The sequence below is a fragment of the Oryctolagus cuniculus genome, chromosome 6 (genome assembly GCF_964237555.1).
Source record: "Oryctolagus cuniculus chromosome 6, mOryCun1.1, whole genome shotgun sequence".
In the NCBI taxonomy this organism is placed as follows: domain Eukaryota; kingdom Metazoa; phylum Chordata; class Mammalia; order Lagomorpha; family Leporidae; genus Oryctolagus; species Oryctolagus cuniculus.
In genome coordinates this window covers 168,439,756-168,551,430 of record NC_091437.1, presented here as the reverse complement: position 1 = coordinate 168,551,430, position 111,675 = coordinate 168,439,756, and the positions used below count along the sequence as shown (strand labels likewise).

The 111,675-nt window shown below is 47.9% G+C and overlaps 4 protein-coding genes and 1 long non-coding RNA gene across 30 annotated transcripts in view; 3 read left to right on the top strand and 2 right to left on the bottom strand.

The window, feature by feature from the left end:
- ADAM6 (cellular disintegrin ADAM 6d) overlaps positions 1 to 1,167 on the top strand; it is a 2,460-nt gene extending 1,293 nt beyond the window's left edge. The window contains 1 exon segment of the mRNA NM_001165916.1: positions 1 to 1,167. This exon segment is cut by the window's left edge and continues 1,293 nt beyond it. Within this exon segment, the coding sequence (NP_001159388.1) occupies positions 1 to 938 (938 nt within the window). The 3' untranslated portion in view covers positions 939 to 1,167.
- Positions 1,168 to 24,211: 23,044 nt separating this feature from the next.
- C6H8orf33 (chromosome 6 C8orf33 homolog) lies at positions 24,212 to 41,924 on the bottom strand. Of its 13 annotated transcripts, none has more exons than XR_011389381.1 (8): positions 41,709 to 41,924; positions 41,578 to 41,623; positions 41,323 to 41,498; positions 41,128 to 41,212; positions 40,898 to 41,044; positions 39,425 to 39,533; positions 25,895 to 26,414; positions 24,212 to 24,485 (listed from the first exon to the last, which is right to left on the bottom strand). XR_011389381.1 is itself a non-coding variant. In XM_051829544.2 (7 exons), exons 1-6 carry the CDS (start codon positions 41,907 to 41,909, stop codon positions 39,454 to 39,456), a joined length of 735 nt encoding a protein of 244 aa, XP_051685504.2. In that variant the 5' UTR covers positions 41,910 to 41,924; the 3' UTR covers positions 25,441 to 26,414; positions 39,425 to 39,453. The 13 variants fall into 13 exon arrangements, 7 of the variants coding, with proteins under 7 accessions (XP_051685502.2, XP_051685509.2, XP_051685504.2 ...); XR_011389382.1 differs by having other exon boundaries at positions 24,212 to 24,459; XR_007912778.2 differs by lacking the exon at positions 39,425 to 39,533.
- Positions 41,925 to 54,389: 12,465 nt separating this feature from the next.
- ZNF16 (zinc finger protein 16) lies at positions 54,390 to 80,217 on the top strand. Of its 9 annotated transcripts, none has more exons than XR_011389378.1 (4): positions 54,390 to 54,853; positions 57,494 to 57,658; positions 58,587 to 58,668; positions 58,752 to 58,926. XR_011389378.1 is itself a non-coding variant. In XM_070075698.1 (4 exons), the coding sequence occupies exon 4, from the start codon at positions 75,545 to 75,547 to the stop codon at positions 77,318 to 77,320; it is 1,776 nt and encodes a 591-aa protein (XP_069931799.1). In that variant the 5' UTR covers positions 54,759 to 54,853; positions 57,494 to 57,658; positions 63,880 to 63,960; positions 75,511 to 75,544; the 3' UTR covers positions 77,321 to 80,217. The 9 variants fall into 9 exon arrangements, 6 of the variants coding, with proteins under 6 accessions (XP_069931799.1, XP_069931795.1, XP_017195033.3 ...); XM_070075698.1 differs by lacking the exons at positions 58,587 to 58,668; positions 58,752 to 58,926 and adding exons at positions 63,880 to 63,960; positions 75,511 to 80,217 and having other exon boundaries at positions 54,759 to 54,853; XR_011389379.1 differs by lacking the exons at positions 58,587 to 58,668; positions 58,752 to 58,926 and adding an exon at positions 70,339 to 70,627 and having other exon boundaries at positions 54,415 to 54,853.
- An 8,062-nt stretch (positions 80,218 to 88,279) lies between these two features.
- LOC103346184 (uncharacterized) lies at positions 88,280 to 93,324 on the bottom strand. The gene is made up of 3 exons (XR_515701.4): positions 93,290 to 93,324; positions 89,848 to 90,793; positions 88,280 to 89,689 (listed from the first exon to the last, which is right to left on the bottom strand). It is a non-coding gene; the product is annotated as an uncharacterized lncRNA (long non-coding RNA).
- On the top strand, positions 90,375 to 110,125 carry ZNF250 (zinc finger protein 250). 6 transcript variants are annotated; one of them, XM_070075700.1, is made up of 7 exons: positions 90,422 to 90,480; positions 98,329 to 98,413; positions 98,633 to 98,759; positions 98,970 to 99,083; positions 102,545 to 102,601; positions 103,612 to 104,328; positions 108,554 to 110,125. In XM_070075700.1, exon 7 carries the CDS (start codon positions 108,598 to 108,600, stop codon positions 109,840 to 109,842), a length of 1,245 nt encoding a protein of 414 aa, XP_069931801.1. In that variant the 5' UTR covers positions 90,422 to 90,480; positions 98,329 to 98,413; positions 98,633 to 98,759; positions 98,970 to 99,083; positions 102,545 to 102,601; positions 103,612 to 104,328; positions 108,554 to 108,597; the 3' UTR covers positions 109,843 to 110,125. The 6 variants fall into 6 exon arrangements, with proteins under 6 accessions (XP_051685499.1, XP_051685501.1, XP_069931801.1 ...); XM_070075701.1 differs by lacking the exon at positions 103,612 to 104,328 and adding an exon at positions 101,788 to 101,891 and having other exon boundaries at positions 90,431 to 90,480; XM_051829539.2 differs by lacking the exon at positions 103,612 to 104,328 and having other exon boundaries at positions 90,375 to 90,480.
- The last annotated feature ends 1,550 nt before the right edge of the window (positions 110,126 to 111,675 follow it).

The following is a 111,675-nucleotide window of genomic DNA, read 5'->3' as shown; positions in this document are numbered from 1 at the left end:
GCTCCTTCAAGCATTGTTATGCCAATGCATGCTGTCAAAGCGACTGTCGCTTCACACCTGGAAGTATTTGTGATAAACAACAATGCTGCACAAACTGCACCTACTCCCCCACTTCAACCCTCTGCAGACCTGTCATGAACATATGTGATCTTCCAGAGTACTGTGGGGGGTCCACCTACACATGCCCTGAAAATTTTTATTTGCAAGACGGAACCCCGTGCACTGAAGATGGTTACTGCTACAGAGGGAACTGCTCTGACCCCACTATGCACTGCAAGGAGATCTTTGGTCAAAGTGCTGAGAATGGTCCTGCGGATTGCTATGCCATAAATCTCAACACCTTCCGATTTGGACATTGTAGAAGAGAGCAACATCAGAACGTTTACCATGCTTGTGCTGCACAAGACAAGGAGTGTGGAAGGCTACAGTGCATCAATGTCACCCAGCTTCCTCAGTTGCAGGATCATGTTTCATTCCATCAGTCTGTGTACAATGAGTTCACCTGTTTTGGACTGGATGAACACCGGTCAACAGGATCAACTGATGCTGGACGTGTGAGAGATGGTACTCCCTGTGGGGAAGGACTTTTCTGTCTTGAGAGCAGATGCAACATGACTATGCTTAACCTGCATTACGACTGTTTCCCTGAGAAGTGCAGTTTTAGAGGACTTTGCAACAATAACAAGAATTGCCACTGCCATGTTGGCTGGGACCCCCCACTGTGCCTGAGTCAGGGTGCTGGTGGGAGCTCACAAAGCGGGCCCCCTCCAAGGAGAATGCGCACAGTCACAGATAGCATGGAGCCAATTCTTTATTTAAGAGTGGTCTTTGCTCGTGTTTATTGTTTTATTTTTGCACTGCTCTTTGGGGTAGCCACTAATGTGCGAACGATTAAGACTACCATTGTCCAGGAACAAACAGTTCCTGAGCCACAGTAAAACACCAGTCAGCCTCCGATCCACGTAAAAATTGGAGACTATCACAGGAACACCTGTGGAAAAGAATCAATGGAAGCCACGGCAACGCTCAAGATCAATTGTCCTGAAGTCTGCGGGGCACACGGGGCTCCTTCCTCTCAATGTGGGGGAGATGGGAGGCCTGGGCTTCTGCCACAGTTCTCGTTGATGGGTCGGTGGTGCTCACCTGAAATAAATCTTCAAGACCACACGTCATTGTCTTCCATATTCTTTCATCAGCTGTCAGGAGTCCAGGAGAGCCCAGAGGAGACCCGAATCAGCAGCAGGGTGAGGCCTGAGCGGCTGGTCCCAGGATCAGTGAAAGTGTCCCTAGCTCCTTGAGCAGCACGTTCATGACATTTCTCTAAAATAGTGTTCCTCGGCTCTGCGTTTTTCCTCCTTTTCTAAGTAATCTGTCCTTTCCTGAATCCAGAATGAATTTAGAGCCACCCAGGGCTAATCCCAACCAAAGTCTCCCATTCCACACTGGAGTGGCTGTGAGCAATGGGACAGAGCGATGGGGGCCCAAATCCCTCACCAGGCCCAACCAGTGCCAATCTAGGGCACAGATTCCTCAGTGAGAGGCAGCCATGGGGAGGCTTCACTGGAACAACTGTTGTGGCCTGGGAGGGAGCAGCTGGCCAGGGTGAGAGGCCAGCCTGGAATCTGGGCCCCTCAGGTGCAAGGCTCATGGTGTGCTTGGCCTAGGTTCCATCCTAGTCCTGCATGGCAGTTTCAAGTACGGTTTCTCCCCATTGCCCTTTGCCTGTCTTCTTGGGACAAGTCTGCCCTCCGTGCCTACAGATCTCAAATCCCGGAGCCATGTTCTCTGTGCTTTATGCTGTCTCTATCCTGAGCGTCAGTCCACCAGCTGAGTCTTGTCTTTTGCTCCACATAAATCTGCAGTGGATCCAGCCGCTGTAATGCCCCTGGCTAGTGCTTCCTTGGCTCCCTGCTTGGGGAGGTTGATATTTCCTTATACTCACACGTTCTCCATCATAAAGGTTTCTGTGTCTTACTCAGGACTGTTGTCACAACTGCCCTATAGTCCCAGGAAGCCAGGGAGGCCGTTCCCACGAGACCTGTGCCCTCTTCACATAAAGAAACATCATCCTGTGGACAGGAATCTAAGCCAGGTCTTGAGAAAGGGCTGCCCTGCCCTCCCGTTTCAAGGGCATTGAAACCAACTCCAAAGACCCCTATGTCTGGCTTCAAAGAAATCAATACCCTTTTCAGACGCAGCATGGGGTACAGTAGAGCAGGTTCCGGGTGACAGGAGAGCACCCCGTTGGGAGATGCCCAGGGCAGGAGGCACATGGACAGCTAAGTCAGAACTGGCATGGTGCTTGGGCACAGTGTGTGACTCAGACTGAGTTTAGAGAAGCGATGCAGATGGATCCCTGGGTGAGACGGCATCTGTCCTGGGGGAGAGAAGGGAATGGGGGGCTCTCATTACTACTGAGAGAGAAACCCACCAGAGTCCCGAGGGAGGAACCTGCTTCCCTGACACATGAAGGCCTTCATTTTCTGCCAACACAGGCAGAGGGGAGGAGAGGGCCTGGGCAACAGGTGTTTGGTCGAGGACTGTGAAAAGACAGCACCATGAGGACACGGATGAGCAGCAGCAGGTCCGAGTCCCACCCCAGGAGGAGCCACCCTAGACACCACAGTTCCTTTTCCTCTGGGGTTTCTTCTGGGGGTGGGTCAGGTACTTTTCATTTGCTGCTGAATAGCTCTGATGGTTGAGGGAGAACTGAGTCTTCCCATCCTCGGGTGGAGCAGTTTTCTGGGAAAATGTTAGATGGAGAAGAAGCCTCACATGATGACAGGAAACCAGCCCTCAACCTGCTGCACAGTGATACATGGTCGTGTCCTTGGCTGTCACAGTCCATCTGCAGTTGGGCAACTCCTCTGTAGCTATCTCTGGAGATGATGAATCTGCCTTTCACAGTTGCAGAATATTCTACGGCTTGAACTTTACTCTTGTTTGTCATAAAACCAATCTGCTCCCGCTCCTTCACTGGAGCCTCGCGCACCCGGTCCATGCTGTAGTCACCGAAGGTAAATCCAGAGGCTTTCCCAAGAGACTCAAGGATGCCCAAGGCTGGATCAAGCATCCCCTGGACTCCACCAGATGCACCTCACACTGGTCCCCTGCAAACACTGATGTCATAATCAGGAATGTGTCACTCTCACTCACTGCTTCACTCACAACTTTCTTTCTTTCTTCTTTTTTTTTTTTTACAGGCAGAGTGGACAGTGAGAGAGAGAGACAGAGAGAAAGGTCTTCCTTTGCCGTTGGTTCACCCTCCAATGGCCACCGCAGCCAGCGCGCTGCAGCCAGTGCACCGCGCTGATCTGAAACCAGGAGCCAGGTGCTTCTCCTGGTCTCCCATGGGGTGCAGGGCCCAAGCACTTGGGCCATCCTCCACCGCACTCCCTGGCCACAGCAGAGAGCTGGCCTGGAAGAGGGGCAACCGGGACAGAATCCGGCGCCCCGACCGGGACTAGAACCTGGTGTGCCGGCACCGCTAGGCGGAGGATTAGCCTATTGTGCCACGGCGCTGGCCTTACAACTTTCCCATACTCAATATCCCTTGTTCTGTTAGCACATACCCCTTGAATTACCTTGTAGCACAGTAACACGGAAAACCTAACTTAGCCCTATCTCCATGGTGAATGTCCGTGTTCAGTGTGATTACTGAATGGGACATCTGGGAGTACCGGGGAGGGGGCTCCCATGTCAGAGCTGCAGGGTCAAGGCTGGGCTGGTTTTTGCGGACTCACCCTGCAAGACCCACACCATCGGGGAGAGTAGGGTGACGTGTTCTTCCACAAGAAGCACCGGGAACAGGCTACAGTGAACATGTCCACCTTTATTAATGACCACGTACACTTTTAAAGGGCAATCAGGAGGGGCGTCACTAACTCAGGGCAACACTAATTCTATAGGACAGAACCCACACTGGCACCAATGTGCCTCTCCAATCAGCTTGAAGGTCACATAGCTTTCCAGGTGGGCCTAATGGGCCTGGGACACACCCAGGAGCAGTTGACTTGATTGGCAGAAGGCAGGGGTGGGGAGAAATGTGCCTGGGGCTCCCGCTGCCTGCCAGCAGTCAGGCCGGCTGCATGGGTTAGGGAGGCAGCCCACAACCCGCTATGCCACAGTGCTGGCCCCATGGAAAGCCTTAACAACAGACTTGGTGAGGCTGAAGAAAGAATATCCAAGTTAGAAGACAAATCTCTGGAAGTATTACAGTCAGACCTAAAGAAAAAAGAGGAGGAGGAGAGGAGGAGGAGCAGGAGGAGGAGGAAGAGGAGGAGGATGAAGAAAAAGAAGAAGAGGAGGAGGAGGAGGAGGAGAGGGAGGAAGAAGAAGAAGAAGAAGAAGAAGAAGAAGAAGAAGAAGAAAGAAGAAGAAGGAAGAAGAAGAAGGAGGAGGAGAGGAAAAAGAAGAAGAGGAAGAAGAAGAAAGAAGAAGAGGAAGAAGAAGAAGAAGAAAGAAGAAGAGGAAGAAGAAGAGGAAGAAGAGGAAGAGGAAGAAGAGGAAGAAGAAGAAGAAGAAAGAAGACAAAGGGAGAAGGAAGAAGAGGAAGAAGAAGAGGAAGAAGAAGAAGAAGAGGAAGAAGAAGAGGAAGAAGAAGAGGAAGAGGAAGAAGAGGAAGAGGAAGAAGAAGAAGAAGAAGAAAGAAGAGGAGGAAGAAGAAGAAGAGGAGGAAGAAGAAGAGGAAGAGGAAGAAGAGGAAGAAGAAGAAGAAGAAAGAAGAAGAAGAAGCAGGAGGAGGAGGAGAAACCAAAGAATATCGCCACGAAGCCGAACAACAAACACAGCGACTGAGGAAACAAGAACAAGGAAGACAACATGATGCTCCTAAAAGAACACAACACTTCAATACAAGATTATGAAGATGACAAGAAAGAAATTTAAGAAATGGAAGGCAAAAAATGTATGTTAAGAATATTTAGAATTAATAAAAAACAAATGCCTTGAATGACTGAAATCCATGCAGGACATGAAAGAAAATCTCTCTCTCATGAAAATGAAATCTGAAGGAGGAATCAAAATGAAATGAGGAATTTAATGGAACATGAAATTGAGATATTGAAGAGAAATCAAAATGAAATGAACAATTCAATAGAACAAATAAAAAACACAGTTGAGGCCAGTGCCGCAGCTCACTAGGCTGATGCTCCACCTTGCAGCTCCAGCACCACGGGTTCTAGTCCCGGTCAGGGCGCCGGATTCTGTCCCGGTTGCCCCTCTTCCAGGCCAGCTCTCTGCTGTGGCCAGGGAGTGCAGTGGAGGATGGCCCAGGTGCTTGGGCCCTGCACCCCATGGGAGACCAGGAGAAGCACCTGGCTCCTGCCATTGGATCAGCGCAGTGCACCGGCTGCAGCGCGCTGGCTGCGGTGGCCATTGGAGGGTGAACCAACGGCAAAGGAAGACCTTTCTCTCTGTCTCTCTCTCTCACTGTCCACTCTGCCTGTCAAAAAAAAAAAAAACAGTTGAGAGCCTTAAAAACAGAATCAGTGAGACAGAAGAGAGAATATCAGACTTAGAAGACAGAGCACAGGAAAGTATACAGTCAAACCAAAGACAAGAAGAGAAAATTAGAAATCTAAAAAATATTGTTGGGAATCTACAGGATACTATTGAAAAACCCAACATTCAGGTTCTAGGAGTTCCTGAAGGCATGGAGAGAGAGAAAAGATTAGAAGGCCTTTTTAGTGAGATACTAGCAGAAAACTTCCTGGGTTTGGAGAAAGAAAGAGACATCCAAGTACAGGAAGCACACAGAACTCCCAATAAACATGACCAGAAGAGATCCTTGCCATGACACATTGTAATCAACTCACCACAGTGAAACATGTGCAAGAAAATGTGCAAGAGAGAAACGGCAGGTTACTCTCAGAGGATCTCCAGTTAGACTCACAGCAGACTGCTCGTCAGAAACCCTACAGGCTAGGAGGGAATGGCAAGATATAGCCCAAGCACTAAGAGGGAAAAAACTGCCATCCCAGAATATTTTATCCTGCAAACCTCTCATTTATGAATGAAGGGAAATAAAGACCTTTCATAGCAAAGAGAAATTGAAAGAATTTGTCACGACTCATCCAGCCCTGCAAAAGATGCTTAAAGACGTGTTTCAAACAGAAACACAGAAACATGGTCATCAATATGAAAGAAGGGAAAGGAAGAAAATCTCTCAGTAAAAGATCACAGGAAGTTCAAAGTGTACATCAGAAATATCTTTGGAAAATGGCAGGGCATGTTGAATGTAAATGGCCTCAACTCTCCAGTTAAAAGACACAGACTGGCTGAATGGATTAAAAAAACAAAACCCATCTATATGCTGCTTACAAGAAACACATCTCTTGTCTAAATAAGATAAGAGTTGGAGAACTAAAAAGGCTTCCATAGCCTTGGAAACTCATGACTGGACCATAGGGAGATTACTGATGCCATAAACAGGAGTGTCAATTTGTAAAGTCAACAATAGGAGTCACTGTGCACTTACTCCTCATGTAGGATCTCTGTCCTTAATGCGCTGTACATTGAGATTTAATGCTATAACAAGTACTCAAACAGTATTTTTCACTTTGTGTTTCTATGTGGGTGCAAACTGTTAAAATCTTTACTTAATGTATACTAAACTGATCTTCTGTATATATAGAAAATTGAAAATGAATCATGATATGAATGGAAGGGGAGAGAGAGCGGGAAAGGGGGGGTTGAGGGTGGGAGGAAAGTCATCGGCGGGGGGAGCCAATATAGTCCATAAGCTGTACTTTGGAAATCTATATTCATTAAATAAAAGTTAAAAAAAAAAAAAACAAGAAACACATCTCTCCGACAAAGGTGCATGCAGACTGAAAGTGAAAGGATGCAAAAAGATATTCCATGCCAGCAGAAACCAAAAAAGAGATGTCGTAGCCTTAATATCAGACAAAATAAACTTTAACACAAAAATTCTTAAGAGAGACAAGAGGGGCACTATATAATGATTAAGGGATCAATTCAACAGGAAGATGTGACTACTATAAACGTATATGCACCTGATTACGGGGCACCGGGTTATTTAAAAGATGTGTCAAGGAACTTAAAGGGAGACTTAGACTCCAATACAATAGTTCTGTGGGACTTCAGTACTCCACTTTCAGCAAAGGACAGATCAACCAGACAAAATCAACAAAAAAACAGCAGATTCAATTGACACTATAGAACAAATGGATCTAACAAATATCTACAGAACTTTTCATCCTACACTTGAAAAATACACATTCTTCTCAGCAGTGCATAGAACTTACTCTAGGATTGACCACATACTAGGCCATAAAGCAAGTCTCAGCAAATTCAAAAGAATCAAAATCACACCACGCATCTTCACAGACCACAATGGAATGAAGCTGGAAATAAAATTAGCAACTCAGGAATCCCTAGAGCATACGCAAGCACACGGACACTAAACAGCATGCTCCTGAATGCACAGTGGGCCATAGAAAAAAATCAAAAGAGAAATCAAAAACTTTCTGGAAGCAAATGAAGACAACAACACAACACATCAAAACTTATGGGATACAGCAAAAGCATTGTTAAGGGAAAAGTTTATAGCAATAGGTGCCTACATCAAGAAATTGGAAAGGCACCAAATAAATGAGCTATCAGTGCATCTCAAGGATCTAGAAAAACTACAGCAAGCCAAACCCAAAACTAGTAGAAGACAAATAATTAAAATTAGAGAAGAAATCAACAGAATTGAACAAAAAAAAAACATTACAAAAGATCAGCAAAATGAAGAGCTGGTTTTCTGAAAAAATAAATGAAATTGACACACCATTGGCCCAACAAACTAAAAAAGGAGAGAGAAGACCCAAATCAACAAGACCAGAGATGAAAAAGGGAATGTAACAACAGACACCACAGAAATAAAAAGAGTCATCAGAAATTACTACAAACAGTTGTATGCCAGCAAACTGGGAAATCTATCAGAAATGGATAGATTCTGGACACAGACAACCTACCTAAATTGAACCATGAAGACATAGAAAACCTAAACAGACCCATAACCGAGTCAGAAATTGAATCAGTAATAAAGGCCCTCCCAACAAAGAAAAGCCCAGGACCGGATGGATTCACTGCTGAATTCTACCAGACATTTAAGGAAGAACTAACTCCAATTCTTCTCAAACTATTCAAAACAACTGAAAGAGAGGGAATCCTCCCAAATTCTTTCCATGAAGCCAGCATCACCTTAATCCCTAAGCCTGAAAAAGATGCAACAGAGAAAGAATTACAGGCCAATTTCCCTGATGAACACAGATGCAAAAATCCTCAATAAAAATCTGGCCAATAGAATTCAACAACACATCAGAAAGAGCATCCACCCAAACTGTCGCTCCCCCTCTTCATGGAGGAACGACACTAAACCCTGCCTAGGCTTCACATCCGAGTCACGGCACCATTATGTCGCTCCCCTGTCTTCGTGGAGGAGCGACACTAAACCCTGCCTAGGCTTCATATCCGAGTCACGGCACCATTATGTCGCTCCCCTGTCTTCGTGGAGGAGCGACACTGAACCCTGCCTAGGCTTCATATCCGAGTCACGGCACCATTATGTCGCTCCCCGTCTTCGTGGAGGAACGACACAGGACCCTGCGCTGTTCTTTTGTCTGCTCGGCCCTCCCCGGGTTTGCTGCTGGTTCTTCCCGGGTTGGCTACTGTCCTTTCCACCTCCGTGGAAGGGCGGTTCCCCCTGGCCACTTTCCCCACTTCCGCACGGGAGCGGCACACCGCCGGCCAGCTCTCTCGGGGGCTGCACAGGTGTTCCCTCAGATGTTCCCCTTAGATGTTCCTGGTGCATGTTGTCTCTCTCCTCCTTTATAGTCCTCTTCCGCCAATCCCAACTCGGCTGCCCACACGCCGAGTACGCTGCTCTCCTCCAATCAGGAGCAGGATCAGCTCCTGGAGGTCATCACTCAAGTTGGCAAGAGGCAGCTGCGTAGAAGCTGTTTTCTCCTCTCCCAGCGCCATATTGTGGGAGAGCAGATGCATAGAATAAGTCTTAATTCCAGTAACTCAGTCCAGTCCGGGTTGCTCCCCACACCAAACCAACTGGGATTTATCCCTGGCATGCAGGGATGTTTCAACGTTCACAAATCAATCAATGTGATACACCACATTAACAAACTGCAGAAGAAAAACCATATGATTATCTCAAGAGATGCAGAGAAAGCCTTTGGTAAAATACAACACCCTTTCTTGATGAAAACTCTAAGCAAATTGGGTACAGAAGGAACATTCCTCAACACAATCAAGGCAATTTATGAAAAACCCACGGCCAGCATCCAATTGAATGGGGAAAAGTTGGAAGCATTTCCACAGAGATCTGGTACCAGACAGGGATGCCCGCTCTCACCACTGCTATTCAATATAGTACTGGAAGTTTTAGCCAGAGCCATTAGGCAAGAAAAAGAAATGAAACGGATACAAATTGGGAAGGAAGAAGTCAAACTATCCCTCTTTGCAGATGATATGATTTCTTATTTAGGGGATCCAAAGAACTCTACTAAGAGACTATTGGAACTCATAGAAGAGTTTGGCAAAGTATCAGGATATGAAATCAACGCAAAAAATCAACAGCCTTTGTATACACAGGCAGTGCCACAGCTGAGGAAGAACTTCTAAGATCAATCCCATTCACAATAGCTACAAAAACAATCAAATACCTTGGAATAAACTTAACCAAGGACGTTAAAGACCTCTACGATGAGAATTACAAAACCTTAAAGAAAGAAATAGAAGAGGATGCCAAAACATGGAAAAATCTTCCATGCTCATGGATTGGAAGAATCAATATCATCAAAATGTCCATTCTCCCAAAAGCAATTTATACATTCAATGCAATACCAATCAAGATACCAAAGACATTCTTCTCAGATCTGGAAAAAATGATGCTGAAATCCATATGGAGACACAGGAGACCTCAGATAGCTAAAGCAATCTTGTGCAACAAAAACAAAGCCGGAGGCATCACAATGCCAGATTTCAGGACATACTACAGGGCAGTTATAATCAAAACAGCATGGTCTTGGTACACAAACAGAGGGATAGGCCAATGGAACAGAATAGAAACACCAGAAATCAATCCAAACATCCACAACCAACACATATTTGATCAAGAATCTAAAACCAATTCCTGGAGCAAGGACAGTCTATTCAACAAAGGGTGCTAGGAAAACTGGATTTCCGCATGCAGAAGCATGAAGCAAGATGCCTACTTTACACCTTACACACAAATCCACTCAACATAGATTAAAGATCTAAACCTATGACCTGACACCATCAAATTATTAGGGAACATCAGAGAAACCCTGCAAGATATAGGCACAGGCAAAGATTTCTTGGAAAAGACCCCAGAGGCACAGGCAGTCAAAGCCAGAATTAACAATTGGATTACATCAAATTGAGAAGTTTCTGTACTGCAAAAGAAATAGTCAGGAAAGTGAAGAGCCAACTGACAGAATGGAGAAAATATTTGCAAACTATGAAACCAATTAAGGATTAATAACCAGAATCTACAAAGAGATCAAGAAACTCCACAACAACAAAGCAAACAACCCACCTAAGATATGGGCCAAGGACCTAAACAGACATTTTTCAAAAGAGGAAATCCAAAGGGCCAACAGACACAATGAAAAAATGTTCAGGATCACTAGTCATCAGGGAAATGCAAATCAAAACCACAATGAGGTTTCACCTCACCCCAATTAGAATGGCTTACATACAGAAATCAACTAACAACAGGTGCTGGCAAGGATGTGGGGAAAAAGGCACACTAATCCACTGTTGGTGGGAATGCAAACTGGTAAAGCCACTATGGAAGACAGTTTGGAGCTTCCTCAGAAACCTGAATATAGCCCTACCACATGACACAGCCATCCCGCTCCTTGGAATTTACCCAAAGGAAATTAAATTGGCAAATAAAAGGGCTGTCTGCACCTCAATGTTTATTGCAGCTCAATTGACAATAGCTGAGACATGGAATTAACCCAAATGCCCATCTACGGAAGACTGGATAAAGAAATCATAGGATTTGTACTCAATAGAATACTATGCAGCAGTAAAAAAAAAAAATGAAATGAAACCCGGTCATTCACAACAAAATGGAGGAATCTGGAAAACATCATGCTGAGTGAAATAAGCCAGTCCCAAAGGGACAAATATCCTATGTTCTCCCTGATCAGTGACAACTGTGAGAAACAATGACTTGATCTACCTTGTCTGGACTGCTGAGGAACAACTTACTACTTTATTCCTTTTAGTATTTTTTTAGTTCTGCTTAATACCATTGGTTGGGCCGGCGCCATGGCTCACTAGGCTAATCCTCCACCTGCAGCACCGGCACTCTGGGTTCTAGTCCTGGTTGGGGGGTCGGTTCTGTTCTGGTTGCTCCTCTTCCAGTCCAGCTCTCTGCTGTGGCCAGGGAGTGCAGTGGAGGATGGCCCAAGTGCTTGGGCCCTGTACCTGCATGGGAGACCAGGAGGCAGCGCCTGGCTCCAGGCTTTGGATCGGCGCAGCATGCCAGCCATGGTGGCCAATTGAGGGGTCAACCAACGGAAGGAAGACCTTTCAATCTGTCTCTCACTGTCTAACTCTGCCTCTCAAAAAAAATACCATTTGTAGAACTCTTTAATTAACACACAATTATTCTTAGGTGTTAAAATAAATGAAACATGATCCCTGTTAAATATAGAGTGGGAATAAGAGAAGGAGGAGATGTACCGTTCGGCACATGCTCACTCTGACTTACCCCTAATGGTAGAGCTGGGAACGTGCCAGGGGATTCCAAATCAATCCCATCAAGGTGGCATGTACCAATGCCCTCTTACTAGTCAAAGTGATCCGTTTCAGTTCAGAATTGATCATAATGATAGGATTAAGTGTCAAAGGGATCACATAAACAGGACTAATGTCTGCTAATAATAACTGATAGAATTAAAAGGGAGAGCACGATCCAACATGGGAAGTGGGATACACAGCAGACTCAGAATGGCAGATGCCCTAAACAGCACTCTGGCCTCAGAATCAGCCCTTAAGGCATTTGGATCTAGCTAAAAAGCCCATGAGAGTTTCTTGGGCATGGAAAGCCAAGACGCTGTGGCAAAAATAATAATAATAATAATGACCTAAATGAAAGATCTATGTGAGTGAGAGCCCAGCAGAAAGAAGGGGCCATCAAAGAAGGAGGTACCATTCTCTGAAGGGAGGAGAGAACTTCCACTGTGATTATGGCCTTGTCTAAATAAGGTCAGAGTTTGTGAGCTCAAGAGCCTTCCATAGCCTTGGTAGCTCATGACAAGAGCCTCGGGTGATTACTGACATCATAAATAAGACTGTCAATTGTTAAATCAACAACAGGAGTCACTATGCACCTGCTCCCCATGTAGGAGCTCTGTCCTTAATGTGTTGTACTAAGAGAATTAACGGTAAAACTAGTGCTCAAACAGTACTTTATACTTTGTGTATCTGTGTGGGTGCAAACTGATTAAATCTTTACTTAGTATACACCAAGTTGATCTTCTGTATAAAAGAGAATTGAAAATTAATCTTGATGAAGAATGGGATGGGGGAGAGAGTGGGAGATGGGATGGCTGTGGGTAGGAGGGAGGTTATGGGGAGAAAAGCCACTATAATCCAAAAGTTCTACTTTCAAAATTTATATTTATTAAATAAAAGTTTTTAAAAAAGAAAACTAAAAAACAGTGCTGGACATTTATGGGATACTATCAAACAACCGCACATATGGGTCTTAGGAGTCCCTGAAGGCATGACGAAAAAGAGAGAGTGGATTAGAAGGCCTTTTTACTGAAATAAATACAGAAAACTTCCCTAGTTTGGAGAAAGAAAGGAATGTCCAGGTACAGGGAGCACAAAATCTCCTAAAAGAAATGACCAGAAAAGATCTTCACGTTGTAGCCACACTTTCCATGGTAAAACATAAAGGAAAGATTCTAAAATGTGTGTGACAGAAACGCCAGATTACTCTCAGAGGATCTCCAGTTAGACTCACAGCAGACTGCTCATCAGAACCCCTACAGGCTAGGAGAGAATGGCAAGATATATTCCAATCGTAAGAGGAAAAAACTGAACCCAGAATGGTGTACCCAGCAAAGCTCTCACTTATGAAAGAAGCTGAAATAAAGACCTTCCATAACAAACAGAAATTGAAAGAATTTGTTGCCGCACGTCCAACCTTAGAAAAGATGTTTAAGGATGTGCTACACACAGAAACACATAAACATGGTCATCACTATGAAAGAAGGTGAAGGCAGAAAATCTAGTAAAGGGACAAAGGAAATCCAAAGGAAACCACAGGAATACTTACGGAAAGTGGCAGGGCCCAAGTTGTTACTTACCAATAGTCATCTTGAATGTAAATGGCCTCCACTCTCCAGTTAAAAGATATAGACTGGCTGAATAGATTAAAAAAAACTCATCTATTTGTTGCCTATGGGAAAAACATCTCACCAACAAAGGCACATGCTGACTGAAAGTGAAAGGATGCAAAAAGATATTCTATGCTAACAGAAACCAAAAAAGAGGGGGTGTAGCCATCCTAATATCAGACAAAATAGACTTTCACACAAAAACTGTGAAAAGAGACAAAGAAGGGCACTATGCAATGATTAAGGCATCAATTCAACAGGAAGATGCAACAAATATAATGTATATGCACCTAATTACAGGGCACCTGGGTTTTTAAAAGAAATGTTAAGGGATCTAAAGGGAGACTTAGACTCCAATACAGTAGTAATGGGGGACTTCAATACACCATTTTCAGCAATGGACAGATCAACCAGGCAGAAAATCAGCAAGGAAACAACAGTTAATTGACAACATAGATCAGATGGACCCAATGGATATCTACAGAACTTTTCATCCCACAGTTACAGAATACACATGTGTCGCACCAGTGCATGCAACTTTCCCTAGGATTGACCAAAGGCCAGGCCATAAAGCAAGTTTCAGCAAATCAAAAAAGAAATTGAAATCATACCATGCGTCTTCTCTGACCGCAACAGAATGAGGCTGGAAATCAACAACTCAAGAATCTCTAGAACATAGACAAGCACATGGAGATCGAACAACGTGCTCCTGAAGGAGCAGTGGGTCGTAGAACAAATCAAAAGAGAAATCAAAAAACCGCTGAGGAACAGTTTTTTTCTCTATACCATTTGTTGAACTCTTTACCTAGTATAGAGTTAATCTTCTGTGTATAAAGTTAATTGAATATAGATTTTAGTAAAAAAAATAATAATGGGAATAGGAGAAGGAGGAGGAAGGAGGGTGGGAGAGTGGGTGGGAGGGCAGGTACGGTGGGAAGAATCACCGTGTTCCTGAAGTTGTATTTATGAAATGCATGAAGTTTGTACTCCTCAAATAAAAGGTTTCTGAGGTGGGGAGCTACAATACTGTGATGGCGTTAGATGGTGGGGGCCACTGGGAAGTGATTAGGTCATGAGGGTGGAACCTTCACGAGTTCTGAGTTAGACTTGAAAAGCCTCTTGTGTGTCCTGGCTACTCTACTTCAGGTCCAACTTCCTGCTAATGTGCCTGGGGAAGAAGCAGATGCTGGCTCAAGTACTTGGGCCCCTGTCACCCACATGAGAGACCCAGATGGAGTTCTAGGCTCCTGGCTTCAGCCTGGCCCAGCCCCTGCCATTGCTGCCACTGGGAGAGTGAACCAGTGGGTGGGAGGTCTCTCTCTTGCTCTCTCTGTCTCTCCTTTTCCCCCTGTGACTCTGACTTTCAAATAAAATAAATAAATCTTTTTAAAAAGAAAAGTCTTTCTTTTTGATGCCCTTCTTTTGCTGTTACATGCTTATGTTGACAGAAGCCAACTGTCATGTAGTGATCTGCTCCATTGAGAAGACCACTTGGCAGGAAACTGAGGGAATCAGATAACCAATGAAAACTAAATCCTGCCAATAGCCACAGGAGTGAAGCTGGAAGTAGATACTCTCTGGAGATGACTGGTGCTGTGGCTGTGATTATAGTCGACTGAGGGGATCTTTGTGTGTATTTTACTGAAGAATCAAGTAGCCAAGTGAGGACATGAAAGTGAGTAATTTCAAAATATGCCAACTAGAGAAATTCTGAGTCATTTACAGGAGAATACAGAAACTGGGTTCTGATTTAAATTAGCAAAAACCAGAAAACTCCAATCTGCCTAATCCCAAACCATCAGCAAGGGATATGGAAGGAAAATAAGTTGTCCTTAGAGACACAAATGTTAGCTGACAAAGTGGAAATATTACCAGATTCTCTTACTTTCTTCTTTTCTTTTTTAATTTTGCTCCCACAAATAGGGAGAACAGATTCATTTAAGTAGTCCTATAAATAAAACAGGGTCTTATAAATAAAAGACTTAATTATTGCTATATTATTTGTTCATTTGAATTTATTTTATGATATTTAATCACATATTGACTTTTGAATTTAAAATGAGCTGGGGGCCGGTGCTGTTAAATAGCGGGTAAAGCTGCCTCCTGCAGTGCCAGCATCCAACATGGTCACCAGTTTGAGACCTGGCTGCTCCACTTCTGATCCAGCTTTCTGCTATGGCCTGGGAAAGCAGCAGAAGATGGACCAAGTGCTTGGGCCCCTGCACCCACGTGGGAGACCTGGAGGAAGCTCCTGGCTCCTGGCTTCAGATCAGCTCAGCTCCAGCCACTGCAACTATCTGGGGAGTGAACCAGAGGATGGATGACCTCTACCTCTCCTCTCTCTCTCTCTCTAACTGACTTCCAATAAATAGATAAATAAATACATCTTTAAACAATTAGTCTGATTTCTGCAAGAATTCTGAAACTTGGTAGTCACATGAGAAGCGCACAGGAGAACTTCATTCTGAGAAGTGGAAGGCTCCAGATGTTAAAGCCACTGACTTTTCCTATGCTCCAGTGCCATTAATATTCACAAGCCCCGTGAAATTAGGATAACACAGACCAATCTGGCTTGTTACTACCTTTGTACATTCAATCTCCAGTCCATTCAACTGCAGATAATCAGCCTGTGCCCACCAGCCCTTCAGTTTTCAAATCCCAGGCTGGTTGCACCTGTGTGCATCTCCTCTTCCCAGAGTCACTGTCTGCCCTCCAAGCCTGAGTCTGTCTTCCTGCTAGTCCTCAGGACACAACCAAATTCTTCATTGCTCACAAGGCAGGAGAGGGGTTCTGGAGCATCATTTTTTGGCCATCCTTCAACACAGAGACAGCACAGTCCAGTGAGTGCTGGAGAGAGACACCAGACACAGTGGGGGCTGAGGGGACATTGTTTTTCTAATCATCAAGACAAGTAAGACAACTGCAGCAGCCAGACTGGGAGGGCCCCCAATTGTAGAGATTTAGCTTAGAGACACATGAAGCATATTTAGTTAAAATTTAAAAAAAAATCTGGGGCCAGTATTGTGGCACAGTGGATTAAGCCACTGCCTGCAGTGCCAGCATCCCATATGGGTGCCAAATTGAATCCTGGCTGCTCCATTTCTGATCAGCTCTCTGCTAATGCACTTGGGAAAGCATCAGAGGATGACTCAACTCCTTGGGACCCCACACCCATGTGGGAGACCCAGATGAAGCTTCTGGCCCTGGCTTTGGCTTGATCAGGCCTGGTCATTGCGGCCATTTGGAGGAGTGAACTAGCAAATGGAAGATCTCTCTCTCTCTCTCTCTCTCTCTCTAACTCTGCCTTTCAAATAAATAACTAAATCTAATAGTTATACATTTATGGATCACATTATGATAGTTAAATACATGTATACATTATTATGATCAAATAAGAGTACTTAGAATTTCCATTTCCTTAAACATGGATCACTCCTTGTGCTGAGAATTCCTCTCTGCACTCTGCACTCTGCACTCTGCTGTAGAAACCAGAGCTTGTTTCTCTTCTTTACCTGCATTGTGGTGTTTGATATCCAAACCCCTTCTCTCCTGCCTCCTCCTTCCCCTTCTTAGAGTCTGGTGACCACTATTCTACTTCACGTTCTTTATTCTTGTGGGGTTCTGAGAACTAACAGTCAGAGCTCTGCTTTCCTTCTCAAGTAGGGGAATGGAATGTATACATATATTTTTTTTCCAGGCTCTTGTCATGCACAAAGAGGAATTATGTGTGCTAACATAAACAAGGTAAATTTTATTCAGAAGGGGAGGAAGTGAATACACACACATATGTGAACATGGGTTGCCCCACACAGAGAGGCACCCATCATGAGTGGGCGGTGGGCTCAGGAAAAGGGGGTGAGGGAAGGGAACCAGAGAGAACACTCCCGTCCATCCTCTGGTCATCTCTGGTGGAAGAGAGAGAGCACCTCCTCCTATGAGGTTGGGAAGCCACCTGGGAGTTTTATGGTGCCTCCATGAAATTCCATATGAATCTTTATATATATAAAGAAATATATATATATATCTTTCTCCCCAGTTCTGGATAAAACAAACGCTTTCTGGCCTCAGGAAAGGGGGTATTTTGATTCACAGGTTGAATAGAATTACGCACTGAGCTGGGGTGGGGACTTGCTGCTACTTCCACCTCAGTAGATTCAACACTAGTTGCCTGCTAATCCCATATCACTTGCACCTGGTTCTAACCTCTGCAGGCATCTCTGTCACTGGAACAGGGCAAGGGTCCCTCCAAAGTCCCCTTAAGTACTTCAAAACAAGTATAAAGGTGATGAAGATGAGGAGGGTGATGATGACCGGTGACTATAACCATGAGATCATGAGCCTTTATCAAAGTTCTGCTAGTGACAGACACTGAGCCAGGTGCACTGTGTAGTTAATATCATCTACGCAACTCTCCCCAAGATGTAAGTGCACACATTAGCGTTCTCTTGTGGATGAGGAAAGGATCATGGTGGTCTTCGTAACTTGTACCACACGTTGGGATAGAATTGGATGAAACCAGGTTTTAATCAGACAGTCTGACTCTGGACCTGTTAGGTAGGAAGTCAGATATGAGCTTATGTGTGTGTAACAGGCCTAAAGAGAAGATGTTTATGTCCAGCATATGCATCTGCATCTCACAGTCATCCCGATAATGTTTCAGGGGCAGCCCGGTATCTGCATCCTGCCCTGCCCCCTCCTACTCCATAACCTGCCAGGTGGGGGTCCCCACCCCTTCTGCCTGACAAATCTTCCACAATCTCCCAGATGCAGCCCAGTATCTGCATTTCAAACACCCTGCTCCGGATCCCCATTCTCCAGGGGTTCTTGCTCACCCTTCCTCTAAACTCTGGAGGACGGTGCCAGCTAGCCTTCCTCCTGTCTGATACCTTCAGGGGAAAACTCAGAAGTTTTTCTATTTACATCCAAAAAGCCCTTTGTTCCAAGAGGAGCAAAAGTGGGGAAGCAAGACCCATCTCCTTAAAAACCCCCGGCCTTGACTGGACAGTGCGCTCAGCCCTCTGCCTCTCTGCTGGGCCGCCCACCTGACCTGGTCAGGTGTAATCTCTCCACTCAACCATGTAACCTCGCTCCTCCCCCCCTGCCAGTCCGAGCGACTGGGCACTCTCTCAGGCTCTGTCTGGAGAGGTGCCCATCTGTCCTTATGGATGTCCCTTCCCTAATAAACCTTGCTATTTTACCTCCCACTACTCTCTGTCTCACGCCTGGATTCTTTCTTGTGTGAAGACAAGAACCCTGCCATTCACCGGTAACAGACCCAGCACATCTGCTAGCTCTGGATGGGAGATTGCAACCACCCTGGAGGTGTGATTCAAAGCAGCAAGGTCACATATGCAGCACAGCTGTTAGGGGGGGAGATGCTGGTCGGTCTGGCGCCAGGCTTTCCAACTGAGCTGGCAGCCTGCTTGTGTAGCAGCCTGCATTTGAGGGGACCCCAGCCCCAGCCCCATGGGCCGGCCTCAATAGTGATCACACTAAGCTTTGTAACATTCAGTTCAAATATCTAGGAATGAAGATATGGTTTTCAAAAAAAAAAAAAAACTTGCAAAAATATCTTATTTGTGTCCCTGTACAATTATGTAATGAGTACTTAGAGGAAGATTACTGAATCTTATTTATTTCTGGTTGTCCACAATACCTTTGACATGGAGTTCCCAACAAAAATGAAAAAAAAAATTTTTTTAATTTATTTATTTGACAGATAGAGCTAGACAGTGAGAGAGAGAGAAAGGTCTCCCTTCCATTGGTTCACTCCCCAGATGGCGGCCACGGCTGACGCTGCGCCGATCCGAAACCAGGAGCCAGGAGCTTCTTCCTGGTCTCCCATGCGGGTGCAGGGACCCAAGGACTTGGGTCATCCTCCCCTGCACTCCCGAGCCACAGCAGAAAGCTGGACTGGAAGAGGAACAACTGGCACTAGAACCCAGCGCCCACATGGGATGCCTGCGCCACAGGCGGAGGATTAACCAAGTGAGCCACGGTGCTGGCCCCTAAAAATATCTTTTAAACATTGAATTTATAAAAAAGTAGAATACAGTCAATATGGATTGCAAACTCTGAAGAGCTTTCCTGATTGTGCTTTCGTGTTTAGAGGAGGTCTTGTAGGACTACAGACAAGAGAAAATGACAATTTTCTATGTCTATTTCATGAACTTTCTATGGGTCCTATTATTTTCTATGCCATAGCTTGTATATCATTCAATAATGTAAAAACCATTGTACAGATTTTAAGATTTACTGGCTGGCGCCGCAGCTCAATAGGCTAATCCTCCGCCTTGCAGTGCCGGCACACCGGGTTCTAGTCCCGGTCGGGGCGCCGGATTCTATCCCGGTTGCCCCTCTTCCAGGCCAGCTCTCTGCTGTGGCCAGGGAATGCAGTGGAGGATGGCCCAAGTGCTTGGGCCCTGCACCCCATGGGAGACCAGGAGAAGCACCTGGCTCCTGGTTTCAGATCAGCGCGGTGCACTGGCAGCAGCGCACTGGCCACGGCGGCCATTGGAAGGTGAACCAACGGCAAAGGAAGACCTTTCTCTCTGTCTCTCTCTCTCACTATCCACTCTGCCTGTCAAAAAAAAAAAAAAAAAAAAGGATAGAGATAGGGCTAGGGGTTGGGGTTGGGTTGTATTATAATTGACCTTGGATTTGAGTTAAGGTTAGGGTTTCTGGCTAGGGTTGAGGTTGATAGCTAGAGTTAGAGTTAGGTTGGGTTAAGGGTTTGGTGGTTGTGGATTGGGATTAGAGGTTAGGGTTTAGGGTTTGGTTTAAATGAGTAGGATAAAGGTTAGGGTGGTTCAGATTAGGTTTAGAAGAAGGTGAGAGTATAGGACATAGGGAATAGGGTTAGGGTCAGGTTAAGTTTAGGTTTTAGGGATTAGTATTAGGTAGGGTTTTGGGTTGTTTGTTAGGGTTAGTGTTTAAGTTAGGGTCTGGGTTCAGGGTCAGTTTCAGAGTCAGGAATTAAGGTTAGGTTTAGGTGGTATTGGGGTCAGAGGTGAGGGTGAGGGTGAGGGTGAATGTGAGGATTAGGGCTTTAGTTGAAAGGGTTAGTGTTAGGACTGGGATTATGGGTTGGGGTGGGGGTGAGTGTTAGGATTGGATTAGGTTAGTTAGGGTTAGGGTTACAGTTTAGGGTTAGTGTTAAGAACTAGTGTCGCTCCCTTGCCCGCAAAGGAACGACACTGCTTCCAGCTGATCGGTCTTCAGTAGACTTTTATTTAAACAGGATAGAAAGAGAAATCCTTGAGCAAGGGGAGCTCCGAAAGAAAGGGGAAGCTCCTGTTACTCTTTCACGAATGGCTTATATAGTATAACATTGTTGAAGCATGTAATGCAAGCTTAGTCCATGCTACAGTCCATGTGGCGGCGCTCCAATCGGGTGCCTGATCACACACAGTCCATGCGCTCCTTGTCCAACCATAAAGGTGATCACGTATCTTCATCCAATCAAGCTCCTGGTCACGTAGCAGGCGGCTCGGGTGCTAACAACAAGCTTCCTCCTGGTGTTTTCTCAGCCTTGGTCAGTGGGAAAAGAGGTACAGGAAGCCCCAAGGCCAGAGTTGTTTTGACTCTAGCCTGAGGTTGTGAAACGGTCCCGATATCGCAGCTCAACAGAAACCATAAACATCCACACAGCAGTAACTATTGCCAATGGTCAGCAAGCCAGGCCTTAGCATGTGGGCCCATGGCCGGCTCATGGGTCCCCACAAACTAGGATTAGGGTTTTGTGATTTTAGGGGTAAGGGTAGGTTTAATGTTAGGGTTAGAACTAGGGTTTAAGGTTTAATGTTAAGGTTAGAGCTTTAGTCTAAGAGTAGTACTGGGTTTAAGTGTTAAGGGTTAGGGGTTAGGTTTAGTGTTAGGTTTTAGGGTAGGGTTAGTGAAAGATACTGGGTTAGGTATTAGGGTTTTGAGTTTGGGTTTGTCTTCTAGTGAAGGGTTAGATTTTAGGGTTTTGGGTTTAAGTTCATGAGTTAGAGGTCAAATGTCTGGGTCCAACTCATATCAATGGCTTGGGCTAGGGTTGGGGTTAGGGTTAGGGTTTTAGGGTTGGGTTAGTGTTTTAGGATTAGAGGTTAGGGTTGATGCTGGGATTAGGGGTTGGTTCTAGAATTGGTTAGGGTCTAAGAGTCAGGATTAAGGATTAATTGTTAAGGTTAGAGTTAGGGTTAGGCTTTAGTGTTATGGTTTTGATTGGGTTGGGGCTAGGGTTACGATTGATAGTAGGATTTAAGGTTGAGGTTGAGGTTAAGATTAGAGTTAGGGTTGTTAGTGTTAGAGTTCAATTGTTAATGTGAAGGTGTATGTAAGTGAGAGTTTAGAGCATAGATGTTAGGGTTTAGGGTTATGATTATGGTTTAGGGTTAGGGTTTAGTGATTAGGGGTATGTAGTTAGGTTAGAGATTTGGGTTGTGGTAAGGGTTAAGTTTAGGTGTTAGGGTTGGGTTAGGATTTACTATTTATGTTCAGGTTAGGGTTAGGGTTGTGATTGGGGTTAGGTGTATGATTAGGTTTTAGGGTTATGATTTAAGAGTTAGGGATAGCATTAGGGTCAGAGCTAGGTTTAAGGTTAGGGATTGAGTGTTGGATTGGGGTTAGGGTTTAGAATTGTGTTTGGGAGTGGGTTAGGGTTAGTGTTAGGCTTAAGATTGATTAGTGTTGTGGGGGATAGAGTTAGGGTTTACCTTTCAGGTTTAGAGTTGGGGTTGAGGATTGGGTTAGTGTTAAGGGTTAATGTTAGGTTGACTCTCACTGGGATTAAACATGACAATAGGTCTGATCTGATTTCATCATCATTTAAAAAAATCATCTATTATTTTTCACTTTATGTTTCTGTGTGGGAGCAAACTGTTGAAATCCTTACTTAAGGTATACTAAGCTGATCTTCTGTATATTAAGATAATCGAAAATGAATCTTGATGTGAATGGAAGGGGAGAGGGAGTGGGAAAGGGGAGGGTTGTGGGTGGGAGGGACGGTATGGGGGGGGAAGCCATTGTAACCCATGAGTCGTACTTTGGAAATTTATATTCATTAAATAAAAGATAAAAAAAAAGGTTAATGTTAGGGTTTAAGATTTAGGGTTATAGTTAGGATTAGGGTTTAGTGTTTGGTTTGGAGTTTGTGTTTAGGTGTTAAGATTAGGGTTTATGGGTAAGGCTAGTGGTTTTGGTTTGGGTTGGGATTTGTTTTTTGTATTTGGGTTTAGGATTATGGTTTGGGTTGAGGTTGAGGTTAATGTTGGGGTTAGGAGTTTAGTTTTTAGATTAGGGTTTGTTTTAGGATTTTAGGGTTAGGGTAGGATTAAGCTATGGTTAGGGATGGGGTTAGGGTTAGTGTTAGAGCTATGGTTAGAATTTGAATTAGAGGTCAGGTTTATGGTCAGTGATAAGGGGTAAAGGATATGGTTTGGATCAGGGTTAGTATTAATTTATGTATCCATTAGCTATTTTTTTGGTAAACTGACCTAAGTACTATTACACTACAAATACTGTTTTATAAGTTTTCATTTACTACAATATTGTGTTGGAGTCTCTTTGTGTTGCATATATATCTTCTTCAAACACTTTATAATTTATTTTATATTTGAAAGGGAGAGACACAGAAAGAGGTGAAAAGATTTTCCATCCTGTGTTTCATTTCCCAAATATCTGCAACTGCCTGGGATGGGTCAGGCAGAAGCCAGGATCTAGGAATTCAATCTAGGTTTCCCTTGTGGGTGGTATGAACCCAAATATTTAAGCTATCCTGCTGCCTCCCAGGGTATGCTTTAGTAGGAACCTGAAGTCAGGAACAGAGCCAGGATTCAAACCCAAGCACTCTAATATATAATATGTGGTGTCCTTCCTGATACCTTAACACTACACCAGATGCCTACTCTAGCTTTTATGTGTTAATTTTAAAAATAAAAAGTAAAAATTACATTAAAATGCCTTCAATTGTCCTCTGTCGCTCCCCGTCTTCGTGGAGGAACGACACAGGACCCTGCGCTGTTCTTTTGTCTGCTCGGCCCTCCCCGGGTTTGCTGCTGGTTCTTCCTGGGTTGGCTACTGTCCCTTCCACCTCCGTGGAAGGGCGGTTCCCCCTGGCCACTTTCCCCACTTCCGCAGGGGAGCGGCACACCGCCGGCCGGCTCTCTCGGGGGCTGCACAGGTGTTCCCTCAGATGTTCCCCTTAGATGTTCCTGGTGCATGTTGTCTCTCTCCTCCTTTATAGTCCTCTTCCGCCAATCCCAACTCGGCTGCCCACACGCCGAGTACGCTGCTCTCCTCCAATCAGGAGCAGGATCAGCTCCTGGAGGTCATCACTCAAGTTGGCAAGAGGCAGCTGCGTAGAAGCTGTTTTCTCTTCTCCCAGCGCCATATTGTGGGAGAGCAGATGGTTGGTTCACCCTCCAATGGCCGCCACGGCTGGCGCGCTGCGGCCGGTGCACCGTGCCGATCCAAAGCCAGGAGCCACATGCTTCTCCTGGTCTCCCATTGGATGCAGGGCCCAAGCACTTGGGCCATCCTCCACTGCCTTCCCGGGCCACAGCAGAGAGCTGGCCTGGAAGAGGGGCAACCGGGACAGAATCTGGTGCCCTGACCGGGACTAGAACCCGGTGTGCCGGCGCTGCTAGGTGGAGGGTTAGCCTATTGAGCCGCAGCGCCGGCCAATGTAATATTTTGATACATGCATACATTTTAATGAACAAATTAGGATGATTGGCATCCATCACTTCCTATATGCAAGATTTCTTTGTAGTGTGAACATTCAAGTCTTTTTTCTAGCTATTTAGAAATATACAGTATGGTTTTTTAAACATTTTATTTATTTATTTGAAAGTCAGAATTACACACAGAGAGAGGAGAGAGAGAGGGAGGGAGGGAGGGAGGGAGAAAGGTCTTCCATCCACTGGTTCACTCCCCAATTGGCCGCAACGGCCAGAGCTGTGCCAATCTGAAGCCAGGAGCCAGGAGCTTCTTCCAGGTCTCCCACATGGGTGCAGGGGCCGAAGGACTTGGGCCATCTTCCACTGCTTTCTCAGGCCACAGCAGAGAGCTGGATCAGAAGAGGAGAAGCTGGGACTAGAACAGGAAATATGGGATGCCAAACGCTTCAGACCAGGACTTTAACCCGCTGCACCACAGTGCCGGCCCCTACAATATGTTATTGTTAACTACTGTTACCCTGCTGTGCAATAGAACACCAGAAGGGTTATTTTTAAAATTTGGAAAAAAATACTTTTTAATTCAATAAAAGTAAACCTTTCTGAGGTTTAATTTTTTTTTTTAATTTTTAAGGTTTTTGAGAAACAATTAACTTTGAAGAACCCAAGACTGATCATCTTTTGCAAGCACTTAGACATAACTATAGCTTATGAGACATAAGAATACCCTCCACTTAATGCACTAAAACAAAGTAAATCTTTGAGAACAAGTTTTACTATTAACTCTCAGAATACAACTCTTTGAGGACAGAAGTCCTTCATGGGAAGTTAGTGCACAGTGACTCCTGCTGTTAATTTAACAATTAATATTATTATGTGTGACATCAGTGATCACCCGAGAATCTTGACATTAGCTGCCTAGGCTATGGAAGCCTTTTTAATTCACAAACTCATTCTGTATTTCTGTATTTAGACAAGGCCATAAACAAAGGGGATGTTCTGTCCTCCTTTCAGAGAAAAGTACATTCTTCTTTGATGACCACTTTTTTCCACTGGAGACTCACCCACTGAGGTCCTTCATGTAGGTCACTTTTTGCCACAGTGTCTTGGCTTTCCATGCCTGAAATGCTCTCATGGACTTTTTAGCCAGATCAGAATGACTTAAGGGCTGATTCTGAGGTCAGAGTTCTGCTTAAAGTGCTTGACATTCTATGAGTTTGCTGTGTGGACTACTTCCCATGTTGGACATTCCCTCCTTTTTAATTCTGTTATTATTACCAAACACTTAATCCTATTTACATGATCACTTTAACACTTAATACTACCTATATGATCACTTTAATGCTTAATCCTATTCATATGTTCACTTGAACACTTTTTTTTTTTTTTTTTGACAGGCAGAGTGGACAGTGAGAGAGAGAGAGACAGAGAGAAAGGTCCTCCTTTTGCCGTTGGTTCACCCTCCAATGGCCGCCATGGCTGGTGCACTGCAGCCGGCGCACCGCGCTGATCCGATGGCAGGAGCCAGGTGCTTCTCCTGGTCTCCCATGGGGTGCAGGGCCCAAGCACTTGGGCCATCCTCCACTGCCTTCCCGGGCCACAGCAGAGAGCTGGCCTGGAAGAGGGGCAACTGGGATAGAATCCGGCACCCCGACCAGGACTAGAACCCGGTGTGCTGGAGCCGCAAGGCGGAGGATTAGCCTAGTGAGCCGCGGCACCGGCTCACTTGAACACTTTTTAAAAAAATTTTTTTGACAGGTGGAGTTGAGAGAGAGAGAGAGAAAGAGACAGAAAAAAAGGTCTTCCTTTTTCTGTTGGTTCACCCACCAAGTGGCTGCTATGGCTGGCGTGTTGTGGCCCGCCGATCCAAAGCCAGGAGCCAGGTGTTTCCTCCTGGTCTCCCACGCGGGTGCAGGGCCCAAAGACCTGGGCCATCCTCCACTGCACTCCCAGGCCACAGCAGAGAGCTGGACTGGAAGAGGAGCAACCGGGACAGAACCAGCGCCCCTACCGGGACTAGAACCCGGGGTGCTGGTGCTGCAGGCGGAGTATTAGTCTAGTGAGCCACGGTGCTGGCCATCACTTTTTTTAAAAAAAGAAAGATTTGTTTTACTTATTTGAAAAAGTTACAGAGAGAGGTAGAGACAGAGAGAGAAGTCTTCCATCTGCTGGTTCACTCCCCAGATGGCTGCAATGGCTGCAATGGCTGGAGCTGTGCCGATCCGAAGCCAGGATCCAGGAGCTTCTGTGTCTCCCACGTGCGTGCAGGGGCTGAAGGACTTGGGCCATCTTCTACTGCTTTCCCAGGCCATACCAGAGAGCTGGATCAGAAGAGGAGAAGCTGGGACTAGAACAGGAAATATGAGAAATATGGGATGCCAGGCACTTCAGACCAGGACTTTAACCTGCTGCACCACAGTGCCAGCCCCACTTCAACACTTAAGTTGCTATTTGTACCACCCAGCTTAAGGGGATTTGGAGTCCCATGGCAAGTTTTTTTTTTATTTTTTTATTTTTTTTTTTAAGATTTATTTATTTGAAAGAGTTACAGAGAGAGAGGAGAGGCCTTCCATCCACTGATTTACTCCTGAAATGGCTGCAACAGTCAGAGCTGCACCAATCCAAAGCCAGGAGCCAGGAGCTTCCTCCAGGTCTCCCACGCGGGTGCAGGGGCCCAAGGACATTGGCCATCTTCTACTGCTTTCCCAGGCCACAGCAGAGAGGTGGATTGGCAGTGGAGCAGCCTGGACTCGAACCAGCACCCATATGAGATGTTGGCACTGCAAGCGGCAGCTTCACCCACTACACTACAGTGCCAGCCCCAGTGGCAAGTTTTAAATTGTACCCTTAAAAACAAGTCCATAGTAATATATGCAGAACTATGTATGTAACTTTACAGTTACAAACTTTGACATTTCACAATTACAACTTTAGGAACACAGTGTTTATTCCCACCTTTCTCCTCCCTCTTTTATTCCCACTCTTATTTTTACTTTAATCTATTTTCAATTAACTTTATACACATAAGATTATCTCTGTTAAATAAAGAGTTCAACAAATAGTATGAAAAAGAAAGTTCCTCTACAGTTGAGGCAAGGGCCGTTCAAAGTCATTGCTTCTCAGTGTCAATTTCACTTCTACAGATTGCCTTTTAGGTGCTGTATTAGTTATCACAGGGAGAACATGTGGTATTTGTCCCTTTGGCACTGGCTTCTTTCACTAAGTATGATGTTTTCCAGCTTCATCCATTTTGTTTCAAATGATTTTCCTCCTTCCTTCCTTCCTTCCCTCCCTCCCTTCCTTTTTTTTTTTTTATCACTGCATAGTATTCCATGGTGTACATATCCCATAATTTCTTTTTTTTTTTTTGATAGGCAGAGTGGATAGTGAGAGAGAGAGACAGAGAGAAAGGTCTTCCTTTGCCGTTGGTTCACCCTCCAATGGCCGCCACGGCTGGTGCGCTGCGGCCGGCGCACCACGCTGATCCAAAGCCAGGAGCCACGTGCTTCTCCTGGTCTCCCATGGGGTGCAGGGCCCAAGCACTTGGGCCATCCTCCACTGCCTTCCCGGGCCACAGCAGAGAGCTGGCCTGGAAGAGGGGCAACCGGGAGAGAATCCGGCACCCCAACCGGGACTAGAACCCAGTGTGCTGGCGCTGCTAGGCGGTGGATTAGCCTATTGAGCTGCGGCACTGGCCCAATTTTGGCTTTCATTGCCTGTGCCTTTAGGGCCTTTTCTAAGAATTATTTGCCTATGCCAATATCTTTCAGGTTTTCCCAATGTTCTCTAATAATTTGATGGTATTAGGTCATAGATTTTGAGTGGGTTTTTGTATAAGGTGTAAGGTGTAAGATAGGGGTCTTGCTTCATACTTCCGCATATGGAGATCCAGTTTTTCCAGCACCATTTGTTAAAGAGACTGTCCTTGCTCCAGGGATTTATTTTAGCCTCTTTGTCAAAGATTAGTTGGTTGTAGATGTTTGGATTAATTTCTGGGGATTCTATTCTAGTCAATGGTCTACATGTCTATTTCTATACCAGTGCCAGGCTGTTTTGATTATAACTGTCCTGTGGTATCTCTTGAAATCTGGTATTGTGATGCTACCAGCTTTGTTTTTGTTTACAGTTGCTTTAGCTATTTGGGGTCTCTTGCGTTTTCATATGAATTCTAGCATCACTTTTTCTAGGTCTTTGAAGAATGTCATTGGTATTTTGATTGGGATGACATTGAATCTGTAAATTGCAGTGAATAGGATGAACATTTTGATGATATTAATTCTTCTTATCCATGAACATGGACTATTTTTCCATTTCTTTATGTGTCTTCTCTATATCTTTTTTTTATGTTTTAAAATTTTTATTGTAGAGCTTTCACCTCCTTGGTTAAATTTATTCTACAACTTTTAAATTTTTTGTAGCTATTGTGAATAGGATTGATATTACAAGTTCTTTCTCAACCAGGGCATTGTATATACAAAGGCTATTGATTTTTCTGTGTTGATTTTATATCCTGAAACTTTACCAAACTCTCTTATGAGTTCCAATAGTCTCGTAGTGGAGTCTTTTTGATTATATATATATATATATATATATATATATATATATATATCTGAAAGTCAGAGTTACACAGAGAGAGGAGAGGCAGAGAGAGAGAGAGAGAGAGAGAGAGAGAGAGAGAGAGAGTCTTCCATTCACTGGTTTACTCCCCAATTGGCCGCAACGGCTGGAGCTGCGCCGATCCGAAGCCAGGAGCCAGGAGCTTCTTCCAGGTCTCCCATGTGGATGCAGGGGCCCAAGGACTTGGGCCATCTTCTACTGCTTTCCCAGGCCATAGCAGAGAGCTGGATCAGAAATGGAGCAGCTGGGGCTTGAACCGGTGCCCATATGGGATGCTGGTGCTTCAGGCCAGGGCATTAACCTGCTGTGCCACAGCGCTGGCCCTGGATTCCCTATATATAGAATTGTGTCATCTGCAAACAGGGATAATTTGACTTCTTCCTTTCCAGTTTGTATACCTTTGATTTATTTTTCTTTCCTAATATCTCTGGCTGAAACTTCCAAGACTATATTCATTAGCAGTGGTGAAATTGGGCATCCTTGTCTGGTTCTGGATCTGAATGGGAATGCCTTCAACTTTTCACTATTCAGTATGATGCTGGCTGAGGGTTTGTCCTAAACTGCCTTGATTGCATTGAAGAATGTTCCTCTATACCATATTTGCATAAGGTTTTTATCATGAAAGGATTTTATATTTTATCAAATGCTTTCTTTGTATCTATTGAGATAATCAAATGGGTTTTGGTCTTTATTTTGTAAATGTGATATATCACATTTATTGATTTGCATATGTTGAACCATCCCTGCATACTAAGGATAAATCCCTCTTGGTTCAGGTTAATGATCTTTCTGATGTGTTGTTGGATTTGATTAGCTAGTATTTTGTTGAGGATTTTTGCATCTATGTTCATCAGCAATATTGGTCTGTTGTTCTCTTTCTGTGTTGTATTTTTTCCTGTTTTTGGAATTAAGGTGATGCTGGCATCATAGAAGGAGTTTGGGAGGATTTCTTCCTTTTCAATTGTTTTGAATAGTTTGAGAAGATTTGGATTTAGTTCTTTAAAAGTCTGGTATAATTCAGCAATGAAGCCATCATGTCCTGGGCTTATGAACTTGCAGTATTTTTACATTTTTGCAGGGTACAGTGCATTATTATCATTATCATTAATACCCACTACCATATGAAGATATAAATATTTAATATTTGCATGAAAACTCATAATTTGAAGATATTTAAAATGTTACCAATACAGTTTGTTTCTTTGTATCCCTACATGGAACCATTCCTCTGTGCATCTGTCCCCCAAATACAACCACGGTCATGAATTTTGTTGAGTGTGTTTCCTCTCAATCATTCCATGTTAGTAATGACTTAGGCATCCATAGAGAATTTTTTAAGAACTTAAGTAACTAGTATAATAGTATTCCCACAGCATGCAACATATCCTTATGCACTACATCAGAGTTTGTCTTTTTGTGAAGTACATGCATTTAGATATAACACTTTAACTAGTATATAATATTCATATTACCTGAGGATTGTACTCCACTTTATTTGCTAATTCCTTCGAAAATTCCTGTGTCTCTGTCTGTCTTATCACTATGAGAGATATGTTCTCAGAGAATAACTGAGTTGTGAAACCATTGCATGTACAATTTTACTATCTGCTGTCCACAAATGTCTTCCAAATGGAAAAAAGAAGTTGCCATCAACCACCTTCTCTTGTTAAGATACAGAATCAAAAATTATTTTGAAGTCTGTCTTACAATTATTGCATGATAACTCCATATAAAATGTCTCATACAGAGAATATTTACATATTTCAGATTTCCAAATGGTAAAATACATTATTCTTCATATAAAACCCTATAATCCATTACACTAATGCTATAAATACTCCTGTAACTCTTGATTCTCACCCATACCTTCATTTTGAACTCGCTGAATCCCAAGAGAAACAATCAATGATTCTGCCTTGATTTGTTCATCTGTACTCAAGTAGTTTGGGAACAAAATACACTCAGCTTTAGTGAAGAGGCCAGGGCACTGAGCAGGAGAGTCAGTAGAACAAGATCTGAGTCCCACCTCTTTTTTTTTTTTTTTTTTTTTTTTTTTTTTTTTTTTTTGACAGGCAGAGTGGACAGTGAGAGAGACAGAAAGGTCTTCCTTTTCCGTTGATTCACTCCGCAATGGCTGATGATCTGAAGCCAGGAGCCAGGTGCTTCTCCCGGTCTCCCATGAGGGTGCGGGGCCCAAGGACCTGCTCCATCCTCCACTGCCTTTCCGGGCCACAGCAGAGAGTTGGACTGGAAGAGGAGCAACCGGGACAGAATCTGGCACCCCAACTGGGACTAGAACCCCGGGTGCTGGGGCCACAGGTGGAGGATTAGCCTATTGAGCTGCGTACCGGCCCCACATCTTTCAAACACTAAATGTGTAGATCACTCAACCTCCCTGGGCTATCCCCTTATTTGCAAATGGGGAGAATAACAGTCACTTTTAAAGATGTACAGTGCCTAAAGGAAGTGGAACTTAGGAACATTTGGCCATTGTATTGGAATCAGAATTGGAATCATGGGTTGGATGTTTGGCATGGTGATTGAGATGTTGCTTGAGACATTTGCAACCCAAATGGGAGTGCTTGGATCCACTTTAATTCCAGTTCCTGCTAATGTGCACCCTGGAAAGCAGCAGGGTCCCTACCATCCATGTGGGAAATCTGAATTGAGTTTCTAGCTCCAGGCTTTGGCCTGGCCCAGCCTTGGCTATTGCAGGCATTTGGGAAGTAAACCGGCAAATGGAAATTCTCTCTCTCTTTCTCTCTCTGTCTTTCAAATATACAGAGAATTTGAATTATTATTGGAATCTATTGCAGGTTTATTGATGAAATACAACTCTATGACAGCTTCAGTTGCTCTTTTACTTGATTATATGAGGAATTAAAAAAATGTTCATGGAATGTATGTATTAAGAAACAGCTGCATGAATTTCAGTGTTTTTAATTTACTTAATTGAAAGGCAGAGTGACAGAAAGGGAAGGGAGAGAGAGAATGAGAGAATCTTGCATCTATTGGAAGATCCATAAGCTGCATCCAGGTCTTCCACATGGGTTAGCATGCTGAGTTGTCATCTGCTGCCTTCCCAGATGCATTAGCAGAAAGCTGGATGGGAAGCAAAGTCTCCAGCAGTCAGTCTGGCACTCTGACATGAGATGTTGGCATTGAAGTGGTGATTTAACCCACTGAGCTACAACACCAGCCGGGATTTCAAAATGTTTTGTACCATAAAAACCTGATCTCTTAATTGCATTTTTTCTGTGAATTTTTTTTTTAAGTACTCTCATAAGGCAGAGAGAACAAGTCTCTTGTCTCGGGGCATCCAAGCTTAGAGTGATTTGTAATCCAAAAATGTGTTTCACCCCATATAATAAGATTTACCTACCCCTTCACCTTCTGTTCCTTTTTTTTTTTCAGGTCAGCGAAAGTCTCTGGGGACCGGTGCTGTGGCACAGCAGGTTAAAGACACCACCTGAAGCACCAACATCCCATATGGGCACCAGCTTGTGTCCCTGCTGCTCCACTTCCGATCCAGCTCTCTGCTATGGCCTGGGAAAGCAGTAGAAGATGGCCCAAGTCCTCGGGCCCCTGCACCCATGTGGGAGACCTGGAAGAAGCTCCTGGCTCCTGGCTTCAGATCAGCTCAGCTCTGGCCGTTGCGGTCATTTGGGGAGTGAACCAGTGGAATGGAAGACCTCTCTCTCTCTCTCTGGCTCTACCTCCCTCTGTAACTCTTTCAAATAAATAAAATAAATCTAAAAAATAAAAAAAAAATCTCTGGAGGGGCCAGCGCCATGGTACAGCAAGTTACGCTGCCACCTGCAGCACCGTGTCCCATGTGGGCACTGGGTTTAAGTCCCATCTGCTCCACTTCCAAACCACTCCCTGCTACTGCTTCCAGGAATGCAGCAAAAGGAGCCCCTGCATCCATGTGGGAGACCTGGAAGAAGCTCCAGGCTCCTGGCTTCGGCCTGGCCCAGGCCTGGCTATTGTGGCCATTTGGAGAGTGAGGCAGCAGATGGAAGATTTTCTTTCTGTCTCTCTTTCTCTTTCTTTCTGTCTCCCCATGTAATTCTGCCTTTCACATATGTAAGTAGGAGAGAAATGTCTTCCTTTTGCCGTTGGTTCACCCTCCAATGGCCGCCACGGCCAGCGCGCTGCAGCCGGCACACCGCGCTGATCTGATGGCAGGAGCCAGGTACTTATCCTGGTCTCCCATGGGGTGCAGGGCCCAAGCACTTGGGCCATCCTCCACTGCCTTTCCGGGCCACAGCAGAGAGCTGGCCTGGAAGAGGGGCAACCGGGACAGAATCCGGTGCCCTGACCGGGACTAGAACCCGGTGTGCCGGCACCACAAGGCGGAGGAATAGCCTAGTGAGCCGCGGCACTGGCTCCTATCTCTATCCTTAACCCTAAAACCTAACCCCAACTCCAACCCCTAGTCCCAGCCCCAAACTTAAACCCTAACCCCAAACCCAGTCCTCAAAAGTTAACCCCCAGTTAATCCTATCCTACCCGACCCTTGACACTAAACCAAACCCTATATCTAAAACTCCAACCATAACCCTAAAACCCCAACCATAACTCTATCCCCATCAAACCCACCCCACTAACCCTAAAACTGTAAAACCCTAACACCCTAGACTTAACCCTCAACTGCAAGCCTCTACCCTTTACCCTAAACCAAGAATCCTAGAACTAGCACTAACCCTAACTCATACTCTATACCCTACCCCAACTTTAATCCCAAATGCTAATCCCAGCCCTAACCATAACCCTATACCATAATCCTAAACCTTAGCTCTAACCCTAACCTAAACAACCCAATTCTGAACCCTTAACTCACACTCTAACCTTCAACCCTAAAACTAACCCTAAACCCTGATCCCAATCCCATCTCCTGACCCCTAGATCCTAACCACCCTAACCCTAAACCAGACCTTGACACTGACATGGACCCTAAGCCCTTACCTCCACCCCTAACTGTAACCCTATCTCAACTCCAAACCTAACCCTAACACAGTGCTAACCCCTACCCTAACCCAAATCCTATAGCTTGACTCCAACACTAAACCCTATCCATACCAATAACCATAGCCCTTAAACCTACCCCAACCTTAAAACCATAGCCCATATTCTACCCTAACCCCAAACCCTGACCATTGTCAGGCAGTAGCCCTAACCCTCACCCAACTGTAACACTAACAACCCTAGCCCCCTTAAGCCTTAACTGTAACTCGAAACCCCAACCCAAATCCTATCCTTAACCCTTATAGCCTAATCTCCCATACCCTAAACCTAACACTTAACCCTATCCCCTAAAGCTAACCCTAACAACCCTATCCTCTGACCTTAATCTTAAATCCCTAACCCTAAGACTCGAGCTCTATTCTTAATACCTAACCTACTATAACCCCAACCCTAAGACCTAACATTGGACCCAATTCCAACCTCAACCCTGGTGTCAAACTATCACTAATACCTAACATCAACCATATCCCTTGCTCCAGGTTTCATCCCTATTTAAGCCCAATCCTAGCTCAAACCACCCTAAAACTAACCAACCCTGGTACACCCACATCCTAGACTGGAGTGTTCAGCTGATGCCCTGGCTCCACTCACTATTCCAGCTTCCTGTTAAATGTACCCCGCCAGGCAGTGGTGATGGCTCAATTGGGCCCCCGCCACCCACATGGCAAACACAGATGGAGTCCTGCCTCCTGGCTATTGTAGGCATTTAGGAAGTGAAGCAAAGGATGGAAGATCACTCCATTTGTCTCTGCCTTTCAATTAAATAAAATTAAACAAAACTAGCAAAAGCCCTAACTTGACCCCTGGCCTTCACCCACCTGCCCTGACTCCATCTGCCTGAATTCCAATCACTGAGGAGACCCAAGGTTAGCTGGACAACGTCATAGCATCAAACCCTGGACTTACAGGCCAGCCACATATCCCCCTTCAAGGACTCAACTGGGCTCCTACCAATTACATGGGGGGTACAGATTGAGTTTCTGGCTCCTGGCTTTGGCCTGGCCCAGCTGCAGCTCTCAAAGGCATTTGAGAAATAAACCAGACACTCGGGTGCTTTGCAGTCTAACCTATACAGATGCCACCTAGACTCTAGGATGCAAGCTAGCGCCAGGACAGGTCAGCGACATGAGAGGACATGCTGATTCTGTGCCAAGTGGGCCAAGGAACATCAAGGGTCATAGGTTGGTGGGGAGGCCCAACCAGCACTTAGTTTCATTCACGGATACGTGGCTTGTGAGAGGCCAGCGAGCCTAGAGCCTGAAGACCTCTGTCCTGGGATGGATTACAGAATGTGATCTGGGGAGATTGTTCTTGGGTGCATTCTCATTCAGGAGGAACAAAAGATGCTTAGTCCACAGAAAACTGATGGACCTGAGGTTGGTAAACTTATCATAAGCAATAAAGAAAGTAGGTGAGAGGTCAACACTAAGGCAAAGCAGGTAAAGTTGCCTGTGGTGCCAGCATGCCATACGGGTGCAGGTTCAAGTCCCAGCTGCTCCACTTCTGATTTAGCTCACTGCTAATGCGCCTGGGAAAGCAGCAGAGGATGACCCAAGTCCTTCAGCCCCTTCACCCACATGGGAGACCCGCAAGATGTACCCCTGGCTCCTGGTTTTGGATCAGCCTAGCTCCAGCCATTGTGGCCATTTGGGGAGCAAGCCAGTGGATGGAAGATCTGTCTCTCCCTCTAACTGCCTTTCAAATAAGTAAATAAATCTTTTTTTAAAAGGTAGGTGAAAACTTTCTTCAGCATTTGGAGAAAATCACACAAATGTAGCTTGTAGAGCAACCAAGAGAAATTTAAAATTGCTATCAGAAAATGTCTACTATAAGATTCAGTAGGGGCTGGCACTGTGATGTAATGGGTAAAGCCACCACCTGCAGTGCCGGCATTCCATATGGGCACCGGTCGGAGTCCTGGCTGCTCCACTTCTGATCCAGCTCTCTGCTATGGCCTGGGAAAGCAGTGGAAGATGGCCCAAGTCCTTGGGCCCCTGCACCTACGTGGGAGGCCCAGAGGAAGCTCCTATCTCCTGATTGGCACAGCTCTGGCCGTGGCAGCCATCTGGGGAGTGAACCAGCGGATCTCTCTCTGCCTCTCCTCTTTGTGTAGTTCTTTCAAGTAAGTAAATAAATCTTTAAAAAAAAAAAAAAATGTGGCTGGCGCCACAGCTCACTAGGCTAATCCTCCACCTGTGACGCCAGCACCCCGGGTTCTAGTCCTGGTCGGGGCGCCGGATTCTGTCTCAGTTGCTCCTCTTCCAGTCCAGCTCTCTGCTGTGGCCTGGGATAGCAGTAGAAGATGGCCCAAGTGCTTGGGCCCTGAACCCACATGGGAGACCAGGAGGAAGCACCTGGCTCCTGGCTTTGGATCTGCACAGTGCGCAGGCTGTAGCAACCATTTGAGGGTTGAACCAATGGAAGGAAGACCTTTCTCTCTGTCCTCTGTCTCTAACTCTGCCTGTCAAAAAAAAAAAAGTTTAATCAGACAAAGCTCACCTAGAGCAAGGATTACAGCCTTAGCAATCTGATTCAAAAATCCACCAGGTTCCAAGGTTGGATGCACCCCTTAAAAAAAATCAGTAACCATGTTTAAGAAAGAAAACTAGAGGTGGTGCTGGGCCTGGTGGTTGAGGCCACTTTGACACCTGCTTCCTGTAATAGTCTGGGCTCCACTCCCTGATCCCAGCTCCCCACTACTGCAGACCTTGGGAGGCAGTGGTGATGGCTCGTAGTTGGGTCCCTGCCACCCACAGGAGAGGCCTGTACTGAGTTCACAGCTCCTGGCTTTGGCCCTGTTCCGCTGATCACTGCAGGGATTCAGAAGTGGAGAGGATGGGTGCTCTATTCACCTCCCAAAATAAACCAAGAAAATCAAATGTTGCTGAAATACTCACCTGTTTGTTTGAGGTCATGGCATTTAAAGAACACATTAGAAAGCCAGATCTCTTCTCACACATTAATATGAGCTCTGCCAAGGGCTCCACTGAAGAGTTAGAGATCAGTGATGAAGCTGTTACAAAAGGAATCAGCTCAACTCTGTGAACCGAGCCTGGCTCTGTAATCCTAGACTCTAACCTTAACCCCAATTCCTAACTGACAACATCATCCCTGTCCTAGTCCATCTTCTATTGTGTTAGGATACCAGGCTGGAAAAATTATACCCAGACATTTGCTGGACTCAAAGTTCTATTTTTTTTTTTTTTTAAGATTTATTTATTTATTTGAAAGCAGAGTTAGAGAGAGGGGCAGAAGCAGAGAGGTCTTCCATCCGCTGGTTCACCACCCAGATGGCCACAATGGCCAGAGCTGTGCTGCCCTGAAGCCAGGAGACAGGAGCTTCTTCCGGGTCTCCCATGTGGGTGCAGGGGCCCAAGAACTTGGGCCATCTTCTACTGCTTTCCCAGGCCACAGCAGAGAGCTTCGATCAGAAGTGGAGCAGCTGGGTCTCGAACAGGTGCCAAACAGGATGCCGGCACTGCAGGTGGCAGCTTTACCCACTACGCCACAGCTCCAGTCCCCAAACTCAAGGTTCTAGAGCTGGGAAGTCCCAAATGGAGGAAACCGCCTTCAGTCTCCAGTCTTCTCCATTACCCTCATCAGACCACAACCATACTCTGATCTTAAAGTAAACCCTGAGGACTCCAATTTAATCCCATCAAGGTGGCATGTACCAATGCCATCTCACTAGTCCAAGTGATCAATTTCAGTTCACAATTGATCATAATGAAAGGACTAAGAGTCAAAGGGAGCACATAAGCAAGTCTAGTACCTGCTAACACTAACCGATAGAATAAATAAAGGGGAGAGTGATCCAACATGGGAAGTGAGATACTCAACAGACTCATAGAATGGCAGATGTCCTAAATAGCACTCTGGCCTCAGAATCAGCCCTAAAGGCATTCGGATCTGGCTGAAAAGCCCATGAGAGTATTTCAGGCATGGAAAGCCAAGACACTCTGGCAAAAGATCTCTGTGAGTGAGATCTCAGTGGAAAGAACAGGTCTTCAAAGAAGGAGGTACCTTTCTCTGAAGGGAGGAGAGAACCTCCACTTTGACTATGACCTTGTCTAAACAAGATAAGAATCGGAGAACTCAGAAGGCTTCCATAGCCTTGGAAACTCATGACTGGAGCATAGGGAGATTACTGATGCCATAGACAGGAGTGTCAATTGGTAAAGTCAACAACAGGAGTCACTGTGCACTTACTCCTCATGTAGGATCTCTGTCCTTAATGTGCTGTGCATTGAGATTTAATGCTATAACGAGTACTCAAACAATATATTTCACTTTGTGTTTCTATGGGGGTGCAAACTGTTGAAATCTTTACTTAATGCATACTAAACTGATCCTCTGTAAAAAAAAAAAAAAAAAAAAGAAAAGAAAAGAAAAGAAACTATCAACTCCCAACTTGACTCTCACTGGGATTAAACATGACAATAGGTCTGATCTGATTTCATCATCATTAAAAAAAAATCATCTATTATTTTTCACTTTATGTTTCTGTGTGGGAGCAAACTGTTGAAATCCTTACTTAATGTATACTAAGCTGATCTTCTGTATATTAAGATAATCGAAAGTGAATCTTGATGTGAATGGAAGGGGAGAGGGAGTGGGAAAGGGGAGGGTTGCGGGTGGGAGGGACGGTATGGGGGGGAAGCCATAGTAATCCATTATTCGTACTTTGGAAACGTATATTCATTAAATAAAAGTTAAAAAAAATAAATAAAAAAAAATAAAAAAAAAAGTAAACCCTGAGCCCTTAAGCAGAATGGACCAAGGAACAGGTGGTTTTAACAGGGCCCAGATGGGTTTCAGAGAGGGAATGTAACTACAGACATCAGGAAAGGAAGATCTCCCCTGGTGTTCCCTTTCTTAGGCCCTCCCAACTCCTAGAAATATACCCAATGCAAAGGGTCAAACTGCGAATGGGGAATGGGAGAGGAAGCGACAAAATCCAAGATGAAGACTGTCCTAGCCCAAGCATCCCAAGCCAACAGGGACTAACCTGTGTAACCCCAGTTTACTGTCTTATTCCCAGGCAGACTATACTCAGATGCACAGGGCACCTCACCGCAGAGATAGGGGACGTTACAGCATTTACGGGAGGGGCATTTAGGTGGAATCTAAATGGGAACAGAAGGCAGGGAGGTGTAATTGGGATAACACCAGGTCTCAACTGTGACATGGACTAGGCTATTTCCCGAGAATGCACAGAATCAAGACAGAGGTGTGAGTGGCTTCCACAAGCCGCGTGTGTGAAACTGCTTCACATACAGACCAGGGCATCCTCCTGAGATCAGGCTGTCTCCTTTCTACCCACCATTCCTGACAACAAAGCGGTTGTCTGTGATTTCAACAAACAGCATTCTTAGCAAGAAAGCAGACACTAAATAAAGGGGTCATTCTGACACTTTACATCTGCACTGTGCCCAAGCGGGAACCACTTCCTGTGAACACTGCTGAGTCTCTTCACAGGATATTACCTCGCCTAGTAAACAATGGACGAAGCCCGTTGATATTTGCTTTCCCAGGAGCCAGTCAAGGAAACCCACATAAAATGAGCAGTAATGCTGAAAACCCTGAGGCAGGATAACGTTTGGTTATTTCAGGAGTAAACAAGAAACCAGAGAGGCTGGAACAAGGGCGGGAGGTTATGTCAGAGCCATCGTGACGCTCCTGCCCTAAGGCCTTGTGTGTCAGTTTTCATACCGTAGTCTGGGTTTAATGAAGCCATTCAGTCAGGAGAACCATGAGCCGACACACCCACAGAGCGGCAACGCAGCAGACATCAGGCCAACACAGCAGTCATGGTTGAGACCTGGGGCCGGAACCAAGAGCAGCAGTGCAGATGAGACGCAGATCTGACAACCATTCAAGTACTGACGTGTGTTGAAAAAGGGAGATGACAAGTTTGCCACCTAAGCAGCCAGGTGGGCAGAAGCACCACTGACCAGAAAGCAAAAGACAGACGGAGATGTTGGGCCTGACGCAGTGTTCTGAACAGCCTGTGCTGCTGGGACCCACAGCGGCCCTGGGGATAACACTGCTCACGAGGGCAACAAGGACAAGGGACCACACGTCGGGTGAGGTCCTGGACCCAACTATGCTGGGCCCTCAGCTCGTGTACTTCCTCAGACAGAGATGTTCAGCATTCTTTCAATCATCCACTTCCATCAAAAGTGGAGACTGAGGCAATAAGACAAAATGGTATAAAGCAATGAAATATTTAATGGGCTTATTTTCAAAACTGAGCCCCAGCGTACAATTAGGTAGCTTCACCACTAATCCTTATTACCAGGAGCACTTAACCAAGCCTGAAAAACCAATAAAGTACATTATTCTTTTCATGACACTCATTTCTGTTTCCTGTAGATTTTCCTCTCTCTCTCTCTCATGCCAGGAGGGGCATGTCATCCAAAAACATACAAATGGGGGCTTGCACTTGTCTGACACTCACAGCAGCCCAACAGCCCTGCTGTAGACGAAGCTGACCTCTGCCAACAGAGACCTCCTGGAAAGTCTCTGCACTCAAGACAACATCCCGGGGTTGTTCTTTGATGGGGGAGAGGCTAAAAGAAATTGAACCTAAACTCTTCATCAGGAGTATCCACAGTGGCCTTGGCGCCTCCCACTGGACGTGGCCTGCAGACCTTTCGGCTCTTCTTTCTGGTGGCCTCACCCACAGGCTGCACCTGGGCAGACCGAGCAGCTGGGGGGGGGGGGGCAGAGGGCATCAGAGTCAGGACTGAGTAACAGCAAACAGCACCTGTGCAGTTACGACTGCTCATGCAACCCTGACCCTCAGCAGAAATCAACTGATCTTGAGAATCCTAAGGCAGTTCCTATCATGACTTACAGAATCACGGAGAGAACTAGAACTTGCCAAGGGTGCTAACGACCTAAGTGGTAGCTTCAGGACTGGAGCAAGGTGGATGGCTGGTTCCAGGACTTACTAACTGCTGCATGGAAGGTGAGGCAGGGCCAGCTGTGGGCCAGGCTCCTTCCCCTCCGAGAACCTCTGCCCCCTGCGCCCAGGCCCAGTTCTGCTTTGCTGAGGGCTCCACACTTCCGCCCCGCCCAGGCTTCCCTGAGCTCAACTCCATCCCCACCAGCGTCAGAGATGCACTCCCTAAGCCCTTCCTCTCTATTGAACCGGACATCCCAAAACGCAAAGCTCCTCACCAGCCCTAAGAGACCGCAGGGCCTCCAGACGCTCGGCATCCATCTGAGCCCTGTAGTCTCCAAACAGGGCACGCATCAGCTGCCGCTTCCGGGGCAGGGGCGTCCTGTCGCTGCGCAGGGTTCGTATGGCCCCGACAGCCTGCTCTCCTGCGCATAAGAGAAAAGGCCAGTCCCCCGCTCTGTACCCACCTCCTCTCACCCAGCGCCGCCACCGCCACACCCCCACTCACTCTGCTTCAGGGTGGGTTTCCGCGTCTGGAGGCCCAGCTCCAACTGCTCCACGCACCAGGCCAGTTCTCGGGCCAGCTGCTCCGCCTGAGACGGGTGGAGAGAGGGGCTGAGGGCAGGCACCGGGACCTGCCGCCCCAGGCCCTTCCTTGCCTCCACAAGGCTGATTTCTAGACGCCACCGGGAGACCCCCTTGCCTGCGCCTCGGCACTTCGCGAGGCTTCCTCTGGAGCGGGCTGCTCCGAAGCCGTCTGGCCTCCGTTCGCCGCAGGAGCCCTGTCCCGGATTTTCTTCTTGGACTTCCTGGAGGCGGCACTGCCCTCAGAGACTGCGGGGTTCGCTTTGCGGGCGGCGGCACCGCACGTGGGTCGCCCTGCACGGAAACAGGGGAAGTACTCGGGGCACCGGAACCGCGCCAGGGGCCCGGGGTCTGCGTGGCGCGCAGGCGGTACCTGAGCCTGAGGCCGCAGAGGCCTCGCGAGCAGGACGTCCTGGGGCCTGAAGAGAAGAGGGCAGCATCAGGGTCACTGGAGGCCGCCAGCAGCCCAGGGGCCCGCAGCGCGCGCGCCTCCGCCACGCTCACCGCCATGCTCCGCCTTCGCCGCCGGAACCCGCGTAGGGCGCAGAGTCCGGGACCAAATTGGCCCCTCCAGCAACGCGACTGCGACGCGGAGTTCCGGGTGCGCGGGGAGGCGCGGGGCGGGGCAGGGGGCGGGGCAGGGGGCGGGGCTACAGGCGAGGCGGGGCGGCGCTGGCCGAGCTCCGGCTGCGTAGACAAAGCCATCTTCTGCTGCCTTCCCAGGCACATTAGCAAGAAGCTGGATTAGAGGTAGAGCAGGCGGGGCCGGGGCCGGCGCTGTGGCATAGCTGGTAAAGCTGCCCCCTGCAGTGCCGGCATCCCTTATGGGCGCTGGTCCGAGTAAGATAACAGCTAACAAGAACAAACCCAATAACGGATCCAAGATATGGTTGTAAGGTAACAGTGAGGCGCTGCTCCACTTCCAATCCAGCTCTCTGCTATGGCCTGGGCCAGAAGATGGCCCAAGTACTTGGGCCCCTGCACCCCTGTGGGAGACCCAAAGGAAGTGAGGAAGTGAACCAGCAGATGGAAGACCTCTTTCTGTGTGTGTGTGTTGTGTCACTCTTTTAAATAAATAAAAATTTAAAAGAAAAAAAGAAGTAGAGCAGCCAGGACTGGAACCAAGCAATGATATGGATATTTACTAACATATTAATATGCATTTTTCAAAAACCTCGTTGTCATAACAGAAGATTGGACTTCAATCTTGGGTCAATGTAATTTTGGCATTCACATTCAACTTGTAGAAAACTTGGGGCCGATGCTGTGGCGCAACGGGTTAACGCCCTGGTCTGAAGCGCCAGCATCCCACATGGATGCCAGTTTGAGACCCAGCTGCTCCACTTCCGATCCAGCTCTATGCTATGGCCTGGGAAAGCAGAAAGAAGATGGCCCAAGTCCTTGGGACCCTGCACCCGCATGGGAGACCTGGAAGAAGCTCCTGGCTCCTGGATTCCGGTCAGCACAGCTCCAGCCGTTGCAGCCAATTGGGGAGTGAACCAGCAGATGGAAGACCTCTCTCTCTCTCTCTCTCTCTCTCTCTCTCTCTGCTTCTCCTCTTTCTCTGTGTAACTCTGACTTTCAAATAAATAAATAAATCTTTTTAAAAAAGAAAACTCTATGAACAATGTTTTAAAATTGTAAACTTTTCTTAAAACTTTTTATGACTTGCTCACACCTTCTGAAATTTACACCCATAGTTACATAGTCTTGAATTGTCATGTATAGACAACCTATGAGAATACATGCTAACAAACACAAAGTCTCCCCTACAGCATTTAAGATGTTAAAAGTACACATAATAAGCCACGCCGTGGCTCAATAGGCTAATCCTCTGCCTGCGGCGCCAGCACCCTGGATTCTGGTCCTGGTCGGGGCACTGGATTCTGTCCCGGTTGCTCCTCTTCCAGTCCAGCTCTCTGCTGTGGCCCAAGTCCTTGGGTCCTGCACCCGTGTGGGAGACCAGGAGGAAGCACCTGGCTCCTGGCTTTGGATCGGCGCAGCGCCAGCCATAGCAGCCACTTGGGGGGTGAACCGATGGAAAAAGGAAGACCTTTCTCTCTGTCTCTCTCTGTCTCTCTCTCACTAACTCTGCCTGTCAAAAAGAAAGAAGGAAAGAAAAAAAGAAAGAAAGATCTAAAAAAGAGCAGAATCTACACATCGAGTCTTCCATCAACCTGAGTCGATTCCTATTATCTTCTCAATTAACTGGTTTTCTTGTTTGTTTTATCCAAATAATCTTTCAGAAAAAAACCCTTTCACTTGTGTTGACTTTTTACAGGACTTCATCAGTTTGAATCCACATACAAATCTCACATGCCTAAACCAACTTTTGTTTGTACTCCTAAAGTTTATCTCCTGTCTTCATTATCTGATGGTAAAAAAATATTTTTTGAAGTTGAAGTTACCATATTCTTCATGATAGAAAAACATTTTTGAAGAAGCCCAAACAAGAAAACCCCAACCTGGCTCCACACACTTGAAAGTACAAGATTACAATCACTTTTCTTAAAGTTGAAATGAGTGATAAAGATGAAAGAAAAGCAAATAGTCAAACAAAATACGTAACTGCACCTTAAGAACTAGTGCCATGAACACCTATCTAAACTGAGTCACTTCTGTTAGATAGGAAGTCAGGTATGAGCTTATGTGTGTGTGACAAAGGCCTAAGTAGACATTTGGGTCCAGCATCTGCATCTCAAGGTCATCCCGATAATGTTTCAGGGGCAGCCCAGTATCTTCTACCCAATAACCATCCTTCCTCTAACTGGGGCAACCCATCGGATAACTTCAGGGGAAAGCTCAGATAGGAGTTTTTAGTATTTACATCCAAGAAGTCCTTTGTTCCAAGAGGAGCAGAGGTGGGAAAGCAAGACCCATCCCCTTAAAAACCCCTGGCCTCAACCAGACTGCGCGCTCAGCCCTCTGCCTTTATGCTGAGCTGCCCACCTGGCCTGCCCAGGTGTACTCTTTCCACTCAACCATGTAACCTCGATCTTTCCCCCAGTCTGAGTGACTGGGCACTCTCTCTCAGGTCCTGTCTGGAGAGGTGCCCATCCGTTCTTACGGATGTCCCTTCCCTAATAAACCTTGCTATTTTGCCTCCCACTACTGTCTGTCTCATGCCTGAATTCTTTCTTGCAGGAAAACAAGAACCCTGCATTTTACCGGTAACATTTTGGCAACCACGAAGGGATTTTAAGAAGACATTGAAGGTCCGTATTCCTTCCCTCAAGCGGGACCGGATCTGTGGAAGTGACTGTTGAGTGTCCGGCACCCCACAGCTCTCCAAGAACACGGAGTCCCCCCGCACCCCGGCCATGGCTTAGCTACAGCCGAAACTCCAGAGGGACTGTAAGAAATGGGAGGGTGATTAGGAGAAGTAGTTGGCCAGAGATTTCTGGGGGGAGATGAGGGCAGTAACACACAACATGTCCTCTGTCGCTTTCCCACTTCCTCCCGGTCTCCCTCCCCCTCTCCTTGTGCTCCTCATATCTGTTTCTATAGCGCTTGCCTCGAGGAAGGGAGAGGGAAATTCCACAAGGGAAAAGTCTTGATCCAATAACCCTTCCAACCCGATAAATGTCTTTGCAGCTTATGGTAGCTCTGGTGCGTCTGAAAGTTTTTGTGTGCTGTTACTGTTGCTAAGCTTTGAATGCCTGAGGACTGAATCTGGAAAGGAGCTAAAGATAACTATCTGTTTTTAATTGACTGATTGTAGTAGCCCTGATTGGATCTGGCTTTGGTTGAAATATTCGAGTTGAATAGATTAAGATCTCAGCTTCGTGGCCATTTTAATTAGACTAGGCAAATGCGAACTTCTGTTGTGTTAAAAAGGATTTGCTATATGAGGTTCCCAGCACTCTTGGTGAAACAGAGCGCCTACCCAATCCCACGGCCAGTCCTGCTAGGCCCTGGCGTGCACAGTCTTCCCTGTAAAGGGGGCACCATGGCCTTTCTCTGCACACTATTCTAGTCAACGTGGCCTGCTGCACCCACATAGGCACGGCCAGACATCTCTGGTGAGAGTGCTGGGGGGGGGGCTGCTTTTTTTTCCTCTCTATTTCCAATTCAATACCCCTCCTCACTAGGAGGGGGGGGGGGGAAATGCCTCTGGCTACTACTGGCCTTACCTAAGGGAGCTAGAACCTTAATCCATTAACCCTTTCCAACCTGATGTGTCTTTCTCTTTGCAGTTAATGAAAACCTAAGCAATGGGCTCATACACTGATGATCAGCTCTTTTCTGTGCTGCTGTAGCTAACTTATCTGATGAGAGTTTGCACATGTCTTGAAGGTTTTGTGTTTTTCTATTGGCAGTACTGAGTCTTGATTGGGAAAACTGCAAGGCGAAGTTGTTTACATTATTTGCCTGTTTTTAATGCTTGAGTAATTACCTTAACACTAGTTAAAATGCTCAGGTTGTAGGACCCCAAAAGTGGTGTCCTTTTGTGACGACCCCAGAAACACAGACTCCAGACCAGACGATGCAAAAGGCAGGAGGTAATTTTATTTCATTTGCGCAAATGGGCCCTCTACTGCCACAAGCAGCGAGCAAGAGAGAGGAGCCCTGAGCAGCTATCTCACACAGCTTTTCAGGGGCAAAACCGCAAAATTAACATACTATAGGGTGGCGTAAGTTTATTGGGTAACTACAAGGGGAGGAGGTCGTCGAGGAGGAGGAGAAACGGGGGCTACGTGCCCTACGTGTCTAAGCTTGGACAAGGGGAGGGGGTCCTTGAAGAGCAGAAAGGGGTGGCTACGTGCCCTACGTGCCTCACGGTTTCTTTGTTAAGCTTGAACAAGCACAGGGGAGGGGGCTTATGTGCATACCAGGATGTTCTGTCGCCCTTATCTCTGGGTAGTAGCCCTTATCTCTGGGTAGTAGCTATCTGCTTTCTCTGTGAACTTAGTTTACTCCCCATTTCCCAGGACTGTTTCATTAAGGCCATTTTTTTATGGCGGCTCTTGGCTCTCGGCTCTCAGCCGTTCCTTTCAAGGTTAAACATACTAATTTTTGGCTAAATAGTTTGACTCTCTGATAGTTTAAGCCCTAAACTGAGTCTTCCAATTTTGAGGCTTCCAGTAGGATCCCTGGAATTCTCAAAGGAGAAGACTCTAAATTTGATAAAGTAACAGCTTTTTAAGTCAATTCAAATTATGTAAAATGCATTAAAATGTTGTAAATGATGTAAGACCTATGTTGTATTCATGTTCTTGCTTTCCAGCTAGAGTGGTCTTATAAAAATGAGAGTAAATTCTATGTATACAAGCCTTTATGTTGTTAATTAAAGTAAACCAATACAGATTGGTTCAGAAAATTGGGTGAATGCAAATGTCCTTCAGTTTGCTTGGATCACTTGCTCAGTTTTACATGTCTTTGATATGCTTTAAACTTGTTTCTTTTTTAGAGAACTGGATTTTTTTTTTAAAGATTTCTTTATGTATTTGAAAGTCAGAGTTACACAGAGAGAGGAGAGGCAGAGAGAGAGAGAGAGAGAGAGAGAGAGGTCTTCTACTGCTTTCCCAGGCCATAGCAGAGAGCTGGATTGGAAGAGGAGCAACCAGGTCTTGAACCGCCGCCCATATAGGATGCCAGCTCTTCAGCCCAGGGCATTAACCTGCTGGGCCACAGCGCCGGCCCCTAAACTTGTTTCTTTTAAAGATGAAGATCTTTTCAAAGTTGTAAACATGCACTAGTGTCCATGTTTGCTGTCTGGGGGGTGTTATTCTTATTAGTTACTTAAGAGCATGGAAATGTAATTTTGACTTTTAATTCAGATAATGGTGTGGTGGTCATTAATAACTCAGTGTCTTAAGTCATCTAGGCATCAGTGCTAAGTAAAACATGGAAAATGTATTATGTGTATTTTTTTAACTTATTTGACAGAGTTAGACAGTGAGAGAGAGAGATAGAGAGAAAGGTCTTCCTTCCATTGGTTCACCCCCCAAAAGGCCGCTACAGCCAGTGCTGCGCCGATCCAAAGCCAGGAGCCAGGTGCTTCTGTTAGGCAGGAAGTTAGGTATGAGCTTATGTGTGTGTGACAAAGAAGACTTCTACATCCAGCATATGCATCTACATCCTGATAATGCTTCAGGGGCAGCCCAGCTTTCCCATCCTGCCCTGCCCCCTTCTACCTGATAACCTGCCAGGGGGAGATCCCTGCCCCTTCTGCCTGACAAATCTTCCACAATCTCCCAGATGCAGCCCAGTATCTGCATTTCAAACACCCTGCTCCGGATCCCCATTCTCTAGGGGTCCTGCTCACCCTTCCTCTGAACCCAGGATGGCGCCAGCTAGCCTTCCTCCTGTCTGATACCTTCAAGGAAAAGCTCAGATAGGAGCTTCTTAGTATTTACAGCCATAAAATCCTTTGTTTCGGGAGGAGATGTGTGAAGACAGGAGACCCATCTCCTTAAAAACTCCCGGCCTCAACCGGACTGTGCGCTCAGCCCTCTGCCTCTCTGCTGAGCTGCCCGCCTGGCCTGGTCAGGTGTAATCTCTCTACTCAATCATGTAACCTCGCTCCCCCTGCCCCCAGTCTCTCAGGCTCTGTCTGGAGTGGTGCCCTTCCCTAATAAACCTTGCTATTTTACCTCCCACTACTCTGTCTCACGCCTGAATTCTTTCTTGCACAAAGACAAGAACCCTGCAATTTCTCCGGTAACACTTCCTCCTGGTCTCCCACACGGGTCAGGCGCCCTAGCACTTGGGCCATCCTCCACTGCCTTCCCGGGCCACAGCAGAGAGCTGGACAGGAAGAGGAGCAGCCGGGACTAGTAACTATGGGTGTAAGTTTCAGACGGTGTGAGCAAGTCACAAAAAGTTTATGATTTTAAAATATTTTTTAAATATTTTAAAGCTTTTAAGTATTTTTAAATATTTTAAAGTTTTCTATAAGTTAAGTCTTAATGCCAAAATCACAGACCTAAAGCTGAAGTCTGATCTTCTGTTACAACAATGGGTTTTTTTAAAAAATGTGTATTAATATGTTCGTAAATATCTGGAAATGGTCTAAATCGTAAATCTTAAAATCTGCTCTTGTAAAAACTGTAATATCTCTTTTAACAGTGTCTGCTTAATTGGTTACTCTGCCATTTCTAGAGTTAGGTCCTGTAAGCTTTTTTTGACTCTGTTAAATAGTTCTGAGTTATGTGATGATTTCGTGTGCTAACTCCTATGTTCAAGGTTTTTATTTCTGGTTTATTCGACAACAAGAGACATAGAATTCATGTTCTGCCAAAATAATCTATTGTGTACTCTACTGTCTCTGTTAAGTTCAGATTGATGAAAAGCATTAAGTCTTAAAAAGTTATGTTAAATATCATTATAATTAAATCTGGTCTAAAAGTGTTTTAATCGCCCTGATTAAATGAATGGCTATCATTTCAGGATGTTAAGGAATTCTATTTTGCCCCGATACTCTAAGTTCTCTTGGCACCTTTAGCAGACTTTCTGAAAATCAAAGTTCTAAATTCTCTGGACTTTTGACATCTCCAGGGGGCCCCTGAAGATTCAAAAGATGTATCCCTCATCTTGCAGAGATAATAACCAATCAGGCTGTTTAGATTAAAAGTGGTGCCAAGATGTGAAATGATGCTAAACTTCAGTTATAAACGTGTTTCTTTCTAGCTGCTGCAGTCTCTGGCTCAGAAGCCAGATCCTTTAAAGAGGGACTGACAAGTCTCCGTCCAGCTAACACTGAACAACCAGGCATTGCTAGTTCAAATGTATTGCTGGTTCAAATGTGGATCAAACGGGAGGTCTAGCCAAAAGGGAGAAAGTGTTCCAGAAGAGACTTAGACATGACAAGAGATGGTTATGCGGCAGATGCTAGAGCACTGGGTTCCAGGAGCCCAAGAAAGCTCTAATGTCCACAGGCTACACGGGGAAAACCCGGAAGCCCAAAACCTAAACTTATGGGTTCCACAGTAAGACTAGTTAAACCCGGAAACCCAGGCCCATAACCCACTGGCTACACGGTAAATACCGGAAGCCAAAGGATGGCAGAGACGTCTGCCACAACTTCTCCTCTGAGTCAGGCTATGCAGTAAGCACTGGTCAAACACCAGTTAAATCTGAAAGCCCGGGAAGTCAGGCTAGAGACCCGAATCGCTGCCTCACTTCTGCTCTTTTCTCTTTCAGAAGGGAGGTTACTACTGTTCTGCAGGAGACATTTGCCAGGATATGCATCTCAAAGTCATCCCGATAACGTTTCAGGGGCAGCCCAGTATCTGCATGCTGCCCTGCCCCTCCTACCTGATAACCTGCCAGGTGGGGGTCCCCCCCTTCTGCCCCTTCCAGGTGCAGCTCAGTATCTGCACTTCAATATCCTGCCCATCCTTCCTCTAACCAGGGCAGTGCCAGTCAGGCTTCCCCCGTCTGATAGCTTCAGGGGAAAACTCAGATAGGAGTTTTTCTATTTACATCCAAGAAGTCCTTTGTTTCAAGAGGAGCAGAAGTGGGGAGGCAAGACCTATCCCCTTAAAAACCCCCGGCCTCAACCAGACTGCATGCTCAGCCCTCTGCCTCATTGCTGTGCCGCCCGCCTGCCCTGCCCAGGCGTACTCCCCACTCAACCACGGAACCCCACTCTCCCCCAGTCCGAGTGACTGGGCACTCTCTCTCAGGTTCTATCTGGAGAGGTGCCCATCTGTTCTTACGGATGTCCCTTCCCTAATAAACCTTGCTATTTTACTTTCCGCTACTCTCTGTCTCACACCTGAATTCTTTCTTGCGCGAAGACAAGAACCCTGCCATTTCACCGGTAACAGAATTGGAGCATCTGGGAATAGAACTGGCACCCATATGGATGCCAGCACTTCAGGCAGCAGCTTAGCCCATTATGCCACAATGCCAGCTCCAGAAAGAGCATATTTCTACAGTAAAGAAAATATTGGGGCTGGCACTGTGGCACAGGAGATTAATCCTCTACCTGAGGCGCTGGCATCCCTTATGGGCACCGGTTTGAGTCCCGGCCGCTCCTCTTCTGATCCAGCTCTCTGCTATGGCCTGGGAAAGCAGTAGAAGATGGCCCAAGTCCTTGGGCCTCTGCACCTGTGTGGCAGACCTGGAGGAAGTTCCTGGCTCCTGGCTTCGGATTGGCCCAGCTCCAGCCTTCACCTCTGTTTGGGGAATGAAACAGCAGACGGAAGACCTTTCTGTCTGTTTCTCCCTCTCACTGTCTGTAACTCTACCTGTCAAACAAATAAAATAAAAATTAAAAAAATATATCAACCCATTTATGCAGCTAATAGGGGCCATTAACAGCAAGACAAGATCAAAGACAGAAAATGGAGAAGGAAGGACACAAAGCAAAGGGACAATAAGAACTTTAACTTGCTGCTTACAAAGAGAGGCCTAGTGAGGCAGCACCACCTGCGGACAGAACCAAAAGAGAGCGGGGGAGGGGCTGGCACCGTGGCGTAGCAAGTAAAGCTGTCACCTGCAGCACTGGCACCCCATATGATCACCTGTTCAAGTCCCGGCTGCTCCACTTCTGATACAGCTCCCTGTTAATGCGCTTGGGAAAGCAGTGGAGGCTGGCCCAAGTCCTTGGGCCCCTGTATTCCAGTGGGAGACCCGGAAGAAGCTCCTGAACCCTGGCTTTGGTCTAATCCAGCCCCAACTATTGCAGCCATTTGGGGAGTAAACCAGCAGATGGAAGAGCTCGCGCGCGCTCTCTCTTGCTTGCTCGCTCTCTCTCTCTCTCTCCCTCTTTCTGCCTCTGTCTCTCCTCTGTAGCTTTGACATTCAAATAAATAAATAAATCTTTTTAAAATAGAGGGGGGACTCACCCTCACCCTTGTGCCCCTAGCTCCAGGTCCCCTCAGTTCTTGGTGAATGTGGGTTCCAAGGCTCTTCTCTCTGCTCCAGCCTAGAGCTCACATCAGGTTTGGAACTTGAAGCCCTGCTCCAGAGAAAGAAGCAAGACCTTGTTCCTCTCATGTCCAGGGCAGCACGGCCCTGAAGTCTGAGACTGTGCTGGTCCTGACCTCTGATGTGGGTGCCTCATCTTTATTCCCAGTATCTAGCACCCTGCCCTGCCTGCCACACTGATCCTGCCTTGTGTAGACACCAACCTCACCACACCTGAGTTCCTGGTTCCCCATGGCCCGGCTATTATAGGCATTTGAGGAGTGACCTAGCAGATGGGAGCCTCTCTCTCTCTCGTGTGTGTGTGTGTGTGTGTGTGTATGTGTGTGTCTCTCAAAATAAATTAAATAAAATAAATTTTAAAATTATGTCAAATTACAAGCAAGAAAAAGTGTTTTTCTGCCTTGAAAGTGCAGAAAAACAGAATCAAAGAATAAGTTCTTAAAAGCAATTAGACACTAGGCTAATCCTCCGCCTTGCGGCGCCGGCACACCGGGTTCTAGTCCCGGTCGGGGCGCCGGATTCTGTCCCGGTTGCCCCTCTTCCAGGCCAGCTCTCTGCTGTGGCCCGGGAGTGCAGTGGAGGATGGCCCAAGTGCTTGGGCCCTGCAACCCATGGGAGACCAGGATAAGTACCTGGCTCCTGCCATCGGATCAGTGCAGTGCGCCGGCCACGGCGGCCATTGGAGGGTGAACCAACAGCAAAGGAAGACCTTTCTCTCTGTCTCTCTCTCTCACTGTCCACTCTGCCTGTCAAAAAATAAAAAAAAAAAAGCAATTAAAGAAGAAAGTCAGTAAAATTGTCATCAGAAATTGTAGAAGCCAGAAGATTCTGGGAAAATAACAACCTATGATTCTATGCAGGCTAAACTATCATCAAAAGAGAAATAAGGACAGTTTTAGATAAGCTGAAAGAACCTGCTACTTGTGGACACTTACTGAATGAGCCTGGGGAGAATATACGACTGGAAGTTCTGTTTGCAAGAAGAAGCCATCAGCAAGGCAGGCACTGAGGCAGAGGGCTACACTGCTGCTTGGGACACCTGTGTCTAGTATCTGAGCAACTGGAGCTGGCCTCCAGCAGATGTGCCTCCTGAGAGGCACCAGATAATTGCTCAAGTACTTGGGTTCCTGCCACCCAGATGGGAGACCTGGATGGAGTCCCTGGCTCCTGGCTTTGGCATGGCCCAGCCCCAGTTGTTATAGATGTTTGGGGAGTAAACCAGAGAATGGAAGATCTTTCTCCTCTCTTTGTCACTCTGCCTTTCAGATAAATAATTTTTAAAAAGTGTAAATTGTTTTTTAAAAATGGAAGGAAATTGTGTACCTTGTTTATAAATTATTGGTGGTGGGGTGTTAAGTGGTTAATATAATCAGGAAGAGGTATGACTAGGAGATTGCAAATACTTTTATTTCTTTTTAAAAATTTATTTATGTATTATGACCGGCGCCGTGGCTCGCTAGGCTAATCCTCCGCCTAGCGGCGCCGGCACACCAGGTTCTAGTCCCGGTCGGGGTGCCGGATTCTGTCCCGGTTGCCCCTCTTCCAGGCCAGCTCTCTGCTGTGGCCAGGGAGTGCAGTGGAGGATGGCCCAGGTGCTTGGGCCCTGCACCCCATGGGAGACCAGGAAAAGCACCTGGCTTCTGGCTCCTGCCATCGGATCAGCGCAGTGCGCCGGCCGCAGCGCGCCGGCCGCGGCGGCCATTGGAGGGTGAACCAACGGCAAAAGGAAGACCTTTCTCTCTGTCTCTCTCTCTCACTGTCCACTCTGCCTGTCAAAAAATAAAATAAAAAAATAAAATAAATAAAAAAATAAATAAAAATTTATTTATGTATTAAAAGGCAGAGAGCAAGAGTAAGCAAGATTTTCTGTTCTTCCATCAGCTGGTTCACTCCCCATATGGCCACAACAGCCAAGGCTAGGCTAGGCTGAAGCCAGGAGCCAGGAGTTCCATCTGGACCTCTCAGGTGGGTAACAGGGGCCCAAATACTTGGGCCATCATCCACTGTCTTCCCAGGCACCTCAGTAGAAAAGTGGTTCAGAAGTGGAGCAGCCAGGACTCAAACCAGCACTCTAATATAGGATGCCAGCATCCCTATTGGTGTGAACCCTTTGTGCCACAATGCAAGCTCCATAACTTTGTTAAAAAAAAAAAAAGGCAATAGATTTGATGGGTTAAAGCTGAGCAGAGAATGACCAACAGCCGAACACAAATCTGTAACTTCCTGTACTGTAAGTGCATACACTTGGGCTCCAGAATGAGACTGCTAGGGTTCGAGTCCAAGTTATGCCCTCTCTAATCACTCCAACAGCAATTTCCAGCAACTGGCAGTGGGAAGAGAATTAGAGGCAACCCGGGGGGAAAGTCATTCCCCCAGCTTTTTCTGATCCCTGCCTCCTTGCCTGAAACACCCTCTGAGTCTTCTACCACCAATCCCTGGCATCCACCATTCTATTTGCTGCTTCAGGGAGTTTGATTTTTTTTTAGATTCCACATATAAGTGAGATCACATGGTATTTATCTTTCGGTGCCTGGCTTATTTCGCTTAACTTCACGCCCTCCAGGTTTGTCCATGTGGCCACAGTGGTAGGATTTCCTTCTTCCTGCAGCTGAACAGTATTCCATTGTGTGGCTGTCCCTCCATGACTGCTGGAATTGCTTCTGGCTCCTCAGTGTTCTGGAAAAACCCAGGTGGGAGAACAAGCCACCAAAGATGGGAGAGGCAAAAAGACTAAAGAAAGAGGATCAATTCAAGATTACATAAAGTGCAGCTTATTGGGGGGATTTACGGATGTAAGAGTGGTCTCTGGCACCAGTGAGACAATGGAGTCCTACACCCTTATGGTAATAAGAGGTTATATTTTAAGCCAAAGGGGACCCACAGCTAACCTAAGTACTCCTGAATTTTCTCAAAAAACAGTAACATTCCAGGAGTTAAGATAAAAGGCATTACAGTGTTCAGGCCAGCAAGGCAAGCCCAGCAGACCATCTTGGTTTGGATTAATCAGTTACATCCAAAGTGACTCCAGTGATGTAAAGGTGGATGCCTTCACTCAGGATACCAGCATCCCCCAGTGCTTGCATAAAATGACATAGTGTTTGCTCATAACCTTCACTCATCCTCCAGCATATGTTGTCATCTTTAGATTCCTGATGATACTTACTACAATATAAATGCAGGGGCTGGTGCAGTGGCATAGTGGGTAAAGCTACGCCTGTGGTGCAGACATCCCACATGGGCACCAGTTTGAGTTCTGGCTGCTCCACCACGGGCTCTCTGCTATGGCCCAAGCCCTTGGGCCCTTGCACCCACGTGGGAGACCCAGAAGAAGCTCCTGGCTTCGGATCGGCTCAGCTCCAGCTGTTGTGGCCATTTAAGGAGTGAACCAGAGGATGGAAGACTCTCTCTGCCTTTCAAGGAAATATATAAATCTTTTTAAAAATACATAAATGCAGTCTAAATAGTTGGTATAGTGCATTGTTCAGAGAATGATGACAAGAAAACATTTTTGACTGACTCACTTCTACCATGTGTGTTCTCACGTCTTTATCAAGCGGCAATCTCCCAATTCTGCGAATTTCTAAGAGTTCACTTGACCTTCCCAGGCTCCGGGAGCCGAGTGCCAGAACCATCGAGTCGCCCAGTCCTCCCGCCACCTAGAGCGACTGCGCTGCTCCGACGGGGCGGGGCCACGGCCGGAAGTGGGGCGGGACGTGCGGGGGTCAGTCGCCCTGCAGATCCGCTTTCTCGCTGCGCGACCCTGAGTGCAGGTGAGGGTCCACGCTTCGGACTGCGCCTCTGGGTGCCCCTGATGCCCGCGGCGCGGGGACCTGTGGGGTCCTCGGGCTCCACGGAGCGGGCGGCCAGGTGCCGACCCCAGGCGGAGGTGGGGCTGCTGTGCTAGGAGTTGTGCGAGCGCCGGGCGGGCGGGGCCGCGGCTGGCGGGCCTCCGTGGGGAGCCGATTCTGCGGAGGGCGGCCTCCGGGGAGGTGTCTCGGGGGGCAGCCCTCCTAAGGGGTGTGCCGTGGTGGGCCGAGTCGGGACTTGGGGCCCGGAGGCCGGCGGCGTCCCTGCCTGGCAGGGCCGTCACGGGAGCTCGTGAGGCGATGGGGGCAGATCGGGCTGGAGGAAGCGGCTGCAGGATTTCGGTGTGACGTCAGTGTGACGCCAGATGCGCAGAGCTCGGGGAGGGGTGAGGGTTTCGCTCCCAATCGGTGCCCTGCCCGGGGCCCAATAGTGGTGGCTTCCCGGCAGGATGGCGCAGGAGCTCTGGAGGCAAGGAACACGGCCGCCTCCTCCCCCGCGGGAGTGGAAGCCAGGGGACTGGCCGCGGCCCTGCCTGTGGGTTTCTGTCGTGGGGGCGGATGGCCAGGGCTTCAGCTGTTAGTCTCCGCCGCCTCGGGCTGATCCGTTAGCTGGGAGAGTCGGCTTTCCTCATTTCCTGGGTTATCGCCAGCCCTAGCGGCCCTTGAGAGGTTCTTGTGCCTGTGCACTGGGGGGGGGGGGGGGGGGGGGGGTCTTCCTCTCAGATGCTTCTCGGCCCGGCAGGGCTCCTGTGATCAAACCAGGCCACCAGGGTAATCCATGACCATAATCATGTCTTCTGCGAAGTCGCTCTTGCGTAGCTGGCGTATCCACAGGTTTCTAGGCTTGCGATGAGACCTGTAGTGGTGGGATGTTCCGTCTTCCACAGATTAAGTCTGTTCTCGCGAGCAGGATCCCTCATAAAGTGAGGTGAGAAAAACATTGTGTAAAGAAGCATCGTTTGGTTCAGTTTGTAACAAAGTCAAGTACACATGTGTGCACGGACTAATCTGTAGGGTTTGTCAGGCGGCCAAGGCCACCATCCCCAGGGACCAGCCCTTTACGTGCTATCCTTACTTCCTGCCCTTCTCCCAAGAGCTTGGTCTCTACTCTGTGCCTGTCACCCAGAACACGTAGGGTCCTCGTGGTCTCGCCCTGCAGCCCCTCTTTCTTCTCCGGGAAACCCGCGGGTGATGCTCACCATCACCTTGGCTCTCGGCTTCCTCTCACCCTTCCGAGCAACCACACCGCAGCCCCTCCCCACATACCCACGACCACACTCTGCCTGCAGCAGACAACGCTGCTGCCGCCTCGGAGCCTCCCTCCCAGGCAAGGCAGAAAGGAACAGGAGAGCCCCTGGATCGGCATGCCGCTCCTCGCCCGGAGGTGGCACCCTCTGAGTGCCGCCCGCACGTGCAGCCCTAAGAGGCCTCTGCAGCAGAGCCTCCGTGTCACAGACTGCACGCAGCACCTACCCCCACCCCGCTGGATGCCGCCCCCTTCTCAGTGATTGCCCTAGTTGAAATAGCCCCACCTGCACCCCAGTCTTCTGCTGCCTCTGCTTAGAGCACTTGCCCAAATTCAGTAACGTATTTGGTGTGCTCTGTCTCCCCCGTGAGCTCCGTGAGGCCAGTAGTCAGTGCTGTGTCCTGTGCTTCTCCCTAGAACAGACTTTACAGTGGGTATTCAGGGAACGTGTTCAAGAGGGGAAGCTAGACCACAGGTAGTCAGGCTTTTTCTACTGTTGCTTTTTCCAAGCATTTCCTGCCTTGTCTTTACCCATGAAAGTGAAGAGTCAGCAGTACCTGGTGGCCCATGCAGCATGAGAGAGGGCTGAGAGTCAAGCCCCATACCCCAGTGGGCCTCTGGGCAGGACGGGGAGAATCCATCAGTCCTCACAGGGAGCCCGTCTGTGCCTCCATCTCCTGCTCAGAGTGGTGAGCGGGAATGAGCCCAGACTTGGGGCTCTTTACAGAATAAGGAATACTAATGCCTCCAGACTGGACGGAATCATCAAGGAAGTTGGTGTAGGTGCAGAAACAAATACTGGGGCCTCAAAAAGGAGAGGGAGATGAGAGGCTTGGAGAGAGAAGCTGGTACCATAGAAGGACATCCCAAGAGGATGCAGTTCAGACAGAATTGATGAGGGAGATGGGCAAGAATGAGCACATGATGACCATGTGTGTTTCTACAGCACAGGCTACCTGGGTTGCTCGACCTTTGGAGTTGTTTCCCTGCAGAGGGTGGGTCTGTGACCAGCTTCAGGGCCCTGTGTCAGGAATGAGGAGTGAGAGTGGTAGCCCACAGCAGGGTGCAGGCTCTAGGGGCTGGGCCCTTCAGGGCGATGCTTGCTGGACACCATGAGCTCACTCTGCCTTGGGGTCAGCATCTTGCCTCTCTGTGCTGCAGCTGGGACTCAGGAGCCTCTGTCTCCAAGGCTGACTTTCCCTCTCCTTGGGTCCAGGATCAGGGAATGCAGCATTAACCCCCGAGACCTGGCAATACCAGGTTCTTGCCAGCTTCTGGCTGGGGAGGTGCCTGACGGGGAGATGGGTCCTTGGAGCTAACTCCTCTGTATGCTTACCCATATCCTTGCTGGTCTCCAGGGCCCAGCCACACCCAGCTTCAGAGTTTGCCCCAAGGAGGCAGTGATGAAGACCTCTGCTCCAGGACCACCCCCCAGGCCTGTGTGCCAGACGCTCCTGCTGTCTATGGCCCTTTCTGCAGCAGTGCTGAGCTGACAGCCGTTCACCCTTCCCATCGGCAGCCAGGTACTGGGAATGGTTCCCCTCTGGGAAAATGATGTCCATGTTATCCTGTGCCTACCCTGAGACATCTGTATCATCCTGAGGGTAGGGAGGTGGGGGCCTGCTTCATGGACTCAAGGGGCTGCTCTTGGCCTGGCCCTGTGGCTGAGCAGGACACTGCAACTTCCCTGCTAGACACAGAGAGCTGTTACGTGATGACCACTAGGGTCCTTCGCTTTGTCCCACAAAGCTGCAAAGCTGCCGAGTTGGTGGCAGCACCCTGCTCTCAGGACTCTGCTTTAGTCCAGACCTTGACCTGGTCCCTTCCAGCTGTGTTCACATGGGCATTCTGCTCAGAACCCTTCTAGACAATCCGTTGAAAAGACTCCTCACCAACTCTCCTGTTTGGATCTTTCAGCAGTGGTTACTTGATGTTAGCTTCCCTCGCTTGAATCAGGCAGTGGCTGTTTTACAAGAGGACACCCTAGTCCGACTGTTTGTGGGCAGAGATGGTTCAAGGCAGTCATGTGTGTGCTGAACAGAACAGATTCTAAATGGAGAAGTGGAAGTGGAGGGCAGGCAGAGAGTAAGAAACACGAGAAAGGACCCAAAAATAGGGGGCCAGCTTGTTGTGTAGGCTGTGATGCCAGCATCGCACATGAGTGCTGGTTCAAGTCCTGGCTGCTCCACTTCCCATTTATCTCCCGGCTTTTGTGCCTGGGAGAGCAGCAGAGGATGGCCTGAGTGCCTGGGCCCTGTCCATGTGGAGTTGGCTTCAGCTGGCCCAGTTCCAGCTGTTGCAGCCCTTTGGGGAGTGAACCAGCAGATGGAAGATCATTTCTCTTTCTCTCCCTTCCCCTCTCTCTCCCTCTCTCACCCCCTCTTACCCCGCCCCATCTGTCTTTTAACTCTGCCTTTCAAACAAATGAATAAATATTTTTTAAAAAGAAAGAGAGCACCCAGAAGTGGACCTGAGAAACAGATGTGACCAGCATGAGCGGAGGCAGGTGTTAAACAGATGGCCAGGGGCCCTTGTGAGTATCTTGAGCAGAGAATGATCGGAGAATCCACCACATTTGCTCAGGAACAAAGGCTGATGATAACTCTTGTTTTAAAGACCACTGTGGAGCAAGTTGATGGAGTAGGCAGCTCCAGGCATCTGTGCTTCCACATAAACCTCCAAGAAACCAAGCAGAAACTCCGAGTCAACCGTTGGAAATGATTATCAGAAGTTTACAGCAACCAAGAAAGCGTTGAATCAAGAAAAATACAACCTAAAGGTGATAGGAAAAGTTTGTGGTGTTTTTGCTTGCCTACTTCCTAGCGTCCATCTGTCTCAGTGGTATTCGTGAAGCAAACAGCCTGTGTTCCCTGGTTGCAGAGGAGCAGATCAGATCTTACTCAGAATGTGTGTGTGTTCTTACCTGGTCAGGGCTACCTGAAGGATTGGTGCAGGATGCTTATATCTTCTTTGTCTAACTCAGAACTTAGAGCAGAAAAGTAGGTAGACACAAAAACATTGTGGGGCCACCGGTTACACATTGGATTTGTTTTCTGTCACTATAACAAAATCCCTGAGGCTAGGTAACTTTAAAAGAAAAAAAAATTTTTTTTGTTTTGTTTTATTTGAAAGATACCTTTCATCTGTTAGTTCGTGCCCCAGATGCCCACAACAGCCAGGGCTGGGCCAGGCTGAGTCCAGGAGCCTAGAAGTCAACCTGGGTCTCCCACGTGGGTTGAAAGGGACCCAACTATTTGAGCCATTACCTGCTGCCTGCCAGGGTCTGCATTAACAGGAAACTGAAATTGGGAACAGAGTTAGAACGTGAACCTAGGCACTCTGCTCTGGGATGCAGGCATCCCAAGTGACATCTTAACCTTTGTGTTAAAAAAAAAAAAAAAGATTTCATTAGGTCACAGTTTTAGATGCTAGAAGTCCAAACAGTGTGTGCACACTTTGATGAGAGCCCCTTTTTGTATCACATCAGGGCAGAGCGCATGTGGAGATACATGATCAGATCTTGAAATGGAGCCAAACAGGGATTCAGGTCAGGCTCAGGATTTTATAACAGCTAATTCTTGGGAGAACTAACCAGAATCATGTGAGAAATATCTTCATCTCTTCTGAGAGCCACACTCCACAAGGAACTAAGGATCTCTCCCTGAACCCCACTTTTAAAAGGTACGAGCACCCTAAGGACCAAGGCTCAGGGTGCAAACCACATCCACATGAGAGCACCCAGCTTCCAAGGACAGGTTGGCTCCCTTGTTAGGGCAGGATGAGAAATTGCTTCCTAAGGATAGGCAAAGAAAGTAATCTCTTGAGATGGAACCTACTTCTAGCGAAGCTGCTTTGAGCATTACTGAAATGACATAAAAGGAATTAGCTTGTGAAAGCAGTGGCAGGGTTTGAGAAGATTGACTCCAATTGTGAAAGAAGTTCTGTGGGAAAAGAACGTCTCATGCAGCAGAGAACCTGTTGTGAGAGAGAGTCAGTCTGTGCGGCGAACTTCATTCTCGCCTAATAGCCTTTAGTGACGACCACCCTGGTCGGTCAGCAGCCTTTAGCATTAGGCAGAACCCTCCACCAATAAAGACTGTGGCTTGCTCAAGGCACAGAGGGTCACTAGCATTTTTAACAATAAAGCATTTTTAAATTAAGGTTATAAGTGTACCTTTTATTGCATTGGGGAACCAAAAGATGGATTTGACTGAGTTTATTGTGGTATTTGCTTTATTGTGCTGGTCAGGAACCAATCTTGGTTCCTTTTTATAATTTGTTATCTCTTTATTGCTATTATCAACTTGTTCATCTTCCTGGTTGCTAATACTTCTCTGCCTCCCTAGCCCCCTTTTCTGGGCCATATTTTCTAGATTTTGTTTTTGTTGTTGTTAAAAACTGGACACTTGAATATCATATGGTAACTGGAAATAAGAGTTTCCTCCTCCTATAGGGTTTCCTTTTCTTAATCTTTGAAGGCTGCAGTCATCTGCTCAATTTTCCAACTGTATCTGCAAAAGCGATAGACATACATAAAAGGTACTGCATTTAGGCATTTGGGGGAGTGAATAAGCAGGTGAAAAATTTGATTCTCTGCCTTTAAAATGAACAGTTTTTTAAAATATTTATTATTTGGAAGGCAGAGTTACAGAGAGAGAGGGTGAGACAGAGAGATATTCCATCTGCTGCATTTACTGCTCAGATGGTCACAATGGCCAGGACTGGGCCAGACAGACGTCAGGAGCCAGGGTGGCAGGGGTGGAAACATTTGAACCATCTTCTACTTTTCCCAGTTCATTAGTAGGGAGTTGGATCAGAAGTGGAGCAGCCGGGACACGAACCAGCGCCCATATGAAATGCCAGTGTTCCAGGTGGCAGCTTTACCTGCTATACCACAGTGCCAGCCCTGAAAACAAAATTTTTTTAAAAAATATTTATATATTTGAAAGGCAGAGTTAGAAAGAGAGGAAGAAGAGCTTCCATCTGATGGTTTACTCCCTAAATGGCACAACAGCCAGGAACCTGAAATTCCATCCGGTCTCACACGTGAGTAGCAGGGGTCCAAGCACTGGGGCCATCTTTCACTGCCTTCCCAGGTGCATCAGCAGGGAGCTGGATCAGAAGCTGAGCAGGCAGGACTTGAACCGTTGCTCAGATGGGATGCCAGCATTCCAAATGGAGGCCCAACCCACTGTGCCACAATGTCAGCCCCCAAATAAATTTTTGAAGGAACTAAATAGAAACTGTGGAACTAAAAAGTAAAATAAAATGACATGAAAAGTTTCCACAGTAGATTTTAGCAGACAGAGGAATCAGCAAATTTAAGATGAGATAGTTGAACTTAGCAGGTCTCAGGAACAAATAGAACAAAGATCTAAGAATAGTGGATAGAATTTAACAGACCTGGGGAACACCTTTAGGCAGATCAACTTGGGTATTTTCTGAATCCAAACAGGGAAAGAATAGAGACTGTGGTACAAAACAAACAAACAAACAAACAACAACAACAAAAAACATGAAAAATAATGGGGCCTGTGATTAAGATGCCAACCCAGACTCGCATGTCCCACTTCCGAGTTGTCTGGGCTGGATGCCCACTCTGGCTCCTGGTGCGAGCCCTCTGCTAGGGCAGACCCTGGGCAGCAGTGATGGTGGCTTCAGACTCGCATGTCCCACTTCCGAGTTGTCTGGGCTGGATGCCCACTCTGGCTCCTGGTGCGAGCCCTCTGCTAGGGCAGACCCTGGGCAGCAGTGATGGTGGCTTCAGACTCGCATGTCCCACTTCCGAGTTGTCTGGGCTGGATGCCCACTCTGGCTCCTGGTGCGAGCCCTCTGCTAGGGCAGACCCTGGGCAGCAGTGATGGTGGCTTCAAGTGACTGAGTTCCTGCCACACGTGTGGGAGACCTGGATTTCACTCCCAAGTTCCCGAGCCATTCCAGGAATGCAGAGAGTGAGCCAACAGATGGGAACTCTGGCTCTCAAGTAAGTACTTTGTTAAGGGCCAAAAATGAAGCAGAAGATAGCCCAAGTGCTTGGGCCCTTGCCACCCATGTGGGAAAACTGGATGGCGTTCCAGGCTCCTGGCCTCAGCCTAACCTCGACCTGGCTGTTGCAGTCATTTGGGAAGTGAACTCGAAGGTGGAAGATCTCTGTGTCTCTCCCTCTCTGTGTCACTTTTTCAAATAAATAAATATTTTAAAAATAATGGCCCAAAAGTTCCAAAGCTTAATGAAACATGAATCTACATATCCAAGAAAGCCAATAAAGTCTGAGTAGGATACATTTAGATATCCACAGAGTCTTGTTACAATAAAATTGTTGACAGTTTTAAAACTGAGAAAGGACTCATGTCCTACAAGGGTCCTCAATAAAATTAACAGCCATTTTCCATCAGACAAGATGAAGTTCAGAAGGCAGTAAGATGACATTTAAAATACTAGAGGAAAAAGCCTGTCAAACAAGAATTCTATATCCAGCAACCTTTAACTACAGAATGAGAAATTAGGACATTCCCAGATGAACAAAAATTGGAAGTTTGTTACCAGTACCCCTTCCCTACAAGAAGTGCTGACAAGATGCTTAAAGGTGGGCATGGAAGAACAGCAGACAGAGATGCAAAGCCGTATGAAGAAACAAAGACCTCCAGCAGAGGTCAGCTACATAGGTAAGTGTAAAAACTTAGTGTTGGGAGCCAGTGTGGCACAGCAGGTAGGACCACTGCCTGTGATACTGGCTTCCTGGGTCCCAGGAAGCTGCTCCACTTCTAATCCAGCTACCTGCTAATGGCCTGGGAGAAGTAGTGGAAGATGGCCCAGGTTGTTTGGGCCCCTGCACTCATGTGGGGACTTCACATGAAGCTTCTGACTGCAGCCTGGCCCAGCCCTGGCTGTTGAGGCCATCTGGGGAGTGAATCCGTGAACAGAAGATCTCTGCTTCTCCCTCTCTCTGTAACTGACTTTCAAATAAAATAAATCTTTTTTTAAAAAAAAAAAGTGTTACTGTAAGCCCACTTTTTATTTCCCATATGAAAGACAAATGCATAAAAAACAATAAATCTTATGTTTTGGAGCCCACAATATATAAAGATTTAGTTTGCCATGACAACAACACAAAGGGTAACAGCTGAATAGGAGCAGAGTTTTGTGTAGTATAAAAGCTAAGTTGGCTTCAGTTGTTTGAGGATATTCATGGTAATGAGTAAGAAAATACTTAAAAAGTGTACACACAATAGGTAAAGAGACAATCGAAATGGCACACACACATACACACACACACACAGACTAAGCTGGACAGGAGACAGCAGGGGAGAGTACTGTGGAGTAGTGGGTAAAGCCACCACCTGCAGGGTAGGCATCACATATGGGCATCAGTTCTAGTCCCAGCTGCTTCACTTATGATTCAGCTACCTGCTAATGTACCTGGAAAAGCAGTAGAAGATGTCCCAAGTGCTTAGGCCCCTGCACCCACATGGGAGACCCAGAAGAAGCTCCTGGCTCCTGGCTTCAGATTGGCTCAGTTCCAGCCATTGTGGCCATTTGGGGAGTGAACCAGCAGATAGAAGACCTTTCTCTCACTCTCACTCTCTCTAAATCTGCCTTTCAAATAAAAAAAAAAAAAAAAGAAAGAAATTGAACAAGAAAGTGAAAGTTGTACCAAAAACAAATTGCAAATTTCTGCAAATTGTAGAAATCCTTCCTTTTCCGTTACTACTTTAAATGCAAATGAATTAAACTTTCCATTCAGAGGCAGATACTAACAGAATGGATAAGAAAATGATGTCCAACTATATACCGTCTACAGTGGATTTACTTCAAATTCAAAAACGTGAGTAAGTTTAAAGTGAAAATATTCTATGCAAATAATAACCAAGGGTCCAGTGCTGTGGCACGGTGGGTTAAAGCCCCAGTCTGCAATGCTGGCATCCCATGTGGGCGCTGGTTCAAGTTCCAGCTACTCCACTTCTGATCCAGCTCTCTGCTATGGCCTGGGAAAGCAGTGGAAGATGGCCTGAGTGCTTGGGCTCCTGCACCCACGTGGGAGACCCAGAAGAAGCTCCTGGCTCCTGGCCGTTGTGGCCATTTGGGGAATGAACCAGCGGATGGAACACTTCTCTCTCTGCCTCTATCTAATTCTGTCTTTCAAATAAATACATCTTTAAAAAGTAATAACCTGGCTGGCGCCGTGGCTCACTTGGCTAATCCTCCGCATGTGGCACTGGCACCCCGGGTTCTAGTCCCAGTCCGGGCGCCGGATTCTGTCCTGGTAGCTCCTCTTCCTGTCCAGCTCTCTGCTGTGGCCTGGGAGTGCAGTGGAGGATGGCCCAAGTGCTTGAGCCCTGCACCCACATAGGAGACCAGGAGGAAGCACCTGGCTCCTGGCTTTGGATCAGCGCAGCATGCCGGCCATAGTGGCCATTTGGGGGGTAAACCAATGGAAAAAAAAGGAAGACTTTTCTCTCTCTCTCTGTCTCTCTCTCTCTCTCTCACTGTCTAACTCTGCCTGTTTAAAAAAAAAAAAAGTAATAACCTAAAGATAGCTGAGTGACTATACTAATATCAGAGAAAATATGTTGAAAACTTCAGAAGACATAAGGCAGGTTATATGTTGGCTTTTTAAAAGGTCGATTTGTCAAAAAGATACAACACAGGCTAGCCTGTGGCACAGCAGATCAAGCCACTACTTCCTGCCTGCATCCCTCATCAGAGTGCCAGCTCAGGTTCCAGTTGCTCCTCTGATCCAGCTTTCAGCTAAATTGAGAAGGCAGCAGATGATGGCCCAAGTACTTGGGCCCCTGCTGCTCACAAGGAAGACCTGGATGCATTTCTAGACTCCTAGCTCCTGCCTATGCCATCCCTGACCATTGCAGCCATTTGAGGGAGAGAGCCAGTAGATTAAGATATCTCCCTCTCTCTGTCTCGCTCACTGCCTTCCAAATAAATAAAGCTTTAAATGGGAGGCAGGGGTATAGCACTTAAAAATGTAAACCAAAAAGTCCCAAAATACATGAGGTAGACCCCACACTTCCAAAAGTGGATAGAATGTCGACATGATAGTAAGATGATCAGCATCACCATGAACGAGGTAGACCTAGTAGATGTGCTTTGGCCTGAGTGAAGTGTCCCTTCAAAAAACACCTGGAAAGTTGATCCCCAATGTGTCTGTATTGAGAGGCAGAGTGACTAGGTTCATGGGATTTGTACCCTGACAGAAGAGGCCTGAGGGCATGCTCCTGCCTTCTCCCATGTGAGGGGACGCAGAAGGTGCTATCCGTGCAGAACAAGCCCACATCAGACAGGGATCTGATGCACCTGATATTCCCACCTTGCAAGACTGTGCTCTGTTATTTATAAATTACCCTAAGATATTTTGTTTTGAAGCCCAAACTAATAAATATATAAAATACTCTGCCCCAAAGAGCAGATACCTATTCTTAAGTGTATACCATATGCCAGCCCACAAATGAAGCCTTGATAAATTTTAAAAGTTTGGAGTCATACAAAGTGTTTTCTCCAACCAGTAACAGCAGGAAAATGGGAAAATTTATAAATATGTAGAGAGAAAGCTAGCATTTGGGTAAAGAAGAAATTGTGAGGAAAATTAAAGGATACCTGCAGGCACTAAGAGTGAAAACACAACATTCCGAAACTATGGAGCACATCAAGTGCCATACCAAAGGCAGCAAAGGCCTTCCTTAAAAAGGAAGAAAGATTGACTCACTTTACTTCTTAGGGGACTACAAAAAGACCAAACTAAACAAAAGCTAGCAGAAAGAAGGCTAGAGCAGAGGTCAGAGAAACAGAATTGCAAAATGAAAGACTCCAAAAAGTGAAAATTGTTTTTTTGGGGCCAGTATTGTGGTGTAGCAGGTGAGTGTGCCATCTGTGTTGCTGGTATACCACATGGGCACCAGTTTGCAGCCTGGCTGCTCCGCTTCCAGTCCAGCTCCCTGCTGTGGCCTGGGAAAGCAGTAGAAGATGACTCAAGTGCTTGGGCCCCTGCACCCACATGGGAGACCTGGAAGAAGCTCCTGGCTTCTGGCTTCAGATAGACCCAGCTCTGGCTATTGCGGTTGTTTGAGGAGTGAGCCAGTAGATGGGGGAACCTCTCTCTGTGTGTCTCCCTTTCTAATTCTGCCTCTCAAATGAATAAATATTTTTTGAAAAATGGAGGTAAAAGATGTTTTTTGAAAAAAATAAATTTTTTTTGGAAAAACATTGATGAAATTGACAAGTCATTAGTTAACTTCACCAAAAAGATGATACAAATAACTAGAATCAGAAATAAGGGAACATTATTATTCACATTACAAAAAATAAGAGGAAAATAACAAGTTAGATAAGATGAATGAAAGGGATAAACTATAGAAACAAATTAGCAGGGGCTGGCACTGTGGTGTAGTAGGTTAAAGCCCTGGCTCTAAAGCGCCAGAATCCCATATGGGTGCCAGTTTTAGTCGCGGCTGCTCCTTTTCCGATCCAGCTCTCTGCTGTGGCCTGGGAAAGCAGTAGAAGATGGCCCAAGTGCTTGGGCCCCTGCACCCACATGGGAGACCCGAAGGAACTCCCGGCTCCTGCCTTTGGATCCGCGCAGCGCTGGCCATTACAGCCATCTGGGGAGTGAACCAGTGGATGGAAGAACTCTCCTCCCCCCCCCCCCCTTCCTCTCTGTAACTCAGTCTTTCAAATAAATAAAATAAATCTTTAAAAAAAAAAAAAAAAAAAAGGGCTGGCACTGCGGCTCACTAGGCTAATCCTCCACCTGCGGTGCCGGTACTCCAGGGTCTAGTCCTGGTTAGGGCACTGGATTCTGTCCCGGTTGCTCCTCTTCCATTCCAGCTCTCTGCTGTGACCCGGGAAGGCAGTGGAGGATGGCCCAAGTGCTTGGGCCCTGTACCCGCATGGGAGACCAGGAGGAAACACCTGTCTTCTGGCTTCAGATCGGTGCAGGGCGCTGGCCGTAGCAGCCACTTGGGGGGTAAACCAACGGAAAAAGGAAGACCTTTCTGTCTGTCTCTCTCTCACTGTCTAACTCTGCCTGTCCAAAAAAAAAAAAAAAAAAAAAAAAGGCAAATTAGCAAAACTGACTCAGGAATAGGCAGAAGATTGAACAGGCCAATAACAGAGATTGAATCAGTAATAAAAACTCCCATCAGGAAAGTTTATGACTAGAATGAATCCTACCAGCATTTAATGAATTAATAGCAAACTTTCTCAAACTCTTCCTTACCCTGATACCAAAGCCAAATAAGGACATCACAAGAAAACTATAAGCTAATATCCCTTATGTCCAGAGATGGAAACTGAACAAAATAATGGCACGCTGAGCCCAACTGTGCATCAACAAAAGTATTAGAATCTGTGACCAAGTAGGATTTAACTCAGGAATTTAAAAAGGGTTCAATATAAGAAACCCAATAAATGTAATTGATCATGTTTGCTAGAACAAAGGAGAAAACTCATGATTATTTCAATTTATGCAGGAAAAAGCATATGACACAAATATAACACTTTGATGGTGTCTTTTTTTAGGATTTATTCTATTTATTTGAAAAGCAGAGTTAGAGAGAGAAAGGTCTTTGATTCGCTAGTTCACTCCCTAAATGTCCACAACAGTCAGGGCTGGGTCAGGCTGAAGCCAGGAGCCAGGAACTTCTTCCAGGTCTCTCAACGTGGATTCAGGGGCCCAAGCACTTGGGCCATCTACTGCTGCTTTCTCAGGTGCATTAGCAGGAAGCTGGATCAGTAGAACAGCTGGGACTTGAACTGGTGCCCATGTGGGAAGCCAGCGCTGCAGATGGTATACGCCACAGCACCAGTCCTTGATGTTTTTTAAAACACTCCAAAAAATTCTAATAGATGGGAACATTTTCAATATCATAAAAGGTATTTATGAAAAGTCCACAACATCATACTAAATTGTGAAAGGCTATAAACTTCTCTGAAATTAGGAAAAAAAAAAAAAAAACAGGTACAAGGGAATTTCAAAACGTTCATGGAAAAGTCACATCTTTGAATTCTATTTTCCCATGAATTTTTTTTTCTTAAGAGTTAGGTATTTATTTGAAAGAGTTACATAGAGAGAGAGAGAATTTCCATCCACTGGTTCACTCCCAAAATGGCCACAACAGCCAGGAATGGACCAGGCTGAAGCCAGGAACCAGGAGCTGCTTCTGGGTCTCCCATGTGGGTACAGGGGCCCTAACACTTGGGCCATCTTTGGCTGCTCTTCCTAGGCCATAAGCAGGGAGCTGGATCAGAAGTGGAGCAGCTGGGACTCGAGCTCATGCCTATATGGGATGATGGCATTGCAGACGATGGCTTAATTCAATACACCACAGTGCTGGCCCCAGTTTTGTTCTGTTTAAGATTGATAAGTTTAAAAGGCAGGGAGAAGGAAAGACAAGGTCTTGCATCCACTGGTTCACTCCCCAAATGGCCATAACAGCCAGGGGCTGGGGCAGGCCGAAACCAGGAGCCTGGAACCCCATCTAGGTTTCCCATGTGAGTAGCAGGGACCCATGCACTTGGGCCATTTTCCACTATCCTTCCCAGGCCCATTAGGGAGCTGGATCAGAAGCAAGCATCTGGGACTACAGCCAGTGCTCATGAGGGATGCCGGCATCACAGGCAGCAACTTAACCTGCTGCTCCACAACACTGCCCCCTACCCCCACCATAAACTTTCTGAAACCCCCTAATGGTCCTGTGTTTACCACTGTTGTTCAACGTTATACTCAAAGTTCTAGCTGGAGCAGTGAAGCAAGCAAAAGAAGTAAAAAGCATCCAAACTGGAAATAAAGGTGTGAAACCACTTTTCATAAAACATAGTCCCTATATAGAAAATTAACTAAAGATGCCACAAAAACCATCTAGAACTTATAAATGAATTCAGCATAGTAGAGTATAGGTAACACACAGTCAGTTGTGTTTGTATATACCAGCAATGAAAATCTAAAATGGAAATTAAGAAAGCTATTATATTCACAATAGAATCAATAGGGGGAAATAACCTAGGAGGAATTAGAAGACTTGTTTACTCAAAGTTGTAAATAAAAGTGTTTGAGAGACGGCTCATATCTGCTGTTTCACTCTCCAGCTGCCTAAATGGCTGGGAACACAGTCCAGGTTTCCCACCTGGGAGGCAGGGACCCAACTGCTGGAACCATCACGTGGTGCCTCCCAAGGTGTTCATGTATCTGGCCAGAAATTGCTTGATCCCAGGCACCCCATGGGCATATTAATACTAGACCAGATGTTCACCCCAAGAGATTTAATAATGTCAGAAACACCCAAAGTCATCTGGAAATTCAGTGGAATTACTCCCCAGACTTTAATAGCTATTTTTATAGAAATGGAAAACTCGGCCGGCGCTGCGGCTCAGTAGGCTAATCCTCCGCCTTGCGGTGCCGGCACACCGGGTTCTAGTCCCAGTCAGGGCGCCGGATTCTATCCCGGTTGCCCCTCTTCCAGGCCAGCTCTCTGCTGTGGCCCGGGAAGGCAGTGGAGGATGGCCCAAGTGCTTGGGCCTTGCACCCCATGGGAGACCAGGAGAAGCTCCTGCCTTCGGATAGGAGCAGTGCACCGGCTGCAGCGCGCCAGCCATGGCGGCCATTGGAGGGTGAACCAACAGCAAAGGAAGACCTTTCTCTCTGTCTCTCTCTCTCTTTCACTGTCCACTCTGCCTGTCAAAAAAAAAAAAAAATGGAAAACTCGATCCTCAAATTCATATATAATTACATGGGGCTTCAACTAACCTGAACACTCGCAAAGAAGAACAAAGATGGAAGACTCACACAGTCCAGTCTCAAAACCTAAGACAAAGCTAGAATAATCAGATCAATTTGATACTGGCATAAACGAAACAGTGTAAGAGAGAGTTCCGTAGCAAACCCATACATCTGGTGAATTGGTTTTCAGTAAGAGTGCCAAGACCTTTCAGCGAGGACTTCTACCTTAGGCTACTTATAAAAAGTAACACAAAATGGATCAATGACCTAAATATAAGAACTCTTAGAAGGAAATACGAGGTATGTCTTTGTGACCTTATTTGCCAATGGATTCATAGATATGGTATGAAAAACACAAGCCTCAAAGTTGATAACTGGGGGCCGGCACTGTGGCGTGGTGGTTGGAGCTGCCACCTGCAGTGGTGGCATCCCGTATGGGCGCCTGTTGGAGTCCCAGCTGCTCCACCTCTGATCCAGATCTCTGCTATGGCCTTGGAAAGCAGTAGAAGATGGCCCAAGTCTTTGGGCCCCTGCACCCACATGAAAAGCCCAGAGGAAGTTCCTGGCTCCTGGCTTTGGATCGGCGCAGCTCTGACCATTGCAGCCATCTGGGGGAGTGGACCAGCAGATGGAAGATTCGTTCTCTCTCTCCCCCTCCCCCTTTCCCTCTTCCCCCACTTCTCTCTCTCTCTCTCTCTCCCTTCCTCCCTCCCTCTGCCTCGCTGTGGCTCTGCCTTTCAAATAAATGAATATATCTTTAAAAAAATTGATAATTGGACTTCATCAGAATTTTAAAAAATGTTATAGGGCCAGCACTGTAGCGCAGTGGGTTAAAGCCCTGGCCAGAAGCACCGGCATCCCATATGGGCACCGATTCTAGTTCCGGAGGCTCCTCTTCTGATCCAGCTCTCTGCTATGCCCTGGGAAAGCAGTAGAAGATGGCCCAAGTGCTTGGGCTTCTGCACTCATGTGGGAGACTCAGAGGAAGCTCCTGGCTTCTGGCTTCAGATCAGCTCAGCTCCAGCCATTGCGACTATCTGGGGAGTGAACTAGTGGATGGAAGATTTTGTGTGTGTGTGTGTCTATGTGTGTGTCCTCTCTCTGTAACTCTGCTTTTCAAATAATTTTTTTTAATTTAAAATACATTAAAATAGGTAAACGACTTGTATGAGCATTTCCTCAAAGAACATATACAGGTGACAAGCAAATGGGATTTTGCTTAACAGTTCATTAGAGGAATGCAAATCAAAACCCAAACGATTTACCATTTCAAACCTCCTAACATATCTGCAAGCAGAAAAACAAAAGCTTTGCAAGGATGTGAGCCGTTGGAACTCTTGCACACTGCTGCTGGAAATGTAAAATGGCACAGGCAGCATTGGAAACAAGTTGGCTGTTTCTCAGATGTTTAAACCACAGCATTACCATGTGACCCAGCATTTGGATACACAGTCAGAAGAACTGACAGGTACTCAGAACAAGTACCCTACCTCGCGGTGGTTCAGCTGATGCTTTTTCAATGTTATGATGCTGAAAAGGCAGTGAGCATTCAGTAAAAAGCACACTGTGAATGTTCACTTTTGCTCTTTGGCTGAGCTAGCACTATGCAGATGATCATCTGTTCTGATGCTGGTACCCAAAGTGACTTGCAGCTCTTGCTGATCCACATCTTCATAGCATGGGAAACACCAGGTTCTTCAGGGCACTACATTGCTAAGCTGTGTGGTCAACAGGTTAGGTGTATTACATGATTTCTGACTTTGGATATTTTTAGCTTGTGATTAGTTTATCAGCACATTAAGGCCAGAAGCTGAGGAGCATCTGTGTTTGCACATCAAATTCTTAGCTCTGTGCACAGTAGCGGAAAGGTGCAGCTAGCTCAGATGCACCTTGTGGATGGAAGTTTGGTGGGTAAATTATAGAATAGACATGCAATGAGTGTGAGTCAGCCATAGAAAGAAGTGAAGTACTGGTACCGGCTGCACTGTGGACAAACCTCCAAAACGTGCCAAGTGGAGCCACCCACAGAAGGACATATGAGACCATTTATGAAAGATGCAGGCATGGGGCCGGCGCTGTGGCCCATGTGGTTAGTCCTCCGCATCCCATGTGAGTGCCGGGTTCTAGTCGCGGGCTAGAGGAGAGTCGCCCCTCTTCCAGGCCAGCTCTCTGCTGTGGCCCGGGAGAGCAGTGGAGGATGGCCCAGGTGCTTGGGCCCTGCACCCCATGGGAGACCAGGAAAGGCACCTGGCTACTGGCTTTGGATTGGTGCAGCGCCAGCCATAGTGGCCATTTGGGGAGTGAACCAATGAAATGAAGACCTTTCTGTCTGTCTCTCTCACTGTCTATAACTCTACCTGTCAAATAAATAAATAATAAAATAAAAAAAAGAAAGATGCAGGAATGAATAAATCCAGAGAGTGCACCTTGGTGGTTTTCAGGGCATGGGGGATGGGAGAGGTGGGGTTAAACTGCCTAGAGAGTATAGGATCTTACTCTGGAGTAAGGGGAATGTTTTAGGAGTAAAAGTGATAGCTGTACAGCATTGTACATGTACTACAGGCTGCTGAATCGTTTTAGAGTGACTAATTTTGTGTCACGTGGGTTCACCTCAGTAAATTGTTAAAATGAGGACAGTAGTCAGTGCAGGAGATGGAAGACTGGTGGCTCAGTGACTGAACCCAGAATGAAGTTTCTGCTGTGCCGCTGGCAACAGCTCATGCATCAGAGTCAGATGTGGGTTGTGTTGTCGGTGTTTTTGTTTTTGTTTTTAGGGAACTAGGAGGTGTTTACATTTACCTCTTAGTTCCTTTTTCTTTTTTCTTTTAATTTATTTGAGAGAGAGAGAGTTACAGCAAGTGAGAGGCAGAGACAGAGAAAGGTCTTCCATCCACTGGTTTACTCTCAAATGGCCGCAACGGCCAGAGCTGAGCCAGTCTGGAACCAGGAGCTTCTTCTGGGTCTCCTACGCAGGTGCAGGGGCCCAAGCGCTTGGACCATCTTCTACTGCTTTCCCAGGCCATAGCAGAGAGCTAGATGGGAAGTGGAGCAGCCAGGACTAGAACTGGTGCCCATATGGTGATGCTGTTGCTGTAAGCGGAGGATTAACCTATTGCACCACAGCACCAGCCCCCATACTTGGGAGCCACCAATCAAAGGTTTTAACCATAAAGGTGTTTCTTCTACAGGGACTAATAGTTTTATTTTGTTCTAGAAAGGCAAAATCCTTTTTTCAGTTGGATGTCTGAGTTCAGTGAACATAGTGCAAGCAACTGAGTTTTCTTTGCTTCTAAACCCCAAATTTTACTGACTGCTTAAAGATTTTCTTAGACGGAAACCATGTTTCTGATTTTACATTTCCTTTCTGAAGACTTATAGTTCTTATGATACAAAAAAGAATTACATCAAATTTAAGGAATTAACTTTTACTTTTGATTTCTGTTTCAATAGGACTCATCTAGACAGTGGCTCAGGCTAAAATTCTTTATTGTAACCATCTCCTGATCCACACCAGAAACCTATCTCAATCAGGGCTCACCAAATTTAGCCAGCAGGCTGTTTTTAATAACCGGTAGGCTAAGAATGTTGTTTTTTTTTTTTTTTTTTTTTTTTTGACAGGCAGAGTGGACAGTGAGAGAGAGAGATAGAGAGAAGAATGGTTTTTAAGGATTAAAAAAAAAAAAAGCATACCAGACAATATGATAGAGGCCACCAAGCCCAGATATGTCCTGGGCGCCTCACACCTCACAGAAAGCCCTGCTGACTCCCGTCTGGCTGAGCACAGCTTTCTTCAGCCTTCTCTGACTTGGTCCCTTTTCTGTTCACAGCCAGAAGAGGCCGAGGGGCACCCTGGTCAGCCTTGGCAGGGGAAGGAAGGCACAGCAAACCTCACCCCAGCCCTGGCAGGGCTGAGAACTCCCATCAGATCTTACCTGTCCCTGCACCCTCTTAACCCTTTGCTCCATTACCCCTGGGAACCCAGAAGCATGTGGATACCGCATGTCCCAGATGTCCATGAGGGGTGCTCACAGGGCAACATGTGCGGTTCCAGCAGAGCCAAGGCCTGGTTCCAGACTCTGGGGGTTGGGAAGTGTGCAGAGGGGTGTTCCAGCTGGAGGCAGCACAGCTCAGTATGTTTATGCCACAGGAATTAGTGACCAGAGCATAGACTGTCACACCAAGAGATGTGGATGTGCCAAGCATGGGGCTGGCTGCACCTGTGAGATTGAAGACTAGGTGTGTGCCCAGGTCACATTTACAGTGATGCCACTGCTGGCTGCTCATGAGTGGACACTTCCAGACTGGAGGCAGATTCTGGAACTCCCAGAGAGAAGGGAGTGAGACGAGGGTAAAGGCCCAAGGGCAAGATGGCTGGAGGAGGTGGTCTTCACTCACACCCTTTGAGCCCTGGGTATGCAACCCTGGGTCAATGTCAAGTGAGGGAGTGTGAAGGACGCTAGCATTTGTAAACAGTAGTCAGGGAAGACCTGCAGTGAGCCACATTTGAACATAGGCCAGAAGGAGGGAGCAGGAGGGCTGTGTGGAAATGCTCCGTGCAGGGTAGGCCTTAAGGTGAGCATAATTTGTCCTGTTAGGGAAACAGGGCCTGCAGTCCACAGGAGGCTGTTGAAGTGCCTGAGCGTGATTGCAGTGCCATGGTCTCATGTCACCAGGTTGTCTGTGGCAGGAGGGAAGTCACTCAGCATGCAGGCAGCAGGTATCCCAGGATCTCTCAGTTTGAATGAAAGGCAGAGATTCAAGATCTGCATTTGGGTGAGGGACCCAGGTATCAGGGTCCCTGTTCTTGGGGCATGAAAAGATGAAAGTGTCAGTACCTGTCCTCTGACACAAGGACCCTTATATGTATTTCTACCCACAGAAAGACACAGCCACTTACACATTGCTACCAGGGCCAGAAGTCGAGCAGACATGCTTAGGAGTTGTAGGGGGGCTTGGTGAGACACAGCAGTCTCTGAAGGCTCCTCTGTGGAATGGGTGAGAGTCTGACATTCCACACAGGTCTCTGCTGCACAGAGGAACTGGGCAGTGCCTCCATTCCATTCTCAGCCTGCCAGTCATCAGAACTAGCCATGCCTCTCTGGAAGAAACACTCCTCTGCATCCTGGGGGTGGGCTGTCTCCACGCTGCCATATCCCAAGACCAGGTCTGAACGTCATTAGCTGGTGTGGATAGAATGGAAGGTGGGCCTGAGAGGCTAAAACCTTGAATATGGGGAAGAAAAGAGGAAATACCGGACAACATAACATGAAGGATGTGGTATTTTCTTTGCATGGGATGGCAGAGTGGGAAGCCCCTGGATTGGGGCACATTCCAAGGTATAACTGTCAGGAGGCTCCCAGAGTTTGGGCCAGAGCCAGTGGGCAAACTGTAGGTGTGTTTCCTGAGACATGGAGTCCCAGGGAGTGCAGGCTGAGGATCCATCAAGACTTCTTCCTTGCCGTTGGCTCCCATGTGGCCTCGTCACTTAGACGCTCTCCCAGCCCCTCCCTGGTCCCTCTCCAAGATCTAGGGCTGCCGTCCCTGATGGATTTTGCTCCCCTCACCTCCACAGAAGGTGAGCTCTGCAGACTCCGTAGTTTTCCAGTTCCCTCATTACTTTGTATTTATTGTTTCCGATTATGTCACCAGGATTGAGAAGAAGGAGTGTGTTCAGAAGGAAGACATGTCTGAGGATTTGGAATTAGAGGTAGAAATGTCAGAAAACTGTGCTGACGATATCTCCCAGTCACCTGGGCTTGCAGAACTCTGTGATGATGCATTAGCAAGAGACTGGGGAGTCCCTGGAGGAGAGAGGCTGGTGCAGTCCTTGTGCCAGGATGGGGACTTCACACCAGCCAAAGTTCTGTTGAAAAGCTCCTTAGAGGGGAAAGACCTGGACTGCAGTGGTTTGGGCAGAAGCTTCAGTCTGAGCCCAAAACTGAGGTCCTATCATCAGGGAGTTCCTGTAGAAGAAAGGCTGCACCCAGATTTGTGTGGCCAGAGCCTCCAGCCCAGCATGGACCTACCTGGCCCCGAGGGGGTCACCACAGCTGAAAGCCCCCTCATATGTAATGAGTGTGGAGAAACCTTCAGCAGAAACCCTGACCTTATTCAGCATCAGACAGGCCACACTGGGGAGAAGTCCTTGATGTGTAGTGAATGTGGGAAGTACTCCAGCCAGTCTCGCATGAGAGAGAAAGCTGGTCAGCGCAGCACGTGTGGGAAAGCCTCCCCTGAGCACACAGACCTAGCCAGGCATCAGAGTCACCATGGTGGTGAGAAGCCTCATGTGTGCACTGACTGTGGGAAGGCCTTCAGCCAGAACTCAAGCCTTAAGAAGCACCAGAAGTCTCACATGAGCGAAAAGCCCTACGAGTGCAATGACTGTGGAAAGGCTTTTAGACGGAGCTCAAACCTCATTCAACACCAGAGAATCCACTCGGGGGAGAAACCTTATGTGTGCACTGACTGTGGGAAGGCCTTCAGGCGGAGTTCAAACCTCATTAAACACCACAGGATTCACACAGGGGAGAAGCCTTTTGAGTGTAGTGAGTGTGGGAAGACCTTTAGCCAGAGTGCACACCTGAGGAAACATCAGAGGATTCACACTGGAGAGAAACCTTACGAGTGTCATGACTGTGGCAAACCATTCAGTCGTATCTCCAACCTCATTAAGCACCACAGGGTTCACACTGGAGAGAAACCATATAAGTGCAGTGACTGTGGGAAAGCATTTAGTCAGAGCTCCAGCCTCATTCAACATCGCAGAATCCACACTGGAGAAAAACCTCACGTATGCAATGTGTGTGGAAAAGCCTTTAGTTACAGCTCTGTTCTCAGAAAGCACCGGATAATCCACACAGGAGAGAAGCCGTATGCATGTAGCACCTGTGGGAAAGCCTTCAGCCACAGCTCAGCCCTCATTCAGCATCAGGGCGTGCACACGGGTGACAAGCCCTACGAGTGTCGTGAGTGTGGGAAGACCTTCGGTCGCAGCTCCAACCTCATTCTTCACCAGCGAGTCCACACGGGAGAGAAACCCTATGAATGCACAGAGTGTGGGAAGACTTTCAGCCAGAGCTCAACCCTCATTCAGCATCAGAGGATTCATAATGGGTTGAAACCCCATGAATGTAACCGGTGCGGTAAAGCCTTCAACCGAAGCTCCAACCTCATTCACCACCAGAAAGTTCACACGGGGGAGAAACCTTACATGTGTGTTGAATGTGGCAAAGGCTTTAGCCAGAGCTCGCACCTCATTCAACATCAGATAATCCACACTGGCGAAAGGCCCTATAAATGCACGGAGTGTGGGAAAGCCTTCAGCCAGCGTTCAGTCCTCATCCAGCATCAGAGGATTCACACTGGGGTGAAACCCTACGACTGCACTACTTGCGGGAAAGCCTTCAGCCAGCGGTCAAAGTTGATTAAACACCAGTTGATCCATACCAGGAATTAGCCCACTGAGGTGGTGGGAGTGAAACCGCCCCTGGTTTCCTCGCTGACTCCCCTGACTGTCGCAGCCTCTGCTGTTTCCCAGACCTGAAGCCTGGCCTGAGGAGCTCTTCACCCTGTGCGCAGATGACCAGACAGCCTGGGGCCCTCCCCTGAATCATCCTGTGCAGGTCTCCTTCCCATTGCCATTGCTCCTGCTTCATGTGACCTCTGTTTTTGCACTGTGTGAGCAGAATGACATCGGTTAGGAGAGAAAATGTAATGGAGGCTTTTATTTTTGCAACCAAAAGTTACCAAAAAAGTAAAGTAACATTTGGATTCTGATAACCAAAGTAATCCTTTTATTTAGTAACTGGTCATAAGGGGTGAGTTCTTTTCAGTGGCTATAATTAACATTTTGTTTATATAAGATCAAGTCCATAGCTTTTCAGGTTTGTTTTTTGTTTTGTTTTGTTTTTTTGTTTTGTGTTTTTTTTTGTTTTTTTTTTTGACAGGCAGAGTGGACAGTGAGAGAGAGAGAGGGAGACAAAGGTCTTCCTTTTGCCGTTGGTTCACCCTCCAATGGCCGCTGTGGCCGGCACACTACGGCCGGTGCACCGCGCTGATCCAAAGGCAGGAGCCAGGTGCTTCTCCTGGTCTCCCATGGGGTGCAGGGCCCAAGCACTTGGGCCATCCTCCACTGCACTCCCTGGCCACAGCAGAGAGCTGGCCTGGAAGAGGGGCAACGGGGAAAGAATCCGGCACCCCGACCGGGACTAGAACCTGGTGTGCCGGCGCCGCTAGGTGGAGGATTAGCCTATTGAGCCGTGGCGCCGGCCCAGGTTTGATTCTTGTGTCATCCTCCCAAGATAACCCAATCCCTTCCCCTCTCATTCCATAACTTGGCACCAGGCCCCCCACTGCCATGTGTGCCTTTGTGCATACCTGTAGTCTGAGGTCAGCTTTCTCCTCCTCTCTGCTCTAATGTGGCTTGGGCCCCCTGGTCCTCTTTGCTGCACAGTTCCCTGTGGCATTTTCCCAGCTTCCATTCCTCATGGTGCAGGAGCCACAGAGGCAGCGCATTTTCTGCCCCACAAGTTTCCAGGCTGCCTCTTCCCACGTGCACTTATCACTGCACACTTACACCTCCTTGGTGTCTTGCCCAGCTCCCCTACCCCCATCCTCAGTTTCCCAAAGCTGTTCCCTTACTCTCTGAACGGGGGAGCTGAGCTCAGATGCAACGCATGGCTCCCAGAGATATCAACCTGGGAGTGTCACAGGACAGTTAAAAAAACTGCAACCCACGGAACAATCCTGACTCAACACGACTTTTAGTAAATACAGTTTTCTTGGCACACAGCCATGCCCATTTATTTAGCTACCTAGTGGCTTTTGCAGGATAGACTTCAGCAGTTGCAATAGAAACCACATGGCCCCTAAAACTGGAGTGTTTGCTTTCTGGCCTCTGCAGGAGAAGCTTGCTGACCCTGCCTTAACCTGCAGCTCTGTGATCTTAGGTGGCTCATGGCCTAGATTTCCCCAGGGCACAGCTTGTGCAGTCGAAGTGTGTGTAGATTTTCCCCAGGGCTCAGCTTGTGCAAAGTGTGTTTTGTGTTTTGCTAAGGTGATTGTATGGGCTGTTCTGTAGTCACAGAGGACCCTAGTCCTCCTTTCCCATGAAGTCCTTGCGAGAGATGCAGAACCAGTGAGTTTTTATTGCAGCTGAGTTTTGTGAAGAGTAAAAGAACTGGAGTTTGCACTCAACAGAATCACTAGGAGAGCAGGAGAAGTAGACCTCAGGCCAAGCTTCCATGACAGATTTTAGAACCATCTCACAAAACCCCACTGCTTTGCTGTGACCTGGGCTTGCAAGCAGATGCCCTGTGGTCAATGCAAGTCTTCAGATAGATCTGAGCCCTAGAACCCAGTCCTGTTTCCCTGCTAGCAGCAAGTGTGGCTTCCATGGTGGAAAGGCTATAGAGAGCTGCTAAAATGGGGAGGTGTCATGACATTTCGGGCTATCACAAATGACAGACACCCACTATGGCCTACATTTTGTAATCTGGAAAGCCTGAAATAGTTTCATGAAGGAAAATACCCATATCCTTTCACTCAGATTCCCCAATTAACACTTTGCCACACCTGTAATTGTCTTCTCTTGCCTCCCTGTCTGCAGGTAGACACCGACATTTTCCCCAACAAAGTAAGCTACAGACAGGATCCATCTTCACCCCAGATAACTTCAGTATGTGCTTCCTAAGAACACTACCACAGTACTGTCATCAAATAAAGTGAATGCTGAGGCAGGCATTGTGGTGCACTGGGTTAAGCTGCCACTTGGGATTCTAACAACCCGTATCCAGGCCAGTTCAAATCCCAGCTACACCACTTCTAATCCAGCTCCCTGCTAATGCACCTAGGAAAGCTGCAACAGAAGACTGGCCCAAGTCCTTCAGCCCCTGCATCCACGTGGGAAACATAGGTGGAGTCCCAGGCTCCTGGCTTTGGCTTGGCCCAACCCTGGCTGTTGGAGCCATTGGCGAGTGAGCCAATGCATGGAAGATCCTCTGCCTTTCATTTTTAAAAAAGAGGGAGGGGCCCACGCTGTGGTACAGCAACTAAAAGTCTCCACCTGAAATGCTGGCATCCCATGTGGACACTGGCTTGAGTGCCAGCTGCTCTACTTCACCCAGCTTCCTGCTAATGTGCCTGTGAAAGCAGCAGTTGGGGCCCAAGTGCTTGGACCCCAGCCACCCACCTGGGAGACCAGGTGAAACTTCTGGGTCCTGGCTTCAGATCAGCCCACCTCCAGCCTTTGCCACCATTTGAGGATGAACCAGCAGACAGAAGAGCTCTTTCTGTCTCTCCCTCTCTCCATAATTCTTTCAAATACATAAATAAATCTTTAAAGATTTTTTAAAAGGTGTTGACATACTATAACTTATAAGCCTTAATGCTTTGCCAATTGTTTATATCAATTAGAAATTCTCTTCTTCTTCCAGGATCCAGCCTGAGGTCATACATATATAGTTGTCACAACCTTCCCTCCACACTAGTTCCTGTCTTAACCTTTCATGATATTTGAATTTTTGAAGAGCGCATGTCAATTTCTTTGTAGAAAGTCCTTCACCTTGAATTTCTCGTGTTTCTTGGTGGTTTTGGCAGGAATTGTGGAAAAGATGTGTTCTCAGTGTGTTGTAACAGGAGGTCCATAACTGTCACTTTTGTTGTTAATCTGTTGCTCAGCTGAAATGGTTACTGCTATACCTCTCCACTATAAAATTATTCCCCCTTCTTATTAAGTATTTTTTAAGAGATACTCAAGTTATGTAGACGATCCTGTTTTGTACCAATTTTTATTCCCGTTTAGATCCACAGATAATTCTTCTAATATTAATACAGGAGTTTTACTTTCTCTATTTACTTAATGCTTGGTAATATTCACTGCATGCATCATTTTTTCATGAACTTTTCAAAGACCTCTCAAATGTATGACTTTCAAAACTTTTCATGAAAATAAACCTATCTTCTTTTTTAAAAAATCTGAGTTAGGAAAAGAGAAAGAGAGAGAGCCGGCGCTGTGGCGTAGCGGGTAGAGCCGCTGCCTGCAGTGCCGGTATCCAATGTGGGCACCACTTCGAGTCCCAGCTGCTCTACTTCAGATCCAGCTCTCTGCTATGGCCTGGGAAAACAGCAGAAGATGGCCCAAGACCTTGGGCCCCTGTGCCCATGTGGGAGACCTGAAAGAAGCTCCTGGTTCCTAGCATTGGATCAGCACAGCTCCAGCCGATGCAGCCAGTTGGGGAGTGAACCAGCAGATAGAAGACCTTGCTGTCTCTCTCTGCCTCTCCTTCTCGTTGTAACTCTTTCAAATAAATAAATAAATCTTAAAAGAGAGAGAGAGAGAGAGAGAATGCTTCCATCCACTGGTTCACTCCCGAAATGGCCACAATGGCCAGGGCTGGGCCAGTCCAAAGCCTGAAGCCAGGAGCTTTCTCCGGGTCTCCCACATGGGTGACAGGGGCCTAAGCACTTGGGCCATCCTCCACTGCTTTCCCAGGCACATTAACAGGGAGCTGGATCAGAAGCAGAGGTACCCACGTGGAATGCCAGTGTCACAGGTGGCAGCTTCACCACAACACTGACCCCTAAACCTATCTTCTAATTCCATTGTCCACAAATCTCTTGAAGTACCTCCATATCACATAGACACTTTGATTCATGTTTATTTATCCCCCTCTCGTTGACAGTTCCAAATACCATATGTGACCCAAGGGTGCATTCTGGCTGCTACAGTGGCAACCAGTATCCCAGCTCACCCCACACATGTGCTGGGGCCCAGTGAGGGAGACACTAAGGTTGCAGTGCCATATACCATACAGAAGCCATTGGGGGGCCAGCGCTGTGACATAGCGGGTAAAGCCACCACCTGCAGTGCTGGCATCCCATATGGGCGCTGGTTCCAGTCCTGGCTGCTCCACTTCTGATCCAGCTCCCTGCTGTGGCCTGGGAAAGCAGTGGAAGATGGCCCAAGTGCTGGGGGCCCTGCTCCCACGTGGGAGACCTGGAAGCTCCTGGCTCCTGGCTTCAGATCAGTGCAGATCCAGCTGCTGTGGCCAACTGGGAAGTGAACCAGTGGATGGAAGACCTCTCTCTATTTCTCTCTCTCTCTCTCTCTCTCTCTCTGCCTGTCCAACTCTCTCTGTGTAACTCTTTCAAATAAATAAATAAATCTTTAAAAATAAATAAATAAAACAAAAAATAAGAAGCCATTGGGGGTGATGGCCCTGATTGCAAGTGTGGCTTCCTCTATGTTGCTTAATTTAAAAAATTTTTCTAGAAAATACCAATTTGAAAAAATTGGATAAAACGTTTCCACATGTAATTCCAGACTTCACACATTCCCTCAGGTTACCACTTCCAGAGCTGAGACTTGCTGTTTACTGAACTATGGCCTGCGGTGCAGCATCCCATACGGGCCCTGGTTTGAATCCCAGCTGCTCTACTTCCAATGGCCTGGGAAAAGCAGTGGAAGATGGCCCAAGTGTTTGGGCCCCTGCACCCACATGCGAGACCCTGATGAAGCTCCTGGCTCCTGGCTCCTGACCTCAGCCTGGCCAAGTGCTGGCTGTTGCAGCCATCTGGGGAGTGAACTAGAGGATGGATGATCTCTCTCTCTTCTCTCTCTATAACTGAAAGAGTTACAGAGAGAAGTCTTCCATCCACTGGTTCACTCCCTAAATGACCACAATGGCCAGCGCTGAGCTGATCCGAAACACTAGCCCCTAAATAAGTCTTGTCAAAAACAAATAAAACAAGAGGGGAAATGGGCAAGAGATTAACGCAGTTCAAATAAAATAACTGTAGATAATCCTAGTCTTAGTCCTTGTTTTCTGCTGCTGTAACAAATACACAAGGAAAGAGGTTAATTTTGGCTCCGTTCTGGAGGTCCAAGAGCTCCTGCACAGCACCTGCTGCGCTCCTGGTGAGGGTCTCAGGACAGAAAGTGGAGGGAGAACAGACTGATGGGGGTAGGGAGGGAGTAGGCTCACCGAATACCAAACAACCACTCTCACAGGAAAAAACCTCACCCCTTCATGGGGTGGCACCACCACGACCTAAGCACCTCTTCAAGATCCCACCAACTATCAAAACTAGGCCCCAGTATGATTTAGGGTGGTAAGAACCATACCCAAACTACAGCAGTCCTTAGGAAAATTTGCTTAACTCACAAGAAAAATGATTAAACCACACTGAAGTATTTCTTCCCAGATTATTAAAAAAAATTCAAATATTGTGCGACACACTTAACTTGTAAGGCTGTGGAAAATCAACACCAGGAGGAATACAAGATGCACAACCCTGTGGAAGGGAAGTGGCAATATTTACCAATAATGCATTTACAACTGTCCATTGGTCACGCAATTTGTAGGAATCTTTCCTAGAATTAAAGTGGCAAAAATATGAAAAAGGTAGGATACAACAACTTATTACAAAACTAATTTTAATAGTGAAAGACTGGAAACAACCCAGACACCCAATAATAATGGGGTAGTTGGGCAGCAGGCATTTAGCCCAGCTGTGAAGCTGCTGTGTCCTACTTCAGAGTACCTGGGTTCAGTTCCCAGCGCCAGACTCCAGCTTCCTGTCAATGCACACTCTGCAAGGCAGGGAGAATGGTTCAAGTACTTGGGTTGCTGCCATTTGCATGGGAGATCCATATTGCATTCTCAACTCCTGGTTTTTAATCCAGCCCAGCATCAGCACTGTGGGCATTTGGAGAATGATCCAGCAGGTAGGAGCTTACTGTCTGTCTGCTTCTGTGTGTTTGTCTTTTCCTCTCAAATATTTTAAAAACAGTGTGCTATTTGAAAACACCAAGGCACAGTCTCAGAATGGACAGATATCTCCACACACTGCTGAAAGCTCCAGGATATTAAGTGAAAACAATCGAATGCAGATACATAATGCTATACTCACTGATGTTCAGATCATAGCATTTTTAAAAGGGTTACCGGGTTGAACATTTAGCCTACTGGCTGACACCAATTGGGATTCCCACATCTCAGGGCCAATGTTGTGGCTTAGTGGGCTAAGCCACAGCCTGCAAAACACCAGGATCCCATATGAGCTCCAGTTTCAGTTTCAGCTGCTTCACTTACAATCCAGCTCCCTGCTAATGCACTTGGGAAAGCAGTGTAAGATGGCCCCTTCCACCCACATGGGAGAGCCAGATGGAGTTCTGGGTTCCTGGTTTTAGCCTGGCCCAATATATCTATCTCTCTTTTTCAAATAAATAGATAAATCTTTTTTTTTTTTTTAAGATTTATTTATTTGGCCGGTGCCGTGACTCAATAGGCTAATCCTCCACCTTGCGGCGCTGGCACACCGGGTTCTAGTCCTGGTTGGGGTGCTGGATTCTGTCCCGGTTGCCCCTCTTCCAGGCCAGCCCTCTGCTATGGCCCGGGAATGCAGTGGAGGATGGCCCAAGTGCTTGGGCCCTGCACCCCATGGGAGACCAGGAGAAGCACCTGGCTCCTGGCTTCAGATCAGCGCCATGCGGCGGCCATTGGAGGGTGAACCAATGGCAAAAAGGAAGACCTTTCTCTCTGTCTCTCTCTCTCTCTCACTGTCCACTCTGTAAAAAAAAAAAAAAAAAAAAAAAGATTTATTTATTTATTTGAAAGAGTTACACAGAGAGAGGAGAGGTAGAGAGAGAGAGAGAAGTCTTCCATCTGCTGGTTCACTCCACAATTGGCCACAATGGCCAGAGCTGCGCCATTCAGGAGCCAGGAGCTCCTTCCAGGTCTCCCATGCAGGTACAGGGGCCCAAGCACTTGGGCCATCTTTTACTGCTTTCCCAGGCCATAGCAGGGAGCTGGATTGGAAGTGGAGCAGCCAGTTCTCAAACCGGCGCCCATATGGGATGCCAGCACTTCAAGCCAAGGCGTTAACCCACTGTGCCACAGCGCCAGCCCCATAAGTAGATAAATCTTAAAAAAAAAAAAAAAATCCCACATCTTACATCAGAGTACCTGGATTTGTTATCCACCTCCAGGTCCTGACTCCAACTTCTTTTTGTCAGTCACTAGGAGGCAGCAAGTGATGGCTCAAGTAATTGGATTCCTGCTACTCATACTGGGAGATCTGGATTAACAGATATTTGAAAACTATTGCAAGCATTTCGAACTGATGGAGGGGAGGGAGAGCGAGCTCACGATCTCTCACTCTCTCTCTCCCCAGAAGATATCTTTGTCTCTCTTCCTCTCCCTGTAACTCTGCCTTTCAAATAAAAAATAACTAAATCTTTTCAAACAAACAAACAAAAATGGCCAGTGGTAAACAGAGGCAGCCTGGGGCCGGTGCTATGGTGCAACGGGTTAACGCCCTGGCCTGAAGCACTGGCATCCCATTTGGGCGCCAGTTCTAGTCCCGGCTGCTCCTCTTCCAATCCAGCTCTCTGCTATGGCCTGGATGGCCCAAAGTCTTGGGCCCCTGCACCCACGTGGGAGGCCCAGAAGAGGCTCCTGGCTCCGGATTGGCGCAGCTCCAGCCATTGCAGCCAGCTGGGGAGTGAACCAGTGGATGGAAGACCTCTCTCTCTCTCTGCTTCTCTTCTCTCTGTGTAACTCTCTTTTGAATAAATAAATAAAATCTTTGAAAAAATAAATAAATAAAGGGCCAACCTAGGGGCCTAGTAGCATTGTGGGGCCTTGGACAGCCAACTTCTGGACTTCTTATTCCTGGAAAACAAATAAAATGCCTGTTAGGTTAAGTCATTGTGGCCAAGTTTCTACTGCATATAGTCAATGCCAATCCTGGAACTGTAACATGTTAAACTGGTTTGGCCAGCGCCATGGCTCACTAGGCTCATCCTCCGCCTGTGGCGCCAGCACCCCGGGTTCTAGTTCCATTTGGGGCGCTGGATTCTGTTCTGGTTGCTCCTCTTTCAGTCCAGCTCTCTGCTGTGGCCCGGGAGTGCAGTGGAGGATGGCCCGGGTCCTTGGGCCCTGCACCTGCATGGGAGACCAGGAGGAAGCACCTGGCTCCTGGCTTCGGATCAGCGCAGTGCACCAGCCACAATGCACCAGCCATAGTGGTCACTTGGGGGATGAACCAATGGAAAAAGGAAGACCTTTCTCTCTGTCTCTCTTCGTCTGTCAAAAAAAAAAAAAAAAAAAAAAAAGGTTTTAAAAAATCAATGTGAATTTTTTTTTTTTTTTTTTTAAGATTTATTCATTTGAAAGAGAAAGAAAGAGAGAATCTTCCACCCGCTGGTTCAGTCTCCAAATGGCCACAAGGACTGGGGCTTGGCCAGGCCAAAGCCGGGAGCCAGGAACACCATTGGGGTTCTCCCACATAGGTGACAGGGACCCAAGTACTTGGGCTATTCTCTGCTGCCTTCCCAGGCACATTAGCAGGGAGCTGGATTGGAAGCAGAGCAGTAGGGACTCAAACTGTGCCAATCTGGGATACTGGTGTTGTAGATGATGGCTTTACCTGCTGTACCCCAACACAGGCTGTGTGAACACCTTTAAATGACAGTTTCCAGCATGGTACTTTTTTTTTTTTTTTTTTTGACAGGCAGAGTGGACAGTGAGAGAGAGAGACAGAGAGAAAGGTCTTCCTTTTGCCGTTGGTTCACCCTCCAATGGCCGCCACGGCTGGCGCGCTGCGGCCGGCGCACCGCACTGATCCGAAGGCAGGAGCCAGGTGCTTCTCCTGGTCTCCCATGGGGTGCAGGGCCCAAGCACTTGGGCCATCCTCCACTGCCTTCCTGGGCCACAGCAGAGAGCTGGCCTAGAAGAGGGGCAACCGGGAAAGAAACCGGCGCCCCGACGGGGACTAGAACCCGGTGTGCCAGCGCCGCTAGGTGGAGGATTAGCCTATTGAGCCGCGGCGCCGGCCTCCAGCATGGTACTTTAACGATACACCAGAAACCTTAGGTGCACTCTTAGAGCTAGACTTTGGCCTCTGATGATCTTTTCCACAAATAACAATCAGAGCTCCTGAGGGGGCTGAATTCATATCTGCAGTCCAGAAAAGTAGGAATCCCTTGAACATCCTGTGGTCAAAAAGCAGAGTAGGGGGCAGGAATTTGGCCTAGCATTTTTTTTTTTAACAATACAGAGAGGTCTTCTATCCACTGGTTCACTCCCACAAATGACCACAATGGCTGCAGCTAGGCCAAGCCAAACCAGGAGCTTCTTCTGGATCACCCACGTGGGTGCAAGGGCCCAACGACTTGGGCCATCTTCTGCTGCTTTCCTAGAAGCATCAGCAGGGAGCTGGATCAGAAGTGGAGCAGCTGGGACTCAAACCAGTGCCCATATGGGATGCCGCCTGGTGATCTAACCTGCTACGCCACAGTGACAACCCCTTGGCCTATCATGTAAGCCACCACTACGTACTCCCACATCACGTATCAAAGTCCCATCTCCACTTCCAATTTCACCTTCTGCTGATGCATTCCCTGGATACAGTGAGTGATGGTGCAAGTCCTTAGATCCCTGCCATCCATGTGAGAGACCTGTACTGAGTTCCAGGCTCCTGGCTTTGGCCTGGCCCAGCCCTGGCTACTTTGGGGATCTGGAGATCAATCAGCAGACTGAAGTGCTCTTCTTCCACCTTTGTCTGCCTTTCAAAAATAATAAGTAGGGGCCGGGGCTGTGGCACCAGAATCCCATAAGGGCACCAGTTCATGTCTCAGCTGCTCCTCTTCCGATCCTGCTCTCTGCTGTGGCCTGGGAAAGCAGTAGAAGATGGCTCGAGTGCTTGAGCCCCTGCATCTAGGTGGGAGACCTGGAAGAAGCTCCTGGCTCCTGGCTTTGGAATGGCTCAGCTCTGGCCATTGCAGCAATCTGGGGAGCAAACCAGTGATAGAAGACATCTCTCTCTGCCTCTCAAATAAATCTTTAATAATAATAATAATAATAAAATATATAAAAGTTCAGTTAGGGGCCAGTGCTGTGGTACAGTGAGCTAAGCATCCACCTGTGGTGCCAGCATCCCATAAGGGCGCTGGTTCATGCCCTGGCTGCTCCTCTTCCAATCCAGCTCTCTGCCCATGGCCTGGGAAAGCAGTAGAAGATGGACCAAGTCTTTGGGCCCCTGCACCAGCATGGGAGACCCGGAAGAAGCTCCTGGCTCCTGCCTTTGGATTGGCTCAGCTCCAGCCATTGTGGCCATCTAGGGAGTGAATCAGCAGATGGAAGACCTTTCTCTCTGTCTCTCCCTCTCTGTAACTCTACCTCAAATAAATAAATAAATATTTTTTTAAAAAAGTTCATCGTTAAAAAGAAAAAAAGAGTAGATTTGAGTACAAAGTAACAAAGCTCAGGGGTTCCCTCTGACTTGTTATGCCAATTTGGGCATCTGAAATCATAATCATAATTATATTTAACTGTATTAAGCAGAGTTGATGACAGGCCTTAATTCATTATGTAATCAAAAGTGTGAACAACAAAGGAAGTAAATGTAGGTATAATAGGAAAAGGAACCAAATTTTTAATTCTCCATTCACTTTACAATGTAGGAATGTGTGTGTGGTTTACAAGCACACTGCATTAGGATCCAATCAGAGAAGCTGAGAAAAGACAGAAATCACACTGGACCACACAAATTGCAGGATATAGTTAATAATTCCTGTAAGGCTGCTGTTTTTACCTTGATGCTGGAACAGGGAAGGTATTTGGGAAAGAAAAGGGGTGTAAAGTGGAGAAAATGTGGAACTGCTGGGGCTGAAAACCCTTAGGGAAAAAGCTAGAGCCAAAGGGCGATGGGGCAGGTGCAGACTGTGGCTGCCACATGCCACCCAAGTGAGCCAATGTGCCCTCACCAACTCTGGACGCCCTCTGGAATTCCCGCATTTATTCTGTGTATTGCTTGCTGTCCCCGTTCACACTCAAGGTATGGGAGGACACAGATGTGTTAGCAGTGTTGTTTTTGTTCACTGACGTACCCCAGTGCTTAGCACACAGAGGCACTCGACAAATAAACACTGTGTTGGTTGAAATGAAAAGAGAAGAGGTGGCAGAGTTTTGTACAAACAAGATGTGCTAGGATGTTAGCTGCTGAATCTGAGCAAAAGGCATACAGGTAAGCATTGCATTATTCTTTCGACCTTTATGAATATAGAAACACTGGCAAAATGTAAAGTTGAGGAGGAGGAGAAGGAAAACAGGATGCACTGATCTGAGTTAGGACCAAGGTTTCTGGAGCAGAGTCCCATCAACCGGCCAAACCACCCAGGGCAGTCCAGGAAGGGGGCGTGGCTACGACGACCCTGGTGTGAGCCCCACCGCCCCCTGGCGGAGGGGAGCCGAGGTCACTGCCCCACCCTGCTGTTGAGCTAAGGCTCCTGGACGCTCCAGGGCTTGGCGCCTACCTGCCACATCCTTCCCGCCCCGTGACCCGGGTCTCCGCATCAGACAGGCTCGCCCACACCCGCACAATTTCCCGGTTGCCCCTAGCCCGGTCCAGGTGAGAAGGTCTTCCTGAAAGCCTCTGAGCCGCAGACCGTGGTCTGTCCTGGGGTGAGGGGCGCATCTCAGCAGGCAGGGCCCCTCCCTCACACCTACTGCGAGCCAGCCCAGCCCTGCGCTCAGTCCCTTCTTGCTTAGTGTGCCTGCGCCCTTCCCTGGCCCACACCTCCCCAGGCGCGCGGGTTTAAACACACGGAACAGCTCCTACAGACTGACGACCGCCCACCGGGACCAGACCAGGGCCCAACGCCGGTCCCTGACGTCGGGGAGGCAGGACAGTGGGTGCTCACTGCAAACGGCAAAGCGAGGCGCCGGGCTCCCCAAGCTGGTGCTGAGAGGCGCATGGTCAGCTCCTGTCCAGCTTTCTGGGCCTGGGGTCCCTCACGGGAAGACGGACGTCAGGATGCCTTCTGCAGCGAGATGAAGGACCTCGTGAGTCTGGTGCGCAGCCAGGTTAACAGCTGGAGCTGCGGAGACTTTAAGCCGAGGGAGGCAGCCAGACACCGGCCGAGCGCGCCTGACCCGCACAGAACCGGCGTCGGAGGCACTGCCCGCGGCTCGGACTCACCAGGGCACAGCCGTGAGCAGAGCCGGGGCCTCTGACGTCACTACGCTCACCCTGACAGGCCGCAGACGAAACGATGACGGGGGAGAGAGCCGAGGGCGACACGTCAGCCAAAGCGGCGGCAGGCAGCGGGAGAGACGCAGGAAGCTCGCTCCTGGCGGTGGGGACCGCGAGAGTTAAGGGCTCTGCGCCGGGAGCGGGCTGAGGGGCGGCGGCAGGGGGCCAAGGGCGGGCTCCATCCGCTCGGCGACCGCAGAGGCCGGGCAGCCCAGCTCGCCAGCGCCAGAGGCTCGAAGGGCGGCGCCTGCGGAGGCACCCGGAAGTGCGGCCGGGTCCCCGGAAGGCCCGCGCGGAGCGCAGCGTGGCCTCTCTAGCACAGGGAGGCCTCGGCGCTCGGTGGCTCTGGAGCGCGGCCCAGGTGTCCACAACCCAGAAAGGCGCCCGGAGGGCGAGGCGGGGCAGAGGACGGGACCGGCAGGCGTCGCGCTCCAGGATTGGTGGTCGCGGCGGTGGGGCGGGGCCTGAGGGGGCGTGTCTCGCGGCGATTGGCGGCTGCACACGCGGGGCGGAGCGGCCCCTTTGTCTGAGGGCGCTGCAGGCGCCCGTCCCTTCGCGCGTGAGGCTGCGGCGTGGACGGTGAGTGGGGGCGCGTGCCGGACGGCACCCTCTCCTTCTCGGACACGCGCGTCGGCGCGTCCTCCCGGTGGATCGGACGCCTCCCCGCAGGCACGCGCTGCCCTGCGCCCGGCCGAGGCCGCGCCGGGTCCCCACCCCTCTCCCTGGCCGCGGCCTGCGCCTGGGCGACCCTCTCGCAACCCCGGCGAAGCGACCGGGCGCCCAACCCTGGCCCAAGCCCGAGGGCGCTGGCAGGGTCCCCCGGGCCGCCCCTGGCGCCGCGGACAGGCCGGGCAGGCGGGGTGGGTCCCGCAAATACAGAATCGGAGGTTTCCTTGGCGTTCACAGCGCTCGAGCGGCAGGCGAGGCTGGGCCGGCGGGCGCCCCGGCGGAGACCAACGCGTGTCGCAGCGAACGCCGCCCCGTGTGTCCGTGGCCTCTCAGGGTGCCGCGAGCCGCGGGCGCCCTGTCAGGATTGCGAGGCTGCGGCGCGGCGCCCGCACACACCCTTTTCTCTGTTGTCAGCGCGGGCGCGCAGCGCCCCCTGCCGGCTGGGCACTTTCCGGTCCTGGCCGTGGGCTCCTCCCCGGCTCCGCGGGGTGCACCCGGGCGGCGGGGCGGGGCGCGCGGTCGGGGCGCACGTCTTCTTGGGGATGTTGGGGTCCGCATTTGTGTATTATCCGTTTGTGTTCCCTTCTTGATGGGCCGGTGTTGAGAACATGCTTCTCAATTCGTCATTTGGCTCCGATTGTGGTGTTCTGGTTTGGATTTCGGGGGGGGTAAATTTTAAATTTTTAATGGTCAGATATTTTCCCTAAGGACTTTGGGCTTTGTGCTGTGTTTTGAAGGGCTGTTTCTACCCAAGATGGTTTTTAAATAAAGTCTTCTTTTTCTCTAGTATTTATAAAATATTGCGTCCATCTGGAATTTATTTTGGTGTGGGGGGAATTTCAAATCCAGCTGCTTTCCCCCTAAACCATAGCCATTTCTAGCACCATTTGTTGAATAATATATCTTTCCACTGATTTGAAAAGCTGCCTTAGTTATATATTAAATTCTGTAGTGTCTTTAGGCCCATTTCTGGAGTTTAACGTGGCTTTGGGCCCATTTCTGGAGTTTAACGTGGCTTTGATGTGCACAATAAGATTTTTTTTTTTTTTTCGACAGGCAGAGTTAGACAGTGAAAGAGAGAGAGAGAAAGGTCTTCCTTTCCGTTGGTTCACCCCCCAAATGCCCGCCAAGGCCAGCACACTGCGCTGATCCGAAGCCAGGAGCCACATGCTTCCTCCTGGTCTCCCATGCGGGTGCAGGGCCCAAGCACTTGGGCCATCCTCCACTGCCTTCCCGGGTCACAGCAGAGAGCTGGGCTGGAAGAGGAGCAACCGGGACAGAATCCGGCACCCCAACGGGGACTAGAACCTGGGGTACTGGCGCCACAGGCAGAGGATTAGCCAAGTGAGCCGCGGTGACAGCTAAGATTTTGCTTTATGACTTGTAGGTCTGGGGGTCTTTGACCCCAGACTTTCTGCTTTGAATATTTTGCTTAGACAGGACCACCCCACATAAAATAAAGAAAATTTGCCTATAGTTATTCAAGGTCTTTGTAAAATTTGAAGTTTTTAACTCATGCATATAGATCCATTAGCCTTTCTGTACATCATATGGAATTATGTAATTTTTTTCCTGCCCTTTTAATTTTTATATCAATGCCTTTGGTCTAATTTGTGGTAGTTTGTTGAGCTTCATGTAACGTTAACTTTCTCTTCCCCAAAAATGTTTAACCCATCCTAGCAGGACTTAATGAATCATCTTGCGATTTGAATCTTCCAGCCAAACTTGACCCTGCTCTGTACTGCTACTGAGCTGCCTGCCCACTCTCACCCAGGCCCATACAGCAACCTTATCTTCCTGGCTGACTAAGCCCCTCCCTTAGCCATCTCCTGTCTCCTTTTCTCTGAGATGCCCCAGTATTTTGACTCTTCTCTCAAATGAGTGTAAGAGTACTTGGTGTCCATAAACCTTACGCCTGGTAAACTGAAATGTTTTAACCTTGTTTATACAGTGGACAGATTAACATCTCTGGTCTGTGGTGTCTGGTCTTTATTTTCGAGACCTGGCATGTATGTTTTTTGGGGGTGTCTTGTTATTCAAAAGGTTTTATAGTTCTCTTCGTGGGTATTTGTGCATTTCTAAAATTTTAGCTTGTTTCTTGTTGTTATTTGTAAATAGACTCTTCTTCCCCTTTATTTTTCCTGGCCAGTGTTGGCTGGTGTATGGGAAAGCTGTCAGTTTGGATACATAGTTCTGATCATTACTGTGGGGAGATTGCAGGTGTCACATTGTGCAGTGTTCTGCCTGGTGCTCACAGCTGCCTCCAGAGCTTCCTCTTCTGAAAGTACTGCCAGCCTGGAGTGCGGGGTCCAGCCCGGCTGGAGGTGCAGAGGGAGTGGGGCTTGCTAGCAAGAAGCCAAGAGAGTGAGGATGGTGAAGAGGAAGGGAGGACGTCCTGTCCCAGCATGTGGGCTGGGAGAGCAGGCTATCTGTTGCATTTCAGCAGGGCTGTCAGGAATTCCAGGGGGTGACAGGTTTCCAAAGTTCAGCTTACAAAACACAAAGGAAACATCGGAGTCCACGCTGTTCACGTTGTTGGGTCCTGTTTCAGTCCCTGTCTCTGGACGGTCGCTGAATGTGGCGTCTTTCTAGTTTGCCTTAAGTGATCACTGCTGCTGAGAACCTTGACCTGGTTTGGCTTTGTTTTGGATTATTTCCTCAGGAGACTCAAAAGCAAAATTCCTGAATCTGAAGAATGAACCGGTTATGCTACTGCCACCTTTTTGAACAGTGGGTGGGGTCATATGCAGCCATGATGCTACATGGATGCATGTTGTGTTTACCCAAGTGCAGGTGATGGCAAACCCCTCAAGGAGGCTCCTCATCCCGTGTTTCCCACACTCTGGCTGTTATTCCCTGCCTGTCCCAGTATGCTTATAGGACTTGTTATGAGTCAGGATTATAATTTTTTAAAGACTTATTTATTTATTTATTTATTTGAAAGGCAGAGTTACAGAGAGGCAGAGAGAGAGAGTCTTCCATCTGCTGGTTCACTCTTCAAATGGCCACAGTGGCTGGAGTTGGTGTCATCTGAAGCCAGGAGCCAGGAGCTTCTTGCAGGTCTCCCATGTAGGTGCAGAGGCCCAAGGACTTGGGCCATCTTCTACTGCCTTCCCAGGCCATAAGCAGACAGCCAGATTGGAAGTGGAGCAGCCAGGACTCAAACCAGCGCCCATATGGGATGCTGGCACTGCAGGTGGCAGCTTTACCCCTTATGCCACAGCACCAACCCCTAGGATTATTATTATTATTTTTTTTGACAGGCAGAGTGGACAGTGAGAGAGAGAGACAGAGAGAAAGGTCTTCCTTTGTCGTTGGTTCACCCTCCAGTGGCCGCTGCGGCCGGCGCACCACGCTGATCCGATGGCAGGAGCCAGGTACTTATCCTGGTCTCCCATGGGGTGCAGGGCCCAAGGACCTGGGCCATCCTCCACTGCACTCCCTGGCCACAGCAGAGAGCTGGCCTGGAAGAGGGGCAACCGGGACAGAATCCGGCGCCCTGACCGGGACTAGAACCCGGTGTGCCGGCGCCGCAAGGCGGAGGATTAGCCTAGTGAGCCACAGCGCCAGCTCAGGATTATAATATTTTAAAAACTGACCATACCATTTTTTTTCTCCTGAGCTCCTGTGTTCTTACAGGGTAAAGCCCGAGGTTGAGCCTCGTGATTCTGGGGCATGAAGGGATAATTAAAAACCAGTTTCTATTCCCCCAGATAGCTCTGTGTTTCCTTGCCTTTTTGATGTGAGGTTCAGCTTAAGGACCACTGTGTTTGTCTGGATTGCGTATTTCAGAAGTCCCAGACGTTTATCTGCCAAAATGAAAAAAAAAAGAAAAACTTGGGGCTGGTGCTGTGGCATTGTAGCTAAGTCTGCCTGCAGGGCTGGAATCCCATTTAGGCACTGGTTCAAGCCCTAGCTGCTCCACTTCTGAACTAGTTCCCTCCTCATGGCCTGAGAAACCAATAGAAGATGGCCCAACCCCTTAGGCCCCTGCACCCATGTGGGAGACCTGGAAGAAGCTCCTGGTTCCTGGCTTCTGATTGGCTCAGCTCCAGCCATTGCAGCCATTTGGAGAGTGAACCAGCAGATGGAAAACCTCTCCCTCTCTGTAACTCTGCCTCTCAAATAAATAAATAAATATATATATATATATAAACTCCCAAGAAAAACTTAACTATTTAGTGTCACTTTTTAAATTCATTTTATCCATCTTTTAGCATGATATATACTTAGTTTTGATACACCTTTTTGACTTGGCAGTATGGGAAAGCTGTCCCTGATGAAGCTTTCATTTTTGTGCTTTTCTAAGACTTATCCCACATGGCAGTCTCCCCTTCTCCCTCTCCTTGCCACACATAAGCCAACACCTGGTGTAGTCTTTCAGAGTCTTCTTGCATGTGAATCTGACTGCATCAGACCTGACAACACCTTGGCCAACAGTGTCCAGCTCTGAGCACTGTCACTAACCATGGTGTCCTAGTGGGGCCCTGAAAAGGGTATGCCATCTCCCAGATTTACAGGTAAGGCAGGGTGGTCAGCCCCAGGTCCCTGTGAAAGTCTTCTGGGGCTTGGAGTCATGGTTTACCAAACAGGATCATCATCTACATGCTGGCTCCAGCCTGCACTTGGACACACTCGTCCAGTAGCCCGCCACAGCGTCTATCTCTCTTCAGCATGTGCATGGCCTGTGTGTGAAAGAACTGTGGTGGCACTTGCTGTGTCAGCATCCTCAAATCTGTGTAGGGCACCCTCTATTGAAGGGCCTACCTGATTGGCCTAAATGCAGCCAGATGACCTTCCTAAGACAGTGGAAGAGTCGACTGCCTTGCCTTGCCAGTAAGCGTTCAGGTCTTGGTGCTTTTCTGAAGGGTGTAAGCTACAATATCATGGGTTTTCTAACTCCATGAATTAACAGTAAATGTTCAACCACTGGCTCCTCTGCTGGGCCTACTGATACAGCAGGGAGCAGTGATGGGAGAGCTGGGTGGGGCTGAGGCCTCTGGAGAGAATGGAGGGGCTTCAGGGGTCTGAAAAAGATTGTGACCTCATAGGACCTGGTGGGGACCTCAGGCCAGTGGACAATCACTGTCCCCATGGTAGGACTGAGTGAGGGCTGGGCAGATGTAGGATCATACTGGGCTCCATGAAAGCAATCGCAAGGGGATGGTCCTGGGCAAGGAAAGTGGGGTGGGCAGCGTGTTCAGAAAGTAGAATAGGAGTGGGATGTGAGAGAGGGAGAAGGAAAGGGGGCTTATGCGCATGTTCGCAGAACAAGCTAGAGACATAATGGGGAGCTGAGGAGAGGCTCAGTGTGGGAAATAAGGGTCCGAGATGCTGCAAGACATTCAAGTGGAGGCGTTGAGTTAGAGGAAGGGAGAACACCAGCTCAGCGGCATCAGCTGCACGTTCCGCTCGGATGACCATGCAGACATCCTGCAGCTCAGGTGCACAGGCAAAAGTGGAAGTTGGCCTGGACCAGCTGTCCATTGAACCAGCCACAAAACCTGCCTATCAGGCCCTGAGTGTGGTTCCTGTTGGTATTCATCATTGTGTTCCAGTCCAGATGTGGTTGGGCCATAGTGGGAGTGGCCATCACCTCTGCCAGATTTTCAGGGAATCAAAGGTCAAATTCACTTTCAGACAAGAATGGAAGGGTCCGAGGGGAGGGGCTTGAGGAGGGCCCAGGAAACTGACTGTGTTCCTGTTGCCAATAGTAGATGGCTGGTGACCAGGTACTGACACGGCTTTGGCTCAGGACCAAAGGAGATGCTTCAGAGATAGGAGAGTGTACATCCTGTGGAGATGGTGTCCCCTGAGGGAGGGGGACAGCATAACGAGAGACTGCTGGACGAAGGTGTGGTCCCTGGGAGAATGACTGGGTGGTGAGAGAAGGGGCAGGTCTGTGGTGGTGAGCAACACACAGCAAGGGTCAGAATGTGTTGGGAAAGAACAGTGGGTGAGTGCCAGGAGGAGGAGGCTGACAGCAGAGCAGGGAGGCTTTGTCACTGTCACGCTTAGTCCTAACATGAATTGAAAGTGGTTGTTTTGCATCCCATATTGGATTCCTATTGAACTGACAGTGCAACTTGTTGTCTTAAATTCCCAATATGAGTCTGCCTGCTTCTGCCCCTGTGTCAACAGCTGGCTGGCTTGATGGCAGTGGCTCCTGGTAACTGGAAGGCCCCACCACCATCCTTTCCTATTCTCCAGCATCCATATTCATATGAATTCTAGGTCTTATTCACTCCTTTAAAATCCCCCTTTGGGGGACCGGCTCTGGCACAGCAGGTTAAAGCCACAGCCTTTAGCACTGGCATCCTACATGAACGCTGGTTCAAGTCCCCGCTGTTCCCCCTCCAATCCAGCTCCCTGCTAATGTGCCTGGGAAAGCAGCAGGGGATGGCCCAAGTGCTTGGGCCCCTGCACCCACGTGGGAAACCCAGAAGAAGCTCCAGGGTTCAGCCTGGCCCAGCCCCAGTCGTTGGGACCATTTGGGGAGTGAACCAGCGGATGGAAGATCTCTCTGTGTTTCGCCTTCTCTCTCTCTATAACTCTGCCTTTCAAGTAAATACATCTTTTAAGAAAGAAATCCTCCTTTGTAATTATAGTTAGACTTGTGTTGCTCTTGCACAGAAACCTACACGCACATCTGGGGAATGGGCAGTTTGGAGGACAGGACAGATTGAGAGTTGGCCTCTTGACAGTCAAGTCTTCCATCCTTTTCCTCAGAGGTAGCCGTTGGCAGATTATTGTTGGCTATGAAAATATACACATATATCTGAGGTTTATAAAGAAGATAGAGTTGTGATGTCTCGACTTCCTGCCCCCAGGCCTTTCTTCCAGGTGATACCACCCACTGTGTTCTTATATGAAGGTCAGCACGGTGCCCAGCTGAGATGAGGACACAAGAGCGTTCGTTGTGTCCTGCATTTCTTCGGGAGTGATCCATATCCCTTGGTCGCTTGCTGGGTTTCTATTTCTCTGTTGCTTGTTGATCTCAACACTCCTGTGAACCTGTTTGCTACAGAATCAATTGCTGGGAGAGTTCTCGGGCCCTCCTTCTCCTGGTCATTGGGTACATGTCATATACCTCAGCTTACCTTGCCCTGGAGAGAAGCCAGCACCTGCTTACCCCCCAAGCCTCCTGCAGGTGCTCAGACCAAATCCCTGCATCACTCTGGATTCTGTTCACCTAGCAGTGGCCATTTCCCCAAGCACCAGGGCTACCTGAGGATGTCCAAGCATGACGGAGGGCCTGGAGGCTGAGGTTTCTGCTAGAATATGGGCCTTGAGTGGAGCCATTCACTTCCCCCCCTGGTGGCCAGTCTCTCCTTGGAATGGTATTGGGAAACCGTTGGGCCTGATGCCCACAGCCCTCAGACACCTGGTATGAGTGATTGGTCAAGAACATGTGGTTTCCCTGGAGAGTGGCTGTCCTTGTTCACAGGCAGAACTGTGGGCCAGGGCCAAAGTGAGCAATCTCTCACTGACCCCCACACAGGTGTGATCAGCCACAAGAACCCCAAGGGTCTTAGAGGTGAAGACTTGGGAACCTGGAAGCTCCAGGGAAAGCACATGTCTGTGCCCAGTGCTCAGAGATCTTGGCACTGCAGGGCTGCAGCTCCTAGGCCTCTCCTCAGCACCTTTTTGCTAATTTGCGCAAAGGACCATGGACCCCATGAGCTCATAGGAAAGAGGCACCTGTGGTAAGCAACACTAGGCCCCTCACGTGCTCCCTCCTCTCTCTCGGCCCCACAGGCTCCTCCAGCTTCTGTCCTCAGAGGCCCCAGAAGACTGAAAGATGGCGGCAGCCAAGCTTTTGCCACCGTCAGCAGGACTTCAGGTGAGCCATCCTCAAGGTCTGTGCAGGGCCCTTCACCAAAGCTCCCGTGGTTCTCTCCATGCCCAGAGCCCCTGTGGCAGCCTGAGCACTACCGCAGCCCCTGAACTCCACGGCCCCTCCCTGTCACCTCCTCGACTCCCAGCCCACCTGGCGCAGCACCTGCTCCCATCACAGAAGTCGAGATTCCATCTTAGCTGGCAAAAGCTCCTGTCATTGCAGGCCAAGGTGACCTTCGATGATGTGGCTGTGCTCCTCTCCCAGGAAGAGTGGGACCAGCTGGGCCCTGCTCAGAGGGGCCTCTACCGAAACGTGATGATGGAGACGTATGGGAACGTGGTTTCACTGGGTAAGACCCCTGAGCAGGCCTCGTCTCTGTGTTGGATGTTGGACTGGGGGAAGGGGCTTAGGAGGCCATAGGGTGGGGGCCTCAGGCTAGTCTTGGAGGTCGCCCAGTTGCTTCCGTGGGGTTCAACTCCAGCAGGAGGTTGATCCAACCAATCTTCATGTCCAGGTGGCTTGGTAAATGTTGTAAAAGGACTTCCCTCCCTATGAACAGGAATTCCAGGATCTAAGCCCATCGTGATCTCCCAGCTGGAACGAGGGGAAGACCCATGGGTTCTGGATGGCCAGGGGGCTGAGAAGAGCCAGCGCCCAGGGAGTAATTACTCAGGTGAGTGAGGAGAGCTGGCCCCTCCTTCACTTAGGACTAAGCAGGTCCCGAGCAAAGCTGTGGACTGAACTTAGGCTGAATTGCTGACAGGATTGCTTCCACATGGGCATGGTCTGTCAGGCCTCACCTGTCAAAAGAAATCCATAGGCTGGGAGGTGCCGACACACAGGAAGGTCATTGTCCATGGCAGGAAGTGAGTGTAGGAGTGAATCTAGACAGGTGGTAGAACTGGGTGCACGGGAAGAAAGGCAGGCATGCAGGGCCAGGAAGAGACTAGATTGGAGCATTACCCATGTCTGGTTCTGATGGGATGTGCAGGTTTTGAGTGTTACTTTATTGACTTAGAAAAGATGAAGCAGGGACTAGCATTGTGGTGCAGCAGGTTGCATGTCAGAGTGCCACTTTGAGTTCGGGCTGCCCCAGTTACGATCTAGCTCCCTGCTGATGTGTTTCAGAAAGCAGTAGGTAGCCGGCGCCGCGGCTCACTAGGCTAATCCTCTGCCTGCGGCGCCGGCACACCGGGTTCTAGTCCTGGTTGGGGTGCCGGATTCTGTCCCGGTCGCTCCTCTTCCAGCCCAGCTCTCTACTGTGGCCCAGGAGTGCAGTGGAGGATGGCCCAAGTCCTTGGGCCCTGCACCCCATGGGAGAAGCAACTGGCTCCTGGCTTCGGATCAGCGCGGTGCGCCGGCCGCAGCGGCCATTGGAGGGTCAACCAACGGAAAAGGAAGACCTTTCTCTCTGTCTCTCTCTCTCTCACTGTCCACTCTGTCAAAAAAAAATTTAAAAATAAAGTTAAAAAAAAAAAAAGAAAGCAGTAGGTGATGACCCAATTGCTTGGGCCTCTGCCACCCACAAGGGAGACCCAGATAGCATTCTAGGCCCCTGGCTTAAGCCTAGCCCAGCACCAGCCATTGTAGCCATTTGGTAGTGAACCAATGGCTGGAGGATCGATCTCTCTCTCTCTCTCTCTTTCTCTCTCTGCCTTACAAATAAATAGATCATTTAAAAAAAAAAAGGCATTGTAAACATAGAAGGGAATTTCTCAACCTAATACTCCTGGTGAAGACTGAAAGCTCCTGAGTCAAGAGAAGAGAAAGAAGCTCATGGTCCTTGCATCCATATAGCACAGTGCTGAGGCCCCACGTATGAAACAAGGCAAAGTAAAACAATAAAACTAAAGCTACGACAATTGGAAAACATAAAGACTGTCAACTTGGGAAAAAGATTGAATAAAATTCACAAGACAGTTTACCAGTATTGCAAGATAAGCAATCATTTGTATTTCTATTCATCAGAAACAAAAGTGAAACATTTTTTAGAAGATTTATTTATTTATTTATTTATTTATTTATAAGTCAGAGTTATAGAGAGTGAGAGAGAGTCTTCCATCTGCTGGTTCATTCCCCAAATGGCCACAATGGCTGGAGTTGGGCTGATCTGAAGCCAAGAGCCAGGAGCTTCTTCCAGGTCTCCCATGTGGGTGCAAGGGCCCAAGCACTTGGGCCACCTTCTACTGCTTTCCCAGGCACATTAGCAGGGAGCTGGATTGGAAGTAGATCAGCCAGGACTTGAACCAGTGCCCATATGGGATGCTGGCACTACAAGACCCTCCACACCACAGCACTGGCCCTGAAACTTTTTAAAAGATAATGTTTATAATAGCATCAGGGCCAGCGCTGCAGCTCACTAGGCTAATCCTTCGCCTGTGGCGCCAGCACCCCGGGTTCTAGTCCCAGTCGGGGCCCTGGATTTTATCCTGGTTGCCCCTCTTCCAGGCCAGCTCTCTGCTGTGGCCAGGGAGTGCAGTGGAGGATGGCCCAGGTCCTTGGGCCCTGCACCCGCATGGGAGACCAGGAGAAGCACCTGGCTCCTGCCTTCGGATCAGCGTGATGCGTCGGCCTTAGCGGCCATCTGAGGGGTGAACCAACGGCAAAAGGAAGACCTTTCTCTCTCTCACACACTGTCCACTCTGCCTGTCAAAAAAATGAAGAAAAATATAATAGCATCAGAAATGTAAACTGGCCCGGAATTAATCTAACAGAAAAACTCTGAAAAGGAAAATGATGGAGGTACTGATGCCTTCAACCCTGTGACTGGATACAGGCAGACCCACCATGGGATGCTGTAGACACAAGTGAACTCCACCCTGAGGGTGTGCTCACAGTTGATCTCTGACTGCACAATCAGCCTGTCCTGTCAGCTCGGCCTCCTTATTTCTAGAGGTTACAGTCAGCCTCTCACTAGCCTGCAAAAGCAGGTGTCCTCAGAGGAACAGTGGTTCCTGAGCCAGCCTCAGGAGAATTTAATTTTCCAGTGACTATAAATAAGAGGACACAACAACATAGGGCATTATGCACAGTGGTTAAGCAGCCACTTGGGCCCACATCTGTTATCAGAGTGCCAGGTCAAGTCCTGGCTGCTCCAGACTTCTGATCCAGCTTCCTGTTAATGTACCTGGGAGGTGGCAGACGATAGCCCAAGTTCATGTGTTCCTGCCATTCATGTAGGAGGCCTGAATGGAATTCTTGGCTCCTCACTTGGGCCTGGCTCAGCACCAGTTTTTGCAAGCATGTGGAAAGTGAACCAGCAGACAGAAGACCTCTCCCTCCCTCTCTGTCTCTACCTCTCTTTGTCACTGTTCCTTTCAAATAAATCTTTTTAATTTTTATTTTTTTAAAGATTTATTTATTTATTTGAAACGCAGAGGCAGAGAGAGAGAGATCTTCCATTCACTCCCCAAATGGCCGCAACAGCCAGAGCTGAGCCGATCCGAAGCCAGGAGCCAGGAGCTTCTTCCAGGTCTCCCAGGCAGGTACAGGGGCCCAAGCAGTTGGACCATCTTCCACTGCTTTCCCAGGCCATAGCAGAGCTGGATCAGAAACAGAGCAGCCGGGTCTCAAACTGGCACCCTTATGGGATGCCCGCACTGCAGGTGGTGGCTTTACCCACTATGCCACAGCACCAGCATCCTCAAAAAAATCTTTAAAAAGGACACAACATGATATTGTGGGAATACTGAACAGAACTTTACATTGTTTGCTGACTACAGCCACGGAAACAAGAAACATGGTATTGTGCAGCCACTGACAAACCAGGCCTGGGCTCTCTGGTGACTGATGACTGGCTATGCTCTCACCTGATGGAGATCTTAGACTCCCTGTGAGTGACACTGAAGAGACGGAAGGTGGGCTGCAGAGTGGAGGGTGTGGCCTCAGAGGAGGAAGGGACTTACTGAGTTTCAGATTAATAGTGTTCATGAAACCAAAGCCATGGGGTTGCTGCTCAGGCATCAGAGCAGGATAGGAGAGTGCACCAGTGCCTTGTCCTGGCAGCCTACATGAGTGAATGTGTGTGTCTACCCAGCCCCACTTCCGCACTCACGTGTTGTAATAGCGGTGAAATCATTTTTCTACTCTTGAGAAAGGTGGCTTGTCGTCACCTCACCTCTGTTCCTTTTGCAGATGACCTCAAATGTGACTACACTGCACCCTGTGTGCAACAAGACAGTTTACTCGGGGGTAAGTATATGAGCCATTGTTTCAGTTCATTGTGATCCCTCAGGTGCTAATGCTCATATGAGATTGCCCAGGGCATCATGGAGTTCTGTATACAACTCACACAGTCCCTCAGAGAGTGCCCAGGGCGCCATGAGGTTCTTTACACAACTCACAAAATCGCTGCAAAGGGGGTTTTATTAAAAATTTATTTTGGTGGAAGTACTTCTTCCCTTTATTTATTTTGACTCACTCAAAACATACTTCCCAGAGCAGACATTTAAGTATAGCAATCAAGATGCTGGTTAAGACACCCACAGCCCCTATCAGAGTGCCTGGTTCAGTATTCAGCTCTGACTCCTGACTCCACCTTTCTGCTAATGCTGGCCCTGGGGGGCAGTGGTGACAGCCCAAGTACTTGAGTTCTGAAAGTCAGTGGCTCCTGGCTCAGGCCCCACTTCTGAGCAGCAAGGATGCAAGGTGCAGAATAGGTGTAACCTACTACTGGCCTGCCTGCAACAGCTTGAATCTGATAGTGCTTTTATGCCATGAGAGAACTTCCTGTATAATTTTTATTACTAAAGTCATCTTGTTACTCTGGCATCAGATTAAAAACCACCCATTCAAGAAATGTCAAATAATAGAAGTATAAATGAATAATTATTTCATTTGTTAAGATGAGGGTTCTTAGTTTTAAAAAAAACTAAAACTTGTTGCCTAGCAATTTCAAAAACATAACAGAACTTGTCAAAAGAAGTGCTAAAAATTTTATTAAACATTATAGTGAATTTACTTTTTTAAATAAAGAATATGTTAAGTCCCACTTTCAGTTTATCAATACAGTACACATTTTTAAATGGCTCTAAAAGAGAATAAAAAGAAATATTCAATAAGAAAAATGAACACAAAATTTGAACAAGTTCCTGATAACAGGAGAACTAAAGGGCCCATAGACAAGAAAACATGCTGAGCCTCATTTTTCCCTAATAAACTGGCGATCAAAACTGTGACAGAGCATCATGTTACACCTGCAGGATGGAAAGGAGTGGGAAGACCTGACCGTGTCAAGGACAGATGAGGGTATGGGCAGCCAGCGGAGCTGCAGCGTCACCCAGGTGTTTGGAAAACAGTGACATCTCATTAAGTTGGAAATAGGAAGCCCTCTGTTTCCCATCTTTACTCCATGTGTGCGTACAGGACGGACATCTGTGTGTGAGCACTTGAAACATGCAAGAATCTTCATAGGACATGCTTCATGATGGAAAACTGAAACTAACCTAAACGTCCATTAACATTTGAGTGGACAGATAAATGAAATACAGTATTTTAAAAGAATGGCATATACCGAGGCCAATATTTCGACGCAGCAGGTTAATCCCCCACTTCCAACACCTGTGACCCATATGATCTCCAGTTTGAGTCCTGGCTATTCTGCTTCCAATCCAGTTACCTGCCAGTGTGCCTAGGAAGGCAACAGAAGATGACCTGAATATTTGGTTGCCGAAGACTGTGCTACATGGAATTATCAGAAACATGCATAAATAAGCTAATTTTTCGAGTAGACATAATTTTTTTTTAGATGAGGGGGTTCCACTGCCTGTCAACTTGGAGCAATGGACCAGACTTACCCTGTCACTGGAAATGACTGAAAAGCTGAACAAGATGTCTGAAACTACAACTCAAGATGTGGAACATCAGTGTCATTGGAAATGAGTCAGCAAGAGAAAGTGATTCCTAAAACAGAAAAGAAGGTGAGCTCTAGCTCACAGCTTGGAGAAAGTTGAGGCACAGGGAGGGGGTCCTGGCATAGTTTGTTGTGTTTTTTTAAGGTTTTGTTTATTTATTTCAGAGGTAGAGTTACAGACAGTGAGAGGGAGAGACAGAGAGAGAGGTCTTCCATCCACTGGTTCACTCCCCAAATGGCCACAACGGCCGGAGCTGAGCCCATCTGAAGATGGGAACCAGGAGCTTTTTCCAGGTCTCCTGCGCAGGTGCCAGGGCCCGAGCACTTGAGCCATCTTCTGCTTTCCCAGGCCATAGCAGAGAGCTGGATTAGAAGAGGAGCAGTCGGGACTAGAACCGGCACCCATGGGGACTCCGGCACCACAGTTTGTTGATCTCCCTGAATTAAGGAGACAGGTCTCAAAGTCCAGAGAAGCTGAGAGAGCTGAAAGTCTTGTGGAAGAGGAATCAATTTCACAAACAATTGTAGAGATCTACAGATTAGCACATGCATATAAGTCAGTTGTCTGAGACCAAGAAAGCACCAGCAGAAGGAATTAAAGGAAGTAGTGACTGTGGTGGCCAGAATTTAAGATCCTGCACCCTGTATTACGCGTTCTGCATAATCCCCAAGCATGTGATGACTAGGCTATGGATGGCGCTGAACTGGTCCGGAGATCAGAGGCAGAGGAGTCAGGTTCAAAACCTAGGAGAGACATTTAGGTGCCATTGCTACTTTGAAGATGGAGGGGCTCATATGGCAAGACATACAGGCAGCATTTAGAAGCTGAGAACAGCCCTCGTCTAACATTCAGCAAAGAACAGCCACCTTGGTCAGTCTGACAAGGAGCTAAATTTTGCCAACAGTAAGAATGAGCTTAGAAGTGGTTTTACTGCCGATGTTGTGGCATAGTGGGTAAAGCCACTGCCTATGACACCGGCATCACTTATGGGCACCAGTTCAAGTCCTGGCTGACCCATTTGTGATCCAGCTCCCTGCTACTGGCCTGGGAAAGCAGCAGAATAGGGCAAGGTGCTTGGGCCCCTACCTCCTATGTGGGAAGCCTGAAAAAAGCTCCTGGCTTCCGCCTGGCCCAGTCCCAGCCATTGTATCCATCTGGGGGGTGAACCAGTGGGTGGGAGACCTTTCTGTCTCTCCCTCTCTCTCTAACTCTGACTTTAGAATAAATAAATAAATCTTTAAAAAAAAAAAAAAAAAGTGGGTTTGTCCCCCTGAGCCTCCACACAGGATCTTAGACTGGCCAACACTTTATTTCAGCTTTTAGATGCCCTGAGCATAGAATATAGCTGTGCCATGTGGAATTCTGGTGTACAGAACTAAGAGTTAAGTGTGACAAACTAATGCAGTACCCAGTGCTCATCCCAAGCTGGTAATACCATCTGTTCCCATCAGCCAGACTGGAAAACCTCACAATTCATGAGACATTAGAGTACCAAGAAAGGTTTTGTCTTAACAACGGAGGAAAACAGCTCCCAGTGTAATCCCACCTAACAAAGCTATAAGAGGAAGACCCAGAAGAATCCCTTCATCCAAGTCATTCAGCCACATAACAGACCTCAACAATGGTATCCAACACTGACCAACATAAACCGCAATTCTGGCGTCTAGTAGAAAATGGCCAGTCATGTAAAGAGGCAAGGCCAGAAATGACACAAATAAAACAGGAAGATGAGGACATGGTATGGAGTTAATAACGGCAAATTAGTCATGAGAAAGGACGAGTGAACTTAAAGACAGCAAGCAATAGAAACTGTCTGGAAGGAGACATGAGAGCCCAGAGAGAGCAGTGACCATGGACAAGCTGAGTGGTCTCTGGCTTGCAGTCAGAGCAGCAGCAGAGCAGGAGGGTCAAAAAAATGTTTGAGGATATAATGATTGCAGACATTTTAAATCTGATGAAAACTATAAACCCACAGATCCAAGAAGGTCCACGAACCCTGTGCTTGAAGAAAATTGCACTAAACCACACTATCACGTTGCTTAAGACAGTGATAAAGAGAAGTTTTAAAGCAGCGAGAGAAAAATACATTGCACATGGAGGAATAAGGGATTACTGCTCATCTCTTGTCAGAAGCAACGTAACAGCACCTCTGAAGCACCTGAGGAAAGTAGAGGTAGATTACGCTTCTAGACACATGGAAGGTCGCAGGGTTCCTAACCAGACCTGAAACCCCCGAGTCCTTCAGGCAGAAAAGAATGCATGAGATGGCAATGTGATGTTCACAAAGGCAGGAAGTGTTAACCACTGAGTCAACAGGGTTGTCTTATTGTTACTATCTCAGTCCCTTTCAAAGACAACTAACTACATAAACAAAAATGAGGATGTATTTTAGAGGTTATGGTACATGTAGAAGTAAAATGTGTGACAACAGTAACAAAGGCAGGGAAGGGAGAAATGAAAGCTTGATGTGTTTTATGCCATCACCTGGAGGTATACTGGGACAAGTTGAAACTATAAAACAGAATAATCACTATACTAAAATTACAAAACAAAGAAGGGCAGGAGCTTTTGGGATGCCCATATCCCAGAATGCACTGTCTGGACTTAGGTCATAACTCTATCCTGATTCCAGCTTCCTGCTTATGTGAACCCTGGAAGGCAGCAGTGATGGTGCCAGTAGTTGGATCCCTGTCATCCACATGGGAGGCCTGGATTGAGTTCTCAGCTCCTGGCTTCAGCCTGGCCAAGCCACAGCTGTTGCAGGCATTTGGGGAGTGAACCAGTGTATGAGATATCTCTGTCTGTCTCTTTATGGCTTTCAAATAAAAACTTTTTTATAGTTATAGCCAAAAAGCCAACACAGACATTGATCAATAAAGAAAGAAACAAGAGGGACAGGGACAGTGATAGACTTAACCAAATTGTGTAAAGGACTTGGATGCTGGTGTGGGGAAAGAGGAAGAGAAGGAATCAGAAAGGAGACCCAAATTCTGCAGGCCCAGCCAAGGGCTTCTTTTGGTGTTGGGTGTGTCCTGCTCCTGTGTGCCCTGTGCGCTCCACCTAGGTGTGACCTCAGGTGGGTTCACATCGCTCTCTTTAACCTTGCTGTCAGCCTTGGCTTGTTCCTGTTTAGAAACACGATCCTCTGACTTCTAGTATTTGAGATGGTTGTAGTGGTCCTGTTCCTCTCCAGCTCATAGCCACATGCGCTCGCACCATACTTTGATCAGCAAAACCAGTTTCAGAGGTATACTCTGCAGATTTTTAAAAAATATTCATTTGCGGAGCCAGCACTGTGGTGCAGCAGGTTAAAGCCCCAGCCTGCCACACCGGCATCCCATATGGACACCAATTGGAGTCCTGGCTGCTCTACTTCTGATCCAACCCTCTGGTTGTTTTTTTTTTTTTTTTTTTTTTGGACAGGCAGAGTGGACAGTGAGAGAGAGAGACAGAGAGAAAGGTCTTTCTTTTCTGTTGGTTCACCCTCCAATGGCCGCTGCAGCTGGTGCGCTGCGGCCAGTGCACCGTGCTGATCCGAAGCCAGGAGCCAGGTGCTTCCTCCTGGTCTCCCATGGGGTGCAGGGCCCAAGCACTTGGGCCATCCTCCACTGCCTTCCCGGGCCACAGCAGAAAGCTGTAGTGGAAGAGGAGCAACCGGGACAGAATCCGGTGCCCCAACCGGGACTAGAACCTGGGGTGCCGGCACCACAGGCGGAGGATTAACCTATTGAGCCGCGGCACCGGCCCCAACTCTCTGTTAATGCACCTGGGAAAGCAGTGGAAGATGGCTCAAGTCCTTGGGCCTCTGCACCTACTTGGGAGACCCGGAAGAAGCTCCTGGCTCCTGGCTTCGGATCAGCTCATCTCTGGCCATTTGGAGAGTAAATCAATGAATGGAAGACCTCTCTGTCTGTCTCTACCTCCCTCTGAGGCTGTCTTTCAAATAAATAAAATAAAATCTTTTAAAAAATATTTATTTGAAAGGCAGAGAGACAGATCTTCCATATGGTGGTTTGCTCCCCAAATGGCCTCAACAGCAAGGTCTAGGTAAGGCTGAAGCCAGGAGCCACAAACTTCATCTGGGTCTCCCACATGGATGGCAGGGACCCAGAGTACTTGGGCCATCTTCTGCCACCTTCCAAGGCATATTAGCATGGAACTAGGTTGGAAGTAGAGCCACTAGATGTGGGATGCTATCATTGTAAGAGGTGGTTTAACCTGCTGCAGTGCAATGCTGACCCCATTCTGCAGTTGTAGATAGTATTAACATTTTCATTTGGCTTTGTTTCAGGATGTAAAACCAAAGAAGAGAACCAAAATACAGAGTTGGATGTGATGGTGGGGAAAACACCCCCAGGAAGGATTGATCAAGGACCTGATAAAACAGAGCAAAGCTTTGGCCACCGTCCAAACTCTGTTGGCCACCGCGAGGTTGAGGTGTTGAAGCAGAGCATGGCACTTACTCCAGCAGCTCCTAATGGAGAGAGGCCCTACATATGCATCGAGTGTGGGAAGTGCTTCGGTCGGAGCTCGCATCTCCTTCAACATCAGCGAATCCACACTGGAGAGAAACCTTATGTGTGCGGGGTGTGTGGGAAGGCCTTTAGCCAAAGTTCAGTCCTCAGTAAACACAAGAGGATTCACACGGGTGAGAAGCCCTATGAGTGCAATGAGTGTGGAAAAGCCTTCAGGGTGAGCTCAGATCTTGCTCAGCACCACAAGATCCACACGGGAGAGAAGCCCCATGAGTGCCTCGAGTGCCGGAAGGCCTTCACTCAGCTCTCGCACCTCATTCAGCACCAGCGGATCCACACGGGCGAGCGGCCTTATGTGTGTCCCTTGTGTGGGAAAGCCTTCAACCACAGCACCGTGCTGCGCAGCCACCAGCGAGTGCACACCGGGGAGAAGCCCCACAGGTGCGGTGAGTGTGGGAAAACCTTCAGCGTGAAGAGAACGCTGCTGCAGCACCAGAGGACCCACACCGGGGAGAAGCCCTACACCTGCAGCGAGTGCGGGAAGGCCTTCAGTGACCGCTCAGTCCTCATCCAGCACCACAACGTGCACACGGGGGAGAAGCCCTACGAGTGCGGCGAGTGCGGGAAGGCCTTCAGCCACCGTTCCACCCTGATGAACCACGAGCGGATCCACACGGAGGAGAAGCCCTACGCGTGCTATGAGTGTGGGAAGGCCTTTGTTCAGCACTCACACCTGATCCAGCACCAGCGGGTGCACACTGGGGAAAAGCCCTATGTGTGTGGTGAGTGTGGCCATGCCTTCAGTGCACGCCGGTCTCTGATCCAGCATGAGAGGATCCACACAGGCGAGAAGCCCTTCCAGTGCACAGAGTGTGGCAAGGCCTTCAGCCTGAAAGCAACTCTGATTGTGCACCTGAGGACTCACACGGGCGAGAAGCCCTACGAGTGCAACAGCTGCGGGAAGGCCTTCAGCCAGTACTCGGTGCTCATCCAGCACCAGAGGATCCACACGGGCGAGAAGCCCTACGAGTGCGGGGAGTGCGGCCGCGCCTTCAACCAGCATGGGCACCTGATCCAGCACCAGAAAGTGCACAGGAAGCTGTGACCTGCAGCTGCCAGGGCAGCACGTGATCCGAGCTGCATGGGACTGCGGGCATCCTGCATCCCAGAAGAGCCACGTGACCCCACAGGCAGTGCCTGATGATCCCGTGTCACAGAGTGCACCAGACACCTTCTCTCTGCCTGTATGATTACAGTTGTAATGAATTGTGGTAAAGGTAGCCATAACAACATTATTGAAGTGAGTAGGGCGCATTAAGGCATAAGAACTATTGTCCCGGTAAGACTCATTTACATTTCAAATAAAGATTTTCTTCCCCCTGAGGATACTACATGTCTCTTCTGATTCCAATTATCATACTTAGAATGTCGATAGGAAAAATCAGAATGTGATAGGAAACAATGCCATCAAACAGTGTCATGCAGAATGGCTGGAAATCCTAAGTGTGAGAAAGCCTGCTTATCTAGGGCCTTAACTCTCTGCAAGATCAGAGAGGATGCACTGGCTCTTTAGTAAAATTTCAACTTGAAAATGGGTTCTCAGCTCAGAACCTACCCTGGTGACCCACAGGTCTATCCAGGAGACCATGGTGTCTCCCGCCTGTCAGTCCAATCTGACTGTAGGCGGGGGCTCTATACCTACAGCAGGCCTCACAGCTCCCACACAGTGGGTGCCTCTATACCTCACGGTGTTTTTAAAAATTTCTAAAAAGTTCTTTCATGCATATTTTCAAAACAAAATTTTCAAATTCAGGTAATTCTTTTGGGCTTTGCTAATATTTAGATCCCTATATTTGATGGGGTCTTTAAAGTTATTTTTTTACCCCAGTTCAATAGAATCTAGGATCCATTGCGATATGCTGTGATGAATCTGGTTCACTCAGTTAAAATTTTGTGTTTAACTTCAAAATTATTTGCTCAGTTTTAAGCACAGAGGTCTTGTAACTCAGTTTATGTCTGAGCCATTTCTGGTAGCAGCCAGCTGCAAAACAAAAAACGGAAAGCCACTTCCGATCCTCATCACTGTGTGGAGCGCCTAATGGCAGAGGGTCCTTAGTGCTTAGCTTCTTGGGAGAAAATGGGCGGTGGGCACTGACTGCAGTGCACAGCAGCCACCACAGTGGAAGCAAAAGCTTGTTTCCTGTGCGGACAGAGGAAGTGTTAACTGCAGAAGAGCCGAGATCCCTGCCGTGCAGTGTGATTTCAGAGGAGCTCAGAGAGCTGGGGCAGCTGGCTCTGCTGCAGATAGGAGACGACTTAACTAACAGTCACTTCCGAAAGGACATGAAGAAGCAGTCCTGCGGTGTTCTCCCACAGGGACATCACTGGGTGTTACTTCTGAAAGGAACTGCCATCAGCCACTGGGGCGCAGAGGGCCTGGGGTCACCCAGGGGTCATATCTCTGGTGATCCTTAGAGGAGCCGAAATGTGAAACCCCAGAGGAATGGCGGGCCCTGCAGTGGTACTCCATGAGGGAGGCCAGGAAGAGCTAAAGCCAGTGGAGCACTACTCAGGAGCTGAGATCGCTGAACTCATTTACAGAGGAGCTGAGGGGACTGGGGCTTCGGGAGGGCCCATCACAGGAGTGGTGCTCCACAGAGCAGCACTAGACAGGACAGGAGCTGGCTGGTGTTGGATCGCTGGGGGTGCGACCACACAGACAGGTAGGGCTTGCTAAGGTGATCCTTCAGGGAGGGTGTCGCAAGCACTACCAGTAAGGCTTTGGGAAAAGAGAGCTTACTTAGGAGCTGTGACCACTGAGAGGAGATAAGGCCACTGTGGTGTTAACTTAGGAATTCCTCAAGAAGGAAGCCACCGACCCTCCCTGGCACCTGAAGGACCCCACCACCACTCAGCCATACTTTTTTTTTTTCTTCTT

What these genes read in the sequence shown, in the direction of transcription:
- C6H8orf33 (XM_051829542.2), bottom strand. Translation starts at nt 41,909, where the DNA reads ATGGCTTTGTCTACGCAGCCGGAGCTCGGCCAGCGCCGCCCCGCCTCG. An exon ending in CTCTGCGGCCTCAGGCTCAG is followed by an intron (nt 41,499 to 41,577) that starts GTACCGCCTGCG and finishes GTTTCCGTGCAG; the next exon opens with GGCGACCCACGTGCGGTGCC. An exon ending in GAAACCCACCCTGAAGCAGA is followed by an intron (nt 41,045 to 41,127) that starts GTGAGTGGGGGT and finishes TCTTATGCGCAG; the next exon opens with GAGAGCAGGCTGTCGGGGCC.
- ZNF16 (XM_070075694.1), top strand. Translation starts at nt 75,545, where the DNA reads ATGTCTGAGGATTTGGAATTAGAGGTAGAAATGTCAGAAAACTGTGCT.
- ZNF250 (XM_051829539.2), top strand. Translation starts at nt 98,372, where the DNA reads ATGGCGGCAGCCAAGCTTTTGCCACCGTCAGCAGGACTTCAG. An exon ending in CACCGTCAGCAGGACTTCAG is followed by an intron (nt 98,414 to 98,632) that starts GTGAGCCATCCT and finishes CTGTCATTGCAG; the next exon opens with GCCAAGGTGACCTTCGATGA. An exon ending in TGGGAACGTGGTTTCACTGG is followed by an intron (nt 98,760 to 98,969) that starts GTAAGACCCCTG and finishes CCCTATGAACAG; the next exon opens with GAATTCCAGGATCTAAGCCC.